Source organism: Peromyscus leucopus, chromosome X (genome assembly GCF_004664715.2).
Source record: "Peromyscus leucopus breed LL Stock chromosome X, UCI_PerLeu_2.1, whole genome shotgun sequence".
Taxonomy (NCBI): domain Eukaryota; kingdom Metazoa; phylum Chordata; class Mammalia; order Rodentia; family Cricetidae; genus Peromyscus; species Peromyscus leucopus.
Window position 1 is genome coordinate 116,031,873 of NC_051083.1, and position 144,179 is coordinate 116,176,051.

General features: G+C 37.7%; 1 protein-coding gene across 8 annotated transcripts; it reads right to left on the reverse strand.

The window, feature by feature from the left end:
- Nucleotides 1-6,982: 6,982 nt before the first annotated feature.
- On the reverse strand, nucleotides 6,983-107,030 carry Mbnl3 (muscleblind like splicing regulator 3). Of its 8 annotated transcripts, none has more exons than XM_037198951.1 (9): nucleotides 106,891-107,030; nucleotides 32,193-32,357; nucleotides 19,507-19,698; nucleotides 18,039-18,275; nucleotides 14,032-14,191; nucleotides 12,894-12,929; nucleotides 10,457-10,551; nucleotides 9,461-9,534; nucleotides 6,983-7,536 (listed from the first exon to the last, which is right to left on the reverse strand). In XM_037198951.1, exons 2-8 carry the CDS (start codon nucleotides 32,244-32,246, stop codon nucleotides 9,478-9,480), a joined length of 831 nt encoding a protein of 276 aa, XP_037054846.1. In that variant the 5' UTR covers nucleotides 32,247-32,357; nucleotides 106,891-107,030; the 3' UTR covers nucleotides 6,983-7,536; nucleotides 9,461-9,477. The 8 variants fall into 8 exon arrangements, with proteins under 8 accessions (XP_037054846.1, XP_037054845.1, XP_037054844.1 ...); XM_037198950.1 differs by having other exon boundaries at nucleotides 106,840-107,030; XM_037198949.1 differs by lacking the exon at nucleotides 106,891-107,030 and adding an exon at nucleotides 105,984-106,117.
- Nucleotides 107,031-144,179: the final 37,149 nt, after the last annotated feature.

Here is a 144,179-nt window from a genome sequence, read left to right on the forward strand (position 1 = left end):
AACACAAACAGGGAATACAATACTGTAACTTGAAAAAGTCCAAACATTTGCAGTTGAGGGAATGAATTACTGCATTTGGGGACAAAATAGTATGTGAACAGTTTTTATTTGTAAAATATTTTGGTCATTACTTAAGTTTTTAATTGTTGCACGAGGCTAAGAATTTTCTTATTGTAACATTTTTTTTTTCAAGACACGGTCTCTCTGTGTAGCCTGGCTGTCCTGGAACTTGCTCTGTCGACCAGGCTGGCCTCAAACTCACAGAGATCCACCTGCCTCTTCTTCTACTTTCTATAATCCAGATCATTGTTAGATGGAGGTATAAACTATCCCTTTAAAATTATATAAGGGAGTAACCTAGGCCATCATGTTAAACAAAATAAGCCATCTAGAAGGCTGACATGGGAGAATCAAATCATTTAAGGCCATGGAATTTGGACTCATTTACAGAGTATAGTGAGTGAGACCTCACCTTCTAAAAAATGCACTTCATTTAAATTATTATAATTTGGGAGCAAATGGCTCATTTTATAACTAAAGCAATAGCTACAAAAATAAAAAGAAACTTATTTTGAAAAAGTTATTCCCAGAATCTAATGAAATGATGGTCATATCATTCACTCAACTGCTAGACACAAAAGACATAGCAACAAAACAATTTGGTTTCTGTCATTAACAGATAGCATCTGTACACAGAAATAAAGCTTTGGAACCATGTAGTTTTATGACAGTCTTAAGGTTGTGTGTTTGGGATAAAAAGCTCGCTGAATTCTTCTAGGTCTTGCTACAGAGGTATTTTTAAAAGTAACATGATGTAAAAGAATACTAGGGAGGATTCTTGCAGTATGTATAAAGAGTGGCAACTTATCTCAGACAAAAGCACTTTTCATTTTTAGGTACACTATAATTGAGGAAGGGTTCTATATAAACATAAAATTTCTCTGGGATAATCCAGATTTTTAGTGTCAGTGAATAATTCACTTATAAGCAGGGGCAGGTAAAGGGACTATAAATTATGAATTAGTCATAACTTAATACCAATTAATGTCATCTTTTGGCTTTAGCCATGTGCATTTATTATACTTAATCCTCTACTTTGTCTTACTGCTTTAAACACAGTCACTATGTTTAAGCTTCTGCATGTGACCAAGTGGCTGTGAGCATGCACGTATTATAAATTCATTGGCTATCTTTTGTGATGCTCCAAGGCTCATCCCTACTAATTTATGGTTGGTGGTTCTGGACTTAAACTCTTATACCTGGATAGACACACTGTTGGAGCACTTGCACAGCACACAAGGCCAGCACCACACAAAATTTCCTCTCTATTATCCTTAGGAAAATATATTTTTATGACTTAAAGATTCACAAGGGAATGTCCACATAAGGACATAATGAAATAATGGGGGTAATAAGGCCGAAGTGGGAATTCCTAACTACAAAATAAATGTATGTTTACATTTTCTATTGGCCAAAATGGCTGCTCAGATTGTTAGGATGGTTGGTATGGCTGACTCTTAAGTGACCAGGAGCTGAGGGAAAAAGAAGAGTAATTTCTAGCCAGCTGGCCCTGAGCTATGGAATACATGTAAGGCTTGGGTTGCTTTCTGGCTTTGGTTTGTTTTCCATCTTTCTCTCATTTTTTCCCTTTTTAACTTTTGCAGTGCTGGGGATGAAATCCAGGGCCTCACTCACCGAGGCAAGTGTTCTACCACTGAGCTACAGTTGCAACTCCTTTTATATCTCCAAGAGTTAGCAGTATGGGTAGCAGCATTTCACAAGAACTACCCTCAGGGGGGAACAGTGTCCTTCTCCAGTGTGAATGACACCGGCCTCAAGATGGGAAAGACTCTAAGTGCCAGTGGTGATCCATCCCTTAACCTTTCAGACTTCCACCTGTTGCTAAGCTTCAGTGCCTGCGTGCGGGGTGGGGGAGGGGGGCGCAACAATCAAGTTCCTTGGCTATCTGTAAGTGTGGAGTGAAAACTGACAGAGTGGGTTAGACTGGCACTATCTTCCAATTTCCGTGTTATGTAAGCTTTGGTTGGTTCTCTTCTGCTGAGTTAAAACATTAACAATTTGTCACTTAAATCCATATTAATTGATGTATGTATTAACTATGAAGGATGAAGTCTTGTTTTATTTGATTTGAGATTAACTATCTTGTATTTTTTTTCCTGCTTTCTGTAATTGAAAAAAGAAAGCCTCTGCTGGGAACCTTACCCATTATGTGTTGCATATATGGCTGTGTGTGGTGGTGGTGGTGGTGGTGGTGGTGGTGGTGGTGGTGGTGGTGTGTGTGTGTGTGTGTGTGTGTGTGTGTTTACAGTGGGAATTAATCCACAAAGCACACAATCTTTGCTAGTAGCCTTACTAAAAGAAGTGCTTTGTACTTTTGCTCCTTGCGGTTAAGGGGGATCTGGCAGATGTTAGCAGGCTGAGCTTCTGGTGAACTGCAGCAAACTTGCCAGCGTCCACAACAGCACCGCAACACTATGCTTCGTTACTTCTCCGAGCAAAGGACAACTGCCTTCTGCAAGCCTCAGAAACCATTCTCACCAACTCTCTGCTACTACCACAGACTTCTCATTTGAAAAAGCTCCAAGGACTGCTTTCATGGACTATGTACATAAGTGCAAAAAAGGTGTGTCTCACACATTCGCACCCTAACTGAGACAGTCAGGTAACTGCAGCATATGCTTCTTAACACTATTCAGGGGCCAGTCTATAGTATCTTTATGTGTGGGTTCACAAAATTGAGTCAATTTCAAAATGTTGAGTTATGCTTTAATCCTCACACATTTTTGTATATAATTCTAGAAAATAGGATTCTTTTTTATAGCTACAGATACTACATGAATAGGTAATTTTGAATGAAGTTATGAAAAAGGTCAGGTAATTAATTATATATCATGCTTGTTCTGGTGTCAAAATACTGTATGAACCCTAGCAACATAGCCAATTCTATAAACTATAAAGCCTGACTCTAGAATCCATGTGTTAAAAACTTTTTTAGACAAAAGGCTACAGGAGGACACAAATCCAGCTTTCACATGGGACTCAGGGCTTCAAAAACATCACGAGTTTTCAGCTGTATCTTCTATATGTTCACACTGTCATGACCCACATATAGCTTACCAATAAAAGTTTTACATGCACAAATGTCTAAAGGTAGCCATGTTGTAGTTTTGTTGTCAAAGCAACAACTAAATATATTTAGCTGATAACTACTATTTGTGTACAAAGCTAAATTTGTTCTTAAACTGTAAATTGTAGAGTGTAGTTATGGACTGCAATCTATACCGTGTTATGCTACAGTGCCAGTTTAGAACCTAATAAATGGTCTGATTATATGTAGTAAAAACTTAAACTTTCTCTAACTCTTCTTCAAAATTAAATTCATTAGTTACTTAGATATAAAAATGTGGTACAATTAAAAACCTTAAAAACTAACAATAATTGGGAAAGAGGGCTGGGGGTGGGGGTGGGAGGGAGGAGGGGTCTGTGGATAGCATGTGGAATGAGTAGAAAATTTATTAATAAAGAAAAATGAAAAAAAAAAACCTAACAATAAAAAATGAAAACATGGCACCAATTAGTGACTTGGTACTCAGAACCTATATTTGTAATTATATTTACAGTTTGATTAGACTATCTGCTAAATTTGCAAAAAAAAAATGTTTAATTCTTTAACCTATTTTATTCTACTACCTGTCAGGCACTGGTAAAATTAGGCCACTATCTTACTAATTTTACAAATCAAAATTGGGAATTGGAGCCCCCACCAAATTCTACTTATTTCCATTTCAGTGTAAGTGAAATGAAGAAGAGCTTTTTTTTTTAAAGGGGGAAAAAGAAGTACAGTTACTAATGATTCTGCATAGCACAGCTCATCCCACAGACTGCCAGATCTCGGCCACCTTGGGCTGTGTTTCACCTAAGGGCATCCTCAGCAACACTCTTCAAAGACGAGGAAAAGAACCAACTGGCATTCCAAGTAGCACATGAGCTGCCTCAGCTACCTCCATCATTTCCTACAATGTAGTGTAGATGCTGTTCCTTCTTCACACATCACTGTCTTACTGGTCATGCCGTTCAAAGCCAATTCAAGTCAAAAACATTCATTTTGTTTGTTTCCTGCTGATAGCTGAGAGCAGGTACTGGCTTTTTCCTGGAGACCAGGGGAGTTCAGGGCTCCCATTAGTGGACAATACTTATGGCAAGATAAAAGTGCTTTAGCATGCTCAGAAATGGATGAGCAAGATGGATGGAACAGAAAGATTGCTTTCACGGTTAGATGCAAATTAAAAATTAATCTAGAAAAGTGAGATCAAAAGCAACAGCTGGGTGTGGATTCATGCTCCAATTTCAAAAGTAAATACTGTATTTAAATAGTAATTTTATGAATCCATTTAATTTAATTTTAAGTCCCTATTTAAAATATTATAGTCTCATAGTGCTTTTTGTAAAAACTGAAACTACTAAGTCCTTAAATGACACATTTAGATTGTTTATATTTGACATGTTTTATCCAAGTTTCAGCAGTCTTGCAAATTTTGGCAAAAGGCTGAGAAGATGGACAAAACCGATTATTTTAGAGAAATAAAAATAGAGGCCATTGTAAAATACAAAGACTACAAAATGCTAACTAAGAATCACAACTGATTAGAATTTAGTTTATTTACAAATGATTCGGTAAATTTTGGTTTAGAGTCACTGATTCGTTGTGACTTGTCTTGTTAATTCAATTTATAGTCAAATGACTTGTGATTTTCTTCAATAAGATCATTAGTCATTGCACAACTAAAGAGTGCCAACTTAAAGTTTCATTTCCCCCAAAACTCGGTTAAATTTCATCAAAATGTTCGAGCTTTGAGCTTGCTTTCTTAAACTTTTAAAATGTCATAGAAACATGTTGCACCAAAAGACAACTCCCCTGAACGTTCCTCACTGAATCTCTTCCTAAAAATAAGTCAATGCTAGCTAGTATCTTCCAGTGCTTAGAGCAACACGAGAACAGCTCTCCTCTAAGTTCACCATCTATGTCTTTGTCAAAAGTTTAAGAAGTTAAACGAGATAGCATGTTGCATCAAAATGTCAAACTACAAAAAGTTCATTTTGCACAAAACATTCCCATATCCATTAAGAACTACATCTAGACTAGCTCAGGTATATTCTTTCTGGAATTATGATTTTAGAAGACAGAAATCAAGTGGTTCAAAGAGCCCAAAGGTAAAAAGACACACAACTCTCAATGTCTAACCAGGCAATAGTTAACAAAGGGCAAAGGCCCAACACACGAACAAGACTATTTAGAAATCACTGGTGACCAGGATTCACCTGGATAATTAAGATCAACGGGATACCAATCAACAGACGTAATTTTGCTTTTTTTGTATTCTGAGCCAATCTGATCTGCTTTGAGTTGGAGTCTCAAATGTTCCAGAGAAAGATGTAAAAAGGAGGAACAATTGTTTCCCATAATGGCTAGGCAGCCTTAGGCAAGTCACATGGCTTGACTCTGTTTTATCAACCATGGCAAAGGCAGTAAAGTCTTTGCCAACTCCACTGTTCTGAAAATCAATCCAAGTACCTGTCTTAAGGTATCCCAAATGTTTCCTCTTTGATTGTAATTTTCATGAAGAAAAACAACCTTTATACATACAAAAAATTGATTTTATACTTTCCAATGGGAGAATACATATTGAGTAGAAAATGTTAAATCTACTTCAGCTGTTGGAAAATGTTTCCTCCCTATTATAATAATAGTAATGTTAATAACTATATAAAGTAGAAAAGGTACACTATATGTCACAGAAATAGATGGATTACTATTTGATACTTGTGAGATTATTTCATAAGTATTAGTAAGAAGAATTCATACCACACCTCCATGGAATATTGCTATTCTACATTAGTCAAACGATGGTAAAACTGACTATAATTTTGAAACACACATAAAAGAAAATAAGTTCAAATGAGAAAAAAAAGAGGTTTTGTTCTGAGACAAAAACCAACCAAACAAAAACCCCCAAAACTCTGATTGACATTTGGGCAGGGAAACACTTGCCAAAGCTTGCGACTTCACTGCAGCTTGTAGAGAACTGGAAACTCAGCTAAACTGAAGTGAAAGACAATTGTGAAAACCTTTTCTAGTTCTTTTGCATAATCAGTCATTTTAAATGTCTCTCTGCTCCCATCCCTGCCATTTCTCCAAACCTGTACTCAGCCTCCTTCTGTGATCAACAGAAAAGATTGTCCATTTGGGGAGGTAAGGCCTCTTTTGGAAACAATTCTCTTTCACCTGGATTCACTTTTGCTAGACTGCATCTTACTTATTATTCAAAGAATAGTCTGAAGAGCACGAGGCATTTGCATTTGGAAAATGGCACTTGTGCAAAAGGTTCCAATACAAAGGTTTTACACACTTTCTGCCAGTACATAAAAACTCTCTCCATGCCCTCATCTCTCTACTTGATTTATAACCTATGATTAGCATACCTTTAAACTAGTAAGTACCAGTTTCTCAACTGAAGATGACAAATGGCTCAATTTTAGACACTCAAGCTGAGAGGCAGGATTCCTGTGACACAATAAATGTAACGGCTACTCTACATAACTTTATACATGCTCAGAAATTTATTGGAATGTGAATACTTGATTTTCAAGTTATTTAAGAGGAATGATTTGAAGTTAACATTTGAACTTGTTACCATATGTAGGTAATTATTTTTTCTTTTAAAAATTGAGTATATTATTGACTATGGAAGGTCAGATCTACATGTGAAATTCTATGAACAGATTTTGTGTACACTCAAAAGTGAGGCCTTTTAAATGTATGCCTCAAGAAACTTATAGAGATGTTTTGAAGAGTGCATATTAACATGAACCTGTCATGTTTTTCTATCACATATACCTCTGTTCCCCACTAATGACATTTAACTGAAATCAAACACCACATATAAACAACAAAACACTAGCATTGAAAAGCTAAACAGAACCCAATTTAATACAACATATCAATGGGGGAAATGGTATTAGGTATATTAGTTACATTCTACATCAATCCAATAGACTAGCCTGTAAACAAAACAGTAAGGTAACACTTCAAAAACAATTTATCCACCAAGAATGTACAGTAAGCCTACAGTACATCGTGGAAATTCATTTAACATAAATCATTGTTGGAAAAAAAAAATCACAAAATTTTACGGTTATGTTCAATATGGTAATCCATATCAGATGGAAAAGCTGTATGGTTGTATTCTATATGCTAATTCATATACAATTGATAATCCATATTAGGTAACACACGGTGGTCAATTTTCTATTTGCTTTAACATCTCCACAGATTTCTGAATGCTTTCTTTTACATTTGAATTTTTCAACTGGTGTATGTGCTTTACTATATTGACTGCACCATGCTTATTGTTGTGTTGGTAGAAGAGGACATACGAGAATACACATAGAAAGGCCATGTGGAGTTTCTTGTTGAGAGATTCTGATACTCCATAACTCTGCTGCTCAGAATTTCAACTGAAATAGAAAACAACACAAGAGAGTCAGTAAGAAAGAGTGAAGGGTTATTGAACAAGGCATCAGGAGACTAGTTCTTATTCCACTTCTACAAATGAACTAAGCCAAGATATGCCCCACTCTGAACTTTAGACCCTATGTCTGTGACAGTGGGGCTAATGCAAACAATCACTAAAGAGACAGACACACAGCTAGAATAGTCTATGAACGGGTCCCATAATGGGCCATATTTAAGGCATTAGCTCACAATGCCAAAACTTGTTGCTCCTCATCCAACCATCAATTCACCTCATTCAACAGATATGTACCCCCAAGAAGTATTTAATATCAAACACTTTGCAAAGGTCCAATAGTAAACAAAGCTTTGCACTTTCAGCTGACTATCTTATACCCTTGCAGAAATAACCCGAGTAAGTCCTATACTATTATACAAAACAACATTTTTGATCTTTGGAGAAAATCTTCACATGTGTTACTCGTGAAAGTTATTATATTCTGCCAAATGTCTTATTTTTTAAAGGAATCAAGTAGAAGAAAAGTCATTCTTCCAAACATATTTTATGTAAATCAGCTTTGTTTGGATTTTCTTTCCCCTGATGTGCCTGTGAGAACTGAGCAAACAGTGGGCAAACCTCCCCTCTCACGTCAAGGGCTTCCCCAAGTTGCTACTATGCTAAATAACACCTGTGAAAACTATTCTAACTGTCATCTCCTCCAGTCCTCCCATGGCCTTTTAAAAACATTCCTATGACTGACGGGACTTGCTTATCTAGTGTTCAATAACCATGGCACCTATTAATGGGAGATGGGGAACTACGCCAGCGGCAGGCATATCAGCTACCTCCTTCAACCAAATGACACACTAAAGGTGCAATTCAGAGCAGACTCACTTGTTAGGTCTCTAGAGTTCAGCTATCTAGGATTCTTAAGTATCTTCAACAGACATGTTTCATGTGAATGACGGCTTGAACTAAGTGTGTGCTACTAATGGCCCCTCAACTGGGCAACGTAGAGGTCCAAAGTTAAGGTGGGGAAACAATGAAAACAGTTATTGGATTACTCAATTATTTGATGTGTCATTCAAACTTCAAAACAGCTAGCACAATTCCACTTGACACACTGCAACATACAGAAGGAGCACAGCTTTTTCTTTTGTTTTTTTTTTTTTTGAGACAGGGTTTTTCCGTGTAGTTTTGGTGCCTGTCCTGTCCTGGATCTCTGTACACCAGGCTGGCCTCAAACTCAAAGAGATCCCTCCTGGCTCTGCCTCCCAAGTGCTGGGTTTAAAGGCGTGTGCCACCACTGCCCGGCAGGAGCACAGCTTTTTATACTGACTCACAAAGAAACGGAATCCTCACTGTCTTTAAGATGATCCTATCAGCCAAATTCTGACAAATTGACTTTGTTTTACTGCAACAAAAAAATGAAGCTTAAGAATCTTAAAGAATTAAGCCCAGCATGGCAGTGCGAGCCTTTGATCCCAGTATTTGGGAGACAGAGGCAGGCAGATTTCTGAGTTTGAGGTCATGGTCTACATAGTGAATTCCAGAGCAGTCAGGGTCACAGAGAAATTTTGTCTTGAAAACAAAACAAACAAACAAAAAAGCTTAAAGAATTCAAATTCAAATGTGATTTGTGCTTTTGGCTAAAACAAACAAACAAACAAAAAACCTCTTGCCCCTTTGAAAATAGAAAAAAACATTACTGAGTCTGAGCTCATTAGAAAAATACAGTAACAGCTGTCATCTCCACATCAAAAGAATCACCTCTCTCACATTTCAGTTTTGAAACTTTGGAATTCACAGTCAAATTCAAGTTATAAGCAATGTCTTTAAGTGAAAATGTTTACCCAAACTTTAGCAAATACAATTGTGTAAATAAAAGACACAACCTACAAATACCACCTACTAATACTTAAACTTACTGTTCTACTGGTAACTTCTACATGTGTGAAACAAACATGCTCCTATTCAGCTCATCTATTGATAATTGGGGCATCTATAGTAGTAAAAAAAAAAGATTTTAGATTAAAATGATTTCTTAGGAGAATCCTGTTTATTTTGTTCACTGCCTGAGTTTGTTACATTAAAATGATGCTCAATTTCACAGAAAACTTTAAGCATATTTACTATTTGCACCGTGTCAATTTTGGAGAGCATGGGGTGGAGTGTGGTTTATCCAGCAAATGAATGATATGCCTTGAGTCTTAGCTATCATGCTTTAAATTTAAGCAGCAGCCTTGGGGCAAGTGAGCATTTTGATAAGGCAGATCAGGGATCACAGTACTCAGTAACTACTAATTGCTTCGAAACTTCAAGATATCCTAAAAGTTGGCCATTTGCCTGTGACTCCGCCTGAAAAAACCTAAACCAAATGAAAAGTGGAAACAACACAAGCACATCTAATGTCTGCATGAGAAGGAATCTCTGATGTAATCATTGGGTGATAATAAAGATGTGCATTCCTTGGAAAGAAATGTGATAGCATGCTTTCTTTCCAGTGGAACTAAAGGTGATGTGTTTACTAAATCAAAGTTCAAACACAATAACCAAAAACAAGGGGAGCAGTAAAATAAATTATCCTCTTCACCAGGATGAGAAAGCTTTTAAGACATACTCAGTACAGCATATACATTTGAGGATTGGTGTGGTAGCAATAATTTGATATAGAAAAGCATGAATAACATCTGCTCACCAATTAACAATGAGTAAAATGCTGCCAATTTACTCTGAGATAAAAGAGAAAAATCACATACAATACCCTAATTATACATAAAAATAAAAGTTCCAAATCTAATGACTGGTTAAGAAATGCATAAGCATATGGATTAAGCACTTTCACCAATCCAAAAGGCATATACTGTGCCTTTTCAACACACTGTGGTTATCTAGGTCTGAACAGATGAAATAAATGGCCAAACCTGATTGCCTGTAGTTGTTGGAACGAAGGGAACGCTGGTGGCAGGTGTTGCTGCTGCAGACACAGTGGAGGGTGTAGCACCGTGCATCATGGGCACTTTCAGAAGGAAATCATGGAAGCAACACATGGAAGGGTGAAGCATTTACACAACCATGACAGATACGATGGAATGGGGCACAGTAGATATCCCAGCAACAAGCCACGTAACATCATCATGATGGATATACACCAGGGTACAACATGCAATCAAAGTCAGTGCAAAGCAGCACAGCATGGAATGGAAGAAAATTTAAAAAGAGAAAAGGGGAAAGCCAATTATAGTTATCATTAAGGAAAACAGAGCCATTCTTAACAATTTGAGCAAAATAACATTGTAGTGTATTCAAAATGCTGAATTTTCAGGAAGGGTTGTAATGAATGCATATGAAAAAAAATCTGCTGTTACCAGGGCTACCTATTAAAGCTAGTTAAGCAGACAAGTCACTGGGTTGCATAGTCAAAATTAATTACAGAATTGTCAACTGGTGTTTGGGTTCACTGACAAGTGCTATTACTAGATTTTTCTGGTACAAATGGCAGTTTGATGTGTACTTACCTGATCTGAATGTAAAAAGGATGGTGGTTCTGTTGATAAGTATGTGGTAGAAGAGCAGGTATGAAGAATACAGTGGACTATGTATTCAGTTTGGTAAGTTCCTTGGAAATTTTAGCTATTGTCAAATACACGAGTGCTCCATAGTAAATCTTGTCTTCACAGCAAATATTAGAGCTACAATGGCTAGCAGCTGCAAAATCTCTTTCAGGATATTTTTTCTTTGCTTTGCTACTTTCTATTTCATTCTCAAAGCCTTTGGATGCTTTTCTAATTTCCAGCTTATTTTGGAAAGCCAACTAGGGAATTGATGTGTGAATGGCAATGTGTGAATGTGAAGCATACACATATATTAATTTATCATGTCAAATTCAGATTTTCTGAAAGTCTACTGACAAAGTGAATGGCCAGGAGGAAAATGCAATCAATGCCAAAGTAAGCAAGACTTTCCCAAATAGTGATAAACAGAAACTCCAGAGCTGTCCCTTTTCTCCATCTCTGGTTACTTACTTCCTACGGCCATCTTTCATTGTCTCACGTGCTAATTCTAAAAACACTCATGTTCCTCTCATTGGAAGTACAGCAACTGTGCAGGAAGCAGCAGTGCCAAAGCATGCAATTGCATTCATAAGCAGAGCTCTGAAAGGGAAAGACCAAGGAAGCAGCCCCAAGAAACAAGTCACAAGGTGTGAAAAGAGAGACACACTTCTCAAAGTTGCAGATGTCTGTTCTTCCACTTACATTCACAGAATGTTCCTGTTAGTATCAACGCAATGTTAACTCCTATGGGGACATCTAAGGCTTCAACAACAGGCCTCATCCCTTTGCCAGGGTTCAGATAGTGCTGCATTTGTGTGGCTTCTATGTGTTCATCATTTTAACCTTTCCCTTTATATCTCAGTAACTCCGCAATCACTGCAGTCTACCAGTGGGATGGAGGGCAAGCTGCTGCAATTCTTTAAGATGAGCGGAAGTGGGTTGATAGGAGAAGCTGATGTGTTCCTTCTTCCTCACTTGAAACAAAACTAACTTCTCATGATCTGTTCCTGGTCCCCATGAAGACTATAGGAACTGTGACAACCCAGTGGCTTTCTTATCTTCTTTTCTATTAGTGAAATACAAAATGGCTTAGGGATGGCTATCAGATAGTGGTGGTAGCTAACGAAAGAAGTGTGTGTAACTGGCTATTCCACCTGATCTTAGCCAGAAGGCGGAGAGGATGTGACTGGTAGTTTAAAAATCACATCATCACCCCAAATCACTTTTGAAATGATTCTGTTGTGTAATTTCTGGGCAGATGATGCTCCATCTTTGAACACCAAAGCACCCATCACAGGGGCTGGAGAGATGGCTCAGCCATTAAACACCAAGCTCACAATCAAAACGTAAGAATCCATCACAGAACATGGCAGGATGTTCTAGCTTTGCTTAAGTCAAACTTTCTCAACAACTGTGTAATGAATGCATTACACTATAAGGATAACTTTGGGAGAGGATCGTTTCATTGTAGTTTATAAGTTATATATTTTAAATGTATTTTTTTTAAATAATACATACAAGGCCAAGAAAATCATCTAGTTTCACTACAAAAAGAAACATTTAAAAATATTTCAGTTGCTTTTTTTTTTCAGGATAGAAATGGAAATGGCAGGGTTAAAATTTGGCTACTGTGGCAACCTATTAGAGCTTGAGAAATATATTTATTTTGATTCCAAAAAATACCATATTAAACCCTAAATACTCAGAAAATGTCCACTCACATCATTTGGTCACTCAGGTTTTCATAGTTACAGTAGAAAAATGTCTTTAGGTTAGAGAAAGTTGAGAATTTTTGTACAAAACCTACCAAAAGTTGAAGCGGGTGCCATGCACAGTATTGGCCCTGTACACCATGCAGAAAAGCGTGGAAAGTAAAGAAAAGAGAGATTTCATTATTAAGGCCTTACAGATAGAAGTGAATTTTAACTAGAAAGATATTTTTTGCAATATCAATTAATCAGCACATGCAAACCAGTAATCACCCATGCTTATAATTACAGGTTAGATTTATGACCACAGACCCAGGGAATAAAAGTAACTCACAGGTTAAAAAAGAACTTTATCTTTTCTTTAAAGGAATCATATCACTTAAAATATATATTTATTCTAGGCAAATGCACTGTAAATAATTTATCCATGAAGTAGTTTTTTTTTGTTGTTTACTACACACATTCTTTTAAAGGTATGCTCCAGGATCTAAGCCTGTATTTAGAGAATTAATCTATTAGCTAGCTGATCAATTTATTATTTTCTATGTCTGAGTATACAGCACTATGTATTTGGACATGTTTATGTAATTTTTAAGTCTTATAAAAATGATTTTTAAAGCAAATGGTACCTTCACTTTACATTTTTCAAATAAAATTTCCACATTTTTTTGATAGGGGATTAAGTCCAGGGCTTTGCACATGTTAGACAAGTTCTCTATTAGACATACATCCCCAAATATTTACTTTCACTTAATAATAATTTCTAAGACTTAAGAGGCTAAAACTACCTGTTTTACATAGACTATAAATATACTATAAATTTATGAATTTAAAAAAAATTACTGATCTTGTTATAGTTACATGGACTACAGAATTTTACAGTATTGAAGTTGGAAAATTCTTTTGACAGATAATTGCTATCTGTGAAATAATAGCTACAAGTCAAGTAATTAGTTGAGATAAAACCAGTGAATCAACCTTTAGAAGCAAAAAAACAAACAAAACAAAACAAAAAACCGATCAAATATAAAAACTCCTTTCCTATTTTAATTTCAATCCATTCATTTCCGAAATCATACACATTATTCTTGATAACAGCAAATCAAATGTAATTGTTTTATTTTACTTGTAGTCAAAATGCACGAATGTGTCCTCCAACAAAAGTCCTTTAGAAGCTGCTTTGCAATGTACAGATTCAAACTGCTAAACTCAAGCCTCCCAGAGCTGTGTTCTCACCTGTTGGGATAAATGCCGCCGCCGCCGGCTGCGGAATCTGCATGTTAGCCAGAGCCTGTTGGCAGTGGAAAACATTGGGATTAAAGACTGGGGTGGCACCATTGGCCTTATCAAGGGCTGACCTCTTTGGTATCAGCTGAAGTGCACCAGGTGGCAGAGCCTATAGAGAAAGGATGAAACAGTTACTATCATCAGAGAAGAAGTAAAAATGTACTCAAACCAAGCAAGTGCCACTTATCTAAGATACAGCCGGGGGAGCCACTACAAGGGAATCCACAGAGCAAGACTTTCCATAAGTAGTGGATATTCAGCAGGGCAAACAATTACAAAGATTGGCTGTTGGATGGGGAAAAAGTTAGTATGGAACAGAAATATAAAGGGAGAGGACCTTTTAATGTCCCTAATCCTTAACACTTGGGGCAGGATGTGACAGAAAACTTCAACAGCAAATTGTCATACACAATTAACTTAGATGTGCTCATCTAGTAAACAACAGACACAAGAACAGAAATGACACGTAGAAGAGAAGATTTCTGCCCATTAAAGTCCCAACATGGATGTAGGGGGTAAATGGCATGTGGGTGATAAAACAGCCATTGGCATTAGAATACTGTAGTCCTACAAAACAAAACCTAATTTAGACAAAGACCTCAGGTTCAAATCTTACATCTAGAAAGTGTCTATCTAGAAGCTCACCTGTAAGGAAAAGGCAGGTGAATCATTCCTCCCCACCACCGATCTCACTCTTGTATTGTAGATTTAAGTGAAACGTAAAGTGTTTGCAGTTTTCTTTTATAGAGGCTCTCTGCACAGCTTAGTATATAACATTTGATTCGTTAAATATCTCTAAGTTTTGATTCTAAACCTACCAAAACTTTTAAGCCCTTCTATGTCTAAAGTTCTTTCAGAATATCATTGTGCTTTGACTATCCAAGGCAGCTCCTAGATCAGAGTCGTGGGAAAAGTTTAACATTCCTTTGCATTTTCCCTTCAGCAAATTATGTGCTATTTCAACAAGTGCCAGCAATAGTGAGGTGTGCTCCAAATTCCTAAGGAGACAGGAACACTTCCGCTGCGGAACTAGCTTGCCAAGCACCAAAAAGAGTCATGCCATGATCTCCTGACGTCAATGGATACTAAAATCCTAAATGATCTACATTTTCTTTTGAGAACCCTTCCTTTGATATATATATTATTTTGATTGTTCAAATAAGTTAGATAAAAATAAACCAAGTAGATTTAGTTTCTCTGAGAACAGATTGCAAAGTTCATGGCAGATCCTCATTTGTAAAATATTATTTATCATTCAAAAGTCCTTTTATTTTAAACCATTAAAGGTGAAATGGATTCATTTAAGATTTTACTGGAGTAGGACAGGAGACGCCTTATTTGGCTATCTAAAATATTTCCCTTTGGTGTAAGTTGAGGCTGTCCCTTTCTCTGGAAAATGGGAACAATCAGAATCAAAGCTGTGCTGCCCAGCAAACTCAAAACTGAGGCAGGGCCTAGAAGAACATTGATCCTGATAGGATAGCACTGTCTGTTTACTACTGGAATCTGTCTTCATACATTTGGGTCAAATTCTCATTCAGTGGTGCTTAAACTATTAATAAACATTTCTCTTATTGATACTGCAGGCTTTCACAGGCTTATCAAAAACTTACTAAGTTGCCAAAGAGGTGTGAAACTATGGAAGAAATAAATAAACCCTCTAAATCTTTTTCTTTCATTTTGTGGGGGAAGGTTTGAATGTTTCACTCTGTAACTCAGGCTGGCCTTAAAATCATGACAATCATTCTGCCTCAGCCTCCCAAGTTTTAGTATTATAGGCATGAGCCACCATGCCCAGCTTTTCAAAAATTAATACATGTAATTTTTCTTCAGTAAACTCAACTTGAGCTATACACATGAACAAGGAAAATACCATCCTTTGAGAAAACATTTATACTCTATAAAAAAGATTAAAAACACCAAAGGATCAAACCTCTTCCTGGAATCCTCCTTTATTTAGTCTTATATCACACTATTTCCTTTGGGTCAGTCTGACCCATAAGGTCACTGCTAAAGTGAGACCCTGTTGTAATCAGTTAGAAAAGGACTTTACGTTGACATTCACATGTTCTAATGAGAACATGCTCTATAAGATTTAACTGTCTAAATGGAAATAATTTGAGATTAATACATTATATACATACTCTGCCAACAAACCCAAATTATCAGTAGAAAGAAACATGAAATTCATCCCTGAGTTTAGGTACATGTACGTAATTGCACAAAAGCAAGACATTGCTCCTTTTTTCATATATCCTGCATGTGTATGTATGCATGTGTGTGAACTTTTACAACCAACTTAAGTAATCAGGAAGTTGAAGGCTTACCCGGGTGTGATACAGACCAGCTGTAGGACTAGAGGCTAAGTCAGAAAGATAGCTTGAGAGCAGCAGTTAGAGGCCAACATTGGCCCACATCTCTTCAAAATAAAATTAAGGCTTAGCTTCGGCACTGACTATCCTAGAGACCTTGCTATTTTCATGACTTAAAAGCATTCAAAAACATCTAAAACCAAAACTATTTGAGAATGTAATTAATATTCATTAACAGACTTGTTGCCGAGATCAAAGGATAAAGTGAGTGTGTTCTACTTTGGTACCCAGGAGTCAAAGGAGTCAGTTTTGAAAGAAAAGGTGTATTAAGAAAGTAGAGCCAGGTCAATAATGATGCTACATCCTTCAAATCACAAACTATGAGAAAAACCTACAGAAATATGGAACATTTCAGCTTAGGGAGGGACATGAGACATAATCCCTTTAGAACAGTGGCTCACTTTACATCATGAAATTTCAGTTACAGAAAAAATAAATTTCATCTACATATGAGGAAAACCTTCTAAAGAGGGATGGCTGAAAAGAAAAGTTGAAACCGATAAATGGTGAAATCCCGGCCAGCCTGAACTATACAGAATCTGAAGTCAGTCCGGATTACATAGTGCAACTCTGTCACAGGAAACAAAAGAAAGAAAGGGAAAAGGGAAAGGGCGAACAGAGAGAAAACAGAGACAGAAATGGGAAGTGGGGATGGGAGAAAGGAAAAAGCGAGGGGAGGGGATGATCTCTCTTATGAAAACACATGGTCTTTATCATGTCAATTTGAATAATGCATACACATGTAATTTGGTTCATATTGATTATTGGCTTTGGGGTTACACAGGTAACATGAAGTTTATTCAGTTTTGTCCCCCACTGGAAATATGAGTGGAGGTCTTTGGTAGCAAAAATCAAACAAGCAACGAGTGTGGCTAGTAACATATCAAAATAATTCATAGTTGTGAAACACTTGAGTATTTCTAACTTTGATTTCTCACACTACAGTGTCACACAATTATTTTTTTCTACTTGCTATTTGTTAGTGTTATCAATCAGAACTAACTCTTCCCCATAACTGACTGTTAGGGCAACTCAAAGGAGAGGCCTTTTCCCCCAGTCATGTCAAAATCTCCCTGAAGATATGGCTGGCTTCTGCCTTGATCTTCCCCTCTGTCTGCACCATACAACCAGACCAGAAAGGTAATTTTCACCTTTGGGAAATTAGAAGCTACTTACTACCTCAACTTTGAAGCACGGTGTTTTCAAAGAGCACTAAGGATGTGAGTAACCAAGTGCCCATGTAAATGACTGATAGAATATAGAAGCAACTCTACTATTTTTGAATATTTGGGCTAGTCAGACTGTAAAAGGCACTCAACATAATTTACTGTTTAAATCATATAATTTACCTTTTCCTAAAATTAAGAAAAAAAGAATAGTGGGTTAAATCATTAATAAAGCTTTTAAATAATTATCTTTAGAAAGTCTTAGCAAATAAAGTATAATAAAATGGTTCTCTCTTTTCTAGCATATAACTTTGGCTATTCATATTAAGATGTACCCATGAGTAACCAGTCTTTTATGTATGCTAAATATTAGACAAAGCGGCCTTACATGAAGCCCACAGTCCCAACCTGTTCTTACCATCGCAGCCGCCGCCGAATGGTTCATCTGGTGATGAGCTGCCTTGAGTTTGGCTTGCAAGTGTGGAGGAGGATGAAAATACTTGCATTTCTCCCGGGAGCATCGGCCTTTAATGTAATCCATGCAGATTGTCACAGTATTATCAGACACCTCAATCATAGAGACATCCGTAGGGTGAGCATATCGACAATCACTCTCCCCACGGGTACAATTTCCACGCTGAAATTCACGGCAAACCTTAAAAAGGAAAGAAACAAAAAAACACATACATTCCCAGTGATGATTGAAAGGTGACTGGCTTTTATTTACCTTCCAAGAAGATACGAGAGTCACATATGAATTTTGTCATTTGTGTAGGAAACAGCTATAAAAGATGAAGTGTAATACAAAGCAATATTCACCCTAAGATAAAAACACAATTTCATAAAAGGGGGAAAGATCACATTTTCCACAAAGATAAGAGTGTCTATTTGCCTTACACTGACATAATAGGACTTGAAAGTATTACTGAAAATGTGTTTTAATCCTGAAGTTAACATATACCCTCAAGCGTAACGATTTCTTTAAAGCCTAGGCTGGTTCTTTATCATACAGCAATACACTAGTGGTTTTACATGGACAATTTGTAAACCACATTGAGTCAAACCTATATTTAGGTTCCATTATAATACATGAGCAGGCATTCAATTGGTTGCCAGTGGAGCTGACATTCTAAGAAATCAACCAGTTATTTATTCTAGTGAACAAAGACTAGCAATTAAAGGAAAACTAAAGGGTGTCAATAAATCAAAAGATGTTTGAAATTTCCTTTAAATTCTTTAGGTTTCATGTAATATTTATTGTGAAGTCCATCATTCTTAACATGAAGAAAATCTTTAGGTGTGATGAAATTCATTTACAACCTATACTCATATAGCTTTACATTCTATAATTGTAGAATGTTAGGTTCGTTTTTCAGTTTATCATTTTGGAAAGTAGAGACTCATGAACAAATCTAGTTATTACATTTTATAAAGCTCCAGCATGGGTACAAAGAAAATTCTCACTTAGAATTCCTATACAGCAGTTCATGTTTGGGTATACTTGAAACATTGTTTGACCTACTACACAACAAAATTCATTCACTCTAGAACAAGGTCTAACTGAAGTTAAAAAAATGTTTAACATTATTATTTTTTTTTTCAAGACAGGGTTTCTCTGTGTAGTTTTGGTGCCTGTCCTGGAACTCGCTCTGGAGACCAGGCTGGCCTTGAACTCACAGAGATCCGCCTGGCTCTGCCTCCTGAGTGCTGGGATTAAAGGCGTGCACCACCACCGCCTGGCTTAACATTCTTTCTCAGGCTCCTTATGCTAAAAGGTACTAGGATATTCTGATTTTAAACATTCAACAAACTAGGCTTTGAAAAGGTACATTATGCATAAAGTTAATATCCATTCTACAAGCATTTCTATACGTAGTCACAAATACCTCCAGTCTATCTGTACGAATTGGTTTTGGGGCAGGAACTCCTGGCAATGCAAGATGTGGGTTTCCAGAAATCAGAACTGGAGTATTCGGAAAAAGTTCAGCAGGAACCAGGCCCATCCCAGGATGAGGCATGTAAGGATTGAAAGCCATAGTAGGATTAGCTGCAAGCGATGGATTCATAGGAAAAGATGCCTGTGTTCAAAAGAGAAAAAAAGAGGTATTAGAGCTAAACATATCCTTCTTACTATTTATTACACCAGGCATTCTCGAAGGAATTACAGCATTTCCTAAGCCACTATTTCTGTTTTTCTTTTGTTTTTGAGATTATAATCATATTATTTTACTATATTTATCAAATAATTATGTATTTTTATTTTATATCTTAAAATTTATAAATTATATATATTAATCTTTATATATTCATATTATATCATTATATCACTTCTCCCTTCCCTTTCTTCCTTCTAAATCCTCCCATATACCCTTTCCTTACTCTCTTTAAAATGTATGGCCTCTTTTCATTAAGTGTTGTTAAATGAAATAAATATATAATATGTATATATTCTAAATATAATCACCACTGTTTCTTGATTTTTTTGTCTTTTACTAATTTCCATATAGGAATTGCTTTTAAAATGACAACTATCTATAGGCATGGACTTGACTGGTAAGCTGATTTTTGACAAAGCCATAATTTCCCCAATGAATGACAGCACATGCACACACGCACACAATTTCTCTTGGTTCCTCACACAGCTATGCCTTTAAACGTAGACTCTGTGATCTCCTGAAAGCCCATTCCCTTCCACTTTCCCCTTCCTCTTCCCAGATGGAATGCTGCCTGTCCTACCACATGTCCAATCACCCAATAGCATCCTTCTTTGTTTTCTTGGCCCACTGATATTTATACAAGACTTGAAAAAGAAAAGGATAATTTAGAAAAAGTGAATGCTTTAACAATCTACCATCCACCTAAAATGAGGATAGCATTGGCATTTTATTTTACTATTTTACTACTAGTCCTATTTCATAAACGAATCTGACTTGCTGTGGAGGCTCACAAAGGTTTCCTAGTGAGATCTGAGCTTGCTTTACCCAGCAGGGCTGCATTAGAGGAGTGCTTGACCACATGCGTGGTTACTAAGTGATTGAAAGGGTTTGCACGTGGATGTGCTATGGGGAGGTCTTTGCTCCACCTTTTGACATTCCTATAAAAAGCCCTTTAGAAGAGACAGAAAGGACTGGTGGATAAGGATCTAGGCCCTTCCCAAGGCTATCCTGTGTTTCTGTCTGTCTCTCTCCCCTCTATATTTCTATCTAAATCTCTTAACACTTTCTCCTCAAGAGTACCCTGGGGAAAAAGTGGGAGCTGGTCTCCCACAACTTGTCCAGCCTTGTCTTTATTTAGGGGCCAGATGATACTCATAGTTCAAAAGGAGGCTCTAGAAATGCTACAAGGATCCCTATTAGGGAAGAAGAGATAACAGGATTGTATGGTCATGATTCAGAGTATAACTAGTAAGGAAAAGCTTTATAAATGCAAAGGGTTGTTACCTGTTTGTCTCTCTTTACAGTTCCTGGATTCAAAGAGATTGGTATATGCATTGCCTTTAGCATCAGGAATGGCACATTTTATCATTTTACTATGCTCTTTTCCAGTTCGTGCCACATGTGTGCATCTTTTATCAATGTGGATATTGTTTCATTGATAGTTCTCTTGTCCTCCCTAAAGTACTGAATACTGACTCAATGACTTGTAGATACCCTTGAAGGTACATTTTAAAAATAAAATTTAAGTATTATAAATGATAATATATATTACTTATATATTTCTAATAGCAATTTAATAAGGTAATAACTGGTGGTATCTCACTATATTTTACTAAGTGCATGTGATCTTTCTTGCATTCATTTTCTCTTTTTCACCAGAGAAATCAAGCTACACCCATGCCTGCTAAATTACAAAGGGCTTCCTCTAAAACAGGGACAATAGGAATCTGTGGAGTCTGGTGGGGCCATATATAATCTCTACCTCATCCTCCATGCTTACTTCAAATTTTCACTAGCACAGCTGCCTGAAGAAACCCCAAAGGCCAAGTTGGCTGAAATGGAAGTGCTCCCACTTTAGCATCCCACCTTATGTAAATGTATCAAATAACCTGACTGCTCTGTTAGGAAGAACAGAAAGAATCCAGCTTAAAGGAACTGGACTCATTAGGGGAAGGGAGGAAGCATTTTAAGATGAAAGGACCACACTAGACACCAAGAAAGATGATGGGGTAGTTTGCAGAGGGACTCTCAGGTTTAAGGACAGATAGCCTTAGGCTGACCAAGCCAGGCTAAGTCTTGTGATGAAACGTTCTCAGGAACCTGTCAAAGTTCTCACCATCTTTGGGAATTAGACCTGACAAGTCAGATCTTACTAATTCAATGATTTATACTCTTGTCAAATTCAGCAAGAATCTTTGAAAGTCAAAACCCACATATGAACCACACAGCAGTCTTGTTTGTTTCTATTTGTTTTCTCTCAGAATTTTTGTTTTGTTTTGTTTTTAAGACAGGGTTTCTTTGAGTAACAGCCCTAGCTGTCCTGATTTTGCTCTGTAGACCAGGCTGGCCTCGAACTCAGAGATCCGCCTGCCTCTACCTCCCGAGTGCTGGGATTAAAGGCATGTGCCACCACCACCTGGCTTCTCTCAGACTTTAATAGAAATTTCTCACTGAAGTTACTCTTCCAATTCTAGATTGTTTTTAGTTTTACTTTTTTCAAAACTGAAAAAAATTACAACTATGATGTATTGAACAGAAACAAAGGCTAAGGGGTGGGTGAATTGCCAGACTAAAAACAATAAGGAAACTAACAAATTAGTAATAACTTATCTAATTAATGTTCAATTAAAAGCCAAGCCTAATGTTTACCTAAGCAAGGCTTTCTTTTTATAGCTTTAAAACTCTATTTTTTTTTTTTACGCCAGGGAAAAATTTCTGCTTAACTTCTTTCTTTTTAAAATCATTTTAATTTACTTAGGGTCTGTTATTTCTTCTAACAGTATGAAAAAAAAATCTGTAAATAAAACAGGAGATGTTTAGTTCTTTTTAAAGGTTTAACCACAAACTATCCCAAGTTGTTATTAGATTTTAAAATTAGTGTTGTAGCTTTTATGACCATTTCCTCTTTGAGAATAAATTTCATTCTATTACACTTTATTGAGAACAAGTTCTTCCAATTGCAGCCCTGGAGCAGAGGCAGGAACTCCTGAGCTGCTCATTTCTTTTCAAATAAGCATTTCTATTTTCTCACTACCACCTCTGCCCCAGGCTAACTACTCCATTTTATGAATCTGAACATTCAATAGCTTAGCTTTGACTAACAGCCACAGGTTAAGTCAAGCGGCCTATAAGCTTGTGCATTCGGTTGCAATAAGCTAAGCAACTTAATCCTGCTTCTATGTATATCATAGCACTTCATGTCAATTAAACTAACATGAACCCATCTGTGAGTTATTACTTATTTCAAAGAAAAAGGATAGGGGTTTGTGTGTATGTATGCTGGGGCTAGAACCCATGGCCTTATACATACATGCTAAGCACACTTTACCACTCAACCACATTCCCCAGCACTAAGGAAAAGGTTCTTATTATATAGAATCTGATTTCTCTGTATAGCCTGTAGTAGTCTACACATTTCAATTGCTTCTGATACTTAAAGCTTGACTAAAATCATTTACTAAATATTTGAAAGTATGAGAACTTTTCTCTCACAACCAGATGTAGATTTTCATGCTTCTGAATAAGACAAAGCATAAAGAATTGTGCAGGTAGCAGACTTTAGGAAACAAGATCACTGGAAAATTATTGATCTCAGTGTCTAGCAGTTTTTTCTCCTATCATACAATTTTCTAAGACTTCTGGGGCACTTGCACAGAGCCTAGAAACTACCATGTGCTCAAGAAATGCATCCAAATAGGGAAAAGTCTTCAGAAAAAAGGGCTCCTAACCTTTTTCATCTGGGACTTTCTGAGAGTCAGCTAAAAGTTGTATACAGGTGTACACACACACACACACACACACACACACACACACACACACACACACACACACAATGCTCCTTCGGATCTTAGGAAGTTCAAGGGCCCAGGGATATTCATCCCTGGTGCAGTTTTCTGGCTCCTCAAAGGCTTGCCCAACTCATGGTCTACAGACCACATGAAGCTGGAGAGAGCCCCAACACAAAATCAAAAAGCTATGTTAGACATTATAAGACTGTTTTGTAATTATTGATTGGATTGCACAGCTCTCAAACATGAGCTTTGTGAGCGACAATGTCTTGTCACAATGGCAAAAGGTTAGAAAAGCCCAGGTGAATAAGGATCCACAAATCAAGATCCCTTAGGCAAATCTGACCTGTCCCTAGTTTTGTATGAACAGGAACCTGCCTCTTATATTTTTAATGTTTAAAAATATTAACAGAATAATATTTAGTGACAGGGAAATTACTATATTTTTATTTTAATATCTATTCACTGATCTCACTGTGCTGCTTTGTAGACCTGCATTACAAAAATTTATGGACATTCAATTCATTTCAAACACAAAAATTCCTACACACACACACACACACACACACACACACACATTTATATTTACATATAAATGTTTCTACATGCTACTCAGTGATTAACTATGGGGAGACAATACTTGGAATCCTGCCAAGGTAAAAATCTGAAGTACCCAGCAAATATTCTTCTTAAAGGACTCGAAGCACCTTTGAATAGTAAAGCAATTCAATAAAAATTCTGGCTCCTTAATCAGTTACCTGTTGATGATCTTGGTTGATTTCACATCTTAGCTACTGTGAACAGTGGGGCAAGAAACCTGAAAGTATAAGTGTCTACTTCACATAATTATTTGAGTAACTAAAGTCTAACACAAATTTCTGATAGTCCTAAGGTTCCCAACACATGGAACAGATAAGTGAGGAGATGAAAATGCTAACTGCACTGATTAGCATTTCACATTCTATGCACATATTATTGTAGTGTACCTCATAAATATGTGGGTGGTAAATATGCTTCCATTTAAAAATTAAGAAAAAATGTCTCAAGTACACCTGTCTAGTTTGTAAATATGTTTTGGGACACTAACCTATTACTTAAAATGAATTATTAATCAAGTTAATGAAAATTAAATGTTGTGGCAAATCCATTCCTTTGTCTCTCTAACAAAAGAGACCTACTTGTTCTCGGTAATATCCAACATCAGTTACAATTATTGACGAATACAAAGATTTTAAGTGATTTAAATGATATCACAGCCTGAAGGCCACAGAATAGCAGTGGCCTTCCTTCTCTGAACTTCTATTTAGAGGTAGAAGACTAGGGTAAACATTTGTTAGCAATTTGTTGACTCAATTTTAATACCAGAAAAATAGTGCCCTTAAATTTTCCTAGCACTCACAATACCTTCCCTTTACTGTTCCGTTGAAGACATTCATGCTGTATAAAAGAAGTAAGCCATTTTCATCATCACCGGCTTATTTCTGTCAGAAAATTCTTAAGAACAATGAATGCATGGTTGTAGTTTCTATCTCCTCCATAGAAGCACTCATTTGCTCTTTTCCTATGCTGATCTGTAATTCCTAGCCCTCTACTGCAGCTTCTCATTCCACTGGGTAGATTTGAACTGGGGTGTATGCCCTCTTTTGTGCATCTCTGTATCTCTTATACTCACAATAATCTACCAATCATTTGTCTACCTGACTACTTTAATGTTCCTTTTTACCCAAGTCATCTATATGGACCAATAAATATTAACTAAGGTTACTGAAAAAAGATTCCTAAACCACTAGTTGGTTTTAATTTACCAAATTTAAAAATCTCAATTCAAAAATCACAGTGCAAAACAAACAAAAGTAGTTTTTCAATTAAGGAAGATTTTAGGCAAATGGGTACTCCTATTTTTGAGAAAGTTGGGACATGTTAGACCAATCAGTTTGAAAAGCACAAGGCATTTTATACCCACATGCATACACGTATGTTCCACATGTATGTACATATTTTTATTTGTTACTAGTTAGTAATACCAATACTAGTTAACTAGATAGTACCAGAGGCTAAGCGTTTCAAAAAACGGTTTTGTGATGTAACAAATCAAGCTATGTAACTTCCTGTTTTTAAATTACACATAATTAGATATATTTATTGGGTACAATGAGCTAAATGAACACACACACATCCCCTCTTTGTATGATAGATGTTCATCTATCTTAAATGTAGTATTTCAGTAGAATGAAAACTATTTTAAAGATACAGTTTGTGGCATGAATTACTCAATTGTGCTATATTATGCACTGCTTGTATATAATACAATTATCATTCCTTCCATCTAACTGTAAAATTTTAACCACGGACTTACCTCTCTCTTCTCTCCTCTCCACTACCCTTCTTAGTAACAACTATTCTATTCTCTACTTCTATGAGAACAGCTTTTGATGACTCCATATATGACTGAGGTAAAATATACAACTTATTACAAACTGTTTATAGGAGATTAGTGCATTACTAGTGTAACTCGTATCCACTGGATAGTTAAAAGAAAAGAGTACATGACGAATTTAAATTAATATTGAGCATCCCTTAAAGGCAAGCTAGGAACTTAGTGTTACAGACTTAAAATCATCAGGGAAACCATAGTTTTTCACACATGGTATCCTGGCAGCCCTCTCAGTGGCAAACTTCTAAACTATATTCACCTACACAAGAGAATGATTTTGATAAAGAAATAAACATTATTTATAGATGAGACTGTCAAGTTGCTTTGTTTAACTCCTATCAATGAAAAAGATTTCCCAGCACCCTCCAAAATCCTCCTTTCATTTTTGTATTCTCCTCTCATACAATACAGCCTAACTGTAGTTTCCATCCCTCCACTCCTTCCAGCTCCCCCGACCACACATACACTGCCTTTCACTTCACTTGTGAACAAGAGCAAACCGTTTTGTGATGGCAGGCTCACAGCTCAGACTAAGAACAGGAGTAGTGAGGCTAGGATGCCCACACGGTCTCATCAGTATCATGCTGAAAGAAACTTAGCTAAGCAGCCCCGGAGGAAGAGGAGGAGGAGGAGGAGGAGGAGGAGGAGGAGGAGGAGGAGGAGGAGGAGGAGGAGGAGGAGAAGGTGGAGGTGGCAGAACAGGCCACGGCCAGGTTACATTTAATTTGTCCCATGAGAATACTGAGGGAGGAAAAAGGAAGGATGTTGAGTTTGTCTACAAAACCTAGATAAATCTAGATGAAATTCTGGTCTCACATCATAGCAGCACTCCAGGAATGCTTGTGATGTAACTTGGTCAACTTCAATGTGGCACATCACATGATAAGGACAATCACAACTATCTTAAGAGCACATTAACCTTATAATTGTATAATATCTATTGTCTAGTGACTTGAATATTTAAAAAAAATCATTTCATACAACATTTTTGTTACTCTGTCGAGATGGAAAACTAGGTACCAAATTGCAGAATCTTCATTACAATACATTGTAACTCCTTCTATTTCTGTTTAATTGGTTTATTAGTTAAATTTTATTTAGTGCACAAAATAGTGGGTTTCATTATGACATGTTATATGGAATTATATATATTTTTGTACTTTGCTGTTATTTTTCCTATTACCTTCCTTCATCCCTCCTCCCAACACAATTGTGTGTGTGTGTGTGTATTCAAATCTGAATTCTGTTGGATGTATGTATTCAGTTTGAGGTGACATGATCAAAGCCATTTTGAATCAGGACCATCATGATCTCCTTAGAGTCATTACTAGACTTTTTATGTGTAGTTTCTCAGCAAAATGTAACTAGATAAAACCATTAGAAAGTTACATGGTGCTTTACAGGTTGAGCATGGCAGTGGGAATGTGCTAGAAACTTTGGTACTGGTTTATAATAAATTGGTTATATTCTTCCTAGAGTAAAATCATGTTTCACTCAACCACTATATATGCTGTTCTTTCTGACACAAATCTCAGGATTCTAGCTGGTCTGGCTGCCATTCATGACTACACATCTGTCATGAAGTCTCACAATAAACTACACTGTAGCCAATTCTGGATCTGAGTATCTATGTCTTCAGTATTATAGCAGTTTGAAACAGGCATTCATTGACACCACTTTAATACCAGCTTGTTCTGGAACAATGGACATAGTTTCCTTTTCCACTAAATCCAGAAAATATCTGGCATATCTTGTCATCAGGATTTTATAAAAGGATCATGACAATAACTATTCTTTATAGCATGAACTTATCAGTAGATGAAGTGAGTTTGTGTCAAGTACAAAGTCATTTGTAACTTTAATACAAAATTTCAAAATGGGCATATCTTGTGAGAGATTTTCTTATTTTCAAATTGTAAGTTCTTTACTGATTTTCAAAAATTGATAAGTAAATAAATATTTTCCAACTTTATTTGCACTTACTTAAAATCGTTCAAGTCCAAATATTAAGAGGATAAACAACAAAAACACTGGAGTGTACAATTACTAGCACACAGCTAATTAGTACATCCCCTTTCAACTTCCAGTTTTTTGTTTGTTTGTTTGTTTCTCTCTCTCTCTCTCTCTCTCTCTCTCTCTCTCTTCTCTTCTTCCTGAAGGGCTACAATAATTACTTCAGTCCCTATTATATTAACACATGATACTGCTTTAGAGAATTATATTTATTAAATATAACTATGATTTAACATGATAGGCATGGGTCCCAACAGACATTGTATGACTCAACCTGAGATACCCATGATGAAGGTAAGCTATGGAATGGTTTATATATAGCATTTGTGGTTTCGACGCCTTAACTTAGTCAAAATGAAAGCCATGGAAAGCATAAGGCAGAATTGGAGGGCTTGGCATACTGCAAGGGGACCTCAAATGTGCTGAGCCAACACCTTCTATGTAAATCATCAGGTGACTGTACTCCACTAGGTCAAGGTCACCTGTTCATCAGGATCTGTTTTCATGGCAATTACTAAATTCAAAGAAGTAAAGGAATTTCCTGATATTGACAGATCCAGGTATATAAAATGTCTAAAGAAAAATATGCGTAGTCTTACAGCATCATATTTACTTTATATGTACGTACATCATCTGTAGTAGTGAAAATTAATATCTATCACTAAAATTCATTTTTTTAAATGAAGAATTTTTTAAATTTTTGCTTTATTTGAGAGTTTTCTAGTGTGTCTACTTCAACTACTCTTTTACAGTGTTCTTTTGCTTCCTCACAATGCAAACAGTCTGAGCATAAAAAACAATGGCTTTTAAAATGCATTGGAAAATGCTAGGGAGCCACACTGTTTGCTCTACCTGCTAAACTTTCTTAATAAAGTCAACAAAAAGCTTTCAAAGGTAGATCTTTACAGTAGCAAATGTCAGTGCAGACTTGTTAAACACAGAACAAACCTGCCTGCTATCGCAAGCATTCCACCTAAATTGACTAGGTGTGGTTTTTATTCATTGTTCAGTTGCACTGAACAGAATCTATTCTCTTGCTCTCATTCTTTGTAGGTTGACATTCCCTTTATCTAGGGGCTTATAATAAGCAAGCTATATTCAATTTTCCAAAGGCAGATGCACTCTCCTGGTATCCTAGAAACAAATCAAAGTATGCTTTGTGGAAAGACCTGAGGTTCAAGCCAGTGATACAAATGGTTATTAATGTGTTATCACACAAACACAGGTCTGGAAAATTTTAAACAAAATTTTTTCTAACAACAAGTATCAAATTATCAGTAAGGGGATGATTAAAAGAGATAAAGAGAGCAGTTCATAAGAAAAGTAGATACCACAGAAATTAAACAAAATTATACATTACCTTGTACTATTGAGATTGGGATTCATATTAAAGAGATTTATTCCAAATGAGACTGGTAAATTTCACTTAAAATTGCACACACTAGCTCAATTACAACAGATCTACAAAAGCTAGTTCCTAGACCATAGAGGAGGAGCATATCAACCATCTCAGGATTAGATTTTTATGCACATAAAAGCTGCAGAAATTAATCTATATTAACTTATTATATCACAACAGCTATCACTAAATAATATGAGGTAGAAAAATTTCTAATTGTTCCCTGGGGGTCTTCCATGTAATATTTATATAATGTAACATGCCATAAAGTAAATTGTACTTTGTTCAGTCCTATCAATTATCGTCTGAAGCCTGAGATCTGAAATTACCCCACTGAAGAGTAAAGAAAATACAGCCTATTATTACACTTATGGAGAACCAAATTAGAAAGCACAACCGAAGAACTTTCAAAATTCCATGATTGTCTTCCTCATTTCCTTTACAATGCCACTCCCTATTTGCCCAGTAGGAGCCATTTTAACCATTAATACATGGGAGTTGGAACAGAAAGGGTTGCACAGGCTGAATAGAAAGAATATAGTTGTCTTTCTTTCTTTCTTTTTTTTTTCTTTTCCTTTGGTTTTTTTGAGACAGGGTTTCTCTGTACAGCAGCCCTGGCTGTCCTGGAACTCACTCTGTAGACCAGGCTGGCTTTGAATTCATTGAGATCCACCTGCCTCTGCCTCCTGAGTGCTGGAACCAAAGGCGTGTGCCACTACCATCTGGCTGTCTTTCTTTCTTGCCCCTACTTTGCCCTATGCCTGGCTCTCTGATTCCATGCAACAGGGCATTACTTTTCTGTGTGAACATTATTCCCAGTATCTTCCCATACACCTTCATCACATAAGAGCCCAGAAGAGTTCAAGTACTTGGACCATGTAAAGTATTACTGAAGGTCAAGTGATCTCTAAAGAGCTCATTGGTTACATGAGGATTAATTGATCAACACGATCGTCATCACTGAGTTAGAAGGCAAACATATTTGGCAAATGGATGATGCAGACCATGAAATATATCTTACCTTAATCTGTCTAGATATTCTGGAGACAGAGTATCATAAAGAACAACAAGTACTCAATAGCCTCCTGTGGTTGGACTTAGTAAACAGATGTGCTAGTTAGAAGACCATATCAACATGCTGCTCCTTGAAATCTGAGAATCAATTTTGTAATGAGATAAGCTTTCCTGACAGTAGATTGTCCCACTCCCATATTTTCACTGCATCTAAATGCTGCAGACATCTTTCAACTTTCAGCCACAGTCCCTGATGAACAGGTAACAAAGGAAGCAGTCTTTTCAAATTGGTCTTGTTCGTGGGTAAAAGGAAGCATGCTAGCTAGAATTTGAATGAGAAACCACTGAGTTAAATCAGAGACGTGAAGAACTATAGCAGAGAGGGGACAGTTTTCAATTTCCACGGAGAGGTGCCAGACTAAAACACAAATTTGTATTTTAAGGTGTTAGGATAAGATTAATTCTCAAAAGCATAATATGAATAGATAGAGTTTAATTACATTTTTGAATGTCAAGCTCATAGGAAATAGGAAACAACTGAGAAATGGTCACAGACCACAGGACAGAAGGAGAACAATTCAAATAAATGCACCATGCTGCTACTAGATTGGACACTGAAATAGAAAGATCACGTTAATGGAAAACCTGGTGAAGTCTGAATAAAACTTAGAGTGTATATAATAATACTTGGATACCAGCTTCTTGGTTCTGATACATCTATAATGGTAACATAAGATATTAACATTGTGTGAGGGAACTACAGCCTAGTAGTATTGTGCTTGTATAGCATGTATGAGGCCTTAGATTTCATTACCCTCATTGTTGAAAATCTAAGTGTAAGGATAAATGTACAGCTCAGTGGTAGAGCTACTGCCTGCCTACCCTGTTCAAATCCCTGAATTCAATCTCTAGCACCTCACAAAAAATAAGAAAGAAAGAAGTCTGGGTAAGAAACAAAACAGGAGATTCCCTGCCATGTTTTTGGAATTTTTCTTTTTCTTTTCTTTTTTTTTTTTTTTTTTTTTTTTGGTTTTTCGAGACAGGGTTTCTCTGTGTAGCTTTGCGCCTTTCCTGGAACTTGCTTTGAAGACCAGGCTGGCCTTGAACTCACAGAGATCCTCCTGCCTCTGCCTCCCAAGTGCTGGGATTAAAGGCGTGCGCCACCACCGCCTGGCCTGTTTTTGGAATTTTTCTAATCTGAAATTATTATAAAAGAGAATTTATTTAAAAGTAATCACAAGACTAGGTGTTGTGGTACATATGTATGAATCCCAGTGTTTGTTTAAGAGGCTGAGACAGGAGGATGTTGTGTTTGAGGCCACAGTAAAATTCACTGCAAAACTAACAACAAAGCAACAAATAACAAACTTTCCTAATAAGAGAAATTTGTTTGAATTAATGTCCTACAAGTCAAAAGTTTCAGTGTAATAATCACTCTCCTCATTTTACAATGCTCCATTTCTTTTAATATACTTTTAGAAACTCAAACCCTCTATAAATGTGACCAAGTTTTTAATCCAACACACCTGATTGCTTCCTTCATACGAACAGCTCTGAACTGCTAAGTAGCACACAAGAATTGCCCTCAATTTTGTAGTACTTAACTTCCCAAAGACCCTGCAGAGAGGTATTCCAATGTAAGCATATATGTTTTGACAACAGCCGTGGAGCTGGTGAGCAACAGCACCCAGCATTAGGAAAACAGTCATACAGCTACTCGAATACTCCACATGCACTGGCAGTTTTCAAAGACTCTGCCATAACTTACAAGAGATGACATCTGAGCGTTTTGGAGCATAAGCTGCATCTGCTGGGCGAACATGGCTGCGGCAGTCTTCTGTTGAATCAGATTGTTCCTCCCATTAATTTCCAGCTGCGACTTTAAGTGGGGTGGAGGGTGGAGGTACTTGCAGTTCTCTCGAGTGCACCGACCCTTATAGCAAAAATTGAGACAAACTTTTGTTTAGTGTATCTAAAATTGTGATATGACTAAAGAAATACTAGAACCTTTCGGAACTCTTAGGAACCCACAGTCGCAAGCACTATACATGAAGTCACTCCTTTGCTTTGTACCAGCCCTGTAAAAACTGAGAGATACTCTTAAATCTTCCTCTCCCAGCCGAAGAAAATGAGACTAGGAGAAATGAAGTGACTTGCCTATGGACACATAGCCACGGAAAAATGAACTGGAATGGAAATCTAGTTGGTCTAATTCCAGAATTCTCTTACTGGCTCTGTTTTGTTTTACTTTGATATGCATCATATTGTATTTAGAACATAAAATACTAGGAAAGGTATGCCATAAAATGTAAGTAGAAATTTAAAAGTTAAATAAAAATCTTTCAATAAGAAATGTAAAATCACTTGTTTAAGAACTGGGATCTGGATCGATATGTACAACTAATTAAGAAAATTCAGGGAGGATATTTAAGAATCACATGCAAGTATATAAATTCTGTACTCTATTACCTGGGACCCCAAGCTTTTTATTTCCTCAAAGCCTTAAGATGTGAAAAATATCCTGGAATCCAATGAGGTTTTGATAATCTGAGAATAAACCTGTATGCCTGGCAGTCACATTGCTCCTCAGGTTCTAGCAGCAATGTCCTCAGGTCCGTTAGATACTTGGAACGAAAGTATTGGCTTCTCATCCATTTTTATTCATAGTTTAAGCACTTTCAAGAGAGGCTCCTATTTGAATTCCATTGAACCATGCATAGTGGCTCATGTCTGTAATTCCAGCATTGTGGAGACTGAGGCAGCAGGCCTGCCATGAATTTGAGGCTAATTTAGGCTACAGAGTGGGGTCCAATTAAAAAAAAAAAAAAACAAATACAAAAATCCCACATGCCTTTGATGTCACCTAAATGCTGACTCGGCTGCTAATTATGTGGTAGGACAAGTTGTTTATTACAATGTCTTAATATGCCCTACCACTCTACTGAACTATGACCCTTACATGAAGCAACTAACAACTATCTTGTTTGGATTACTAAATCCACCATAAGCTTTTTAAGACAAGCACAACTGCAAGTAAAACATTTTCCCACAGATGTTCATTCTTTACAGTGCATGAAGTTATTTGAGGAGGAAGATGAAGGGAGAAAAAAAATGCAAACTTTTCAGTTTGGACTCAAGAATACAAGTTGCTAGGCTACCTGAATTCCCAGGAGAGAAATGAGTTGGTTCACCAAGAGTTTTCATTCAACACATCCTATGCATTTTACTGCTCTAAATGTATATATGTATTCACTCATTCATATTTCAGTATCTTTCTATATAGACATTTCTACAATTTCACTGAGGAACATGGTGTGTACTCAAAATGCTTACTGAGCTAGATATAATGTAAATTTGAATGCATTGTAGAAGAGTCCTCATTAATTCTGATATATATATACACACACACATACACATACTTTCATGGTAATTGCACATATTCATGAAGTAGAGTATAACTTAAAACCTAGTATGAAAAATTGAAAATAAATTTATTGCTTTCTGTCATTTGCCCTTTTGTTTCTTCCACTGGTAAATTTATTTTTTAACTAAATTAAAATAATTTATAAAATATAATAATATTCTGACTTCAAATATATCTTTACATTTTATTGTTAAATCCTGGAAAATGAAGACATTATACATACTAAGGGTTAGGAATGTTATTATAATGTTATTAATAATTCATACAAGGAGCTTAGGAAAAGTTATACAACTTCAACACAATAAGGACTGTAACGAAATTTTCACCCACACTAAAATCACAATCTCAGGGGTCTTTTCCCAAGAAAACTGTAAACATTGTTCTACATCTACTTTACCTCCCTTAAAGCTATGGCAGTCACGGGGATTACAGTGCCTAGACCATTCACCCTCCAGCACCATAACTAAGGTTGTCTGGCTCAAAAATCCAAAGCCTAGAAGATGCATAGCACTTGGTGACTTCCTTCATAGCATGGCAGTTTATGCTTCTACTTCAGCCATCCTGCTACTCCTTCCGGACCCCAACAGCAAAGATTTCCCCAAGGCTCAGGCCTAAATCCTGTTCTCTTCTCTCATCTCATTTCCCCAGAGAAAGGGAAGTGTTCCAGAGTTGCAGGCAGCCCTGGAATTGTCCAGATCTTAAATCGCAATCTCTCTCTGACCTCTCTTCTGAATTTCAGGCCTTTCCTCCAGCAGCTGCAGCTGCACGGGGGCTCCTGCCCTCTGACCAGGTGGAAATACCTTTGCCTATCTTTCATCTTGCTGCTGACTCACAGTCAGGGACATTGCATCAATTCCTATGGTTTGGGGCGGTTACACAGCAGCAGTGAGGAAAAGAAATCGGGCAGCTGCTGAGCAGGATTGCCTTGGGTTGCAAAGCCTAGATAATTTAAGACAATTAGTAGATGTAACTATGGAATATGATTTGAAACCACCCTGCAAGAGAAAAACCATATAAATACATCTTTTATATTCAGAAGTCCAAACAACAGAATATCTGTTCAAGGGAAAGAAAGGGGACTAATGGGATTTTAGCATTTGCTAAAAATTACAGAATTTTAGCAAAATTTACATTTACTGTAATAAAAGAAAGAGAAAGAACAAAGGAAGAAAGGAAGTACAGTGTATCTGGCACATTTTCTGCCAACCTAGAGAGAAAAAAACTTAACACGCCTTTATGATTTTACATTACTGTCCATTACAAATAGTAACTTTCCTTAAGCTTCTTTTTTTCAGAAACTAATGAGATTTTTACAAAGCAAAAACAGTACACAGAAATAGCAAAAGAAAAAATAAAAATGCAAGTGGAAAAATTACATCAAGTTGGGCTATAAAACCAAATCATGGGATATGAGGAAGCATAAAATTAAAAAAAAAACAACTCATTCATCTTAGTTATGAGATTTTACTTGATTTATAAAGCATTCTTTTTTGAATGGCAGAATCCATAATTTAATTCTATAACAATGCAAATGCACAGGAACACTACCTTACCAGAGACTGCTGCTTGTATTTTAAAAAATCTTATAAAATACAAAATCTACATTTTTCTTTCAAAACAACAGATGAGGAGACCATGTAATTTAATATCTATGTTATCTGTGGAATACACTGGTACAAAGGAAAACTAAGTCCTTTATATATTTTTTAAAACTCACTTCAGGATTCAGGGTAATATATTTATATGTAGAACATTTGGTGATAATAAACCTGTAGATAAAGTTCATTCTTCAAGAATCCCAACTTTAGTTACAAGCTTAAATATTTTAATTGGCATTATGGGGGATCTAAATCTAGTTTTGACATTTGGTAACCCTTGTTTTTCATTCTTAGCAGTAAAACGACTTTGGTAAAGCATTTATCTATAGGATAGGATGTGGATGTGGACTGTCCCAAAAGATTGCTGTTGTCCTTTGGAAAATAATGACTACGGATTAGAAAGGTTCCCATGATGCCCCTGGAACCACTAGGCCGTCTGAATGGGCGACAGGACACACTTTCACAACCCAGTACCAATCTTGGCTTTGAAAAATAACCCCTCATATTCCCCAGCAAAGTCAATGGTGTCTCAAGCCCTCTGTATTCTTATTTAGACCCAGAGGGTCAGAGGTGTCATGTATTAGGTAAGTATTAGACCATGTCATTAAGGACTTCATAAATGTTAGGAGATAACATCCTTTGGCCAAAGAGACTTTATCCTAACAACAGGAGCTAAGGCTGGCCAGGACTTTTAAGTCAATCTTCCTCACCCCTTAACCATATAGTGACTTGTGTTTTAAATAAAGGACTTAGAGTGAGCTAATTTATGCTTGCCTCAATTTCCCTCTTTTCCTACTTTCTTTTGAAAACCATGTCATTATCACCTGGTCGTTATTATGTTATTAAGTTAAACAACTAGCACAATGATTAAGAAGGAAAGTAGTTCTCTGCTGAAATAAGTGCTTCCACACTGATGAATCTTCCAGTTCCCTCTTTCCCAACCTACAGTCTTGGAAAATGCAACAAAAAAGCAACAGAGCAAGGGAATGGCTGATGACATCTGTGAACGACATCGGCATCAAAAGGTTGATAACAGACAAAGGAAAAACTTGGAGAGCATTTATAAAACCTCCAAAATTCAATCTATTGCCTTTCCTGTACCTTCAGGCTTTTCACACGTGAATAGAAAGCCTTTAACCAAGAAAGAAAAAGTAGCATTGTAATAATTCAAATCCTATCTAAGTCTTGGGAGTTATGAGAGAGTCTGTCAGTTAACAGAATACTATGTAGTTGGTAGAAAAAAACCCTATGAAAAGTACTTTTTATGTTCATGAGAAAGCCCTGCCATCTATCAAAATAAGAAAAGGACCCCAGGAAGCTGAAAACTACCCTCTGTCAGTAACTGTATCTTTAACAACAACAACAAAAAGGTGTTTGCAGAATAACTTGCTTCTTCATATACATTTGGATTTATGGAGGTGGGGGAGACGAAAATAACCTCTTTCAAATACAATTATACCTGAATTACCTTTTCAAAGACATAATCTTATTGGCCTGCCAAACACAGCAGCTAAAAATTAAACGTTAAATGTTAAACACACCACCTATATGATTTGTTCAAGACGAAAAATAGTTGTTCTGTTTTAATGATCATGTGGTAAATGAAGGAAAAAATCCTGATCTGTGATGTCCCACCATAACATCTGCATGCTTACAGACGTGGCTTCTCAGAGGATGTAGGAGTGAATATAGAATCTGCACTTCCCAGGCACTAGGATGTCTGCTTTCTGCAAGCATCCCAGATCTATTGAAATCTAGGAAATATCTGAAAGGGCAAAAGGAGAATCAACATCAACCACACTGAGTGTTAGCCACCTATCAGCAGTTACTAGCAAATCCCCACTTTCTTTTTCTTGGAGTTCTGTCTTTCCGATAATAGGGATAATCTGCGCAATTTTCTCTTCCAAATAGTTTATCACCAGCCAGTATTGAGGTATCGTACCAAGAGTACCCTTAACTTGTTGCATAGCACCTTTATATAAATTTGAGTTGCTGGTAAGAAACCTGGAAAAAGAAGTTTTAACAAACAATTTAAAAAAAATATGTTGAAGGCAAAATTAATGAGGCTGAACACAAACTACCAAGGAATGGGCTAGCTAAGTGCTCCTCTAAATTAGTCAACACCCTCTTTCATACTATTAGAACCCTCTTTCTTGAAACAACTCAAAGGCACATTTCTCCAGGCAATCATGGCTTCCATGCAAACAGCTATCAAGTCTGAATAGGCAAGACTGGGAAGACAGTACAATTTTCTTGCCTATCTTCTTCAAGAGAGTTTTGTAGCTGTGACCTCCAAAGAACGAAGGGAGGATTAGGCTCAACAATTGTCTGTTGTTCTAGGAGAGCCCACTATGATAATTTGATTCCGAGAACTGAAACATTTTAGGGCTGAACCAGGAACATCTTGTGTACCCCTATCTGGCAGAGAAAGAAAATGAAGGCCGAACGGGTGAAGGAATTTGTCCTAATTCACAAGCAGCTTAGTAAGCAGAAAAGCCAAATTTCCACATTCTCACTACCCAAGATGGAGTCTGTTCCAATGACTATGTGTCTGTAAAGATTGTTCCTGAAGCTTTCTCCCCACCCCCATACCCCTTATCTCTCCCACTTTTGTACCTCCAACTGTACACTCAGCATTGCCTAAGCACTTATCACTAAATACATCAATAAATTGTTTGCATGCCTATCTCCTCTGCTAGACTTCTAGTCTATTTCTGGGAAGAACTCTATCTTTCTCATCGTTGAATTCCCCCAGGAATGTATCTGGTGTCTGGTGAATAGTGGTCACAGAAGTTTGCTAGACTTTGGACAAACAATTTTGTAGAGCACCACATTTAAAACTTCTTGCTCTCCTTTCTATTGCCTTTCAAAGATCCTTCTTTTTCCAAGAGAGAGAATAGTCAACATATGACTGAGATGACTCCTAGTTGAATTTTCTAAACAAACTAATATTTCATTTAGGTTTAGAAAACAGCTAGTTTATAAGTTTTCTGCTATGATTATGAACCTGGAGGGATATATAATCATCATGGTTGAAACATCCTAGTAATTTAGTATAGCTGAACCAGAAGTGACATAAATCCATGAGGCACACAGATACGGCCCCTAGTTCTAATCCCAGGAGTCTCAATATCCCCCCAGAATATAGGCCCTCCATCAGATGAACAACCACAAAAAAATCCAGCCATTGATCCATATCTAATCAGTACCTGGGCCTGTCCAAGGGGAGCTCTGTATTTCTGGGTCAGTTTAGAACAAAGTGCTTCTTTGCCTGCCCCACCCCTCCCCAGAATTTCTCAGAACATGCTGTAGGTCCAGTTCCCCTAAGCTACTTAGACAAAGGTGGAATCCATGGCTTTAGGAAAATCAGCACGTACAGCCTCCTTGTGGCTTTCTCCTGTATATATCAACTTTAAAGAAATATATTTCGCCCAAGATCACCTTAGTTCACATAAAAGATTTACTTCTGAATAATAAGGAGCTTGAATTTTTCTTTGAAAAATTTGAAAGAATAAACAACAGTAAAAGACCTACTTGCTGACCACAGGCAAAGCAAGCTGACCTCACCAATATCCCACATCTACTTCTGCTGCTCTTCCCCGCTCCCCGCACTCCACATACAGTTTTTACCCCTGCTCTAATCAAATACCTTCAGTCATTTTAGATAAAATTTTAACTGGATTCACAAGACCCTTGTGAATGAATCATCTCTACTTAAAAAATAGGCAGAATCAAACTAAACTCTTAAGATAAACTCATTGGTGGCAAGTTATCATGAGATTCAGAAGGCATTTCTGGTGGTAAGCATTCATAGAAGCTGGCTTTCAGCATCTGGTAGCAGCTAACATAAAATGCCATTAAATACAGAAAACTTAGTGTATTACCCGAAAGGAACAAAATACACTTAAAGGCATGCACTCAAACTGCTACTTACTACATAGACTTTGTTATATGTCAATATAAAACGGTGTCTCTGCCCAGCAGTTCAATCTACTGCACTACAGAGCCTTTACCTTCTTTGTCTGGACACCCCCTTCAGCATCTACCACCGCAAATTAGGAAGCTGGGACAAAGAGAACACCAGCCGCTCGTGCCCTTTCTCCCCCGCTAAGGCTTTTGCTTGGAATCCTACCTAGGGATGTTAAATTTATCAAATAAAAATACAAGACTCCTAATTTAGTTTGAATTTTTGATAAGCGATCCAAGTATAAGTACGCGCCATTCAATATTTTATCTGGTAACTTTCTCCACATTCCCTCTATGCTGTGAACTGAGCTAAATAAAGTCAAACTCTCCCAAACCCCTTTTACTCCCTTTATCAAAAGGCCCAGAAGCTAGCTCCCTCGTATGGGCCCGATCAGCCCACGATCAGTACACAGTCACCCAGAAGGAATGCTAAGCTCCAGCTTACCTGACCAGCTGCAAGGAACTGAAGGAAGTTGACTGTTGGAGAAGGCAATATGTTCACTGCCTGGCTCCTCCCACCGCCAGCTTCACACCAATCATTTACTCTGTCAGCCACTCCACCTTCCAGGCCACAGAGGCAAAACTGTATACTGTGTATGTGACTGAGGCGCCTGGTGGAGCTCCCTCTTTGGGTTAAGAAGAGAAGGCGCATGGTACGTGACTGACTATTTATTTTGTAGAGTTAGTGGTAGAATCTAGACCTTCCGCAGAATGCTGTACCTTTGAGCTACACTCCCAACCTGACTCCAAATTTATACCACATATTTTTTTGAGCACAGAAAATGCTGCATGAAAACGAGGCTTTTATATTTTTAAGACTTTCTTTTTAATTTGTGGGCTGGGGAGAGGTTAATCAGGGAGGCTGGCTTTTTCTTTCCTACTCCTGTCTGTTGAATACTCCAATTCAAGCAGAAGTCATACATTAGTATCCAGGAAAATGAGTGATTAGTGTCATGTAACTATATATACTCACATAAAATTTATGCAACTACATACTTAAAACACAAAATTGGAATAGTTTTTTTCAGTCAATGCTTGATCACTCCTATTAAAACAAAGGAAAAGTCAAGGCCATGGCTAATTCTAATGAACAAAATAATATGTTCCAGAAAATGGCTATAAGAGGCTCACATTACTGAATATAAATATAAATCACAGAAGTGGCGATCAATTTAGGAATCAATCGATAATCACAGTCCTGAATTTATTTTTATTATTAGTAATGTAGACTCTTTGAATGGAATTATCAAAGAATCAGAATTAGTAAATTCTAAATGAATGAAATTACACTATGCTGGGGTACTTTCTACATGAATAGACATATAACAGAAACACTAAGTGACAAAAGTGGAAAGAGCCCTGGAAATCTTTTAGTCTAGCATTTGCCAGGATGTGCACTACAGACCACTAGGTCAGGGAGTCCTGATCAAACAATTGGAAGAAATGGCATAATGTGTTCCTCTCTCAGAGAGTGAAAATATACCAGAGTCCTATATGGCCTACAGTAAAGAAATCTGCTCACTCTTGTTCACTAAGCATTTTACAACCATTTTTAATTATTAAAATTTACCACACTGCATCAAATGTCCATTACCATCCCTCTATAGAGTGACTCATGAAAAATCCCAATCAAATCCATCTTCCTAATGCTACAGATAAAGAAACTGATGCTGAAACTAGAACTCACGACACTTCATAGGTCAAAGTTGTTTTTGTTGTTGTTGTTGTTTTGTTTTTGGTTTTGTTTTCATTTTCATTTCTGTCCTAAATTGAAAAAGAGCTTTTCCATTGCAATTTTTTTTGGTTGTTTGTTCTTTTGCCTAGACTCAATCTCCTCAAAGCTAACAAGATGGGCATGTTTTCTATGATTGCTACGAAACAACATCCCACTATCGTCTTCCCAAGGCCTCTTAGAAGCTGTTAGCTTCCTCGGGAATTTTGCCTTGCCTGCTGTGGCTTTCCTTTGTTTGAAGGCTTCCTCAGACAACTTTTCAAGTAAGAACTTTAAGTCACCTCTGTCAAACTGGCTTTCCCACATTGGGACTTCTTTCCCCTGGAACCAAGCCAGTTACTCCAGGCTTTCCATGACTTAAGGGTCTCAAATGAGTTTTAACTGTACTAAAACTCAGGAAGTAGGAAGGTATTTGGCAATTCTCTCCATTCCTATGGGGTTTAGTTATGTGCTACGCTTAAACTTTCGGGTTTCCATTTAGTAAAATTAAATTTCCTCCCTCTATGTAAAATAGGTTTCAAACAAGGATTTAATTTAGATAAATATCTTCCAAATATGTAAGTAGAACATAAGATGAGAAAAATGCTAATGGTTGTTCAGACTTAAACGAGTTAGCTTTGTAAGACTCAGTGTGTTGCTAATAAATGTGGTAACTGTCTCAAAATCCAGCCACCTATCCATCCACACAAAGGTTGTACAATGGGTACATACAATTACAGACTTAATACTGCATTTTAAAATCAGGGTCATCAAGATAAAAATCAGTTGTTCTTGTGCGAAAGATGAATATTCCTTCAGACAATGAATTTTAAGAGCATAGTATCAAAATGTTTACAGGTTGTTGCTAAGTTTGTAAGTTTGAGATCATGTTACAAGGCTCAAAAAGAGACAAATACATTCACATTAAAATTATTATTCTTCTCACACGCCTATCGTACTCCCAACCAATAAAAAAAGCAACCCCCCCCCCCCGAGCTCAGGACCAAACCAGGCCTTGTGCTTGCTAGCAAGCACTCTACCACTGAGCTAAATCCCCAACCCCGGTTTTTTTTTTAGATTTATGTATTTTTTATGTATACAGTGCTCTGTCTGCAAGTGTCCCTGTGGCCAGAAGAGGGCACCAGATCTCATTTCAGGTTGTTGTGAGCCACCATGTGGTTGCTGGATTTGAACTCAGGACCTCTGGAAGAGCAGTCGGTGCTCTTAACCACTGAGCCATCTCTCAAGCCCCCAAAAATGCAATTTCTAGGCATCAGGTTTTATTTGGTGACACAGGCCACCTCTATAAAATACTTGGCAGCATGCACTAAAGCACATTTTGTTAGTTACTTCATATATATTTATGTATATCTATTCTAAGTCCATTATTTAATATTTATTTAAAGCTGTAATATCTAGAGTCAAGGCAGTTTAGAGTGTCATACAAATTCCAAAATAAAACTCCAAACCCCAAGTGTACTATATTTAAATAAAGTGGAATTTTCAGCAAAATGTATCTGAAATTCATCTAAAAGTTCAGTTTCCTTTTTTTGTTCTGTAGACATGAAAACAAGTAAATGATTCTGTCTTGCCTTAACATCCACCAACTTTCCTCAATTTCAACCAATTTCAGAGATGTGTCTCAGAGATATAAACTGAATTGACAAAAAGTTCTAAATGATACCGCTATTGTAACTTTTTTTAAAAATGTGTTTTAAAACAATCCTTGCCAAACCTGGTTCAGTAAGTACAGAAATCTTATTAAAATCACCTGCTGCTTTTGGTGAGCTGTTAATATTTGACAATGATGAAACTGTTCCTACTAGTCAAAGACCTAAACAAGGCCATCTACAAACAATGTGACTAGAACATGGATTACTTTAAGTGAAAGAGATTAAGGGAGGTTTTCTCTTTTAAAAGAAATCAATCCTTCGACTACAAATGTCTCACGACTTTACAGAGAAGTTGAAATATGATCATTGCCAAAAGATGCATATCTCTAAATCCCAAACAAGGAGAAAAATTAAGCAAAGCAAAGAACAGAGAGAACTAATTAGCTGTGTTTAAAATCTATCAATTTTACTCCTGAAGTAAGCTTAAAGAGCTGGAAGAAGACTTATAGGAAGCCTTGTAAGGAGGTGGTACTTTTTACAATATGAAAACTTTATATTCAGCACAGAAAGGTGTCACCATGCCACTGTGCAGTCTAATCGGTGTGCTTTATTAAGTGGAGTCCTCCATTTGGTAAGGAACAATAAAATAAAACAAATCTACTTCAGCTACATTGTGTCTCCCTTGTCAATCAGGATAAAATTTGGAAAATGGGTCTTTGAAAAAAATTAAATGAGTTTGTTTATGCTTTCTATATAAGGCAAGTCAAATTCCATTCTAGAAAATATGTCATAAAGCCAATTTCATAAAAGCCAATATTTCATAAAGCCACAAAGTAAAAATAAGCTAGGTAGTGCAAAACATTGGCATACAGGTCTTTCACATGGATTTTTCTACTAAAGGTAATTGGAGCATATTTTTTGTTTTACAGCATTTCATGTTTTACAGTGAATTTATTATACACTACATTCTATACAGATAAATGAGCACTGATATATTAAGCAATTCAAAGTATTTATAAGTATGATGGAGGAAAGTTGTACATATAGTTTTAGCTTAGGCTGCTTGACACGAGACTACTATTAACACACATTTATGTTTTCCACTAATCCCATCACATCAAAAAGTCATTTTAAGGATTTACAGGATGATGTGAACTGGTTTAATTTTGGGGAGTTGAGTCAGTGTCTTACCATGCAGCCCAGTCTGGCCTCATTCATACATACATACGTACATACATATGTGTGTATGTATGTACGTATGTATGTATGTATATGCCTCAAACTCTCAACCCTCCTGCCTCAGTTTTGGGGTATTGGGATTACATATGTGTGCACCCCCACCTATTTGGTTTGTATTTTTTCACAGTGTGTCCATCTAATATAGGTGGATGCCTTCATTGTATATTTACCATGCACTGGTCAAAGTGTTATAAACGCATTACCTCATTGACTCTTCATAGTGGAGAGAAGTGAAATACAAAATGAAGAAGGTGCCTAAGCTCATGGAGATAAAAAAGGAACAGAGTTTGGACTTTAACCTAGGTGCTTTATTCTAGCCACAGATCACATTCTGAAGACCAAGATCCCTTATTGCCTAGTAATACTTTGGTAGAACTAAATTGAGGATAGTTTGAAAGATAATTTCTAATAGTTCTACCAGCTGAATGTCTACATTCCCTCTAGAAAGGATTGATATTAACTGATATTAGGTATAGTGAGAAACTATTTAATATACAAATGTATGTAGAGTGAGACACTTTATTAAGTACACAGGTATTTTGAGTGAAGAGAAAATAAACTGACAAGGTAATTGAATGCTAAATATAGTCTTCCCTGGGTGACTCAGTGGTTAAGGGTGCTTGCTATCAGGTCTGATGATCTTAGTTTGATTTCTGGGATCCACAATGTAGGAGAGAACTGACTCATGCAAGTTGTCTTATGACCCTCAGGTGCCCACTATAGCACACATGTGCATAAGAACATACACATAAGTAAATAAATGTAATTAAAAACTATTTTTCATATAGTGCACTAAATATGGATGTGCAAGTATTCCTATAGTTAGCTGACTTAGGAGTCTTTGTATATGCCCATAAGTGGTACAGTTGGGTCATATGGTAGCTATATCTTTAGTATGCTGTGGAATCTTTTTACTGAATTCAATAATGGCTGCCTAGTTCATATTGCCACTAATGGTGTATGTAGGTTCCTCTTTCTTGTCATCATCACCAGAACCTGCTTTCTTGACAAAAGCATTGTAACTGAGATGAAATGGAATCTCAAAAAAATTTTAATTCATGTACCAGACGGCAAAGGTTGTTGAACAACTTTTCAAATACTTATTGGATGTCTACATTGATTTCATTGAGAAGGAGACCACGATAGGGGAAGAAGATATCTAAAAGGAGAGGGTAGGGGAAAACAAGAGTGTAAAGGAATCTGAGTGACATAAAAGCAGATGGGAGGACTATCTGTAGGAACAGAGGAGACCAGCCAAGAGATGGGGAATAGGAGAGGGCAGAGAGAGGAGGCAAATAAGAAAAAGCATAATGATGTATATTTGTGAAAATGTCACAAGGAAACCCATTTTTCTATAACCTCAGTGCTAGGCAGGTAGATCTCCAGAGCTTGCTGACCAGCCAGTCTTTCAAAGCATGCACCCAGGTTCATCAAAAAATGTTCTGCCTCAAAATAAACGTAGAGAATGGTAGAGAAAGACACAGGACATCAACTTCTGGCCTCCACATGCACAAGAATTTGTACATCCAACACACATACAAGTTTAAAAGGGAAGGGACACAAAAACATGCAGCAACTAGTAAGTCACTGAAACAAAAAAGAAAGTCTTCCCTCTGTCCTAAAGTGGAATGATTAGTCCTCTTTCAACACAAAGTTTCAGCCCTTCACCAGTTTGTTGGGGAGAAACAATGTTAATTTTTCAGGAGTTGGGTCATGGGAGCTTAAGCACAAGCCACTAAGACTCAGCAAAAGGAAACAGTTAAGCAAAACTCTACTGAGAGAGAGAACCAGCAGGGAAAGAGTGGCACTTTGTGACCATTATTACCACCCTAATGGAAGAACGTTAAAAACACAGTGTTTTTATTCTAGAGCAGGCTTACTCTGATCACAAGTGTTTGAGTGCTGTAAGGTTCAACATTATCACAAAGTGGGGCAAAACTCCAAAGGGTTTACAAAAGTTCAACCTCATTTTGAAAAGAGCAGTACAGATTGTTCTTCTGAAGTATTCCATTCCTCTAAGAACAGAGGCAAGTGACAACTCAAGGAAAGTACACAACACTATCTGCAAAAGTCTTCCCCCACCAAAAGCTTAGTTCTGTGAACTCTGTGATTTTCAGATATAAGTGAGTATGTGGCTACATCATGTAAATACATCAGTAATGTACACATATCAATTCTTCAATTTATCATTTAGTTTTTTTCCACGACTTTTAAAGCATAAAGTGCTATAGACATCTGCTGATGACAAGAATCTGGCTCATATGGCAAGTGACTGAACGACTGAACACACAGAATGAAAAACATACTTTGGGAGACAGTATTACAGAAAAAACAATAACAATTGATATATCCATTGTAATGAGAAATAAGCATTTATAAATGATTATTTTGGTTTGGATCTGCAATATCCATAAAAGGGTCATGTGTGAAATCTTGCCACCCAGATGGTAACTCTACTGGCAGGTGACATACACTTTAGGATATTAGGCTCAATTATGATCACTTAGAATGTTTACTAGAAGTCAATTTTGAGACCTCAATCAATCAATCAATCTCTCTCCCTTTCTCTTTTGAGCTTTCTGTCTATCTCCTCCATATCTATCTTTTTTCCTTTTGGTGGCCATGAGGTGAGCAGGCTTCCTTTGCCACAGCTTTCCTATCACAGGACTTACAGATCAAAGGACAGACAGCAGATGAAAACCTCGGAAACTGTGAGACAAAATATATCTTTTCTTCTTTTAAGGGATTTTTGTAATAGCAATAGAAAACTAGCTAACACAGACTATTCACACTCTAAATGTATTTTTCCTAAACTAAAAAGGAAGAAATTTCAATATGAATGCAGATTCTACTGGAAAGAATGCTGAAGTGGAATCCAAGTGCACTCTATTGTAATTATTTCAAATTCCATTAATTTACAAATAATTCCTAATTCCATATATTTTATAGGTTCTCTGAATGACTATAGGGACTGGGAAAATTTAGTATGTTTTGGAAATAAAATAGTTACATGTACAAAAATGTACTTTCTTAGTTTTTTCAATCAAACTAAAATACTTGCTCATAATTAACTATAAATAGTCTAACAAATTGCAGATATTTGTATCATTTTAGCTTTCTATTGGAAGTAATGCATTATTCTCTATATAGTTATTGATTATATAAGAAATATAAATTATCAAATACCTAGACAAATAATTTATACTTAATGCTGAAAACTGAGAAGATCTCTCTTGTGAGAACTGGGTATTACTGTTAAGCAATTGCTACTACCATATCCTAGTGTTATAGTAGGTGGAGGAGCAGAAGATAAACAAGCAGAGCCGCATATTACTCTAATTCTCCTAAATCACTTCAAATATCCTTTGCTCTCTCCTCTTGGACTGTCAAGAAACTATCACTCAAGAGACTAATTGTTCTCTTCCTATTACAAGTGGCCTACACTATGATTTATCAGTAACAAAGGCTAGAGGAAACCTCAGTAGTAGAGCATGGCCATCATGCCAAAGGCCCCAGGATCTAGTCCCAGCACTCAGAAAACATAAACAAAATTTCTGAAAATTAGCACAGTAGAAATTCTTGTTAGAATCCTAATGAAATATATAAAAATCATCTTTATTATACACAAAGCATAGAACAGCACAGTCTCTGATACAGTTTTTCTAAGATAGTAGGGTATTATATGTAGCAAATGGATTTCAAATATTATACAAAGTAGTTAAATAATAAAAGTTGAATCCCAATTTAAATCTGGTTATATGAGTCAGCTTATTTTCCATTTTTCCTATCAACAAGCCAACCTTTTGGAAGCTAAGATTGACTCATATAAATGTAAAGAATGCAAAAAAGGCTTACCTACTACATACCTATAGACATAAGTGATATGTGCATACATATGCATATATAGCATATGCAAATACACACATACAAATATGCACATGAATTTTGTCCTCACATTTGCTGCTTATAAAATTTTGTAGGTCCATAATACTGACAATAGAGCTTCAGAGGTACAGAAATTCACTAACCTTTCTAAAGCATTATAACAGACAGATACATAGCTAAGACAATTTTATTTAATTTCATTTTCTCACATTTATCCAACAATATGCATCTTGGCTAATCACCTATACAATATTTCATGAGAAGTTTCTATATAGTCCACCAAAATAAAGTTCTATGGTCAAAGAATTTTAAGAAATGTTAGGATATGAAGCAGTAAACTACTGTCTTAAATGAAGAACCCCTCGGAGCCTTCCCTCACATGATGAACATTGTGATGCTTTTGTATGGAGAAATATAGCAGGCTTCCCAAGGGTCTATGAATCCTGTGAATCAGACACCACTTTCTCCCACATTTGAACAAGTGGGGAGGAACAACGAAGCACTGGGGAGAACAACACACACTTGTAACGATTCTCAAGCATTGGAACATCATCTTGAATTGTTATAGTTTTCTCTAGACTAAAGCCTATCAAATATTTGTGATCATCAGAACTACCAGGAGGGTTTCTGGAAAATCAGTAAAATACTGATTGTCTTCTTCAGCAGCTATTGGATGCATCAAGAGAACATACATTTACAGCAAGTGTCCAGGTGAAGCTAGTCTGCCACCATACTTCTGTGAACCTAGGCTATCAGCCAATGCTGTTCTATTTATCAAACAACAGATTTAGCTATTTACCAAGCATTTTCCTGTTACTGATAATTCTATTTATAAAAGGCCACAGTGTAGAGTTGCACATTTTTGCTCTGTGACTCTAACATCAGTAATGGTGCTAGCAGTGATGTACAGGAAGCCAATGTAGATCACTAAATGAAAGACTGGTCTTCTCAAAGTTCCTAGGAAATAAATTCATTTTCTGATTACAAAAATAGGGCTATTAGTTATAATGGGAAGTAAGTACATGAGAGCTCTGGTTCCATAGTGAGCTTATTTGCTCTACAAGCATTGCCAGGACTTTTCCTGAATGTTTCTTCAGGACCCAAATGGAAGTGAAAAAACTCTCTCAGCTTTCCTTAAATTCGTACCTTCACCGGCTTCAGAAAGCCCCAGTCATTTGAAAACATTACCCCTTCTCTTCACACCCAAGAAACATTTCTGGAAAGTATGAGGTAAAGGCAAGAAAATGCTTTTACCTCAAAACAAACAGCCTAATGCTGACTAGTGTCTCAATATGGATAATCTAAAACTGAGGATCAGCAGATTCCTAACCCTCAAAGCAAGCACTGGATACAAAGTTAATCTGTAACCCTGGAGATAGCAGGGTCCTGAGAACTCCCTGCCTGGCCAGCTGAAATCGCCAGCTTCTGGTTCAAGAAGACAATTGTCTCCAGGCCATATAGCAGAGAGCTAGACAAAGGCATCCCAAAGTCCTGCTCTGGTCTCTGCACGTATATATATGAGCATGCGTGTGCACACGTGTGAGCCCCCTTCCCCACATAGCGCTGGGTAAAGAACCAGGTGCCTTAAACATGCTCCCACTGAGCTACATCCTCACTCATCCTTTCTCACATAGTGAAGAAAGTATCAACAAGTTCCACATATATTTTTTTCTTTTTCCACTTTATGTTAAGATTAGTTACAGCTGCACTTAGTTTATTTCTTCTTCACTTTGACTTTAGACTGATAAATAATTATACTGAATGTATATATAGGGCACAGTATGATGTGATTTACCACTGGAAATCGATTTTAAACTTAGATCTCCAGTTCCCAATACTGGAGTGCTCAGAATACAATAACACATCTAAATAAAAACTATCTAGGCACTTAATGAAGTGCAAAACAAAAAAAACAAAACAAAACAAAACAAAAACAAAACTCAGACACAGAACCAGATCCGTCCCATGTTGACCTGCTCTATTTATAATTTATACAGCTACATTCCTCAAAAAAATCTTAGAAATTAATTACAAGAAAGGTATTTTTCCAATAAGATCATTACATTAGGCCTACAGAGCAAGTCCGACACAGTAGGGATGACAGGATATTCTTTTAAAAGTTGATAATTATATCAAAGTATTACAAATTTACAGTACAGTTCATTACTGGGCCCCAAAGGTAATGAGAGCTTTCAGACAACCATAAGAAAACATGAAGATGTATTTAATTGCATTGCCTTCTCCGCGATCAAAGAATTAAAATGATACTAAGCACCTCTCATGTGGAAACAACTGTGCTAAGATATCGATGAAGAAACGAAGGGGACCCAGTTTAGCTCCAAAGACCTCATGGAACTCACCCATGAAGGCCAGCTTCATCTGTTCTGAAGGTGCAGAGCCTAAGGAAAGGCTGAGTGGGTTCTGGGACTTGAAGCCTGTTGAGGGGGTGGGAAACCAGGAGAGGAAGCCAAGGTGACCAGGATGACTAATGGTAGCTGAGAAGGAGGAAGAGCAAGTTTGATGGGGAGACTAGGAATTTCCCTGAGGCTTCACTCTTTAGAGTTCTGCCTTTGCTTTTTTGTGGAAAGCAGAGCAGTTTCAAATGGAAAGTATGGCAAAATGACATAAGGATTTCTCTCTCTGGGGGAAGGGCCTTTCTCTATTACCCTTCCCACACACATTGTAGTATGTAATTTACTCATTACATTTTCATTATAGTTTGGTTTCAACACAGTGATATTAAGCTAAATTATTTCAAAATGAAAAGCTTGCCTATCCATCCTTTTGTGCCCCCTCCTTGTTTTTTCCTTCCTTGCTTCCCTTCCTCCTCTACCTTTTATAATCTGTGACTTAGAGCAACTTCATTTCTTCCTTACCTGTTTCTCTACTGTGATAATAGGAAAACTCAGGGAGAAATAAGAGTGTTAAAAATAAGAAATAAGAGTGTTAAAAAATGTTTTGTCATTTCCAACATGGAATAGATGTTACATGCCACCAAAGCAAGGCATCAAAATTTGAAGAAAAGAGTGTTGATTCTCTTGACAGGTCAGTTGTTCATTAATACATTCAAATCACTGTTATGGAAGTCATTGTCAAAGCTGACTTCAACTGAATGCTACTAAATACTGAAAATACTTATTTCTTCCTCATTGAAACATTTAAAAAAATTCCAGGAATTGCCTCTATCTATCTGTCTTTCTGTCATTATTATTTGTTTGTTTTGTGACAGGGTCTCACGTAGCTCAGGCTGGGCAGGAACTCATTATATAGCTAAAAATAACCCTGAGCTTTTGATGCTTCTGTCTCCAACTCTCAAATTCAGGGATTACAGGCACTGGCCAACATGCCCAGCTTCTTTCCTGTTTTTGAAAGAAAACAGAGTCAGCTGCCTAAACTGGCTCATATCTTGGTTACTGAGGATTTTGCATGGCCTCAGAATATTCTATTTTGAACACCAGACATTGCTATCTAGGAATGGTCATAAAGATGGAAAAAGTGGAAGAGACTGTACTCGCTTAAAAAACTCAAAGATATTTAACTCATAAGCCTGCCTAGACACCCTTCCTTAAAATTATATCTTCAGACTACTATCTTAGTATCTTCCCATTTCTTTCAAAGTAGGTTCTTGCTACTAAATTGCCGTTACAGAACACTTTGTGAAGTGTCAGTGCACAGATTATCTTTATTTGAAATTTTCTTTGCCTTTCTATGCTCAGACTCTAAGAATTCCAAATATCACAGAGTATTTAGAGCAAGTTATCAATTGAACTGTGTGTGTGTGTGTGTGTGTGTGTGTGTTTATTGGATTAGGCAGTCATGTTTTTCAAAAAATTCTTTGAAAAATGACCTCATTATAATTAATAATGATTCTAATAATACCTTGATTTGTAAGCTATCTGTGTGCTGTCAAATTCAATTCCAAACATTTTTATCCAGATTTATGCTTAAATTTTACTGGATTACCACACCAATTGTTTAGAAATAATATTTAATGGTATCCATATAGAAAAACACTGAAGGTCCCAATGTAAGATAAAAGTACACAAAATGCAACATTTATAGAATATCCAACAACATTTGAACAAAGAAAAGTTCTATGATTCTGAGGGATAGAATTCCATTTGCACAAATCTGCAGTTTATTGGTCATCAAATTTAGGCTAAAATGTGACTGAATGAAGAAAGTTGGCATATAATTGTATAAAAGTTTTGTCCATAAGGTGTTTATGTTTTACTGAAAAAGTACTTTTAAAGGCCTTATTATGTGCTAGTTACAAAAAAAATATGCTAATAAGACAGAACCTAATGCACAACAAATAATATAACACAGAGAAAGGGAGATCTTTACTAAAACTTCATTTTAAAAACTGTTTTTTGAGACAGGGTATCTATCAGTAGGTGGCTTAAGCTGGCCTCAAACTCATGATCCTCTATCTCAAGCTCTCAAGTGCTGGGACTGCAGGTGTGTGACACCACAGGCAGGCTAAAATATGTGGGGTGTGTGTGTAGTATATGTGTGTGGTGCATGTGTGCATTGGTTTAGAGGCGTGCACTGATGTGTGTGCAGGTATGTAGATGGCAGACGCTGATATCAAATATCCTCCTGTATCATGTTTCACATTAAAAAACAAAAGACAGAATCTCTCAATGAATTTGGAATCTGCCAATTATGCTAGGTTAGCTGGGCAGCATGTCCCAGGGATCATTCTTTCTCCACTTCCCAGCACTGGGATTACAAGCATTTGCTAAAATACCTGGCTTTTTATGTGGGTGCTGGGGATCCTGACTTAGGTCTTCATCATTGCACAGTAAGCACATTGACAATTCAGCCACACTCTCAGCCCAACTCTAATTTTCTTTAATTAAAAATTATGTCCTTTTTTGTCTATGGGAGTTTTATCTGCATGTATGTCCGTACACCACGGTGGTGCCTGGTGCCTACAAGGGTGTTAGATTCCATGGAACTGGAATTTCAGATGGCTGTGGATGCTGGAAATCAAACACAGGTCCTTAGCAAGAGTAGCCAGTGATTTTACCCACAGAGGAAGTCTAAAAACTTTCCTAAATGGTTACCATTGAATATTATTTTAAAATATTTATTTGTGTGATAATCCAATGATATTCAAAATTATTTTGTCTTAAAATTATTTGAAATTGAGTCTTCACTTTTAAAATACTCAGTAACAGCAAATCAGTTCAAGCAATCCAATGTCAAGTTGAACACATGATTTATGGGCTACAATAGATTGATAAATAAGCACCCAAATGGCTTTGTCTGGATTTCCCACACCCTTGATGGCATTCTCTTACCACTGCCATGACTTGATTCAAATACATACATACATATATACACACATATACACTCATTGAAAAAATAGCTATAAAATAAGCCTAGAGTCCTAACTCTGTACTAATTGTTTCTGTGTGTGCTGAAGACAGAACTCAGAACTTTGTATGCATGCACTAAGCATGCACTCTACCTAGAGTCACATCCTCCACCCTACTCACTGAATTGTAAGCCCACTCCTCTTCAATTTAAGCTCTATGTTCCTGCCTGTCCAAACTTAACACTCAACTCTGCAGACACACCAATTTTCCCTTTCTGACTTAGCTTAGCTTACTCCTTCTGACTTGAATGTCTGCCTATCCCTTCTTCAAAGAATACTTCAAACACCACTCCTTCCATGACTATGTCTTTAATCTCTACAGCTGGACATAATCCTGTCCTATCCTTCCTCTGGCCTCTTTAAACTGCGACATAATATATGGCTTATGGCACATGATAGAGCAGCTTTATAATAAGAGATCAAGCAAGAGTCAGATCTTCCATAATTTTGTGCTGAGCCCAATCACTGTCTAATAAGTAAAATGTTTCAATAACTGTTTGTTAAACAAATCATGTCTTTGGGAACTGAATCCATATAGATTCAATTGGATATAAGAGAACTTTCAGCATTAAATAACCCTTGACATTTAGGTAACAAACCACAAATAGTCCTCCAAAGTATGTGCCACCAAAGGCTGTTGTTTGAAGAGAAACATAGATGGTAGGAGTCTCATGATTTACTCGAGGCCACACAATGAGCCCTTCTCAGAGCTGTTAGTCTAAAGTAACATTTTCTCTGTGTATTGCCACTTACTGATACCATGTCACATTCCAAATATTTTAATGGTTACATTTGTAATTCACCCAAGAAAGAAGCATTTATCAAGATGATTCTCAAGCTTCCTTGAAAAATAAGACAATATCCTAAAATGAAATATTTTCTTCTATGTTATGTACTGGCAGAACGAAAATGTCCATAGTTTTAATGTTTGTTAGTTACATTTAAGACTGAATTTGTTTCCAGAACTTATTTTTCTCTGTGCTGGTGATGGAACTTAGGGTCTTGCAATTATGAATGAAACATGTTCCTTATCACTTAGCTGCAGACCCAGCTCTTTGAATTTATTTCCATATAAGGTACTTTCTTGGCTATTAAAAATGAAGGAACCAAACTATGCTATTAGAGAAGCTAGAAGAAAATTTAAGTTCATGTAAGTTTTAAGCATAAACATTAACAAAAGAAAAACAACGTCAGGGATTAGGTATTTTTGAAATCTTTAAAACAAAAACGCAGTGTTCTTGAAAGATGTCAAAAATCCTCAAATTGTTGTGTTAGTGTTCCTATCTTTCACAAATAGGCCCATGAACAAAGGTCTAAGACAATGTGACAATGTAGTCTTAAAACAATCTCATCTCTGGGTCAAAGATTAGTGATAGTGCAATGCTGTCCATACAATGTATTTCAGGGCATAAAACAAACTAGATAAAGAGTATGACGTCAAGGAGGGAAAAAGTTTTCTGACACCCAAAACACACCCGTATCCCCAGCACTTGGAAAGGCTAAGGAGGGAGGACTAGGAGTTGGAGGCCTGTCTGGGCTACACAGTCAAACTCTGTCACAAAACAAAACAGCAGAAAACAAGGCCTTCAAAAATAGCTCACTGGAAGAACTGGTAGCTAGCAGGCAAGAGGCCTTGGATTCCACCCCCAGCAATGAAAATAGGCAACAGCACAATCTGTTCACTTTTGCATGGAGAAAATTTAGAATATTGGTACTATGTAGATTGTCAGCAAATTGTGACCAACACTCAAAATATGTCTCAGTTTAGGGAATTTGCTCTATTTTACATAGTTATGTTACTGTGGGCCCTACACTTTCAAATTTAGGGACAATTTCTACAGTTTGAAAACTACCTTCACTGTCCATTCTTTACCCAGAAAAATATGGGTAGGACCAAAGGTTAATTTTTATACCAACTTTTAGTGTGTCAAAAATGAATTTCAACAGAAAAAAAGATGTCCATTTATGATAGAAAACATTCAGCTGAAAGCATACATTTAATAAATGCTTCTGAAAAAGTCATAGCTGAAAAACTATTTCTAATGAATGGATCCTATAGCCTTATGTTCTTTAACCAAATAACAGATCAGGAACAACAGTAAATAATATTGCACAAATATATCAAAAACAAGATATAAAAATGATTTAGTCTATCTCCAGTGACCAGGTGGTTAAGTCCAGATAAGGGAGAATCTTTTAGAAAATAAAACATGGACAAAAATGGAATCATTTACTGACCTTTTAAAGAGAATAACATCAAGACAAAAAAGTATGAAAGTATAATTTAAATGTGTAATTACTTTGGCAATAAACTTGACCTTGGGTAAAGTAACCTGCAGTATAGGAATAAAAACCCTGAAACATGCCGGGCATGCTGGCCCACTCATTTAACCCAAGTACTCAGGAGGTAGAGGCAGTGGTTTCCTGTGAGTTCCAGGCCAGCCTAGTGTACACTGTGAGTTCTAGGACATCTGGGGATACATAAAACCTCTCTAAAAAATTTGAAAAATAAATTAAAAACTAATTGTAAAAGAAAAAGAAAAACCAAACAATGCTGAAACTTCAAACAGGATTACATGCCCAAGTTATACAACAATAATCGCAAAAATAGATTAAAAAACCCAAACACCGATTACATAGTTAAATCCACACAGGAAAATGAAAGAAAATGATAGGAGGTGGCTATGATTTCTCTGAAACACATAAAGCCTGTAAGTTGAAGATCAAATGTCACAGGATTTAGAGAAAAAGAGTCACTTCAAAGATTGTACAGGCAGAAAGTTCATCTCTTGCAGAGAAAATGAGCAGTAAATAAATGATGTTCTGGGAACAAAGTCATGTTTTTAAAAAACTATCCCCAAGTTCCAAATGTACATAAGTACCTGGTATCCACAGTTCACAAAAATATGGTTTAGAAAATGGCAGTACTTGTAATCACTTCATATAGTTATGTTAACAGAAATAAAATTATTTCTATATTTCCCTAGCATGGAAGAATTTCTTCATAACCAAGGAGCTGACATATAATATACTTTTTTTTTTAAAATTTTCAGATTTTCAAGTTTCTCCTATCACATGGTAATGGTATAATCAAATTGCGAATTGGCAAGTACATTCCTGATCCAATCCTGAGTTGTATGTCACCAGATGCCCAACTGCTACTTGGCTGCAAGGTAGGAGAGAAATGACCTTGAGCTACGGTCCTATAAAACATTTTAGGTAAATTAAATTAGTTGAAGTTATTTTTAAAAAATAATCCATTTTGAGGCTGAACAACTAGTACAATATTTCCGGGTGATTGGTAACAGATATCACCAGCTAGCCAGAGCAATTTACTACTAAGTACATAACAACATCAGACATCAGGGAGCATTACAAAAAATCAGCCACCAGTCTGGCTAGCTAACCCAACAATGTGGTGTTGGGGAAAAAGAATGAAAAGGGAACAGAGACAACCCAGTGTTCTGTTGCTTGGGAATTGAGCAAAGCTATCCTCCTAATGTTAAATAACATCCTAAGCCAATAGTATCTCCTTTCTGGTCCCCACTTTGGAACAAACAGTCTAAATGATTAACAATAAACTAAGAGTATGAGTCAGGCATTATGGCTCCTATCAGTAATCTCAGCAATTGGGACATGAGAATTGTTTAGAACTAGAGAATAGTCTGGGCTACTCTAAGACCCCATCGCCAACAATAACCACGGAAAAAGCTAAACATGAACCATAAATTTTAATTTAAATGCTTTTTTTATATTTTCTCCATTTTTTTCTTCTCATGTAATAAAGACTCAAATGATTGGAATCATCAGGGGCTTCTGATAATTTTGTAGTGATCTTGAGAAATTAACTCTCTCTCTCAATAATTCTTCAGTTTCCTCATGCATAAATGGTAAAAGTTTTTAATTGAATAGTCTTTCAGCAGTCAAAATTCTTGATTTCCTAGTTTTGTTTGAAATGCTATAGACATGAGAACTTCTTTAAATTAATTATCTGAACCACTGAGCCTTTGGGAGCCAGTTGGGGAAATTTAAATAAAGCCACTACTTTAGGAGCTTTGCTTAGTGCTAATTTTCTGGTTTTGATAATTGTATTATGAGTGGAATGCAAGTTGTTGACACTAGAGGAATCTGGGTGGAATGTACAGGGAGCGCTTCTGTTAGTTTTGCAATTTTTCTGTAAGTCTAAATTCATTTCAAAACAAAAAGTTGAAATAAACTAAGGCTGTTTGGGTACTAATCATGCATCTATTTTTCATTCAAGAGATTTTTGAAAATTTCCCCAAAAGACTATTATAAATGAAGGAGTATTCCTTTCTAAGGGCAGTATCAAAGAAGATATTTTAAAGTAAAACATTATTTTCCATGACTCTCTTTATAGTAGAGACAAACCTCTCTGCTAGAGTTCACAATTGGTTTGGTTCTATGTTTTGTGTAACCCTTGAGATTTTATGTTGCTAATGGTCTGATTTCTGGCAAGCTGTGCCTAAGCAAACATAGATGAGCAAATATTAAGTTAAAAATGTCTTTTCCTGTGTGGTGCTGGAGATTGAACCCAGGGCCTTGACTGTGCTGGTCAAACAACCACTGTGCTAGGCCTTAGCTCCCAAATATTTAAGTTTTAAGCTAGTGAAAACTGCTGTGATTGGTGGCTATAAATATAGAACATATGGATCGTAGGGCCAATTATTACCTACAATGGGTAGAGTTATATTGCTATGTCTATATAACAAGTTTCACTTGTCATATTATCACTGTACTTGTAATCATACATGAAGTTTGAAGACATGGTTTAGAGGTCTTTGGTGTGTATCACTCTCCCAGTTCTCATCATTCAAGAATATGTATGGATCGACATAATTATCCTCTAGGATTATGACTGCTCTTATGGCTTAACTAGCAAGTAGTTTTTACAAAACTACCCAAAGTAGTGATTATGCCAGGTAGATATAACTGCTGTTGATCTGTTATAATGAAATACTAGTTGCACTTACTTATTTCCTGCATAGCAGGTGAGTGATATCATATACTGCTTCAAGAAAAGAGTGGAAGAAGGTTCAAGACATGCCTGATATTTTTTTGATGTAGAGTAAGCTGGCTATGAAAACAAGCACAAGTAGATGATCTTTTGTTAAATCTAAGGAGAATTCATTTAAAATGCCAATCTAAATCAATGACAGCAAGTAATTCCAAGAAACCAGTATAAAATGGGTTAAACAATACTAAAGGTAAGTTTTGAAATAAATGTACCAAGAAGATAAGGCAATTGAGTAAAAAACAGTGGCATAGTAACATGACATGAAACTCTTCTATGTAGCTGAGAATTAGTCTACAGGCTTCACAAGCTAGATTCCTATCTGAAAATGGCACAACCTTCATCATTAAACATGCAGCATTTATACAGTTATGAGCACAACTCTTAAAGCACAATGCACGATCATCCATTCAGCTCAACCTCCTATTTTCATGACCTCCTCTCATTATGAGGTGAAAATAGGACACAGTACCTATTGTACCTATTATGTAGGCAAAGAACCATCATCTGGTTGAGTAGCTAGTGCTAATGGAATGAACACACATACATACACACACACTCATGCGCACACTCACGACCCAAAAAAAAAAAAAACAAAACCCACAGCCCACAAACCATCAAATGACTGTTTCATTTCTTTAACCACTGATAAAAAAGTACACAGATAAATTTTAATGGAGTTTCAATTATACAAATTCAAGAGGAGCAACAAATGTGGTAGGAGTACAATCAGCATAGGTCAATTACCCTCATCTAAGTATAGCGTTCATGCATAACTTGGGTAAGGTGCAACATAAAAAAGAACTACAAAGCTTTTTTACAGACATGGAACTAGGATGAATGTGCTATCTAAATGGCAAATTAAATATACAAAACCTTTTAATATTTTTTATATTAAATATATAATTCTTTATATATTTGAAATATTGAGGTTTTCATGAAAAATTAAAACTGTAAGGATTATGTAAAGCATCTTTATCTTGTGTGACTGATCATCAAGATATTAACATAATGCCTGAATTATTTTAAGAGCAATGGATCTAGGAGAGTATATAGCATATGAAAATAATTAAGTGATATATTTATTCTCATTAGTCATTATTTAGTACCTAAATTAAACATGTCCCAAGCTATAATGCCCAGTATGTGTTTTGTAAACAACTATTTTTCATATTATTTTCCTCAATGTGTTTACTTTATAGTAAGTACTCTTTTGCCTTTAATAGAAACAGTGACCTAAAGTATATCAAATATTAGGGAAATCATACATATCTCTCATTCTCTGATGCCTAGAAAGACAGAATGTACAGTCTGTGATGAATTCCCTACCACAGAATAAAGCACAGAACAGTGATGTGTAAATTCTAGAAATAAAATAGCAATGGATTTGGGCACATGAGCTTGCAGCATTTAGTAATAAACTCTACCTAAATGGAACCCTTTTTAAAAGCTCCTAAAACAAACACTTCACTAATTGCAAGAAAATAACCTTATACTTGATTCACTTTGTAGTTATAATTTTTGTTTCTCATTTGTGTTGTCTCTTTGGAATCTCCAAACATTATGAAAGTTAGGTAGTGAAGGCATTATGTGTTTATTAAAGAAAACATCACTCAAGGTTTGAGAGAACAAGGACTTTAAGGATCAGATTAGTGGGGCTCACGCGGACTCTATTTTAGATCTCTAGAACCAAGATGGCAAAGAGCCTAGTGCTCTGGACTTGCAATAGCTCTGGGTGAAAGATGTCACTATTTAGCTCAGTGCTCTGTTTTCCCTCAAGACACAACCTAGTCCTGTAGCAACAGACTGAAAGCAATACACAGAAGATGACTGTAGATAGAGCATGAATGAGTAAAAATGAAGAAAGAAATAAGCTCTTCTTTTGAAAGAGGGTCTCATTATGTTGCCCTAGCTGTCCTGAAACTTGATATGTAGACCAGTCTGGTCTTGAACTCTGCCTCCTGAATTCTGGGAAAAAAGTTGTATGGCACCAATGAAAAAAATAACATTTTTAGTTTTTAGATCTGCTTGAAATAAAAGCTGTTCAGAGTTTTTCAATTTAATAATATCTTTTTATCCATAATAAGATTCTACTATTGAACTGGAATGGTTCACAATAAAAACTAGCAACCAAGAACTAAGTAAAACTATGTAGGTTTGTTGAGCATCCATAATCTGAAAAGTCAAAAAGTTTCAAAATCCAATGTTTCTAAGCACCAATGTAATAACACAATTCAAAAATTCTATATATGACTTCATATTACATTCAATCAACAGATGAACTAAAATACTGTATTAAAATGACCTATGGCTTATATGTATATATGGAGATATGTAGATATATATGATATAAATGAATTTCCTATTTAAAGTTGGATCACATTCCAAAGATATCTCATTATGTACATGAAAATATGCCCATATCTGAAAAACTCTGAAGTCTAAAGCACTTCTGGCCCCAATCATGAGAATTATTTGCTGTGAATATCGCTCTGTATGCTGTGAATGTGTTGTTCTGACTGGTTAATAAATAAAGTGCTGATTGGTCAGTAGCCAGGCAGGAAGTATAGGTGGGACAAAGAGAGAGGAGAATTCTGGGAACAGGAAGGCTGACTCAGGAGTTGCCAGCCAGACATAGAGGAAGCAAAATGTAAAGATACCGGTAAGCCACGAATCATGTGGCAAGGTATAGATTTATAGAAATGGGTTAATTTAAGATACAAGAACTAGATAGCAAGAAGCCTGCCACAGCCATACAGTTTATAAGTAATATAAGTCTCTGTGTGTTTACTTGGGTCTGAGCAGCTGCAGGAGCTGGCTGGACACAGGAAAACTTCAACTAAAATCATTCATAGTAAAGCATTTGAAAACATATTCTGAGTAAGCTAGCAAACAAAGAAATGGATCTCTAATAGCCAATGCAGCCAGTAACAAAAATGTTAGTGAGGTGAAGTTGATCATGATGACAGTCACATAGTAACAAGAATTTTTTTTTTAATTCAAGGCCCTCTGAATGTGGGTGACAGTTGTGATGCTTGATCAGTTTATAGGACTCCTGGCAGGGGGACTAGGACTTATCCCAGGTGTACAAACTGGCTTTTTAGCACCCATTCCCTACAGTGGGATACCTGGATCAGCTTTGATCAAGGGGAGAGAGGCTTAATTGGGTATGCCAGACTTTGCTGACTATCCAAGGTAGGCCTTATCCATTCTGAGCAGTGGGTGGGGGTAGGATGGGGGGAAGTGGAGGGGGTAGTAAGAAAAGAGGAGAGAGGGGGAACTGGGGAGAGCATGTAAAATGAAATTTTTTTAAAATAAATAAAAAGTAAGAAAAAATTCTTGTTAAGCCTATTTCATCTGGCTGTAATCTCAAAAATCATTTCAAATGCATGATGTCAAATCTATTAATTAAACCAAGAATCCATCCACACTTTTTGCATCTCTGTTTTAATTTGGATATTCTTATCCTTACTTTAAGGTAACTATGAAAACAAATACATTCTCATGTTACACAATCATTTATGTCTTACTATATATAACACCCACATGCCTTCATAATTTTGCTTTACTCAAGCTTTACAACTTTGGCAGTTAAGATTTCCTTGATACTTACAAATCAGAAGTTGTTCAATCGTGTGTTCAAGAAGAAAATTTAGTGAAGTTATTTTTATAACAATATGCCTAATCTTCCTGAACAATGGGGTTTTAAGTTATATGCTTTGTCTTACTTTATTTATCCTCTGAGAGCTGACTGGTCTCAGGCATTATCTTACTAATATGCATAATAAGCTATATGTATACTGTAATTCATCAAAAAGTTTCTTTGTTGCATGATAATTCTTACTGTGTTAAAAAATCCTAATTTCATGAGCTGGGAAGATGGCTCAGTGATTAAAAGCACTTGTTGTTCTTGCTGAGGACCCAGGTTTGATTCTAAGAACCTACATGTTGGTTCACAACCATTAGTAACTCCAGTTCTGGAGGATACGATGCCCTTTCTGGCCTCCATGGGTACCCACTATGCACATTCTGCACATACTTATAGGCAAGCAAAATATTCACAGATATAATAAAATGAATAAGCATAATAAATTTTTTAAAGTCTAAATTCTATATAGAAATTAAAATCCCATGAGATGGTAAATTATTCAGGTGTGGTGGTGCATGTCTGCAATCCCAGCACTCAGGAAGCAGAGGCAGGAGGGTTACTATAAATTCAAGGCTAGCTTATTCTATGTAGTAAGTTACAAACCAGAGATACATATGGAGAAGTAGCTTAAACTTCATCTAGCATATAATACCTCAGACCTACAAAAATTCATGAGTTTTTATTTTATAAGTATATCTATTTTGATAAGTAGACTTTGGCAGAATGAGCCTCTTACTGGCTTAGTTCAGCACACAGAAAGGCTGTATCTACTCTTAAAGCAAGTAACACATAATTTAATGCTCTTATTAATTTTACTCTTTTCTAGTACATCTTCCTTCTAAATGTCTAGAAATGAATACATTGAAGTAATTATGTGCATACACGTGGCACTCACCTTTAGAGAATCAAAACAGGCCACCACACGGCCATTTTCCACATGGCAAACTCTTGGCGGATGGGCAAACCTGCACTCTGCATCAGCTCGAGAGCAAGTTCCTCTCTGAAATTCTCTACAAACTTCTAAAGTCAGCCACTTGGTATCTCGAATTAGAGCGACATTGACAGCTGTCATATTGAAAGCAAAATGGCAATCAAGTGCACCCTCTTTCGGACAATAGTATGACAGTGGATGGTTCAAGGCGTTAAGCGAATCTGAAACAAATGTGAAGTGAGAGCAGGTTGGTTTGGTGGAATGTGTTTGTTAGCACGTAGGTTCTCACTGAAGTCAAATCTGATCTGGTCAGACACAAAAAGCCACTTACTAAGTCAACTTTGTATCAGAATACCCAAGAATCAAATTAGAGACCAAGTCCTAAGAAGGCAACTAGAAAGGTTAAGATATTGAATGCTATATGTTGTTCCTTTGCTGAATTTGCTTCAAATAACTGGCAGACTTTCAAAGAATTCTATGCTGTCTAGTTGAGGTTTTCAATTATTCTTACAAAAAGCATATGTTGCTGGCTGCCCTTCAATGTGTGGAATGGTCTCAGATCAGGGGGAGAAAAGTCTGTTTCCCCAATTCTTTGCTCTGAAGAATAAGGTTGGGAGGATGTTATAACCTAAAAAATTGTTTTGCAAAATCAAGGGGATGGAAAATGACTAAGAAAACTGAGAATGAGAGAAAAAAATAAATGGGCAAGTTACTGACAGTGAACTACAAGCACAGCAAGTTTTGTAGGGGCAGGAGTGGGGGAGGGTGATTGGGAGAGGGCTTGGATAGAGAGCTCTAGAGTAGAATCCAAGCAGCAGAGTTTTCAGAAAAGGCACTTTTCAGAACCTGCAAGAAAAAAATAAATGAAATTAGCTAAAACACTACAATGCTTCCTTTCAAACTCTAGACTTGGAAAGAAAGGTAACTGTAACTTCTGTAAAACAGGAAGCATCTACACACTGACACTGCAAGAGTCAGCTATGACCAATAAAAGAGCACTTTCCAGTATACAGCTAGCTTTTCAGAGTAAAAGCAAGCAATTGCTTAGATACTGTTGTAGTGCAAAACTGGGTAACATCCCAATCTCTTAAAAATGATACTTTACTTTTTGATATGTTCAGGGTAGAAAGTCATTGTGGAGTCCACTATGCAGAAAGTGCCATGACAGCCCCTTACACAATCAATTTACTTGTATGTGTCTGGTTTTTAGAGGCTCTAGGAATCTGTGTTTAAACTAAACTTATCATCGTCTGATTGCAGCCTCGATTATTTGTTCTCAAAATTCAGAGCACAGGAATTTCTGAGAAAATGTAAGTTGCTCTGAAAGGTGACATGTATGCATAGGAAACATACATGAAACAATCATGACACAACTAGCTGGAGACTCACTTCATACCAAATAAAATGGGGGATGGAAAGAGAAAATGTGCTTTCAATTTTAGAAAATTCTTTGGGAATAAAGGACTGTTTTTCCTGGGTGTATTTTTTCGGGCTACTTCTTAATCTTCATGAAAGAAAGATTCCAACATACACAAGTAGGTGAGATAGAAAGCACTATTGAGCAACATGTTAGATATTATGCAGCTTGAAGATTTGCAGTTAGCCCAGTGTCAACCAGCAACAGTGGCAAGCAACTCAGCTGAAAAGAAACATGCAAGGTTAGTTTGCTGGTGCTATACCATGCACACAACCTGAAGTAAGAGTAAAGCAAAAGTCAGCTCTAAGCAGCAAATAAAGCAACTGTTTGTTAATGTCATCCAAAGTGGACTTAAAACCCTTGAAAATAGTTCACTTAATTTTTAAACATGTTCAACAACTTTTTGTTTGTCTTTTCCATAGTCCAGAAGAAATTCAACATTACTGGACTTGCAGTTACCATTGGGAAATTAAAATTACTTCTTGTGTTGTGTTTCCTGTAATGCACATACTACAAATAAATGCTTCTTTTAAAAGCTTAACAACAAAAAGAAAGAACGAAAGAAAGAAGGAACAAAAGAAAGAAAGAAAGGAAGGAAGGAAGGAAGGAAGAAAGAAAGAAACTCTGTTGAGTAATGGGAACAGCTATTCCAAGCTTTCTTGTAGTCATCGTAGACATTAAATCTTAGCAATGTTAGTTAACTAAGTTAATGTACAAGAGTAAAGCCAGTTCATATATTTTAAGTGGCTCAGTATATTATGGAAAGTACACTGAGAGAGTGTGCTCCAGTGGTGTTTAAGTTTACATTCACACTTAATCCTACAGCTAAATAACATAGGCCGCCTGAACATATATGACAGAAAAACAAGCATGAAAAAATGTTTATAAGGGTCGAGGATTTGCTCTGAACATAAACAGTGAAGATCTGGAGAAAGACTTTTCTACAGAGGTCCATCATATAGAGATAGGTATAAATTATAAATTTTAATTTGAACTCACACAAATGAAAAATGCAAAAAGGAACTGGCCTCTGGCCATGCATTCTATGTAACATCAAGAGTGGGAGTGGGAGGACTGCGTTTGGTTTGGGTTTTTTTTTTTTTTTTTTTTTTTTTTTTTTTTTTTTTGGCCTACGACCTTGGATAGGACCCTGGCCAATTCCTCGATACAGTTCCAGCCAGCACATGTCTTCCTTCAGGGTGAAAATATTTGGGGAGCTGGCTCAGAAGAAATGAGGTACAACAACAAAAAGAGCTGGTAAGAATGTGGAGGTCTTTCATGCAGCTGTACTGGAAAGACTATGCATAAAAGCCTATATTCTTAAGATCCTCTTATTTGGGAGACAGTAAAACTTTAGCCTTGCTGCTTTGTATCTGAGCAACAGCAATACAGTTTGGACTTTTCTGATTTATAGTTCTCCAATGCAAAGCATGAAATTAGTGCATTTGTTCTTGTCTGTATTACAGTTTTCACATGCTTGGATTGCACTTATCTGTGAATCCCTCAAAAAGACTGCAGTTTTGGGTTGTTTTGGGACTTTTTCTGAAATGCTGAGAATGGAACCCTAAGACTTTCTCATGCTATCTCAAAATACACTAAACCATGAGTGATAAGTGAAATATTCTGATGAAAGAAATGAAACTCATAAAGTTAAACCACTTGTTTGACATTACTAAGCTCTGAGTGGTTGAGCCATGACCCCAGGCAATATCTTCTGACTCCAAGTCTTGTGCACATATCTCGACAGAGACATTTATCTCCCTTGGGAATCTTAAAAGAGGAAAGCTAGTCATTTTGTGGTATACTTAAGTTTCCTTCACAACATTCCTTTCTTGCCTGGTGTGCATCATCATTTTCATAATATCCCCAAGTTGTGCTGAACCAACATGTATTCAGTATCTGCTATGTGCCAGGCACTTATTGAGGATACTGATAAGATGTCTGGTTTTGTGGAATTTCCTATGTTTGTTTAGATAAAGAACTAATCTAAGATGCAGAGAACTGGAAAGATTATATTAGAGTTGGTGAAGGGTTGGAAGTAGACAACAGATATTGTGAACTCAACACAAGCTTCTAACTCACTAAGCACTATGACTTAATACTCTTAAATCCACTTTCAAACACTTGCACAGAAGTGAGTCATGAAGAGAAATACTGAAGAATTACTCACACTAAGATTAATTGATGCCTAGATTCTTCCTGGAGAGGATTCTACTGCTCTCATCTTACAGATGGGAAAATGGAGGTAGGGAAGGTTAAGTAATTAACTTGCACAACTTCTCATAGCTAAGTAGGTGACAGAGCCATGCAGGCAGTTGGACTCCATAATCAACCTTTTAAACAATATCAACATACTGGGTCTTTCTTATGGCACAGATCACTTTTTTCATTATTCTACCTGACCTCACAACATAACTTTGCTCTGTTATTAGAGTATAAATCCCTGATAGTAAAGAACATGGCTTCTCAGGTTTTTTGGGTTTTTTGTTTTTGTTTTTGTTTTTTTGCCCTTTATCTTGTCATCTGAATTTCAAATACTGTTTTGCTTTTAAGGATTCCTAGTTTGAAGGATATTAGGGTGGCATGGTAATTTAATATTACTAGCCTTTCAGCTGTACCTTGCTAGAAAGGCATTTCATCACTGAGCACTTTTTAAGTGTCAGAGTTTTGTCCACCTCTCTAGATTTTGAATCCACTGGAACAGTAAAATTGAGTATTTTCCCACAATTCTAAATTTCAAAATAATGCTCATCTATAAGACCACTTGATAAAATGCAAGGAAACTATAAGCACTTAAAATGGCACACTCAATACACTCACCAGTAAGATTATCTTTTGAAAATGTACACTATGTTTTTTAAGGATTCCTTTTATTTTTTCATAAAACATTGTCACACACACAAAACAAACAAACAAAAAGTAGGAAGAACTACTTTCTGTTGCTCTGACAGAAACAGGAACTTATTCCAGGAGTGCAAACTCACTACCATCAGCTACTTTTGTCCCATTTCCCTACATTCTTCTTATCTACGTCTTTTCCCACTGTCTCTACAAGCCAGTATATAACAGAAACATGACCAATGCCTGGTTAGTTCCAAAGATCACAAAGCTACAATGACTGAGGAGGCACTCCTTAAATTATTTTTATAGGACTCCAGAATGAACAATGAATACAATGTTTTATTTCTTTCCATTTTAAGCTTTCCTTAACATCTGTATTGCCTCTGAATTTCTTGTGGTCATTTATTTTGGCTTTACATATATCCAACACACCTGCCATACACTGCTTGAATTGGCAGGCTGACAAGATTTAAAAGCCTTCATGTTTTCAAATTTGCTTCAGGTCCTAGTTCCCTCCTCCTCTGTTTTGTTTAGTGGCCCAATACTGCACCCTTTAGGGCATATGGGAAGTGCATAGCACTGCAGGTAGAGACCACAATTTCACAAATATCATACAGCATATCAAGTCTTCTGTCCAGAGAAAGAATGAAGACTATAAAAGGACATTTCACCCATGTGCAGAACATTTTCAACGATTTAGTTCAACTTCTGTTGCAGTTTTCCACAATAGCCCCAGGCTAACAAAAATCAGATACCTTTTAAAAAAACAACATTTAAGTCAAGTTATTCTGTTTCACAGACCCACAAAATGACCTACTTCAGTTCACCTCTATGGTCATAGAAGAAAAAAATAGATGCAATGACTTCTTCTGATCATTGCTGTACAACAGATGATGCTCATTTTTGTCAAATGGGAGCATCTTTTTGTGAAGCTGTGTCTATTTTGTTTATTTATTTCTTAGTGCATGTGCACGTTTGTAACTATGCCATAGCCCACATGTGGACGTCAGGACACGTTCTGGTAGCCGATCGGTGTCAGAGCATTTGGCTCACACGGCAAGTAGTTGAACCCCCTGAGCCGGCTCACCAGTCCTCAATTTTTAAAATCGCATTGTCTATAACGAGAAACTCTTGACAATGCAGCCAAAATTTCCACTGGTGTTTTTTTCCCAACTCCCTCATTCAAAATAATAATAAAAAGCTATCAAATGATGTTTATTTATCTTTCCAATATTTATAATTAGCCCAAGTACTTTACTAACTCTCTTGTTTTGCAGTACCGGGGATTAAACTCAGGCACTCAAACATGCTGTTTGGTGTGCTACCATGAGTCACACCTTCTCTGGTCAAAACTGTGAGTCTCGTAAGAAGGAATATGTGTCAGCAAGGTAAAATGTGTCAGCAAGGTAGTATATAGTGATCTTTGCAGCATAAAGAGATCCATCTCTATACTTAGGAAGCATCCAGTGAGGACTTCCCTACCTGAATTTATCATAGCATTACAGCAAATGAGTGTAGACTCTCAGTCTCAACAGTTGGCATCTATTCATTATTAGAGCAGTAATAAAAACAGTCAAACAATAGGAAAAATACTATGGCTGAAAATATTGGGAGAGTCCCATATGTACCCTCATTTCAAAGACCAATGTTGAAGTTTGTAGTAGGCCTGAAAGTAGGATTGCTACGGAAATGAATCCTGTGAAAGTGACCCTTGGTGTCTGAAGTTACTATTTCTAGAGAGGCTTTCTAGCACACATATGATGAGAAGATGTGCCTATAAATCAGTTGTTTAGAATTCATGGCGATAGGGAAATGGCTGCTGTAGGAAAGAATGAAGACTGGAATACTGGAAGCACAAATAGGACAGAGTTGTAAGTTCTCTACTTCTCTGTCTTCACACAGACTTAAGGGTGTCCACCAATCAAGGTTCCTAAAACAGGAATTTGATATTTTCTTCCTATTCCAGAGTGATGTAGACTAGATTGTCAAAACCAATTCTTCATAGAAAATTTCTTAATGTAAAAATTTAGAACTTTAAGTTTAATTAAACGTTAGATAAGTAGTCAATGTACTTGTTAATGCTAAAGAAATCTGTGTGGTTACAAAACAATAATAATAAAATCACTCAGCCTAGATGGGACAAGTTGTCTTCTGTCTCACAAGGTCAATCTCAACAAGTCTCAAAGGAAAGACCCCCACAGCAGAGGAAAGCTATAAATAAAACAGGCTTTGGGATTTTATTTTTAGTATGGGGGTGGGGGTGGGGGTGTACATGTGAGTGCAGTGCCCTGAGAAACCAGAAGAGGGAGTGAGAGGCCAGAAGAGGCAAGTTGGCTCCCGTGGAGCTAGAGTTTACTGGCTTCATGTAGGAACTGAACTCACCCTCCTCTAAGAGAGCAGTATGTGTTCTTAACAGTTGAACCATCTCCCCTGTCCCTAAAATAGGTTTAACACTGAGATTGGAAAGCAATATCTGAACTATGTAATTTAAGTCAACTTTCAACAACAACAACAACAAAAACAGTTTTCTAAGTCTGGGAATATGGCTGAGTGATAGAGTACTTTGCCTGGCATGTCTGAAGACCTGAGCTCATCTCCAGCACTAGAAGAAGAGGAGGAAGGAGAAATAAAAGAAAAAAAAGAGGTAAACAACAACAAAACAATTCTATGAACTTTATCAGTTTCAGCTCCCATTTGACTCAATAAGTTGGGAAATAAATTTTGTGCCTACATTTGTAAGGCATGTTAATTAAATCCAGACTTCAGTTTAAACAAGGGATGTGGTAAATTAAGTACATGTCAAATATTTAAAAACTCCAAAGAACTTTAAATGGGTGCCCAGTAGTTATCAAAGCCATTGGGGATAAAGTAACCTTTTGGTTACCTTAATCTTGAACAGAGACTAAGGAAGGTTCATTTCCTGGGCCAAAATACCTGAGGCTTTTAAGGTACAAATGAAGAGCTAACAATCTAATTTCATTACATATGCTACCTTGGCAGTCTGTGTTCCGAATGGGTGGTGGAACCAATTGGCCTGGTTTATTTGGTTTCTTTCAATAACAAGTCAGATCTGTGTTGCAGCTTAATTCCTGGCTGTGGAGGAATTTTTACATACTCCTGACAACCAAAAGCATATCCTCAGCATCTCTGAATCCACGCAGAAAAGGCAACCCCATCCTTTTAAGGTTATAAGCACTTACTGAAACTATCGGTCTGTGTCTTCCACTAATGTAAATGCAATTTCACTGACACCCCTCTTCCAGTTCATATAATACTAGTCCCAAATTTTAAGATCTGGCATATTTCTACTGTACTCTTACTTGTAAGAGTTCACTTTTTTCTATTACATTCTGGTCAAAAAAACAAAAACAAAAACAAAACAACCCCAACCAGGTTTCATATAAATTTTCTCTGTATTAATTTCTAATCAACAAGGATACTGGGAATTGTATTGATTAAAAACTCCAAGAGTGATTTTAGGGATGACAAAATAGTCAATAAAACATGAGAGTGTGTTGTCCAATACATTCTGCCATGCCATACAAAAGCTGGTATTTTAGTTAAACAGTATTTATTTGTAGTTCTTCCTAACAGTTAACATTGAGGCTAGGGAGATGTCTGATCCCTACCCACATAACCCTGAAGAGGGAGCACAGGTGTGGAATGCCAGGACTGAGGAGAAAGGGTCAGAGACAGGGAGGTCTCTAGAACTATTTGGCCAGCCAGCACAGCCAACAGGTGAGCTCCTGATTCAGTGAGAGGCTTTGTCACAAAAATATGGTAGGAAGTGATGAAGAAATCTCAACCTCTACCTCTTGCATGAACACATATACATGTACATATGCACATACCCACACAAACACATACACACTAAAATAAGAATAAAAATAGCTCACATTTATGGAAGTCTCATCTTTTGCCATCCAAGATGCTATTAATTTATAGTCACTACCTTGATCAATTATCTCCAACACTTCCTAAAGTGTGTACTGTTGAGAAGCAATGCTAAAGTTTAATTTAAAAGCACAATCTCTCAGAATTTAAATCCTAGATTTGACACTAAATAGTTGCAATGAGTTTTCCAACTTTTAAATTCCTCAGAAATAAGGACAGAGTCATAGACACCAAAACTTCCCTCCAAGTTTTCAATTTTCTTCCCAGTTCATGCAACCACAATATGAAAGCACATTATTCAGCAGAACCCAGAGGACTCTGAATTGCTTATAGTTTGGAAGGTCCTATCTTCTCATACTTACCTAGCAAATATGTTTAAAAATGTGTCACACACTGGGCTTAAAAATCACAATCAAGAGAACATGTGGTCTAGAAATCTGGCATCCAGCTGGAGAGGGGAAGTATAGCAGCCTTTGGGCCTAGTAAATCTCTTTCTCAGAAACAGAATTTACTGACCCCAAAATAGCTATCCAAACCAAAGTGAACACTTTGAACCAAGCTTTAGAAAGTATGAAAAAAACTAGAAAGTTATAATATTACAACAGGGTTGTCAGTACCTTCAAAATCTCAACTCTTTCTGTTGCTAACCCTCGAGCTTTCCATATCGACACCTGGACTACGTACATCATTCAGAGAAGGGAAAAATAAAAAAGATTCTGACACTTAAGGAGAAAACCTAAGTAAAAACCTTCAAAGAAAGCAGGGATTTGAAAATAAAACTCAGGGTGCTTGCTGGAAAGATGGATCAGTGGTTAAGAGGACTGGCTGATTTCCAGAGGACCCAGCATCCACATGGCAGCTCACACTCATCTGTAAGTCCATTCCCAAGGGAATTCAATGCCCTCTCTGGACTCCACAGGCACTGCACACAGGTGGTGCACAGACATGCATGTAGACAAAACACTCATACACATTAAATAAAGAAAAAATTGTAAATACATACAAAGAAAATAAAGCTCAAAGGAAATGTTGAAATTGAACCAGTTAGGGTCTGCACACCAAGTGTCAACAAGTAAGAACAGGCATATAAGATTACAAAATATCTTTAGTGCGTGCGTGTGTGTGTGTGTGTGTGTGTGTGTGTGTGTGTGTGTGTGACATGAATGTGGGGAAAGGCATTTATATGGAGAATAGTTTGACAGGGATTGAAAGAGAATAATTAAAAAGTATTTTATACATGTATGAAAATGTCAGAGAAAAATTAATTTAAAACCTCAAAAACCCTGTCTATAAAATCACCATAAGTGGCCAGAACAAAAGGTGGAAGAGCTTAAATACTAAATTAAAGAGAGTATTTACATTGAGATGGCGGTGAGGGGAATACTTAGCAAAGCATATAAAACTCCATACTAAAGCTACCATGTTGAATTCATGATTTTATAATAGTGTATACAGCATTATAGGGGAGATGAGGAAATTAAGGCTAACATTACATAGCATCTATGTTGTAAGTACTGAATGAGCTAAGTGATTTAATCTGACAGCCATACAGATGAATAAATACACAAAAAGGCCTAGATTCTGTTTAATAGAACAGTATAATCTCACAAAAGATCATAAAGGGCTGGGCTGATAGTATATGACTTTATTCTAGCACTTGGGGATCAGAGGTAGGTGGATTCTGTGAGTTCAGGATGATCCTGGTCTACATAAGAGACTTCCAGGACAGCTAAGTCTATATAGTGAGACCTTGTCTGAATTTTTTTAAAAAAATTACATCACAAAGGTTCTTGCTAAATACAAACTTCAGCTTATACTGACAAAACCTGAGATTAACCCTGCCTAAAGTCCTACCAAATGTTTGTACCACTAAAAATACTCAAGCTGAAAGTAACAGAGAAGCTTTCATATTAGTAATGGCTACAACAGGACTCTCCATTATCAGTTTTTTTTTAAACATCAGCAAGACATTTGTTTGGATAAATTCGAAGATTTGTAGTGTTAGATGGCCTAGTGAAAATCAACTTACATTCAAATGTATAATCTCTTCTTTAATACACATAAATCTGATCATATGCAACCTAACATGAAGAGTTTTAATAATCACATAACTATTCTTTAAAACCCATTCTCAATAAAACACAAACTCCATATGAAAATCATTCATCTTTACTTGATTTTCTCCCGTGTGTGTGTGTGTGTGTGTGTGTGCATGTGTGTGTTTGTGTGTGTGTGTGTGTGTGTGTGTGATCATGTTTGTTAAAAGTCAAATAAGACTCATTTGGTAAGGGATGAAGATTGGAATAATTCTAGAGTTGAAGCAATACTCAAAGACCAGTCCTAGGTTGTAGACTGCAAAGAGGAAAATGAAAGTCATTAAGTCATTTGGACTAGATGGTTAGAATCCAATCACTGAATTCACCTTAAGAGTAGTTATTCATAATTAATTTTTCATAATTTTATTCTCTAAACATTTAGCCAGACGCTGAGTGTACAAACATGGAAAAGCCACAGACCCTCATTTATTCCACTTTTTCAACATTTCAAACACATTTTCAGCAAAAAACTCTGAATGAGTAAAAGCCATAATTTTAAGAACTCAGATACATAAACTTCCCTTTTAAAAAAGACTATGTTTAAACCTAAAAGCTTACTGATGATTAGGACCAACTATACTATTATTAGGAACCACATCATTCTTTGACCCACACGTCTCATTATCTCCTAAGCTGAAATTCTGTCTCTGCAATAAACATCCATGGGAATTCCTTGTACATCAGTATTGCCCCTCTCAAGAAATACTTCCAAAGCCTTCACTGCTGAAATGTTTTCCACCTGCTACACCTCCTTCCTCAAATATTCCTGCATATCTTATGGTGTAGCTTCCAGTACCACCATTTCATTCAAGCTGCCCAGATTCAGTAACTGCGGCCAAGAGTAACACTAATTTGATTCCAATTTTGCTAAGGTTAGAAATGTATCTAGAATTTACAATTACTATAACACACTCCCCCCAGCATAGTACCTAGCACAAATAGATTCTTGGGTAGTACTAAGTCAAATGTTTCCTAAATAATAAAATGCAATATGTATTATCTGGTGATTGCATATTAAAATATGGCTTCAAAATGCCAATTGTGTTTAGTAAAAGACTACATATAAAAACTGAAGTCCCTGTATTAATTTTGCAATGTTAAGTATATATACAAATTTATACTTTAAGGTTAGGTAGAATTACAAAATACACTTCCTAAGAGAGAGAGAAATTGTGGTCATTCCTCTAGAGTCAGGTTTCACAACTCTACCAAGCAAAAGGAAACAAAAGATGTTCAAAACACTGTTCAAATAGAGCTCTCCACTGACATATAATTGTAACTCTATTTCAATGAGCCCCCTCATAGGATCTAGTCTCTTGCCAGACACTTAGTAGATTCTCAATCCACCTTTTCACCTCTTTCTAAGAGAAGAAACAAAAGTCCAAAAAGAGAAGAAAGTCCACTATTGTGTATGACAAACAATAAGTTTTAGAATAATATGGCCATGTTTGATAAGAAACTTAGCAGAGAGAAAACATGAACTAGATGTGCAAATCCCTGGTATAAGGTAGGTGCTCAATAAACCCAACATTCAAACTGGCATATAGGTGGGTTGTTAAGAAGTTAGAGGAAATGAAAATATGATCAAATCATAGTATTCATTTGGTGTTTTAGATTTGACTTTTGCCAAACTGAACATTAAATTAAATCCTCAGTCTGAGAATGCAAAGGACTTGGGGAAAAAAAAGTAAACAGTTACTCTTGGGACATAGCACAGAGCTGATGTAACAGTATCATTTGAGACACAAGAAAAAAAAAACTTACCCAAATATTAGCAATGCCAGTTAATTAAATCGGCTGGAGTTTTTATTTTATTTTATTTTACAATATAATTTAATTCTACATATCAGCCACGGATTCCCTTGTTCTCTCCCCTCCCGCCCCCCTCCCCTTCCCCCCAGTCCACCCCCCCATTCCCATCTCCTCTAGGGCAAAGACTCCCCAGAGGATTGAGATCAACCTGGTAGAGTCAGTCCAGGAGTCCAACTGGCGAGAAAGAGGAGGGTTTATATGTACGAGAATTGTTGAGACCAAGATTGGATAAAGCACAGGGACAAATAGCCAAATGAATGGAAACATATGAACTGTGAACCAATGGCTGGAGTTTTATATATTCAAAATAAATGTATAATGCTTCAAGGGACATAAAGTGAATAAAGAAAAGCAGAGCCTTCCCCAGGCTTTTAGAGTATCTTTTACACATTCTTAAAGGGGATGATTAATTTTAAAATAATAAAGTCTAAAAATGAAAACTTTAGGTAGCTAGGTACTTGTTAATGAGAACAAAAGAGAAATTTTAAATGTATGTACCTGGTTTTTTGAAACACATAAAAGAGTTCTCAGCATGGCATAATAGTTATAAACAAGCTTTAGGAAACAGAAAGGCTTGTTCATAACACTAACCCTTTCTACTAATTCAAAGACCTTAAGCAAGTTACAAAAACAATCTATGCTTCAGTTTCCTCATCCATAATGTAGTATCTATAGTAGTATCTATCTCACAAGGTTGTTTCACAGCTTGATGTGTGCTAAGGTTAGAATGAATTTACAACGATGTCTCATGAAACATAAAAATGAAGTACTTTTTATGAGGTTGATAAATTTTATTTTAAACATCTTACAAATAAAAGATATCACACACTAAAATTCAGTCTGTGCATCTCAACAAACTTCCTTCCACATAGTTTAAATAACCATTCTGAAGTTGTGGGGCTTCTACACTTTCACTCGCTATTGAATTTATTTTTTTTTGCATTTATTCACCACCAAAACTGAAAAATGAATGACTGAATCAGAACTAGACAAACAATTAGCTTTATATCCTGTTTTATAACTGGTATCCATTACCTACTGTCAGTCCTTCCTCACCCCTTAAGAGTTAGTCTTTTCTGTTCTCTCTTCTGTGTTATATGTACCCACATTTACTGATGTTTACATATAGACATATTGTTGGCTATGTTCCACATATGATGGAGAACATGGAGGCTTTTTCTGTGATTATGTAACCTCACTTAATATTATACCTTTTTTTTTTTTTTTTTTTTTGGTTTTTCGAGACAGGGTTTCTCTGTGTAGCTTTGCGCCTTTCCTGGATCTCGCTCTGTAGACCAGGCTGGCCTCGAACTCACAAAGATCCGCCTGGCTCTGCCTCCCGAGTGCTGGGATTAAAGGCGTGCGCCACCACCGCCTGGCTTATTATACCTTTTAAGTCCATCCATTTCCCTGAAAATTTTGTGATTACATTTTTCTTTAGAGCTGAATAGCATTCATTTATATATATGAATATTTATATATATTCATATACATATGAATATATATTCAAAACTTTCATTATCCCTTCATCTGTTGATGGACAAGTATGTTGAATCCAATTCTTTGCTTTAATGAATAAAGCGGCAATAAACATGGAGTACAAATTTCGCTATGGTAGGGTATGCAGTCTTCATGGTATATGCCCAGAAAGGAAATAGCTGGGTCTTACGATACTTCTTTTTTTTTTTTTTTTTAAAAAAAAGAAATATCCAAGCTGATTCCCATAATGGCTGTATTAATTTTCACCTCTATCAACAGTAAATAAAAGTCCCCTTGTCTCCAATTCTCTCCATTATTTACTGTCATATGTTGGTGATTGCCCTTCTGACTGTAATGAAGTGGTACTTCAAAGTAGTTTTAATTAGCATCTCCCTGGTGGTTACCGATAGTGAACACCTTTAAAATAGTCTTTGGTCATTTTTGTTTCTTTTTAATGAAACCTCTATTTCATTTGCCCATTGATTGGCAGTTTTATTTCCTTGATATTTATTTTCTACAAATCTCTGTAAATTCTGGGTGTTAAACTCCTTCTTTGAAGTGTAGCTGGTAAATATTTCCTCCCAGTCTGTGGACTGTTGAACTATTATTTTGCTAGGTTGTGGACTCCCCAAATTCCTACATTGGGATTCTGCCACTTTAGATGGGAAGCTGGACCAGAAACATCAAAATCATCATGCAAAAGCAAGATGCCAGGGACCAGTGATATTTATTTTGTTCATTTATTTAGGGAATGCTTAAGGATGGAACATGAGGCTTTACATATGGTATCCAAGTCCTCTACTACTAAAGCACATCTCCAGACCTGCAATAATCTGTATTAGATTATCAGACAGGAAATGCATTGTTAACCCACATACTATGTTCACAGTTTTGTTTTTGTTTGTTTGTTTGATTCGTGCTTCAGAGTAACAAAAAAGCACAAAACAACCACACAAAATAGCCTCCTTCCTTAACGAATCTACTCAGGAGATTATAAACACTTAGAAATTTGTAGAGATGGCAGATAATTAAGCTCTGGATTTCACTTCCTTTATAAACCACAAACTTCTAGAAATATAAAATGACAAGCCTATTTGAATACTCTTTTCTCTAAAGGTAATATTTCTTGTAAATTTCAATGACTATCTGTGCTAACAAAAGAAATAATCCCTGCAGGGTTCTTGTTTACTTTAACATGAATGCGAAAGTTGTATGTATGAGGATTTCCCAAATGCAAAGCACTGCATTGAGAGCAGCAGATCCAGAAAGCACATGAATGAAAAATAGAACAGACCTACACATTTCCATTGTACGTAAGAACTGGTGCTTTTTCTTTGAAGGTGATTCAGTCATGAACACAAAACCTGAAGAGAAGATGCATTTCCCTACATTTTTTTTTTTTGCTTTAATATGAAAGCCTGAGTCACAGGACTCACAGAGACAATAGTATTACAGAGGGTACATGACTGTGATAGTAATAAAAATGAATGAGTGGCAGTTAGCTCAAGAGCTCCACTCAGACAATCAAAGTTATATGCTTTTTTAAACCTTGGAGAAAAATTTACAACTCAACCTCACCCTCTTTCCTAGTACATTTTCCTCACCCATCTTCAGTCTTCCCACAAACTCATTTTTTTATGGCATGACAATACGTATGTCAAAGAACAAGCCATTTTACTTAAAAATAATTTCATTTATTTGAACAGGATGTTGATACAAATGCTTTTAATTTATCAGATTAAGAATAATGGCCTCCTTTTCCAAAATAAAACACAACTACAGGGAACCTGCTAGGGAAATTCTTCATTACTTGATGTAAATTAGTTTTGATGCCAACGCAAGCATCCAAGTCCAAAAGAAAGCCAGAGTTAGAACAGGTGATGGAATTTAGCAGCTTGTTAGAAAAGAAACCACAGAAACAGCAAGATTTCCAAAGAACAAGGGAAGATATAACAGACATCGTGTGAGTATATTATAGGACTAAATCCCAGCACAGGTGAGCAAACTTAAGGCTTGAGTAATGAGTATGAGTGACTCTGTGAGTGCGTGTGTGCGTGTGTGTGTGTGTGTGTGTGTGTGTGCGCGCGCGCGCGCGTGTGCATGTATATAGAGGTGTTGGTGGTAGAGGAGAAGGAATGGCTGAAATCGTAATATCTGTTGGCAGAAAAGGAAGCAAGCCTACTGAGACATACTATATACATGACACAGTTGTTTCCTATATAAAATGTGTCATAGAATATAACACTGCGTCTAAAATTGAGCACCGATCATTTGGAACAATTAGAAACAGTTGGAAAATAATTATCTAGGGCAGGGAAAGTGATGACTACAAGCAAAAATTGTACAAGAAATTGTACATAGGCATATTGTACATAGGCATATTGTTCCGGAATTTTGTTATATTTTGGTCTGGCTTTGTTAGCCTGGACCTTGGGCATGCAAGGCAAGTGCTATACCATTGGGCCACAGCCCCAGCTCAAGCTCCAAGGCTTCTTAATACACAAAGCATTTTAGGTAAAAGAAAAAGTTCGCAGGGCGGTGGTGGCGCACGCCTTTAATCCCAGCACTCGGGAGGCAGAGCCAGGTGGATCTCTGTGAGTTCGAGGCCAGCCTGGGCTACCAAGTGAGTTCCAGGAAAAGGCGCAAAGCTACACAGAGAAACCCTGTCTCAAAAACAAAACAAAACAAAAAAAATCCTAGCACTCGGGAGGCAGAGCCAGGTAGATCTCTGTGAGTTCGAGCCCAGCCTGGGCTACCAAGTGAGTTCCAGGAAAAGGCGCAAAGCTACACAGAGAATCCCTGTCTCGAAAAACAAAAAAACAAAAAGAAAGAAAGAAAAGAAAAGGTTCTATCTAAAGGAGAAAAAAGCAAAGAAAGGGCATAAGGTTAAAAAAATGTACTTACATTATGCATCTCATTCATTTAAATGATTATATACAAATACATCATTATAAAATGATAAACGATTTTTCATAATACATCATTCTATTTCTTACCTAGTTGAATATGTATGCTGGCCACTTTAATAGCCAATTAATGTTCATGGAAAGAGTAAATCTGAATACTTGTATACTGTAAATCTAGTTGCACTGTTTTCACCACAGGGCAATTGGTTACAACTTACAACTGGCACTGCCTAATGGCAGAAAATAAAATTGTAAGCATAGTAGCTAGTCAAAATAAGCAGCCCACTTAAGGCTCTTTGCAAACACAATGTAATAACAAGTGTGTGAGCAAGGGATGTGCAGTAGTTCAGAGCTTACCTAGCACATATAGGGTTTCTTTAAAAACAAATTAAAAATAGACCTACCATATCACCCAGCCTCATAACTCCTGGATATTTATTCAAATGACTTCAAGTCATTTGAGAACCTTGCATATCAGTGTTTATTGCAGCCTTATTCACAATAGCTATATTATGGACCCCACTTAAGTGTCCTCAACAGGCGAATGGGTAAAGAAAACAGAGTTTATATACACAATATAATTCCTTCAACAATAAAGAAGAATGAAGTTATGCCATTTTCATAAACATGGATACAAACTAGAAACAATATTAAGTGACTAAAGCTGGTCCTCAGGAAGAAAATGTCCCTTGTTTGCTCTCATTTGTGGGTCCTATAATTTATAGATTAATAAAATCATAAATGTACAGATATGGCAGTAGAAGCAAAGTCATCTAGAGAAACAAAGGGAACCAATGGGAGGGGGAGGGGCTAGAAAGTTAAGACTAGCAGGGTGTGGGGGGGAGTATGCTCCAAGTACAATATATAATTGCATGTATATGGCTTTATAAAACCCATGTATAGTAAAATTTTAAAATCTAAAACAAAAAGCCAAGCAACTAAAATAATTCCTTTAAATTACTAATAATTCCTTTAAATTACTTCTGTTTCTCATTTTGCGGTACTTCAAATATATACAGATCACTGCAACTTGTGTCATTTGCATAGTAATTTCTACCAATTTTTTCCTAATAATCAAGCATGTTCTGCATGAGCATCAAAACTAACACAGGCTAAGCTATTACTTTGCATTTACAATACTGGCTGAAAAATTTGTAAGTATAAGAGAATAATGTGGCATGGAAATGTGAACCACAAAATAGCCAGGAGTAGTGGTATGAACCTGTAATCCCCCACTGGAAGCCTGACGCAGGAGAGTCATGAGTTCAAGGTCAGTCTGGGCTTCATTGCAAATTTGCTATCACCCCTGGCTGTATAGTAAGTGTGATCCTATCTTAAAAAAAAAAAAGGAATAGGGATAGGGATAGAACTCAGTGATGGAGCTCATGCCTAGTAAATCCAAAGTCCTGGGTTCCATTTTCAACACTAGAGAAGAAATGGATACATATAAGAAAAGCTTTTCATGATTTTTTTTTGTGTGTGTGAAAGGCAACATAATAATAATAATAATAATAATAATAATAATAATAATGCCTGAAAACAGTAGACATGTGAAATTGATTCAATTAACAAAAACATTGGATGGATTTTTAAATTATGGTTACTAGAAACCACTTTTGATAGAAATCTTTTCAAAGCCGGGTGGGCACGCTTTATAGCATCGGAGCAGAGCAAGGATCTTGTGATTCGAGCCAGCTGTCTCAATGATTAGAAAGGCAAACTACACAGAAATGTCTCAAAAAAAAAAAAAAAAAAAAAAAAAAAAAAGAAATCTTTTCAAAATATCGGTTGTCGTTTTGCCTTGGTAATCACCATACAGAAAATCGAATTAAATTTTCACTGACTTCTACATAATAAGACTAATGCTTTGCATTCTTTCACCCCACAAACTCTACAAGCTGCTGGGTGTTTTCACTGAAATCCAATATAGGTTGAGCATCTAAAAACTCAAAATCTGAAATAGTTTGAGTACTATCAAGAAGCCACAAGTGGAAAATTTCATGTCATCAAACTTTTTTCATGTACATATTTACCTAAAATAATGTTTAAAATTTACCTTCAGCCTATACATATGTTATAAATGAAATATAAATATAAATGAATTGCATACTTGGGTTCTACTCATCAAGATATTACATTGTGTCTAAATAATCTCAAATACAAACTATTTCTTTTCCTCCAAGCATTTTAAAGAAGTAGCCTCCAACCAATACCACTCTTGGCTGCAAAATAATTTTCCCAATACTCAAATATTTATGACAAATAATTTTATTATTTCCAGTCCTTCAGAAACAACAAAACTCCTTAAGTTCATAAAATGTCTTATGACAGTAACTTCTGAATTATTGAAAAATTATCAGACACTGTGGGGATGAGTAAACTTTTAAAAAGACAATCCTTCATACATTAATTCCCTTCACCAGTATGGACAGAAATGTTTCTGAAACACTTGGTAAAACTTTCATAGTGCTATCTATCACAGGATAGTGAGAAAAAGTTAAGCTTTTCCTGGTAACCTAAGTCATCGCTGGAAAGAAACAGTTTTGAGCACGAGGTGAGATCACCTCCAAAGGCTCAGTATTTGGAGTCTTCCACCTACTTTTTACAATTAAGTTTTCTTTACTCTCACTCTTTAAAAAAATACTACATTTTAGTGTGTGTGCATTGCGTGCCTGCACCATGGCAGGAATGGGAAGCTCAGAGAACATTCAGAAGCCAGTTCTTTCATTTCACCATGTGATTCCTGGGGCTGGTCCTCTCGTCAGGCATGGCAGCAAATTACTTTACTCACTGAACTATCTCTCAGGCCACACACTCACCTTTTTATTGGCTGTAAGTTCAGTGTGCGTGTGTCTCCATCATGTTCCCCAAAACATACTGGTTAAATTTTCTATAGTTGCAAAACCAGAGTCAATCAAATAAAATGCAGCAAGCAATTGCTCTGGTTAAGGTATTCAATAAAGTATATTAGATTTGCACTATAAAACACTAATTATATGGGTTCCTGAATGCTCTTGCGGGTGTCCCTGGGAGCTGTCCTCTGAGTAAAGTTTTAAAGTTTTAGGATCTAGAATTCATGAATTCTATGTACCTGATAAGTTGAAGTCTGGAAATAACACCCTATCTTTTTATGGAATACAGTTATTCTCAGAGAATCTTAGCTGAATTTTGGGAACCAAACAGGAAAAGAAATCAGTTTGAAAAAAAAATCTATGGTGGTTCCAGAAATCAAATGGTATGGATGTTGGGACAGGCACCTGACTTCATTACAGGCTGTGAACTAGGGATGTTATTCAAATTATTTAACATTTATAGCACAGGTATTAGCCAATCAGAATTGACGTCCTTTTATGAGATCATTTTGTTGCTGCTGAATTGTGGAAAAGCCTGGAAGGTGGACAAGAGAAAGGGTACTCTGGTTTCCACTTAATTCATCAGGAAGTAGTCCAATAGCATCACCATATTATATAGCCATATAAAGCACACTCCTGGAAAATAGAACTACTACTTTGTGCTAGGTACTTGCTAATGAACACCACACATGCAGTCCCTTGACATATATGCAATATGTACAATGTGAGGGATATACAAGAGTTTAGTTGGATTCAAGTCAGTGAGCAAAAGTGAAGACGAGATTTTTTTTTTTTCCCCAGAGAGCTAACCAGGAAAAGTATGAGGTGATAAAGATGAAAGAAGAGGATGGGGTGGGGGTGGGACTGACACACAGAGAAACTGAGCTGCTCATGCCAGGAAACACTCTACTACTGAGCGGCACTCCAGTGACTAAGAGAATTTCTAATTAAACATTACTATTAATGTTTAATTAACACACATATGAAGTATAATAAATTCAGTTATGTAATGGTACTGAAGACATCTGCTTAGTGTGTACAACATGAAAATACCTGTGCTTAATGATAAACATAACACTGTGATTTAAAGATGATGAAGATATTGTTAACAGCTTGGTTCATAGTGCTTAAAACCTCAAAGTAGATCTACTAGGGACCCTTGACTGAGCTCCATTTAATGAAGCAACATGTCCCAAGAGGTTTCCACCGTCAGTGCCAAAGTAGCTCCTTCATTCCTTCTTGCTATTTCCACTGTTGTCCCTTGTGCTTCATTCTAAATGACTACATCATTATTGTTCCAGAAGTGACAATTCTGAAACAATATACAAGCATGAAAGGTTAAAAATAACCTACACTATGACAAAACCAGTAACTCAACATTAGTTCATCAATATTCTAAATAACTTTGTGTTTGTCGGTGTTTGGCCTGGTAAAACTCCTAAATACTGAAAAAAAAAAGCCACATGGTCTCATCAGTACAAATCTGAAGTTCACTGTAGAAATTTAGCTCTTAGACAGCACATGAACAATGACACCATTGGTTGGGGTGGTGGGGAGAAAGTCCATGTTAAATCACCAGCCTTGCAAAAAGGGTGGCATAAATCCAGTTAATAAGCATAAATAACAGAGTTGTGTACTTTATTTCTCATAGATTTTTAAACTATGCATTGATCCTTTGGCACAGGATAATATATATGAGTTACTTTAACAATCTCACTGACAATAGATAAGCACTCGACTTCTTACGATATGCAGCCACGGGAAAGGAATAAATAGGAAGGAATGTCAAAGTTGTGCTCCCATTTTCAAGTACAGACACTTAAAGACCTAGGGGGTTTAGTTAGAGAAACTACTCATCAATCTCCCATCAGTTGCATGTCATTTAAAGGTGAGTATGTAATAATTTTGAAGAATAGACTGACAAAGAATGAAATTTCAATTAAACAGCAACAAAAATGGCTGCAATTACGCACACTATTTTTATTTTGTGCTGGGCACTGTTTTAAGCACACTCACATACTAATTTATTCATTGCTCAAAGCAATCCTGTTAAGACAGGTTCCCTTACTATCATCGTTTTACAAATGAGGAAACTCACACAGAGAGACAGTAAGTAAATTGGCTCAAGGTTCTACAGAAGAAAAGTTGCAATCAAATTCGGACGTGTTTTAAAATGTTTACTGTCAGTGACTAATCTGTACAGTCTTTCCTTGGTGCAAAATGCACAGTACCAGTGACTAAGACACACAAATAACAATACTTTTTATAAATATATAGATTATTTAAAGTGTCATCCTGATACAAAATGTCTAGAGGTGGCAAACCATGTTAAAACTAGTTCTACTTAAGTTTTATTTACTAATAAAACATATAACTGCATAGATTGATGCTGAAATGCACGGACATTTGATAAACTAGAAAATACAGTTTAACTTCACTATCTTAGTAAAATATGAGTGTCTTTTTATTGCATGTATATAAGATGTGCACACCAGCCACCTGAAGGGACCTGAATCACACAGAACCGCCCTCAAGGTTCCAGCTTCTCCAGCAAACAGGTCAATCTATGCCATCTCAGCACTTATCACCCCAGTAGAAATGATGCTCAACTGTGTGCCTGACCATGAAATCCTTAAGGGTACATCTTATTTATCTCAGTGTCTATCTCAATAAACGTACATTAGCAAGTTCTCAAGAAACTTGGTAAAATAAGAAAAGCAATGAACACATGCAATATGGAAAGCACTGTGCCCCATGGTGGCAAAGTTGAGGTATGGTGTATGTATAAGGATACCCAGCAAAATGCCCAGCACATGAAAGTACCCTGAAAAATGAAGATGGTCAAATGAGGACTTCAGTTAAGAATTTAACTTTCTCACAAAAGTCACAGAATAAATAGGATTCCAAGGCTGTTCCAACTGATCACTTTTCTTTAAAAACAGATCAATTCTACTGGTTTAACCTATATAATCTCAAAATGAAAATAGTATAATGTTCAACATATATTGTAGTAAAGCATGTAATAGTGGTTGCACTGAGATGTAATACATGTAAAAAATACAAATATATTTACAAATATTTGCAATTGTGAATGTTGTTAGGTTTACAGTTTTTATTATCCTTCCAAAGAAGTGCCATACAACTTAGCTATGAGCCCATCCCTTCATCTATACACAATTACAGTTGGGCTTCCTCTGTCTATGAATATGCCTATTCTGAACATTTCATATCAAAAGTATACATTATGTGGCTTTTTGAGACAGGGTAATGCTTTTATGGCTCACTCATGTTACAGTATGTATCAGTATGCTGTTCAAGGTTTTGGTTTCTTTTGTAATAGTTATTGGTTTTAAGATTATTTTACTTTATGTGTATTTGCCTGCAGTGCCTGCAGAAGCCAGAGAGAGCATTAAATCCCCGGGGACTGGAGTTCCAGATGGCTGTGAGCTGCCATTTGGGTGCTGAGAACTGAACCCCAGTTCTCTGCAAATCACCAAGTGCTTTTAATCACTGAGCCATCTCTCCAACCCCTGCGGTTTGTTTTTATTCTTGAATTATGTGTGAACACACTATACTTTGTGTACCTACTTATCAGTTAATTGACATTTGGACTATATCCACTTTTTTTGCTACTCAGATCAGTACATTTTTCTTTTTTGATATTAAAATATAACTACATCATTACCCCCTTCTCTTTCATTCCTTCAAACCCTCCTATATACTCCTCCTTGCTCTTTTTCAAATCCATGGCTCTTTTTTTATTAATTGTGTGTTGCTATATGCACATATGTATATGTATATATAATTCCAAATGCATAAACACAATCTTCATACAACTTGTATGAATAAAACTTTTTAAATAGTAAGATTAAGCAAAAGAAGAACATCTAAGGTGATAAATATAACAATACTTTGTGATGTCTAGCTTTTAGAAATAATCTAGGCTCCTTATACTAACACTGAAATTCATTTCAACACTTATTCAGTTGTTAGATCATCTTCAGAACGTAAACATATAGCTAATTTATAGTGTGCCTAGTACAATATGTTGGATAAACAACAAATACAAGAACTACAACAAAAATCCTGCAAGTAGACTGAAAGGAAAGTTAAAATGAAAAATTTTACACTGGAGTAAAATATCAGGGGAAAAACTTGTGATTTAGTTTTATTATTGTTGTTATTTTTATTTTGAGACAGAATCCTCTGTGTATCCCAGGCTGATTTTGAACTTCCTATGTAGCCTATGCTGGGTTTGAACTCACACCTCAGCTTCCTAAATGCTGTGGTTATAAATAAAACGCCACACCAGGCTAATCCATGATTTAAAATGAGCTGTGGATAAGCTTTATGCATTTACCACTTCACATTAAAGTATTCTCACATTAAAGTATTCTCAATAAAACACATTTATTAAAATATTGGGAAAGGCCAGGGATGGCCTTTTATCCTGGCACACAGGAGAATGTCCAGAATAGGCAAATTCATAGACAGTCATTATGCATAGATGAGGATATAGTGAAGTTGTATGGAGCTTCTTTGGAAGGTAATAAAACTGCAAAGCTGGCAGTACTCGGGAGGCAGAAACAAGCCCATTTCTGCAAGTTCAATGCCACCATGATCTACTTAACTAGTTTTAGGCCAGCCAAAGCTACAAGTGCAACCCTGTATCAAAACAAAAATACCAGCTGGGTGTGGTGGCACACGCCTTTAATCCCAGCACTCAGGAGGCGGAGGCAGGCGGATCTCTGTGAGTTCCAGGCCAGCCTGATATACAAAGTAAGTTCCAGGACAGCCAGGCTGTTATTCAAAGAAACTTTGTTTTGAAAACAACAACAACAAAACCAAACAAACAACAAACTCCCCCCAAAAAACAGAAACAAAAAAAATAATAATACCAGGAGCTGTGGCACCAGAGATGCTCAGTGGTGAAGATCACTGGCTACTCTTCCAGAGGACCCAGGTTCAATTCCCAACATATGGGGGCCTACAGAGATTCCATAATGTGGCCTTATTTCATCTTGACTCAAGGTCAGAGTCCAAGCTTGTTATGCCCTGCAAGGTTGCATAATAGGATATTTTGGCCAAAGGCATGGTTACCAGGTGTCTTATACTTCAAGCCCTAATTACAGGATGCTTTGCCATAAGGCATGGCTACTAGATGTTTTGAAAATTAAGGAAGTGTTTACACTTGTCTGCACTTTGTCCTTGAGAGGGGGAGGTCTTTTGCCTCTCCCCTTGTTGGTGTATCAAAAGTCCATGAGGAATAAACTCGAGGTGACTGTGGTATTGACCCAGAGCCCTCCTGATGCTATCCTGTGTCTCTGTCTTTTCCTTTATCCTCACTCCTCCCTTCAAAGACTGTTCCATAGTCAAGAGGTCCCGGACACCAACACCCATGGATCAGCTCAAAGTCACCTTATCTCCATCTCGAGTACCTTATGCCTTCTTTGGCCTCCATGAGCACCAAGCACACGTGTTACACATACATACATGTAAGAAAAACATGCATGAGCTGCCTTTTTGGAGCCCATTACCTAGGGTGGGACAACTTGCACAGCCTTGATGCAGGAGGAGGGGCTTGAACCTGCCTCAACTTAATGAACCAGGCTTTGCTGCCTCCCATGGGAGGCCTTATCTTTATGGAGGAGGGAATGAGTGGTGGGTTGGGGGAAAAGGCTGGGGAGAAGCGGGAGGAGGGGAGAGAGGGGGATCTGTGGTTAGTATGTAAAAATGAATAAAAAATTTCTTTAAAAAACACCAATACATATGAAATAAAATTTTAAGAATCTAAAAAATCAGGTACTACCATAGTAAAAGTCCTCACATTGTGAAAGTCTGAAACACTTAGGGATGCTTTTACTGACAATATTGTGTGTTAAGCGGACTTATCCTCCATAAATTGTACAGTTATTTCATGATGCTTCTCTCCCCCATCCCTTGTAACCATATAATTCTATAACTTGGAAGCAAACTGTAGTATCTACATCATGTGCTGCTCCAGATGTTTCCCCTTTTTATCTAGTTCTCAGTCCTGGTTGGCTAATATGCTACCCAGGTAGCATACCCAAGTTCCCAAACCAGTTCTGTACAAAGTTCTGTGATGCAAATATGGGAACTATAAGCATAGATAGCCTTTAGAGTTAGAGCATTAAATTTAGGTAGTAAAATACTTCGATTCATTAGCAGAATGTCTCCAGGCATGTTACTTAATCTCCCAGAGCTCAGGATTTCCCATCTGTAAGAAGAAGATTAATAAGAACACCAAGCTCACAGAGTTGTTCTGAAGATTAGAGGAGATAGTGTCTGTAAATAGTTGACCAAGGAGTCTCACACAGAATGCGTAGCTGTTACTACAGGTTAAACATCCTTAATCTTGATATGTGAAATCCTAAAAGCTTGGAGTGTAGTACTGGAAAACAAGACTCTGGACATTGGCACAGTGCCTTAAGTAGAAAATCCCATATCATAAGACTTTGCTTCATGCACAATTTATTTTTTAATATATAAAATTACATACAAAGTATAAATGAAGCAAATATGAAGTTTAAAGCCTTAGGTCTAATTCCAAAGATATTTCACTGTACATAGTCAAATAATCCAAAATTGAAAAAAATCTTAAATCTGAAACACTTCTGATCTCAAGCATTTCAGACACAGGATATTCAACTTGTAACATTACATCACTTCTTCCTGCCACTTCCTAACCTGGCCTCAATAGTCCTTTTACTTTACTTCCTATTGGATGGTTCCAGAGTCAGATCCACTCTGAAACTCAAAACTGGTTATCATCTAACATTATACTTAAGTAAATGTATATGATTAAGAGTTTTATTTTAGGCCAGTTATTGCATAGAGAGAATCAATTCAAACAGATTCATAGCTACCATGCACATACATGCACACAAATAAACATAACAGAGTGAAATAGTCTAGAACTCTTTGTGAAGTTTAAGTTAAGACTCTTCCAGTGAGTATTTGCATCCATCCCTGTTGCAGGACAGGGGTAAGTATTTTGCACTTAGGATGTCCTATTACAAACTTGTAATAGATATGTCATCTATAAATGTTTTTAAACAAGACAGCACAGTGACTGATATACTTACTGCTGGGGCAATTTCCAAAGGTTATAGATATAGTGAGTTAAAGATTGGGTAGGATTCCAGGGTTGATGTTTGCAATCCACACCTCTGTTGTGTGAACTACTCACATTACATAAATAAAGAGTAGAATTCTCAGTTTAAATGTTGCAAGAATCAAATCTTTGGTTAGCTAAAGAGGATATGCAGGAATATTGTCAAAACAAATTCTTAGGAACACTGGTGTACTCAGAGTAGAGATTAAGGAAACAAACATAAGGTGAAGTTTGCATTTGGAGGCAAGATGGAGTTCTGAGAGTGAACTAACACAAGAAAAATTGAACAGAATGGGCTTGCAAGTGAATACTCCTCAAAGCTCCACAAAACCAGACTTCCCGACTTTTGAAAAAAAGACAAGGCACTTGGCATCCTCAAGTAAATGCTCCTATGAATGCAGCACAGATGGCCAGAGGTGGAGGCAAAGGCTTTTACTGAAAGGCCATTTGAAGAAGGGTATGTTTGGAAATACTCTCTCATCACTCATTTTTTTTCTTCCTTGCTGGAATTGTTCCACCTTAAGCTTAACAAACAAGTCGTCATTTCTTTGGTATTTATTACAAGATTAATCATACATATACGTGCATGCACATACATGACTCTCAAAATAAAATGCAGTGAGACTTAGGGGAAAATGCCTTTTTCTGTTGGTTTTCACTTCTAATTATTTTAATGTCAATTATAAACCCTTATAAATATATAATTTTACTGAGCAATACTATTCTGAGAATGCACATCATGAATATTCTCAAAACTCAGAAGCATCTACCTACCAATTCAATTTCTTTGTGGAATCTAGTAAGCAATCATAATAATAAGAAATTGAGAGCAAACCCTAGCAAGAGGACAGATATTCCTATGAGGGTGAGTTCTTTGGTAATATGGAACAAAGCTTTTGAAGAGACAACAGAAAAAAAATTAAAGATGTCTAGAGTTCAAAATTTGGCTACCAAACTTATTTTCTCAAAATAATAATCTTAATTTAAATAAGTGATACGAACTTGCCTTTCTTTGACACCCTACCAGTTAACAAGCCAACAGCTGCAAATCCTTGGTCCCCGGCTTTGAAAGCCCATCCACACTTTCCATAATAGTTATTATCTTGGCTCATGGTTTCACTTGAACACAGAAAACGGATATCCACAGAATCCAATTGTGAAACCATTTAAGTCGTTTCTCTATTTGATATTGCATAAAAATTTTTTTCTCCAGTGTAAAATAGTAAAGAAGAAATTTAAACCAGATAGAGCAGTTGCCTAATAGAGTAAGGCCCTGAGTTTGATCTTAGTAGATCTTTTCTCAGTAGAGAAAAGAAAAAGGGAAGGAGAAAAGAGCTGTAAGGTGAATGAATGAGGGAAGGATGGGAAGAACAAATTTAAACCAGAAAATATAACCAAGAAATTAAAATGTAAAACTTTTTATAGCCATTTTAGAAATGTATTTTCCACCTATTTTTTCCCATGTTGAGGGGAATTGTCTAAGTTTCTGTTGATTTTGTTTTGTGTGCACTCTGAAAAATGTCATTAAACTATTTTGATAGAGTATTCTTAAATTCTTATCAACAAGTATTGTTTACAGAGTAGCAATCTACTATGGAACAGGCACAGAAAGCCAAACACTTAAATTTAGAAGGACACACACACACACACACACACACACACACACACACACACACGAAATATAACTTTAATGCAATGTAATTTTTGTGGTATTTATTTCAGCCATGAATTCTCAGGCATTCCATCTAGGGAAGCATCTTTCAAAATGAAGTCACAAAATTTGCAGGTAAATGAATGGAAGTATAAAAGATTATTTTGAGTGAGGTACCCCACACCCAGAAAGACAAACATTGAATGTCCTCTCTCATCTGTGGCTCCTAACTCTAAATATTCAGATGTGAGTTTATAACCTGAGCAACCACAGAAACCAGGAAAGTCAAAAGAAACTATGGAAGAGGTAGCACCAGAGAAGGGAATATCAGGATACAGATGATTTGAAGGGAGAAATGGGGGAAATTAGGGGAAGTTCTTTAGTTAGGGAAGGGGAGGGAGGTCAACACTGAAAAAGAGGGAAGGAGGAGAGTAAAATAACAGTAAGGATGCCTTAAAAAATCATGAATACCTATTTATCTAAAATTACATACAATACAAATAAGTCTATGTGTATACACATACATTCATAGTTTAAATGAAAATTTCCCATCAGTACTAACAGTGGTCTTTTCAATGGCCATAAACTACCTAATAAAAACACCAACACAAGGCATGAAAAGCCTCCTTTTGAGTTGTTGTTCAGGGTATTTCAAGAGACTCCCCAAACAATACAGGCTTTGCTACTGCTCGTGATTGCTTCTCAGAATTTGCAGGTAAATCCTTATTACTGAAGACACCACACACTTCAGATGCAGGAAACAGAGGATCTGAGTTGGATCTGACCTAAAAGCCTGCTCCCTAAGGGCTAGCCTTCATGGCACGAGAAGATGTCATGCAAGCTTCCAAGGGAGGCAATCAACCAATAGTCCTATCCATCTATGATGCCTATGAACCACAACAGTCAGCCTGGCATTATAACCCTATGGGTGCAATAATGCATACTTTGGTAGTAACCAACAGCTCTCTATTTGGACTCAAGGACTGCTCAATAAGAGGGAAATCAAGCCTGTTATTGGAAACCTGGCTAATTACCTAAGGCTAGTGAAGTCATGGATCTTAAAGGAGAACTTTCAGCCACCGCTTTACTAAACCAGCATAATTCCTCACTACATTCTAAATATTTATCCTTATACCCACAACCAAGCACAGCTCTCATACCTCATTAAAGGAAGTTCACTTTGTATCAAACAGGGATCATTGTAGTTTTAAAACCATAGCTGATCAAGATGTAGAGAACAAGTGATTGTGTGTTACCCAGCTCCAATTAACAAAACTACAACACAACTCCTGCACCCAAGGCTCAGGAAACATCAGAGAAGAGGTGTAAAAAGATTGTAAGAGCCAGAGGAATGGGAAGTCTGCATTAAGACTTCATCTTGGGAAATGACAGTGAGGCCACACCCAGGAAATCTCAACAACAGGACTGCCTAAACATGAGATGATCACAAAGACAAAACTACTGACATGCTAACATGGAAGGGGGAAATCTTATGGGGGCTCCAATTCTAGATAAAGAACGACAGGCAAGTAAGGAATGCTAAGAGCAGAAAATAGCCTTCCTCAGCAATGTCCCCACAATCCAATTGGCTATTCAATACCAAGTGGTCATCCCTGATATCACACACATACAGGTAACATTATATAGACTGTGCCAGTGCATTTATATATTTAGGAAGGGTGTTATATGCTAAGGGTTGGAGGAAGAAATGGGAAAGGGAAAAAATGAAGTAATTATATTTTCATTTTAAAAAAATTAAAGGAAAGTTCTTTTCCTGGGGCATGTGTTAAAACAAACTGATTGAGAAATGCTGGCTTTGATCACTGGTACTTCTACAATAACCTCAAAGGTGTGAGTTTTTTGATGGTTGTGGTGATTCACACCTATAACCACAGCACCTGAGAGGTAAAGGAAGAAAGATAAGGAGCTAGTCCCCAAATCTTTAGGAGAATATGAGATGAATAAGAATGTATTGTTATCATGGGAGATATATGTAAAAGGTACGGAAAGACTTGAGGGTATAGTTTTTAGCCTGGTATGTACTAGACACCAAACAGAATACCTGATTGGTAGAACAAATTGTATTTCATCCTAAAAGAAATTTTGTCATAACAAAATTAAAGTACCTAGCCGACCATCTGGCACACAGTAATTGTTCAATAAATGTCAGTTGACTCTGAATAAACACCTATTATAGGACATTTTTATTGGGTGTGAAAATGGGGGTTCAAATTTTATTCCTATATATAAACTCCTGCCTACAGATATTAAGATTGATTTAAAAGTCTAATACATTCCTGGAGGTGAAGGTGGCTGTAAACACTGGCTCTCCTGCCACCCAAGTGTTCCAATAGCACCATGCCTGCACCTGGCAGCACGGGGAGTGGTCAGGGAAGACTCAGCCTCTAACATCTAGATTCAAGTGGTTACATTCTATACCAGGGTCCAGCAAGCAAGGCAGGAAAGGATCTGCAGCAGCACAGAAGCAGTGACTTGTGATTTTATTTGCTGACTTCCTACCCCAAACGTGTCCTACTCTAGACAAGGAAAGAAATCTCTTAACTTTAGAAACATGCTTGACAAGCATTTCTTAATAGGGTTCTGCGGAAACCCAACTGTAACAGAAAACCTGCCATTTTGAAAGAGGTTTGCTTTGGTTTTTCTTGTTTTGTTTATCTAAGATGAAGAATGACAAGGGCATCCTGCTCGCTGAGATATCGGGTTTTTTGTTTTCCTCATGCCCAATCACTGCTGGCTGCCAATTCTTGGAACCAAAGGATGACCCTCTCACGACAGCTCACAAAATGTCCACTGACAGCAATACCAACATCACAACATTCTTTTGGGTAGAAGAGTTCAACAAAAATGAGGAATGCAGTCTAAAGTACGACAGAAGCAAAATTAGCAAATCTTGTACCCCTTCTCCCTTCCTTCTTCCTCCAATTTAGAAGGCAATTAGTCTCACTGACTCCTGAGGTTAGTCACCACTCACAATAAATAAGTAAACTCACCTGTCAAAGGCTTGGAGTTCTGAATACACTTTAAAATTTCAAATGTAATTTGTAAGGAATGTTTCACAACAGATACAGTACAATTTTTAAACATACTGAGAAAAAACTAGAATGGTACTTTACATGAGTCATGTAACAGCTTTTGGTACACCCTGTCAAAATTTTTGCCTTTCACCATTAATTTGCCAGATAGTCCGTAACAACCCCCACAGAAGCCAAAGAAAAAAATGTAACTGACACTCAAAACAATGACTGATCTTGTCTCCCTAAAATGCATAACCAACTACACGCTTGCTAGACTGACATTCTCAATAACTCGCACTTAAGTCCCACTTACTCATCCTACTCTGTAAATGTTGCTGGTAGTAACAGAGATAGTATAGGCGAAGGTGGCCTCTGGTCCCGAACACATGGAATTTTGCTTTCTAAAAATAGCTTTATCAAATATAATAAGAAAAAATGTCACTCTTTTTTTTTTTTTTTTTGGTTTTTCGAGACAGGGTTTCTCTGTGTAGCTTTGCGCCTTTCCTGGGACTCACTTGGTAGCCCAGGCTGGCCTCGAACTCACAGAGATCCGCCTGGCTCTGCCTCCCGAGTGCTGGGATTAAAGGCGTGCGCCACCAACGCCCGGCAAAATGTCACTCTTAAGGTCTTGAAATGCAAGTATACTCACTTATCAACATATTTTAGTCTTTTATCATTGTGAATAAAATATGATACACAATGCTTCGTGAGGATAGTTTGACTATTATGGTGGTTAGTATTTTTCCATATAATTTCATAATTTGGTTGCAACTTACACAATGATTGGATATATGTTTTTTTCTATTCTTAAGCTTTAAATGTAGCATTTCTAAGGAGGGAGTTAAAAATTACTTTATAATCACAGAATTTAGGTGCTAACTCATCAGAGCTAAGATTTTATTTTCAGGGCAGGAACTTGAGTTTAACAATTCAATGTGTGTGAAGAAAGGCCCCGTTGCATTTCAAGTCCTCAGAGCTGAGAAATCAGTACTACTTTAAGGCTCCAAAGGATACCCACAGGAAGAGGCCTTTGGGGATGAATTCAATACATCCAGGACAGATAAGGGATTTGATAGCACTGGAAGGGACTATGGCCACAGATAGGGAGAGTGAAGACAGGATACATATGATACTATCAGAGAAACAACAGTACTCTAGAAGACATTTTCCTCCCACCAATGATTTGATTCAATGGAATACACTCAGAATGTGCAAATGTCTGAGGATGATTCAAATCTCCTGATGAATTGCACTCAGTGCTTCAAAGTCATATCTGGTCAAGGGAATAAATCTTTTTTATTTTCTATTCCTGGGCTTAATTACTGGAAAGGCAGTATGTTTACTGTCTTCCTTTTTTGAATAACTCATTCCCATGAATACCTTAGATATTTGGAAACAGAAACATAGGTACCAAGGCACTTAACCAACATCACTCAGTATGTTGGCACCAAAGCCCTCAGCATCTCTTGATCACCATCCTCTCAATAATTCAAAAAGAAAAAATATATTCTGACCTAGTTTGAATTAACATGTCCTAAAACACTGACTTGTAAACTTTTTGCTGAGAGCAACAGATAGTAATAAATATACTTTATAGTCTACCTTAATGCACATGTGCATGACTTTGAAGTCTCACTCAAAATGCCTAACTTCATTAGATGTTTTAATATTTTTCTTTTTTCTTTTCTTTTCTTTCTTTCTTTCTTTCTTTTTTTTTTTTTTTTTTTTTTGGTTTTTCGAGACAGGGTTTCTCTGTGTAGCTTTGTGCCTTTCCTGGAACTCACTTGGTAGCCCAGGCTGGCCTCGAACTCACAAAGATCCGCCTGGCTCTGCCTTCCGAGTGCTGGGATTAAAGGCGTGTGCCACCACCGCCCGGCTTGATATTTTTCTTACCATCCATTCTATGCAATTTTGTTCTGAAGAGATGTTAACTGCAACTGACTACATGCATTTCATTGTATGCTGATCAGTCATTTCTTGACACTTGAAAACTACAAGGATAGGACAAATAGGCAAACAGAATAAGGAAATAGTATTATACCCAAAAATAGCAGGGCTAATCTTCACATTTTGCCACCAGGAATTTAGACTGAAACAACTTCAACCTTAAAATATTATGTTTTTAGATTTCCTGTGCAGCAAGAGTTTGCTAAGCAAAATAATAATGTCAAGAAAATGAAAGACATATTTCAATTTGTGGAGCAAACTACTCCTAAGGTTTTGGGATCATTGTTTAAATGCAGCCGTGTTGTAATTATTCATGAATGTAATATTCAGGCCAGTGGGACATCTACTTAGGAAAATTTTGTTGACTCTTAACCCAAAACAGTTTATAAGTAAGAATATTGTCATTAATCTAAGCTAGCAAAACTTGTGATTCATAACATTTAAGTTCAAGTTTTTAAACAATAAAAGCATGTTTTGACACATACCTTTTTATTTCATCATTCACCTTTTTGCTTAACAATCTGCTGAAGGAATAATCTACTAATAACAACTATAATGGGTATAGTTTATTTGTAGAGCATTCACAACTTCAAAACCCTTTTCATTTTTGTGAACTGTAATGACCAACAATCCTTGGATTACTGAATATTTTAAAAGTATATGATGACATTTGCCAGACTCAAAACAGAAACTCAATATTTGGTTTGTTCCGCATGTGACAGATTACTCAATCCCGTGAAGAAATCCAGGTGTCTGGCCTTCAGTGATTGCCTGTATTTGAGAGCCCCAGCTCACTCCTTCTACCCCCCACCAAGTTTGGAATATAAAGAACTTGAATTTCGAGTGAAAACACAAGCCAAGTTCTGGGGTGGGGGAGTGTCACACAACTGTTCTCATGTGGATGTACCCACTGAAAGAACTCAGAACAGATGTGTATCTTTTATAAACATTCAACTAGTCCGCAAATTGGAGGCTTAACAAGCTAAGGGGAGTGAAGGACAGGCCAGGAAGTCAGGGATTCCTAGATGTGGACTCAGCCTTGGTCTTAATTCTGTTTTTGCTCTAAATCAATGCCAAGTTCTTCACACTTCAGCTGGTTTACAGCAGGCAAGAATTACAGAAGAACAAAACTGTTTCCTGGAGATGTGATGGGTTAAATGGTTACTATTACAGCCCCTCTCCCCCAAGGTACTTCCACAAAAGCTAAGGCAAGCTTTCTGAATATAATTTCCCTTTATTATATTAGGAATTAACATACAATGTGTATACCTGCTGGTACCTTTCAAGGGTGACCTTGAAAAAGGCCATTCTTTCCATCCCTTTCTAAGTTCTTCTCTGCTTTAGTCATAATCAGTTATTCAACCAATTAGGAAACTCAGTCATGCGACATTACAGGTTTTTAAAGTAGCTGTAACACCTTCTAGTTGAGCATTTTCAGGCAGCTAATGGGCAGTTAGGGGCCCACAACTTTACTGGACCTCTATGCACCGACAACATAAAGGAAATACCCTCCTGGTCCAAGACCCTGTTTGACAACCTAAGGGAAAGACTTAGCAAGCTCCTGTTAGGAAAAGAGGCCCCATTCTCCATGCCATGACACCCCACCTCCAGAGTGATCTCTGCCCTCCCTACTCTGGGCAATTCAAAAGGTAGAATGCAGTTTCACTTTCTCCCTACAACTTCATAGAAAAGGAGGACTGGCCCCTTCTTGGCATTTAATGAATGGTCTTCTCCCCCTGGATTTAGATTGTTGGTCCTTCCAGCCAGTCATTAACTAGCAGGAAATGCCCTCCTCAGCAATCACTATTGTGTAAATAAAGTCATAAACTTTTGGAGGCCAGTGCAATCCCAGACCCCAAAGCTGCACATGTCAGGGTTAAAAAAAAAATCTTGATTGTAAAAGCATTGCCTTCCAAATTAAACTCAAACCACATGATTCAGTCCATAAAATATACAAAATATGCAGTCCAGTGACAGATTTATTGTGGCCTTACAGAATAAAGAAAAAAATCTCTATATGGAAAACACAGCTACTTTTGACCCAAGCAGCCCTCAAACAGGAAGTTTAAAGTCAATCAGCCAGCTGGGGCCTCACTTAGTTATGAAGGAGACCAGGGCAACCAGCATTTCCTGTCATTGCTTGTCAGCATTTTAAGCACTTTTATTTGAATTGTTTTCTTAGATAGCTAAAAATATTTCTGAGATTTCTTTGGAGATAGAGACAAGACAATAAGAAGAGCTAATGTATGAACCATGACTGAAATGAAAAAAACGAAACTTACAAAATATCATGTACTTAGCAGAGGTCAAACAATCTGTCCTTTGGACTTTTTGCTGTATTTTAATGGATGCTAGACTAGTAGGCAAAATTAGTAAAAGTATTTAAGAGTCAAATAATAGAATTACTGATATTACCTGTTTCCTGTTAATTCAGGATCAACATTATGAAGTGCAGTTTTCATACACCTAATAAGTAGGTATTAGAAGTTGCAGACTATAGCATTACAGGAAGTAACTTCTTACTGTTTCTCTTATTCTCTTGTGAATCATCATCATCATCATTCTACAAAATGACTTGTGCACATTCAGTGTTATGTTCATATTTGAGAGTTACCTAACTGAATTGTATTGTAGATCTTTATTAATATTAGGAAAACCATACTGTTCACAAAATACAGAGACTTTTTTTCCTAGTATGGTGAAATACAATGCACTATGGTACGTTTTCCAAGCCAGTCAAGTTCTCAATCACAAGTATTGGTCGGGGCAGGGGGGCAAGTTTAAGTAATAAAGGAAAAAAATAATTTGCCTTGTTATTATTACTATATAGAATTTCTCAGTATATCCAAGTGAGTTTCTCCACAGAACAAAGTTTATCTCTTTGAGAAAGAGGATTTATACATAATAAAGGGGGAGCCAGTTGATCTAAAGTCCTGCTAAGCAGGACAGTGGTGGCACACACCTTTAATCCCAGCACTCAGGAAGCAGAGGCAAGTGGATCTCTGTGAGTTCGAGGCCAGCCTGGGCTACAGAGTGAGTTCCAGAACATCAGGGGCTATACAATGAAACTTTGTCTCAAAAAAAAAAGTCCTGCTAAAACCTACAGTTTTCTGCAAAAACACCTTCCCTTGAGGGCCATGTCCATCTGAATCCAGCCTCAAGCTTACCTTAAAACTATACTGACATAGGATTTGTCTGTAGATGAGGCTAATAATCTAGACATTAATAGAACAGAACAAATTACACAGGCTCAGCACCCCAATAGCCCCCCCATTTTTTTTTATGTTTTTGAAGCTTGTAGACATAAAACACAACTATATAAGGTGTACTGTGTTTCAGTTTGTACTGCTGGAAGAACTAATAAGGTTTATTTTATGCTGTCCAAGTACTTGGCTGGAAGGCTGGCTGACATAAATGAGTTGGGAATTTAAGTTCTCAAAACCGCTGCTAAGAAGAAATAGTTCCCCCATCTTCTTTGGGATTCTTATCAATTACAGACAGCAAGAATTTTCTGAAACATCAATCTGCTCTTTAACAACAGTATCTGCAATCACACAACTGACTGAGCAAGCACATACAAAGACAAACTCCTGACTCCAGTACCAAGGGAAAGAAAGTTGAGCCCTACCTCATGCCTTGGGTCTTGTTGAATATATCTCTATATAATTTAAATAGAACTCACAAGAACTACTTTGTAACACATACATCTAATCCTTTTTTGGCTTTCTTTAAAAAAAATATTTCACCAGAACATACTAATTATGCAAAATGATAGATTTCATTTTTACATTTTAATACACATATAAAAGGTACTTAGTGTGTATTCACCCCTATTATCCTCTTATTCATACTCCCTTTGCTCAATTCCTTACCTCTTTTGCAATCAGTCTCCCAAGTACTTTTATAATTTTTCCTAGATTACAAACCTAATATTTTTTCCTTTTTGAAACCTAATTTTTTTAAACTTATTTTTATTATTTTTAATTATGTGTATGCATAAGTGGGTGGATGAGTGCACTAGAGTACAGATGCCTGAGGAGGCCAGAGGTATTTGTTAGCCATCTGCAGTGGGTACAGGTAACCAAACACATGTCCTCTACAGGAACAGTATGTGCTCTTATGCACTAAGCCATCTCTCCAGCCCCACACAAACTAATCTTAATAAAGCAACAGATTCCTTATCTCCATTGGTAAAGTAAAATAACTGATGAATCCTACTATTTCTCACACACACACACACACACACACACACACACACACACATTAGTACCACATGTGACACTTTTGTTCTCCTTTTTGTTGTTGCTTTGTTCATGAAGGTAGAAAATTTAAAAAACCAAAAGGTGAAATTGTTTTCTGGCAAGATATCTCCTCCACCATGTTCTCCAGTATGCCGTTGTGTATTTTTTTCATATTGCCACATAAGTAAAAATTGCAAGAGCTCTACCTAAAACATAATAGTCCTCTAGCACAAAGGATGATTGTAGAGGATCAGAGACAGCAGCTCCAGTCCCTTCTGTAAGGGCTTTGCTTTCTGGATACAGTAAAGAGGGAGAGAGAGAGAGAGAGAGAGAGAGAGAGAGAGAGAGAGAGAGAGAGAGAGAGAGAGAGAGAGAATTCACACCTATATTTTGAAAATTAGAAACTCATGCAAATACAGCCTGTAAATGGACAGTACTTGAAAAATGTACTGTCCAATATCCTTTTCATATTTCACCTGTGTCTTTATCACTTTGTAAAATACACACAACAGGAGGCACTGGAGTAACAGTAATTCTTTTATCTCTTCTTTTTAATCTGTGGAGTCAGTTAAAAAGAACTGTATCTACATAGCTTCATGCAGAAGATGATTTGCCTGAGATGCAGAGGATGTTCATTAAATGTAATTTCAGGTGACAGAAAGGTAGTGGTTAGCTTTCAGGTCACTCTTTAGGATTCATCTTAAAAGCTGCCTTTGAATGTTTATCCCTGGGCTCATTTTGAGTCACCAGTATGGCCCTCAGCAGGACAGTCAGCCAAATATAAATTGTTGCTCATTTTCTTAAAAAAAAAAAAAAAAAAAAAAACCAACAAAACAGAAACATTACTTAAAATCACAGAGCAAATACGTGTAAAAGGCAAGAGAAAATTAAAAATATCAATCTATTCTTTAATTTACTAAAACTTTTACCTAGAAGATAAAGCACTGAGGATATAAGGTAAAGAGATCCATTGGCTTACCTACCAATGAGATGCTGGTACATTCGAGGACACCTGAATAAACCTAAGGAAATCTATCCCAAATTTCCACACAAATGTAGGCAGCCAAGAAGCTCAAAATTCTCAGAATCAGATGGGGACACATTAAAATCAAATTGAAGAACCCAAATTGGAAAACCCAATCCAGCCAACCATCAGTCTCTACAATGCTCACATGACTTGAGATTAACTAGGCTGGGAGAATTCTCCAGTGTCAACTGCCTGCATTTCTATCTAGACTGCCCTTTCTCAGTTGCAGGCATTCTCTTCCTGGCCACACAAATGCACTCATTGTATAGGTAGAAAACAAACTCCTACCCCAAATCATATATAAATCACTTTTTCTTATGCGCCAACTTAACGCTGATGCAAGAAGAACTTGAGAGCGGAACATAATATTTTAACAAGCATGACTAATTGAGTCTTAAGTTTCTAACATGGCTCCTCTTCCCCTGAACTTTTCCTTTTCATGGTTGTTATAAAGAGTTTTGAGAAGCTGGGCATGGTGATGCATGACTGTAGTCCCAGCTACTTAGGAGATTGAAGTAGGATCATTTAAGCTTAGGAGTTTGAAATTCGTTTTGGGAAACAGTGAGGCCCTGTGTCAACTACATTTCATAAAATACGTTCTGGGATCACAATGATTCTAACGCTATTTACATAGAGAAAGAAAAATCTATACATACACTCAAATCAAGTCTCTTTTTATTATTGCTTCCTCTTTAGTTCTAAGAAATGCACCCTTCTTCTGAAAGTGCACTGCCTAGAGCTAAACATTTCTAAGCAACAGACACATTGTTTATATCAAATATTGGTTATAGTTTATTGTTAACCTGTTTTTCTTTCATTTCCCCTTGGAAAAATACTATAAAAATCGGTATTTTTCTGTATTTCGGGAGAAATCAATGTGTGACTGCAAATATTGTTCTTAATTGATCACCAATTTGTACATTTGTGCTCAAATTTATGCTTGCATATATATTCCCAGACACTTGCGGAATACTTTTATTTCTGAAACAAAAAGTCTCATCCTGAACTGTATTCTTTTCCCCATCAATCTTTTAAGGGCTAGATCATTCAATTTAATAGCAACCAGAGAATAATAATGGGTTTATACTGTGCCTTTTTAAAAAAAGGACTATATAGGGGTTGGGGATTTAGCTCAGTGGTAGAGCGCTTGCCCAGCAAGTGCAAGGCCCTGGGATCGGTCCTCAGCTCCAGGGGGAAAAAACGGCTATATAAATGTTTTCTTCTCCCTTTTATGACATTAATACCTGATAATGTAATTGATACCACATTTGTTCTAATTCTCAATGTTGTCTTTCCAGCATGGTCCCCTGGTTGTCAGGAGACCAGATGTAAGTATCCATATATCTGTACAACCATCAAGTTCCCTACAGATCTGAAAGTCTATATTAATACAGATCCAATTGCTTCTACTTGCTCATAATTTATGTTTGTTTGTTGGGTTATTTGACAGTGGAACTACTTGCACCAAGACACAGTCTGTTATCTTAGAATGAAAAGATTCACCCCATTTTATGTGAAGAAACTCAGCTTTCTATTTTTGAAGTATCATATCATACCTAGGAAGAAGCAGAAAAATCTCACAGAGGAAAATGGTTTCTGATTTCAAGTTTCTTAATATCACATGCAATTATAATGGTCTAAACCTATCTATTTAATCACTGTTATAATCCAACAGCCTGGCACATACCTGTAATCCCAGCCTCAGAAAGCTGAGCATTAAAAGTAGGAGTTCAAGGCAAGCCTGAGCTACTTTGTGAGACCCTGTCTCAAAATAGCAAGAACAACAAAAATCAACAATATAGAAGCATCTTTACAAAGTAAAGGTGATTGCAACCTGTATCTCTTTCAGACTCTTGAGCATTTTAACATGGCAGTGGCCATTATTTTACTTTAACAACAGGACAGGATCAAGTTACTTGTCTAACATGCACTGTAACTTATTCTCTGCATTTCCTGAATCCCCATTTGTAATCCTAGCAGACAGAATCTTTTATTTCAAAAGAAGAATTCTGCCACCTTCTTGACTTTATTTCACTAGAAGCAGCGTACATGTAAAATTTATGAATGAATATCTCATCACTTTAAGGTTTTCACTCCCTTTCTTCCCTCCCCTCTTTCCTAGATGCAAAGACAGCTGAATGGAGAACAGAAGTGTACTTCAAGCTATATTGTCAACATCTGCATAACAGCCAAGAGCTTGTCACTGTTCCAGCAATGTGTAGTACTGTGCAGCCACTCAAAAGACAAAACCTTTTTTTATTTTCAAGTTGCTTTTTACTTCTTCATTGTGTAAAGTTGGACAGATAATAATACACCTACTGGCTAAAAGGATAACTTTCACAAGTTCCTGGAAGTACAATGAAAGGCAAAAGAACCCATTTGAGGCAAGTAGAATGCAATTAAGAGAATGCACATTGTAATCGACTTTACATTTTAGGTTCTTGCAAGTGTACAAAAAGGCTTTCTGTTTAAATTAAAAGCTGTGCACAAAATCTGTTCTTTTGTGAATTTATAGACTGCCATTTTTCTATATAGTTCAACATTTATTAAACAGCTATGTGTGCAAAACATTATTTAGCTATAGGATGGATACAAATACAATCACAAGGCTGCTTTGGCTACCAAAGAATAGTCATAAGTTTTATTCTCCTTAAAAAGAAGCTGTTATGAAATGCCTGGAGAAGACAGTTGGGGAAAAGCTATTTTATAACAGTCCTGGGACCCATTATGAATTCTTAAAGCAGCAAGGGAAATCAGAGAAATGAAGTGGTTCTTATAAGCAGAGTGAAACATGCTGTTACCACCTCTCGCCCAGCCCTAGACCAATTCTCTCTCACAATCAGTTTTCCAACAAATCTTCACTTACATTTTCATATAGAGTCTCCAGTCTCATCCCTATATAAGGCAACAGAACTGTAACTGGGGAACGTTCTCACACCTCTAATGCTCTGGCCCCAAGGTTTAATACCTTCACTTTTTAAAATGATGTCATTGAGCCAAAGTCATTCATCCCTACAGCAGCACCCACAGAGATGATGCTTACAGAAGTGAGGCCTAAGTTTGGAACCATTAAAAATGAGAGAAGTTGGTTTTTGTCACCCTTCCATTGCAAAAACAAACAAACAAAAAATCCAAGTATCTATTGCTCTACCTGTAGCACTTCCTTTTTTCAAATGTGAAGCAGTTGCTTCGCATGGCTCTCTGAACAATAGCCTGAAATCAGTGTGGAATTATTATACAGTAAAATTCCATTGTAAGCAGCTTGGCTCTTTGTTTCTATGTAGACTGCAGCACCTGGGCAGAAAAACTGCGCTAGACTTTGTTAGGTGCAAAACAATACTTTCCTTCCTTTCCAGTTTCTACTGGTTGGGAGGAGAAAGCACAGAGGAGTAGAATAGTTATCAGCTGGATTACAGACAAAAATCTATTCAGGCTATATTTAGAGAAGTTTTTATAAATATGCAAGTATTTCCCCAAAGCATTACAAAATTAAAAAAAAAAACTTAAATTGACTTAGTATTTAATGTTTATTAAGGACTAAATTTGCATAGGCAAAAGAGAAAATGTGACTATAATCAGGTAAAAGCCAAAGTCTCTGGTAAAGCTCATTGTCAATATGCCTTTCAACAGAAAGTGAAATATCTGGATGAATTATGTTAAGCCTTGGTGTCCAGTCATTAGTTCAGCTATATCACCAGTCTGTTTTCCAACCACGCTATCAGTCATCACCGAAGGACTTACTAATTAAACCAAGACTCCAGCACTGCGATAAATCACCAATCATTTCAAAATTAAATCTTGCAGCAGTTCTATTTTAATTGATGCTTTCCCATGAACTTTACATACACATATGGAGAGGCTGTGGAATCAGAGGCCAGTTTATAAATAGCGATTAAGAACATCTAGAAGAAAAGAACTCACTAAAAACACATTAGAACAAAAATTTTCACATTTGTAAATATATCTGTGTGTGCGTGCGTGTGCACACCAATAAACAGTGTTCTGAAAAACATAAAGTAGGTCTACCATAACCATTAGAGAACGGCACCACCTGTTAACCTTCAAAAGTACCCTTGTTTTAATTGTATTTTCTTATCATACAAGCATACCGTCTGAGTGGTAAAAATTAAAGCTACCCTTTATAACACTCCCCTACAATGTACTACCCTCACGTCCTTCAGCCCCAGGTGATAAAAGCAAGCTGCCCAAAAGTATTGACCCAGGGCGAGAAGGGAGGCGGTTCTGCTGCGATCCTACTTAGGCATCCCATGAAAATGAGAAAGTTAGCTGTTATGGAAAGCCTTTGCTAATGACATGCCATGCAAGAAGTTCCTTTAAATTAAAAAAGAAAGAGTGGAAGGGGGAAGGAAGGAAAGAGAAGAAAAAGAGGAAAAGCAAAACTTAAAAAAAAAAAAAAGCAACAAGTTGCAGTGTTAATTTTCCTTCTACTTGCCATTTCGCGGGAGTGGAAAAAGTTTAAAAAGCAGCGCCGCCTTTCACTGGCGTCCTAGCAAGGCAGCCAGTCTGAGGAACCCAAACTTGGGTCCAGCCTTACCTTCTGTCTCTAGCGCAAACCCAGAGGCTAAGGGGCCCCGCTCTCAGCGGCAGCGGTAGGGGCAGGGGCAGCAAACAGCGGCACATGCCATCTGTTAGCGGGAGAAGCAAAAAGCAGCCCTGCGTGAGGTGGCCCCGGGGCCGGGCGAGCCTTTAGCAGGGGTGTCTAGTGGGTGCCGCCATTTTAAAGCGAGGTTCCTGAAATCATTAGATATAAGCAAATTAACGCCCGCCCCACCTCCGTAACTTGGGGCCGGGGCCGTGCTCCTGGCCTCCGAGTCCTGCAGCGGCCGCAGCGGGGTATCCAATGTCAAGTCCAGCCACAGGCACTCGGGACTCTGCGGACCGACCGAGCCTGCAAGCCCTGCCTGCGATGCCATCTCCCCCGCCCCCCACCCCCGCGCCGGCCCCCACGCTTTGGCCTCGGGCTGGGAGAAGAGGCTAGTTCGTGGCTGGCCCTCGGTGTCGCCCCCCCCGCCCCCACCGGGGCCGGCCGGCTGGAGGAGGGGCCCGGGAGCCCAGCCTCCCCCCCCCCCCCCCCCCCCCGCTCGCAGTCGCTTGGTTCAGTCCACTAGGAGCACACCTCAGAGCGAGCGCCCCGAGTTCCCTCGCGGCCCGCGCGGTGCGCCTTCCTCACGGGGCAGTGGGGCGGGCAGAGGTGGGGGGGATGGCGGGGGGCTCCCGCCGAGGTTCGTAGTTGCCGCGGCAACCGGTCCTCACCCCCCCTCTTTCAACCACCCCCACTAGCCGGACCCTCAGGCAAAGGCGTGTCCTGGGTTCTGTCCCCCACCCACACACACACCACGTACCCCTTCTCCGTGTACCCCCACACTCACAAAAGTCCACCCTACCGGGGTAACCCCAGACTCGGGGCTCCTCGGGGCTTCCCCGCTACACACTTGGGCGGACACGGCGCGGGGAGCCTCGCTGAGAACTCTGGCCGGTTCCTCCAGGAGAATTTCTTCTTTAGGCGCCAAAAAGGCAACTGGCGCCCAAGTCGGTAAGGCGGCCGGCCGGGGGTACCCCGCCGCCGCCGCCTCGGCAGCCGCCGGCCCCCGGCGCCCCGCCCCGCCCGGCCAGGTAGCGCCACTCACCGGGCCCGTCGCCGTCGCCTCCGCCGCCACCGCGCCACCCGCCAAGCTCACCTGGCCCGGGAGCCACTGGAGCCGCGTCTCGCTGGGACGGCGGCGACACGCGCAGGAACTCCGGCGCCTGGTGGCCCGATTCCCGCGCCGGCCCGGGACCGTCTTCCGCCTCCTCGCGGCTCGCTCGCAAAGAGCGCCAAAAAGTCGCGCTCCTGCTCACGCTCCGAGTGGGGGCACCTTCTTCCTGGAGGGCGCACTTTCGTCGTGAAATCGACTCTTTTGTGTGGCTCGTACCTTCGCGCCGGCCCAGCGTGGGCTTTCTCCGGAGGGGGTGTGGCGCCGCGCCCCTCCGAAACGCAGCCTGCCCCAGCCCTCGCCCGCCCGCCCCGGAGTGGCTTTTGTCATGGCATTAGTAACTGGGGCGTGGGGGGCGGGGGAGTGCAAATCATAACGCTCGGGATGTACAAAAGCAAAGCGACAGGGAAGCGTGTACCTACCCCTGGTGGGGAGCGCGAGCCGCCTGGAAAGTTTCTAGAGCTTCGGCGGGCAGCTACGGAAGTGCCAATGAGAAAGGCGACGGAGCGCGAAGCTCTGGGTTTCTAGACACTTCCGAGACAGGTGAGGGGAGGTAGGGAATTCCAAACCGACCTCGAGCAACACGTACATCAACTCGCCTAGGGTTATATACTCACCGTTTGCTTTCCTGGGTCTCCTCCCTTCCATACAAACCCAGATTTTTTTGTTTCCCTCGAAGAACTTGAGAGAGGGAAAATGTTAATCAGAGGAAATGCTTCCCCTACTTCCAGGGAGTTTTACAGGGTAGGAGGAGCCCCGAGGTAAGATTCCAGATACTTCTGAATGGAAAATGGACAAAGCAAATGCGATTTTATACTTTGATTTAAAAGTGTGCATCTGGACATCTAAATTACAAGTTTCAATTTAATGCAAGCGTAATAAGAGCACCAGCTGTCTCTTAATTGGAGCCCCACAATAATAAACGCGTGCTTTTATTTAATTTTATGAGGACAATTGTAGATGATAACACACACATATGCAGGATCGTCAACGAGGAGCTCATAGCAATTCATGGCTGCTTTCCTGCATGCAATCAACTGCTTCAGCCTAGAACTCAGCTCTGTAAGCTCTGCAGAAAGTGCAAAAGCATTGCAGGACATATTTAAGTGGCAGTTAGGTTGAGGAGTGGAGTGAATTCTCAGGCTAATTATACTTTTTAATTCTACTGAACTGATCCAAATAGAATTCAGCTCATTTTAGGCAAGAAATCAATCTCTGTGTGTTAAATGCAAAATAATAAGAGTAGGCCAGCAATGGTTAGGAGAAGACTGGGCACAAACTGCCCTGCACATAATTGAAAAAATCCACAATGGCATTTGGCAAGAATTGTGAAAGTCACCAGGATAATGTGCAGGGACATTGTCTGACATTTCAGAGTTATGGCTAGGATCCTAGCATAAGTCAAAATAAGAAGGACTTCCTAGTTACCTCATGAATTCCTAACAACTTCTCCCACGCCTTCTTTCATACTTGCCAAATTCCTTGAACTACTGTAAAAAGTCAAACTTGTCTGGCATATAGGAAGTGGCTTTGCCAGTGCAGGAATCACCACAGAACTCTAAAGAGGTGTTGCTTACCATGGGAGACTAAAAGAAGGGCAACGCTGAATTAGATAACTTTATGCCTAGTGACCCAACCAATGAAGAACTGATGTCAGAGACGCAACAAAGGAGTCTTTATATTAAACTTGGGCAACATCAGTTCCCTCACCTCTGGCCACCATTGCAATCCACATCTCCTGTGGGACACGCATGGGTTTCCTGGCCCAGTTTTATTGCTCTTGAGTTGCTAGAATAGCTGTTTTACCATGAATGTATGGTATACCCTAAGGAATTGACATTTGGGTGAAACAGGATAGTTTCAACATTATCTCTTGCTTGAAAATGGTAACCAGTGAAAACTGCAGATGAGATTTTATTATTTTCTTCCCCACACTGGAGGGGAGAGTAACATTACCTTAGCCAGTAAGCAGTCTTCCCCTTTTTTTGGGGGGGGGGGCTAGCACAACCTCCCCAAATAAAACGAGGCAAATTTCCATGCCACTGGATTCACTCGAGAATATTTTCAAAGGCCACAAAAATTGCTGTTCCTTCTCCTCAGTGTTATAGAAAGGCCCGTTTGCAAGGGTAGAAACACATGGGATTATTTTCTGCTTTAGTAGAGTGATTAAAACTATCCACCATTTTCTCTCCTTTTACCCCTAGACACAACTAGGGCCATGTCCACACTGATACTCCAGATGGTTTCTTACCATAAATGTCTGTACATTTAAGTCTCAACTATATTCGAGGATCTTCTTGGGATCGTTATTACCCTGACAGATATTCAAAGGTTAGTGTTTGAATCTAACTTTTCATTCCTGGGCCTTTGCCCCATCAGCCAGTGAAATGGAGGCATGTGAGTAAACATTGAAATATTCCTTGAGAACATTCGTTCTAAGCTCTTACTGCAACTTAAAGCTTGAAATGGACACTTACTCATAAAATGTAAGGTGAAAATGGAGCGGCCTCAAGTAGCATTTTCTTCCAATAAAATATAGTCGACTTTGATTGGTGTAGTAGGGAAAGTTATAAACTTACATAATGACTTAGAAACAGAAGGATTACTATAATTGACAAATATGAACATATTTTTAAATATGCTGGATAAGTGAACAGTTATAATCTCTAATGTGTTAATGTATCATGGTTTTAAGGATTTTTTTAAGTTCTTATTATATTGTATTGGGTATTCTAGTTTTTCCTCTGTTATGCAGCATAATTCATTTATTATTCTCTTTAAAAAGACAATTAACCTGTGCAATTGGACACAGAAGCAAGGCCATACTATGAAGAAGAAAAAAAAAGCATCTCCCTCCTGTTTTGAATCCATGACACTATTCTCACCAGCCTCGTATCATCATTAACAGCACTATTTGCTAAGCATTGCTGTGCTCTAGAAATGTTCTGAAGGCTGCAGCTTCACAGCAGCAACACTTGTCATTTCAGAAAGCAGCCTCCAACTGGTGCTTCAAGAGCTATTGGCATTATTCATTATTCATTCATCCATTCCTGAAAAGCCTTTTTCATTCAGAGTTGGGAATTTGGAGTTTGTGGTTCACACAAAGCTTCTAAATAAAGAAAGAGAAAAAATGCAGAATCTAGCTGTTAAAAAAGTTTAGACAGTCAATGGATGTTGGCTCCCAAGGTAATGCTTTTTTAAAATAGTGCACACTATATTTCTTAGACAAAGAATGATAAAGTGATACAGTAAGTAGCAAAATGCTAAAATAATTGTAAGCACAGATAATAATTTGATGAGCAATTCTCAGGTCACAAAGAAATTTTTTAAAACGGGCCTTTTTTCAGTTACATAAAATTGTCAGAATCATCTGGACACTTGCTAATAAATATACAAGCCAAGACAAATATGGAAGAATTTCTTTGTCCAAAACACACTGGGACCTGATGGATTTGCAAGGTGATTTTTCCTTCAGGCCTTTGAAGAATATATGATATGAATTATCCTTGGTTATGGAAAAAATAGTATATTTTAAAAAGTATCTTCAGAGGAAAATATGCTAAGAATAACACAGATAAAATTGTACAACAGCACAAAACAAAAAGGTAAGAATGTTACCTAAAAAGAAAAACAAGACCTGTTCTACCTCATAAATAATTAAGTATAACGGTATCCATTAATGTGGAACTACTTCATACCAGATTTGTGTTAGCTCATTAAATTCTCACAACAATCCCTATAAGGTGATGATGATGATGATGATGATGATGATGATGATGATGATGATTTCTTCAAGTAAAAAACAGGCCCAGCAAAGGTTTTCCACAGTAAAAACACAGTAAGCAATAGAACAAGGATTCCAAATCAGTTTTGTCTTATGGCAGGGCCCATGCTTTAACTACTACACAATACTGAACAAAGCTAGTATAAGGTATGACTCGATTTGAATTCAGATACTTGTTCTACCTAGTATGCCATTGCATCTCCCATTGATATGAGAGTTATGACCAAAATGTAACAGATAAAATGCAGATACTTACTGAAAATGTCTGACTGTTTAATTAAATCGCCCCAGAAGGCATTTAATAAATACCTAGTTCCACATATGGTTAACATCATCTGAGAGTAGTGACCATGTTCCTTTCTGCATGGCTGTGTTTTGGGACAAGGTCTCCTTTTGTAACTCCTGCTGGACTAGAATGCTAGATCCTTCTGCCTCAGTCTTTTAAGTACTGGGGTTACAGGTATATGCTACCACCCCAGCTTTGAACCATGTTTCTAACACGACAGAATCTGTATACTGAAGAACTTAATTGTTTATCTTGGAAAACATCATTTCCTGTAAAAAGTGGATCAAAACAAGAATGCTTTTACTCGTTTGTAAGTCTAGTAGTGATTCTGGGAAATTTTTGTTTTGACCACAAGGTGTGAAAATTAACCAGTAGCAAATGTTAGACAGGAAAAAGAATAAAAATGAAGAAGTTTTTACTTAAGGTTTTAATTTATAGCAGTTTAGGTAGGACCAAATTAAAGTTGAGAGGAAGACACTGAGATTTTGTATCTATCCCGGCCCTCACACATGTGTCACCCGCCTGACTTACTGACATCTTCAACTAGAGTGATACATTACTACAATGACACCTTTCGCTGATGCATCATAATCATTCAGTCTATTGGTCACTATATAGAAAGTGGATATAGGTTACTATAGAGTAATTGGTCATGAATATGCAGAGAAATTAACATAAACTTCGTTGTTTGCTACATGTAATATTACTACATGAATTAAAATTTTAAATATTTAAAGAACGCTCAAAGCCCTGGATGATGGCCTGCAAGTTCAATCCATAGAACGTGTAAAGGTGGAAGGAGAAAATCAGCTCCACAAAGTTGTTCTCTGGCCTTGACTAGTGCCTTATGGTGTGCACTTGCATATGCACACACAAACACACAGGTATAATAATAATAATAATAATAATAATAATAATAATAATAAAATTTTAACTTTTTAAGAAAAATCTGGAAGTAACTGATTTTAACTTAACTATATGGTCTTGAGATTTTTTTGACTAAAAATATTACTAAGGAAAGATGAGGCAGAAAATATAACATAACAGTGCAAAAATTGTATTGAAACAAATATCAAAATATGAAAATGTTAGCATCATTACATATAAGTTCATAACATGTAAACCATATAAGAAATATTATGAATCTCTAAGATGTTTTTACTCAACAAGGGAGGAAACACTCAAAATATTTATTATATGTAAATATAGTAAAATTATTTTAATATTGTAATTAAAATGATAAGGAAATAGGATCAATGAAATAAGGTTGATAAAAGGTTAAAATGAAATTATGTCATTCTCTTCATGTATTAATGAGAATAACGATCAGGAGAGGTTGTTCTTTTATTTTTTAAAGCTAATTTGGAGATATGCTATTTATTTTTAGTTTCCTAATTTGTGTAACAAGACACTCTTAAATTAGAGAAATGAATGGTTTGGTGTGAGATTTAGAAGCTATTTCTTTACATTCTTGCCATTTCTCCTTCACTTTCTTCGCATTACCAAGATCAGTTCTCTTCTGTTAATATTTTTCTGGCAACGCTGTGTCTCTTTTCACTTCCCCCATTCCAAACGTCTATATTCTTCTCTAGCATCTCTTTTACCCTGCTGTTTTCCTTTTATCCCTTTAGCTCTTTTTGTTTCTCTTTTCTTTGACGGCTTAAATATGGGCCAGGAATGTATTTTATTTATTTTTTCTCTTGAATAAAACATTACTTTTGTTCATTTTTAAAGTGAATGAGCTGAATTCATTATTTTTAAATTCTTTTCTAAAGGACACCCCAATTGAACTGTGTTTTAATTATTTATGGCTGGGTACAGCTAAATCCAAACCTTCTTGAAAGACCTAAACTATGTCAAGTAGACAACACTCCATATCATAATTCCACTAGTTTTATTACCACAGGAGGAACAATGAACACACGTGTGAAAGGTTTGTATCTGTACTTTTCCAATTTTTGACTTGTCAAATAACTACTTTTTTAATCATGCTGAAGCATGCTCTAACCCTCATGTAACATGCTGATGCATTAATGATGTCATTGTATTTTGCATTCATGCTATTGTGCATGTAATATCAGTATGCATGAGTGCTGTTACTGCGAAGCTGTGATGAAACTGAATGATAATATCCAAATGCAAAGAATGGGCTAGAAGCTAGTGAACATTCACTGGTATTTAAGTGACTTTTGGCAAATTCCTTCTCTTTCTCTGTTTCATCAGAAATAAAAGGAAGACAATACTCATATTTTGTTCAAAGTGTATACTGTGAGGTTAAATATGACAGATGGTGGAGGTTTTGGAGAGGGGATTGTTATTGATAATGGTGGTTTTTACTTAATGTAGTATTTGACGCACAGTAAGTACTTTACTGGTGAGAGAAGGAAGATGAATTGCGGATTCAGAGGCACGGTATGCAAACTGCCTTGAAAAGAAACCTTATTTGACTACATCACATTGGAGGGTTAATTTGGTAAAACTTTCCTTTATTTTTTGAAGAAGATTTATTTATCTTATTTTATCTGTATGAGAGTTTTGCCTGCATGAATGTATGTGCACTATGTGTGTGCCTGGTGCTCACAGAAACCAAGTGCATCTAATCCCATAATTCAAGAGTTAGAGACAGTTGTGAGCCACCGTGTGGGTTCTGGGAACTGAACCCAGGTCTTCTATGGGAGTAACAAGTGTTCTCAACTGCTGAGCCATCACTCTAGTCCCTCATTTTACTTTTGATTGTATTAGTCACACTTTGGCTATTCTTTGGCAAACTTTAAAGCTGTGACCAGATGTAGGCATTCCCTCCAACCCTTTTGATTTGAGACAGTGCCTCAATTTACATAATAAATGTAGTTCTGGATGGCCTGAAATTCACTGTATAGAGCTAGCTGGCCTCAATCACAAAGAGATCTGCCTGCCTCTGCCTCCTGATTGCTGGGATTAAAGGCGTGCACCATGGCACTCATGATTCTCCTTTCCCCTGTGTGAGAAAAAGAGAATGCTAGAGGAGGTCTTAGGAAACCATGTTGTAATACATAAGGGAAGAAGGTGGCACCTGTTCAAAACTATTCTTAGGAGCAGAGTAGGCTCTTCTGAGCAGAGTCTGAGTACCAGGCTAGTGAGCTATCTCCGTGCTGCCTATGGCAGAACAGCACTATGCTCTGGGTATAGGATTAAAAGAGGTGCCTTATGGGGGAGGGAGGGTTTCCATGAGCCAAGGGCTTTCTGCTCTATCTACTGATGCTACGCAGCTAAAGGAAAATTATCTCCAAAATGCTATTGTATGTGATTAAAAGTCTTGCTTAATAGCAGTATAACCTTGTACAAGTTACTTCTCTCTACATCTTGGTCTTTGTTTGAAAGGTGTGCTAATTATAGTGTCTGCTTCCTGAGGTTGCTGGTGAGAATGAAATGAGATGGCATAGAAAAGGTGTTTGGAATGCTGCCTACCAGGTACTGAGCACTGTCAGATGTTACCCAGGTGCAGACACCATCTGTGATCAAGAGAATTTTCTTCCTGGGTCCAAAGAAGACCCATTCCAAATACAAGACAAGAGTATTGTGCATTTTTTTTTTTTACATTTAAACAAACTTGACTGTGGCATACTGAAAGTCACAAGGCAGTGAGGCAACTTGGGCCCTGGGAGAACTTCCCAAAAGGCCATCATCAAAAACAGGCAGATGCTAATTCTGAAAGCCCAGGTCATGTCAGGGTAGTCTCTTCCACTCCAGGTCACAATGAGACCTGATATTTCCTGCCGTCATGCCTTAATGTCTTCCAAAAACCCCTTTTGAAATGAACACATTGCCCAGGAAAAGTAACACATAAATCTGTTAGCTGGATAGATATTTTAGCTGAAATTACCCTCATCACATTACTTAGTTTCTGGCAGTTGGACCCTACAGCTAGCAGATGAATAATGGCTAAATGATGCTGTGAGGTAAAGAAAGTGGAAAGGGCATCTGGAGGCAGCCTTTGGCTTGTGGGGATGAAAGTTAGGCAAAGTACAGCTCTGAAGAGTCTCCAGGATAGCATGCAGAGTTCCCATACCACCACTGTCTTAGTCATTGTTCTATTGCTATGAAGAGACACCATGACCACAGAAACTCTTATAGGAGAAAGCATTTAATTCAGGAATTGCTTACAGTTTCAGGGGCTAATCCATTATAACCATGCCAGGGAGCTTGCAGCACTCATGGCAGGCATGGTGCTGGAGAAGCCGTTGAGAGCTACATCCTGATCAGCAGGCAGAGAGAGCCTGGGCCTGGCACAGGCTTTTGAAACTTCAAATCCTACCCCTCAGTGACACATTTCCTCCAAAGTCACACCTATTCCAGGAAGGACAAACCTCCTAATGGGCCTATTCCTTCTCAAATAGTTCCACTCTCTTATGATTAAGCACTCAAATATATGAGCCGATGGGGACCATTCTTATTCAAACCACACCTCCTTTTCTACTCCTTTATCGTTTTTTCTTTTGCATGTGTGCACGTCCAGGCATGTGTGCTTATGTATGTGTGTACCACATGTCACTTAGCACACGGCTAAACACACAATCAAAGAATACTTATGAGCTATCTGAAGAATGAATTATGCCTATAGTAGATCAAATCTTGCAGGGATGTTTTCTTTTGAATATGAGTAGGACTGGCTTAGTAACTCCTAATATAAGTTGGAGCTGGGATCTAGAGGCTGATCTGCTCCATAGGGTGAAGGAAGTGCTGGGAGCCTGAATATCACCTGTGCTAGGATAGTAATGACAAAAGAGCTAGGGTGTAGTGAGAGAAAGTGACAGGCAGGAACAAATGGAGAAGATCCCAGAGGCGAGGCAGCATATATTTAAGAACGTACCCAGACAGTATTGAGTCCAAAGACCAGGAGAAACTGGACTTTCCAGGAGGGAATAATTTATCATTATTTTTATTTTATTTTATTTATTTTTTATTTTGTTTTTCGAGACAGGGTTTCTCTGTGTAGTTTTGCACCTTTCCTGGAACTCACTTGGTAGCCCAGGCTGGCCTCGAACTCACAGAGATCCACCTGCCTTTGCCTTCCGAGTGCTGAGATTAAAGGTGTGCGCCACCACCGCCTGGCTATCATTATTTTTTAAGAATGCTTTATATTGAGTGCTTCTTTGTTGCCAGGTAGTTTTACTGATCCCTTAAAGTATTTATTTTTCACAACAGGATCAAAAAGATTTGTTCTACAAATGAGAAGTTGATCATCAGCTATGTGCATAGGCAAGGATTTGAACAGCACCTGAAACTGATTTTCAATCCTGCCACTTATTAATTGTATGGCTTTGGACATGACATTATTTCACCTCTCTGGTCCTCAGTTTCCTCTTTGGTACAATCGAGAATGATAGCTAGTGGTACTAGTCATTAGTTCGACACTTGGCTGGCGTGTTCAAATCCTTGAGTTCAATTCGGAGCACCACAGAAAGTAAAATCATTTCTTTTTCAAAAAATGAAGCTTATACTAGTACCTGTTTTATCGAATTATTATAAGGTTTACCTGAGTTAATACTCACAAAGCACTTAGAAAAGTGCATGACACGTAGGGAGTGTTGTGTGCTAGTTGTCTACATAAATGAATTAACAAACAGATGAATAAAAACAAACTCTCCCAAGACTAAGCAGTTAGTATAAGAAAGAAGCAGGATTTGAACCCAGGTCCAAATCCTTCAGTCCCAGCACACTTCTTATTTCTTTTATGGAGCCCAAATTGTAGTCTTTTCAAGAACTTCTCCGTGACCGGGATCCCTCCAGAAAGTTGCCCTGACCACTCTCTCTCTTAGCTCTCCTCAGGCACAGACTGCTTGCCTGACTTCTTCAATGCTCTCCTAGTTTGTCACTTCCTCTTGAGTTCATTTTCTTCTTTTCATCTTCCAAGTACCTACTTTTCCCTCTGTGCTTTGGAATGTAAAGGCTTCCCAGAGCTCATCACTGGAGCAAGTGGTCTTACAAAGTTTCCAGTGGCAGAAGCATATGGCAGAACACAGTGGCCCAGAGTCCCTTAGTATTTTCTAGTCCTTGTTTTTATGCACAGGTCCCCCCATTCTCAGTTTTAAACTAAGTAAGGGCCAGAGGACACAGCACTCTAGCTTGCAACTTGTTCTATATAAGGTTTGGGCTTGTTTTGTTTTTCTTAGATTTTTATAAGCAATTATTTCAACTCTCATCATTTAAAGCTTTTGCTGAAGCATAAAGAAAGAGAATGAGAGACAGAGGTATGATATGATACCATCGAAATTCCCATAAAACATAATTTTTCAACAGGAGGTGTTGGTGGCATACGCCTTTGATCCCAGTACTCGGGAGGTAGAGCCAGGCAGATCTCTGTGAGTTCAAGGCCAGCGACAGGCACCAAAACTACACAGAGAAACCCTGTCTCGGCGGAGGCGGGGGACATCATTTTTCACTATCCCTTCCCAGGCTTATGGCACCGAGTCATAAGAAGTAATAGTAATGGGAAATGGCCAAAATCACACTGGTGTACTTGAGCTTAGTACAAAAGGAAACACGGAGTTATTCTAAAGATACGGTCTATTTCTAAAGTGCCTTCTGAGCCTTGAATATACTGTACAATCACATCTCCAAAGAAAAAGCATTGTACATGAGTTCTAAAAACACTTGCTGAGACAGTAAATAAGTGTGTTCAATTTCCCCGATCAGAGCCCTTCATTCCAATTTGATGCAAGCTGTAAATGAAATGGCTTGGCTGATTCTAAGTCCGTCCCCCATGGACATTTGTTTACATCTCAAAACCACTATGCATAATTGCTGCCTGTGCTTAGGGGAGGCCCAGCTGGGATTACAAGATGTGTTGCAAGGTTCTAGTGAGGTGTGCTCACCAGTTACAGCATGAGCCTGGCACTGCATGGCTACACTCTGTCTACCTTGGCAACTGGATCCATCAGTCTTCCTTCTTCATGCAACTGAGATTTGCCAAAAAGACAGCGGAAGTCTTGGAAAGAACACAAAGCTGTAAAGAACGCTCAGATATGGGATGCCATGATCTAAGAACCTCAAATCCACTCCTGAGATGCCAAGCATGGTTACACAGTAGTTGCTGTGTTCTTCTGAAAAGTCAATGGCAGTACATTTTCACTGGGGGAGGAAAGGGTGAGTAGGGGATGAGTCAGGATCCAGGGCCAGTCATTGATTTCTTTGAAAAATAAAAAAAGGCAATTTGCCTTAATCACTTCCATTACAAAGGAAAAAATGGACCGATTCAGAATGAATAATGATAGAGATAATACATCTTCTACCTTCTTCCCATTTTTAAACATTTTAAATTTAAGGTAAATCTGTTGAATCTTTTACAATTGAGGATACTAATAGTACCTATTCTGTTGGCTATAAAGGGAGATGTCCCCCATAGGTTCATTTATTTGAACATAGTCCATAGTTGGAGGTACTGTTTAGAAAGGTTAGAGAATGTTTAGGAAGTGGAGCCTTACTAGAGGAAGTACATCACTGGGGGCAGGCATTGAGGGTTCAGAGCTGCATCCCACTTTTCTCTGCTTCCTGTTTGTAGTTGCAAATGTGATCTCTCAGTTTCCTGCTCCATCTACCTCTGCCATGCCTTTGCCATCATTATGGATTCTCCCTCTGGAACCATAAGCTCTTTCTTCCGCAAATCACAGCAACAGAAAAGTAACTAATAAATCATCTCAAAGGGTGTCTATGAAGATTATAAATTTTAGAACAGTGTGAACAGCTCTATTAAATTGTTTGATAAATAAAAATAAATAAATCCATTTCGTGCTGCTAATGTTAGTGAAACAAAAGTAAGTAAAACTGGTTTTGTGGTTTGATACACTTTTGCATATTTTACATACACATTTTCTCTATAACTGTGCTATTGAAATAACAGTGTGCAAAAGTAATTTTTAAGACTCAATATATTGTGGAATATTTGACACACATATATTTACTTTATAATTGCAATGTGACCCAAAAGAAGTTGAATATTAGTTGGAGAGTCAACATCATTTCCTACAATTCCACTGATTTATTGTATGTTCTTAGATAAATCATCTCATAACTTTCTGGTCTTATCTATAAAGTGATATAAGCCTATCTCACAAGTATGATCAAAATAATTAAGAAAAGAGGTCACATAAGTCCTTACCCCCATCTTTACTGCTGACAAATACTAATAAAGCAGGTGACTAGATTGAGTCAGATATTGCTGCTATTTTTCTTTATGATCAACCTTTGTCCAATAAAACCCTCTGAGAAGTATGAACAAGGCCTTGAAGTTGGTCTTGTAAGGAATTGTTCCAGGAATAAGACTCAGACCACTGGGGTAAAGGGGTCTACATTTAAACAATAGACCTGCTTCCTAGGTGGCTGGGCCAGCTGAGAGTGAACTTCCCTCACTCCTGTGTGAGGATAATACCTATATTAACGGATCTACACTCTCAGTAATGGGAGTTTCATGATACGGCATTTTACCAACCCCTAGACTACACTGTCAGAACTAAGCCATCACCTTTGGTGATAAACACATTCAAAGAACCTTATGAAAACCTGAAGCACTGGCTGTTTTGTGTGGTTCTCACTTTGGCAGAATAAGCTCAGGAAGGGAGCATTGGAGGGGGCATTGAATCTTTCCCTCTAATCTGATTAATACCCATACCACAGGAGAATGTAGTTTTGTTTGCATGGAATATTTTTTGTGTGGTGCTGGGGATTGAACCAGTGCCTCATGCATGCCAGGCTGTGCTTTACTCCTAGCTTATTTCTATAGGATTCCTTGAGTGAATGGCTCAAGTTTCTTCAGGTATGCATGGGGGGGGGCATCCTTTCATTCCTTCACTGAGGTGTGTACCAAAAGGCCTTTCGTGACAATTTGACAAAATGGTGTTCAACTCAGTTTTCAAATTCTCCTTTATGCCCCCAGTTTGTGATGTAATTCAATCCCTTCTCCTTTCATTTTGTCATATCAGGTCTTGAGAACTAGAATTATATCTGAACTATATTTCTACCACTATTACTGTCAAGGAAGTTAAGACTTAAAAATGTTCCATGAATAAACAAGTGGGGGAAAACACAAATAAGTACCTAGATGGAAAGTCCTCTTGCTCAGGGATAAACATATCACTCAAGAGCTCTCAAAGATGCTGAGTTAATAATTTTCTGCCTCAATATTAACTAAATCTGGGGATGTGGGAGTAGCATTCCATGGCAGAAAATGTACTGAATATACATGAGCCCTGGGTTCTGTCTCCAGCACTGAAAAACAATGAAAAACAAGAAGAAAACAGTCTACATAGATTCTAGAAGGCAAATTATGGGCAAGTGCCTTAAATCTCTTATATGTTTATGCTGTTTAAGATTTTAACCATTATCGCTTTCTTCATTCCATGTCCCAGAATCCCTTTTGCTGGTTTTATTTTTGTCTTAAAATTTTATGTGTGTGTGTGTGTGTGTGTGTGTGTGTGTGTGTGTGTGTGTGTTGTGTTGTGTCTCTTGGGGACCAAGGCTCCCACAATGTGTGTCTAGAGGCCAAAGGACAATTTTATGATGCATGAGGCACTGGTTCAATCCCCAGCACCACACAAAAAATATTCCATGCAAATAAAACTCCATTCACCTGTGGTATGGGTATTAAGGAGATTAGAGGGAAAGATTCAATGGCCCTTGCCTTCCACCTCTTTGTGGGTTCCATGGCTTGAGTTTAGGTCCTCAGGCTTGCTCAGCAAGTGCCTGTAGCCACTGAGCTATTTTACCAGGCTCATCTTCCTGTTTTTTAAGTCAAAGAGAAAAATTTGACATTTGTGTCTCTCTGTTTATTCTGAAAACTGCCTTCCAGCTTATTAAATGCAGCTCACGTATGACACAATATTTCCTTGGTGAATGCAACCAATTTTAGACTAAACTAAACCATATCCTTAGATACACAAAAGTGTGTTCCAGAGCCAGCCTACCCAAGCCACAGAATTCTTTCTCTTCCCCAGTCACTGATGCCCACAAGTGTCATATGTAAATCAGTTATTAGTCACTCAGCTTCTGTCTTTTTTGTCCAAAGCAGATGGCTTTGGAAACCAGACCCTCTAGGCATTGTGAAAACTTTAATAACTTTCTGTTGCTGTGACAAAATACCTGAGGTAAGCAAATTAAAGAAGGAATGATTTATGTTGGCTCAGAGTTTAAGAAGTTTCCATCTGTGGGGACCAAGCTCCATTGCTGTGGTCCAACAATGAGGCCAACACATAGCAGGAATGTGTGATAGAGCAAAACTGCTCATCTCATGCAGTCAGGGGACAGAGGAAGCAATAGCAAAGGGCCAGGAACAGGACTACCTCACTAAAATATGTCATCAGGGACTTACTTGTTCCAACTAGACTCCATTCAGCTATGAATTCGTTAAGGAAAATAAAATTATATCCAAATGATGTGAGAATAAGCTAGGGTCTTATCCTATAAGAATCATTGTGTGCTTATAATGCACAAAACAACCATACTTCAACACAAGCCAAATCACCTGAACCAACCAAGTAAACTTAATTTTTCAAAAGTAGCCTCTATACTGCCAGGTAAACATTTTTATACTCCTCTTGTGGAAATGTATTAGAGACAATATCTGAGTCACACAAGAGAAGCATTTTCATTCCTTGAGTTCAACACCTACTTTACAAAAATACAATAGCATTTGTCCAACCTGTTTCCTACCCCACCCCCAATGCTTGTCAGACTCAGACTACCTAACCTTCTCACAAATTCAACTCACACTCAGAAGACCAAATATTTGCACACTGACTCATAAGAATGGGTTCTGAAGGTAATTTGTAATGAGAAAGGTCTTCCCTGAAATAAATGCATTGCCCCAAAAGGGATGGCATCTAGTTTTACTTAAAGTATGTAAGTTATTTAAATAATGTGGGTTAGAGTGCAGAGAGTTAGTTTAAAGTAGATATTTGAAAATCTAGCCACTTTTATTTCTAAACGTAACAACAAAGATAAAACATCTTAAGCCTATTACAAATAAGCATTTGGAGGTGTAGCTCAGCAGTAGTGACGTGCACAAGACCCTAAATTCTGTCCCCAGAACCACACAAAAAGTCAATTGTAATAAGTAAATAGCCCATGTGGTTACTTTTTATGTATCTCCAAATGAATGTTCCACAATAAAGGCACAGAGCTCAGTGCAGTCGCACAAGCCTGAAATCTCAGCCATCAGAAGGAAGAGGTAGAAATGTGAGTTTAAAGCCAGTCAAGGATGCATTGAAAGGTCCTGTCTCAAAGGGAAAAAGAGGTAAGATGTATATGTATGTAAATAAATATAGATATTTATGTATATCTACAAATTGAAACTGGTGCTTTTTATTCCTTTTAATGTATTATATAATGGAAATGGAGAAGAAGAAATGTAGAGGATAGCAATAAAAGAAGTGAGTAGTTCTGATTAGAGTGAAAGACTGTATCGTGAGCATGGATTTAAAAACGAAGTGGATGCCTTCACTTTACCACAGATTTCACCATCTTAATGTTAAATGTTATTATGAACACATTAAAACCCACAATAATACATTTAAACTCAATGAAAAAGGAATTCACTATCTGATAATGATTCTAGCATACTTAAGATTTCTTTTCTTCTTTCTGTTCTTTGGTATTTGAACATCAAAAACATTCAGTCAGTGGAAGCTAAATTAATGAACTGAAAACTTTAATTTTAGTTCACTAGAACATTTTCCTGGTTGAATTGCCTTTTTAGTAATATAATACCTGATACCATTAAAAATTCTTAAAGTGTCATATACAGAATTCTGCACAGACCCTTAATTAAGTGATTAACCGAAACATTTTTCTGTTCATTTCATAATTACATTCTCAGAGGATCATAATACCATTAGTTTAGTTCAAGACAAATCTCAATCATTGGTGGGAGAAAAACCTCCATCAGAACACAATACTGGAACTCTGAAGCTGCTGGCATTCTTTTGTTTAGAAAGAAGCAATAACAATAAAGCAAGTGAATGTCAGCCAACATAACTAACAAATACTATGAAATCTTCTGGAAGGGAGGGAGAACTTAACTTCTCCTTTCAGTATAGTTTCTGCAAATTCCTTAAGATGACTATATACATGGGAACAGAAAATGGAGAAATGGCCTAAGAAGTACCTCCCATATGCTCATCCCTTTAGGCTCTGGCCTAGGCTAACATTTCATACTTTTTGTTTCACATATTTTATATCCCAACTATTCTAGACAGTTTCTATGTTGTTTAATAATGTTGACAACCATATAAGAGTTTCAATATGCTTTAACTTTGCATACAACAAAATTGCAAGAAGCTTGACCTACAACATGAAATTAACTCGCTTATCCATGATTGCATAGCAATAGTATGATTTGTATTTCATAACAACACTCACATTCAAATGATAGCCCTTCAACATTACAAAATTTCTAGCCAATATATGCAAATGTTCAATTTTATTCATTAGTATGTAAGTCCTGACTGGCCCATGAAAGTTGATTTTGCTTTTGTTTAAGACATATGTAACACAAAGAGTAAATTTAAAATAGTATTTTATTTAAAGTTCAGTTAGCTGTGATTTCTTCTAATTCTAAAATTGCAAGTTAAAAGAAACACTTTCACTAATTAACAAAAGAATGTTATTTATATAGCATATGTTCTCAGGTCACAGTAAAATCATGTCAAAAATCAACCACTAACATCTTTCTAAAATGTCCTTGAATGAATCAAGAAAAGATATCAGCAAAAAAATTTATCAAAAAACTTCTGAAATTTCCTTCTATGAGTTTTTAAGCAAACAGTGTATTTTCAGTATAATATTTGTATTAATACTTTGAGGATTTTAAGCAATGTATTTCACCTCTACTTCTCTCCCTAATGTCTCCCACATCACCCCTACCAACTTCCAACTTCATGGCTTTTTTTTTTTTTTTTAAAGATAATACACCATTTCCCATTTGGGTTGATCATATACTCATGGGACATTCACCTAATGTTGATTGACCTACTATGGGCCACATTATTGAAGAAAACTGACTCTTTTTTCCTCCAGCAACCATCAATGCAGGAATGCTGACTGGCTTGGTCTTGTGCAAGAAACCATGGCTACAGTAAGTATCGGAGTGCAGAGGTCCATCCCATCATGTCTAGAACACATGTATTTGCAGTAGTCCTCCCTTATCTCCAGCTCTTACAACCGTTCTGCCCCTTCTTCCATGATGGTACCTAAGCCTTTGCTGGGGATAAGCAATATTTTTAAATAATTAGCTTTTGCAGAACTCTAGGTTGCTATAAGCATATTTTTCATAGCTCTGAAAAATGATATGCCATGTGGATAATAATATGAACAATTCTCAAATGGCTATAGTGATACAGAGAAAATAAACTTTCAGACATGAATTTTACTGAATGACATTTCATGATTTTAAATAAGTCAATTCTTCAAGAAAATATGGTGATTATATACAAATAGCCACCTAACTGAGTTCTAAAATGTGTAAATCTGACAGGATGGACAGGAGAAATACTTCAGCAACAGTAGTTTGAGTCTTCAACATGTACCTCACATGAAAAAATGTATAGAACAACTAGGTCAAGATGACAATAATGATCATATTCAAAGTAAAATACTTTGCCAACCATGACTGGTTGGCCCTAACAGTCTTCTATACAACATGTCACTCATCAAGAGTGCTCCAAGAGCACATCAAGTCTGAGCATAAACTATAAACTAGATTTTAAAATGAATCCTAGTAAAGCCTGAAGGGCTAAAAATATGCAAAGTGTGCCCACTCACACCAATCAGGTACTAGTAAGAATGTGTAGAAAACTACAAATGGATAAAATGAGTTTAAGGGAAAAATTATGCGACTGTTCTGAGATGAATGTACAAGAAAGAAAAACAATGGAATGTCACAAAACTGTGGATAGAGGGAAAATGTGTGTGTGTGTGTGTGTGTGTGTGTGTGTGTGTGTGTATTAGTTAAAAACTGAGAAATGAGGTCTGGAGAAATAGCTCAGTGGTTAAGCACACTGGCTGCTTTTTCAGAGAACTCATGTTCAGTTCTCAGCACCCACATAGCAGCTCACAACTTTCTGCAACTCCAGTTCAAAGTGAACTAATTTTGTCTTCTGTCCTCAGGCACCAAGCATGAATAGGTCCATATGCATTCATGTGGGCCAACACTCATATGCATACAATTAAAAAATTGATCTTGAAAGAAACCTAAAGAAATAAAAAGAGACCCAGAATAAGTAACCTGATTTTAACTTAAGAACAATAAACTAAACTTACCATATGCAGAAAGAATAGAATAATAATAGAAAAGACAGTAATGAACTAAAGAACAGAAAACCAATGGGTAAATACAATAAAACTAAATATTAGTTCCTTGCAACAACAACAAAAATGGAATATCTTCAGAGAGTCCAAGAAAAGGGAAGATTTATATTATTAAGATCAGCATTAAAAAAGGGATTTATGGACTGGAATTTAGTCCAGTTATAGAGTGACTACATAAGATGTGTGAAGCCACTGGATCTAATCTCCATCACTGTAAACAAACAATAAGAAATAAAGCAAAACTACAAGCATGATGTTACTATGAACCTTGTAAAAATAAAAAGGTGGCAAGAGCATGTTATGAACAACTGTAAAGTAGATAAAATGGATAGATTCTTATAGAACACAGCCACAGAAATGGACTCGAGAACTACAACATCTGAATGTATGAATATACATATAACAAATACAAAACAACAATTTCAAAACAAGAAAGTAAAACTTAGTTTCACTGAACTTATACATAGCTTCAGTATTGGAATTTTTCACAAAACATCAGCACTAATCTAACAAAATTTTCCCAAAGACTCAAAAGCATACCTCTCTGTTGGGTAATCCTGTAAGTTACTATTATCCTCATAACAGAGCTGGTCAGAAGCATAATAAGAAAAATAAAATGTAGACCAATATCTATCATCAATATAGTTGCAGCAGTTTCCACCAAAATACCATCAAAGAGAATCTAGCAGCACATGACAAATGTTATCCACAATAACTAAGTGGGGGTTATATCAGCAGCATAACGTTGAATCAACAAATATTCAATGTAATATATATGGTTGATAAAGAAGGAGAAATGACATATTCACATCAAAATATTCAGAAAGTATAATCGACATAGTCCAATGTCTTACACACAAACACTCAACAAGGTAAAAATGGAAAGGAAGCTTGTTGATAAAGAATATTTAAAAAAACACCATTAATAGCATGTTTAATGTTAAGATAATAAGCTTTCCTCATAAGATTAGAAATAAAACTTTATCTCCTCTTGCCAGTTCAATTCAACACTGTATTAAAGGTCTCAGCCAGAGCAATTAGATGAAAAGACCTACAAAATGCATCCAGACTGAGAAGGAATAAGGGAAACATTTTGACTTTAGATGACCATCATCTTGAACAAGGAAATACTAGGGGATTCACAAGAAAACTGACAACCCCTAAGTCAGCTCAGCCAATTTGTAGGACACATGGTTAAAAACCACATCGGTGCCCATATATGTACAATGAAGCAAAGTTTTTAGTATCTTGACACATATTTTTAATGTGTCTGAGTGTGTTGCCTGTATATATGTATGTACATCGTGTGTATGACTGGTGTCTATGGAGATCAGAAGAGGATGTTGGATCCCTTGGAACTGATACAGATAGCTGTGAGTTCTAGAACTGTAGTTACAGGTGGCTGTGAGCTGATATCTGGGTACTGGGAACTGAACCTAGGTCTTCTTCAAGGGCATCCAGAAATGCTCTTAACTGCTAAAGCACCTCCCCAGCCCCACTGAAAACTTTGGGAAACTGCTTGAAAGTAATTAAGACATCTTTTTTTAAATTTTTTATTTTATTTTTCTTTATTAAAAAAATTGTTTTTTGGTTTTTCGAGACAGGGTTTCTCTGTGTAGCTTTGTGCCTTTCCTGGAACTCACTTGGTAGCCCAGGCTGGCCTCGAACTCACAGAGATCCTCCTGACTCTGCCTCCCGAGTGCTGGGATTAAAGGCGTGTGCCACCACCGCCCAGCTCTTTATTAAAATTTTAAGACATCTTAAACAAAAGAAAAAATCTGTGCTCATCAATTGGAATATTTAATAACTTTAAATGGAAAACCTTTTCAAATTCTTCTATAGATCCAATGCAATATTTATCTGACACCCAGCTTCCTCTTGTACAGAAATGGTTAAATTTATCATAAACTCCCTATAGGACCAAAATAGTCACAGATAATATAAATCAATCTTTAGAAACAAGAACAAAGTCAAAGATCTCATGCCTCTATGGTTCCCCAGTTAGTCCCTAGGCACAGTGATGAAGTCTGTATGGATCCGACATAACAATAGATATGTAGATCAATAGAGTTGATTTGAGCAATAAGAAATAAACTTGTATATTTCTAGTAAAAAGATATTTGACAAGAAAGCCAATTCAATAAAGAAATGAATAATACTTTAAAGAAATCTTGTTAGAACAGTTAGATATCTATACATAATCGAACAAGGTCAAAACCTCTCACCATATACAAAAGTTAACTCAGAATACAAAATAGATTAAACACATGAATTTTAGAAAGAAAATAAGAAGTTTGTAGGAAAAAAACAAGATGTAAACCTTTGTGAAGTTGGGTTAAGCACAAGTACCCTCCACAAAACCCCACAAAACTTAGTTGATCATAATTGAAAGCATTCTGCATTGTAATTATGTATACCAAATTGGAGTGAAGGGAGGGAACAGTTAAAAAGTCCAGCTAGCTTTGAAAGAGAACAAGGAGTGGTGTATGGGAGGGTTTAGAGGGAGGAAAGAGAAAGGAGAAATTATAATCTCAAAAGTAAAAGAAAAATATCAAAAATTATAATTGTAATTATTTCAATGGTTATTTTTAAAGAAAATAATATTTGAAGGAAATATGAGAAAATAACAAACTGATAAGCTACATGGTAGATGATATTGTTTTCTATATTTTCTCTATCTTTAAAATATTTAAATTTTTTCATATTCCATAAACTCAATAAAACTGGAAATCCTTTTAATCACAATGTACATTCCTCAAATTTCAGGTAAGTTGATATTTTAACACAAAAACCAAGAGATTTAATCCTTTGATTATTAAGCTGCACAGTTAAAATGAAATATTATTGACGTCAACATGGATTAACCTTCTATTACCGTTGTAGCACATTACCACAGGTATAGTAGCTTAAAACTTATTATCACATAGTTCTAGATGTCAGAAACCTGAGATGAAATAAAAGTATCTGCAGGAAAAGGTTTCTTCTGCAAGCTCTAAGAGCAAAAGAATTCTTTCGGCCTTGTCCAGCTTTTTTAGTCCACCTGCATCTTCCTTCATCTTCAAAACCAGAAGGGGGATTTTGGCCCCACCTCTCTCTAGACACACACACACACACACACACACACACACACACACACACACACACACACACCTGAACTCCCAGTCCCATTGCTTTCTGTTCATCTTGTAAGTACTCTTGTGATGGCTACTCGTCTAATCCAGGATAATTTCTTCATCTCAATATCATGTCTTAACCATGTGCTATTTTTCACAATTTCTGAAGCTTGGGTTGTGGAGGTATTTGGAAGTGGTACTTGTTTAATCTACTATTGGGTCTGTTTTAAGCTTAAACAAAAGTCATTAATAATAACAATAAATAAAAAAATTGAAACTGTTTTGAAGGCCTGGGGAGATGGCTCAATGAGTAAGAGCCTTTGCTGCACAAGCATAAGAATGTGAGTTCAACTCCCCAGAACCCATATCAAAAAGCTGAGTGTGACTGAGCATACATCTGTAACTCCAGTGTCTTACTAGAGGGGTGGGGAACAGGAGGATCATTGAGGCTTTCTAGCTGCCAGCCTAGCTCCAGATTCAATGAGAGACTGTGTCTTAAAGAAGTAAGGTGGAGAGTGATAGATCATGTTTCACAAATCCTAAATGGTCTTATAATAAAAACCCAGAGTCGGATATTGGGATAAATGCTGAAAGATCAGAGGAAACAAGCCACAGCCACTTCTCACCTCACCAACTCCTCAGTCGATCCCGTCTCCACGGATCCTGTCTCCATGAGTCCTTAGACTGAATGCCTCTGAATCCTCAGTCGAAAGGGCCTCAGTTCCTGTCTCCTCTTGCCTCATATGTCTTTCTCCACCCAGCCTTATCATTTCCTGTGGTAACCTTCCTAGTGCTGGGATTAATGGTGAATGTGTTTCTGGTAGCAAAGGCATGAGATCTCAGGTAATGGGATTAAAGGTGTGTATCACCACTGCCTAGCTCTGTTTCCCTCTTAGACTGGATTAATCTTGTGTAATCTAGGGTGGCTTTGAACTCACAGATATCCAGACAGATCTCTGCCTCTGCTACCTGAGTTCTAGGACTAAAGATGTGTGCCATTACTGCCTGATCTCTATGGCTAACTCTGTGGCTAGCTCTGTCCTCTGGTCTTCAGGCAAACTTTATTTTTTACATTACAAATATATTATCACACAAGTATGTTGGGCATGCCTTTATTGGTGTATGTCTGTAGTCCTAGTATTTGTGAGGTAGAAGCAGGAGGATCAGGAGTTCAAAGGCAGCCTCGGCATGTAGTGAGTTTGAGGCCAGCCTGAGATCATAAGATCCCATCTCAAAAACAACAACTGTAGGCAAATATTCCTGTCCTACCAGCCTGCTCCCAAATAAATGCACAGAGACTTCTTATTCATTATGAAAACTAGGTCGATAGCTTAGGATTGTTTCTAACTAGTTCTTAAAACTTAACCCACTCTATTCATCTATATGTTGCCATGTGACTCATGGCTTTTACCTCTTTTCTTGCATGTCTGTTTCCTCTTGTCCACTGGCAATTCTTCCCTTCTTCTTCCCAGAGTTCTATGTCTGGCTCTCCAACCTATACCTCCTGCCTAGTTAATGGCCGGTTAGATTTTTATTAAACCAATTAGAAGGTGCCTTGTCAAAGACACATCTTCACAGTGTACAAAGGATTATTCCACAACAAATGACAACAAAAAGGAGTGCTGGGGAGATGCTTCCACCGCTAAATTGCTGTACTGGAGCAAGGACCTGAGTTCAATCCTCAGAACCCATTTAACAGCCCGGTCTGGTGGTGTGCTCTTGTATCCCAGGACTGGGGAGGCAGAGACAAGCAGATCTGTGGCAATTGCTGGCCGGCCAGCCTAGCCTAGTAAGAGGCTCCAGGCCGGAGAAAAACTGTGTCAGTTAAGGAAGGCTTGTTATCTTCTGGAATCCCTCCATCACCACCCCCACACACATAGTAAAAATAAATAAGAGAAACCAAAAAGAAGAAAATAAAGTCCTTGGCAAAACAGATTTCTGGGTTTCAGGTTACTTTTACTGTAACTTGTATTCCTAGAAAGGGGATGGAGTGACTAGAATAGCTTTATTTTCGGCAGCAAATCCATCCAGGTGAGCTACCTTTCCGCCTCTGTACATGCCCTGTGCGACTGCACCTGTGGGCCAGCATGGGCTTTGCAGAGTTTCCAAGCAGGATGGAGACTGCCAAGGATTCGGCGGCTACCATCTGAGAAACTGTGGTGGGTGCACTCCAGCACACTAGTATACTTGAATTCCTTCTCCTCCTTAGGTGGCTCTAACTTGGACAGCTCGAGACCAAATGGGAGAGGCCTGCTTACAGACCAAAGCTCTGGGACCAGGTGTCTGGAGAAACCAGAAAACTCCCTCACAAGGTACAGGAACTGAGGTTTTTCGGCTGAGGGCTCAGAGGCATTCAATCATAGGATTCGTGGGGTTGGTGAGGTGAGAAGTGGCTATGACTTGTTCCTTTGTCTCTCTGGTCTTTCAATATTTACCCCAATATCAGGCTCCAGGTTTTTATTAAGACCATTTAGGATTCGGGCAACAATCAACCTCCTCTGGGTACACACACACACACACACACACACACACACACACACACACACACCACATTTACCACCACACATAATTTAAAAAGAATTAGAGAAAATGATTTGGGCATTACATAATTATTCCCTTTTGATTTTTCAAAGACAATGTTGAGGAGCAAAGAATGGACAGGTAAAAACTGAGAGTAGACATTAAGTTTCAGGATGAGTCACACCTAAAAAGATGAGCATGTTATCTAAGTAAAGACCATGCTAGATTGATTATTACTATTTTGCTCTCTAGAAAAATATTTTTAAATATATTATTTATATATTATTTATTATAGCTATATTATATAATATATATAATTATATGTCAAGTATTATTTTATATTAATTATAGATATATACAGAGAGATCTGCTTATATATTTTAAAGAAGAGAAAGCTTTCCCTTTAGTCAAAGGGAAAAACTATTATCTGAAAAGTGATAGCTGAATGGCTACCTGCTATGGATTGAGTATGGTTTCACCTTTACAAAGCTCAAATTGATGTCACTTGACAATGTTGAGAGGTGGAGCCTAGTGGAATGTGTTCGGGCCACAAGGATGGAGTCTTTATGATTAAGAAGACTGGATTGGTTACCTAAAGAAGAAGAGTTTATGAAGCAGTCTCTTCTCATGTTCTAGCCTCCTTTACCACAGAACTCCTCACTCTCCTGTTCTCAAAAATGAGTGAACATCACACAGAATGTCACGAGATGCCAACACCATGTTCTTGGATTTCCTAGACTCCTGAACTGTGAGTCAAAATAAGTCCCTTTTCCTTATAAATTACTAAAGGCCATAACTACATCCTGAAATGGCAATAATAGATATTTTTAATAATTATAACAACAACAATAAGCTAGGCAGTGGTAGCGCAAGCCTTTAATCCCAGCACTCGGGAGGCAAAGGCAGGTGGATCTCTGTGAGTTCGAGGCCAGCCAGGGCTACAGTGTGAGTTCCAGGAAAGGCGCCCAAGCTACACAGAGAAACCCTGTCTCGAAAAAACAAAACAAAACAAAACAAAAAAAAACAATAATAAGTGTAGCAGTAATTAGCATTATTTGAGTTAGTATGAATATACTTCTAAAACACTTGGATTAGATATTTAATTTCTTTCTCAAAATAGCTCAAGAAAGAAATTACAAGGACTTTTCTTTGACAGAGGAGGAACATATATGTTCGATAAATCAAGTGACTTATCCAACAACACTACTAAATGGCAGGGATATGTCAAGATCCAAAGCTGTCAAGTCTAGAGCCTGCTCTGGGAATACAATTGTGAAATATCACTGATATTGCAATATTCTAATGGAAAGAACACTGGGGAAATTTCTAGAAGGGAAGTATGCAAGCCCTTGAGATGGTATCTTCAGGAAATATGACTAGTTGATTGGATCCAGATGTACTTCCCTAAGTTAGAATATTAAGGGTGATAAACAATGTAGTGTGTGTTGAGGGCATTGTTGGGTGAAATCACTGCAAAAAAGATAAATTATGCAAAAGCCCTCTGGTGGAAGTACACTAAAGGATGAAAACAGTGATTATAGGGCTGGAGAGATGGCCCAGTGCTGAAGAACACTTCCTACTCTCCCAAAGGACCTGAATTTTTTACAGCACCCACATCAGGTGACTACCAACTGCTTGTAGCTCCAGCTTCAGGGGATCTGATGCCTACTTTTGGCCTCCACAGGCACTGCGTGTATGCCCACATATAGACATAAAATATACATTATTAAAAATAAGATGAACCTTTAAAATATAAATAAAACAATGCTTAATGTATGTAGAAGGTAGTGGATATAGGAAAATATGTCATGCACTAAAATGAGAGGTCTGAGCAGAGTTCAGGTCCTAGAAGGTTGTACATGTAAGGGTTGATACTAAAGTAGTGGTCCTGAACTGATGACTGCCATGGGGTATCTTTCTGTATGCTGTAAATATGTGTTGCTATGACTGGTTAATAAAGAAGCTGCTCTGGCCTATGGTGAGTCAGGCTATAGCCAGGCAGGAAGTCCAAGAGAGAGACAGAAACAGGAAATGAGAGGCAGAGGAGACGTCAGCCTGCTGCCCGAGGAACAACATGTCAGCAGACCTGGGTAAGGCATGGAACACATGGCAAAACATAGATTAATATAAATGGGTTAATTTAAGATATAAGAGCTAGCTAGCAAGAGACCTGCCATAGACCATACAGTTTGTAAATAATATTAAGCCTCTGAATGATTATTTTATAAGCAGCTGTGTGACCGTGGGTGGGAGAGATTCATCCGGACCGTGGGGCCGGGCAGGAACAGACAAACTTCCAGCTACAGATGACAATTTTACTCCCCCATTCAGGAGACAAGACAATGTCTGTAAACATTTTTGTTATCTCAAATGAGAGTGGGCTGTTACTGGTTAGTGAGTGGAGGCCAGGGATACTGACCAACATCCTACAGTGCACAAGACAGGCTTTAAAGAATATTTGGCCCTCAGTATCAGTGGTGCTGAGATGAGAAGCCTTGTTCTAAAGTAATGGGAAAGTCTTAAATAGATGAGTGGCCAAATATCCCATCTATTTTAAGATGAATGTTTCACATTGTTTATGTCTGATGTCATTGTGGAGAATTGATGGTGGAGATCAATGGCTGAGGACAGGTAGACTTACCATGGAATTTTCATAGAAGTTATGACAATGGTAAAGAGACAAGATGAACTGCCAATCTCTCGTAATCAGATTGGTAACTACCCCAATTGTCACCATAGAATCTTCACCCAGTAACTGATGGAAACAGATGCAGAGATCCACAGCCAAGCATTGGGCCGAGCTCCGAGAATCCTCCTGAAGAAAGGGAGGAGGGATTGTATGAGCCAGGGAGGTCAAGGTCATGACAGGGAACCCACAGAAGCAACTGACCTGGGCTCATGGGAACTCACAGACTACGGACCAACAGTTAGAGCGGCTGCATGGGACAGGCCTAGACCCTCTGCATATGTGTGACAGTTGTGTGGCTTGGTCTACTTGTGGGACTCTTGGCAGTGGGAGCAGGGCCTATTCCTAACACTTTGGATGGCTTTTAGGAACCTGCTCCTAATGTTGGGTTGCCTTGCCCAGCTTCAATACAAGGAGAGGAACTTAGTCCTACCTCATCTTGATATGCCATGCTTTGTTGACACCCATGGGAGGCCTGCCCCTTTCTGAGCAGAAATAGAGGAGGAGTGGATTGGGGGGGTGGGTAGAGGGAAAGTGGGGGAGGCAATGGGAGGAGAGGAGGGAGGGAAAACTGTGTTGGAAAGTAAAATAAATGAAAAAATTTAATTAATAAAAAATAAAGCAAGGTTTTGAAAGGACCCATGTTCTATTTCAAAGGACTTCCTGAGGGATTATAGAGGCAGTGCTTAAGGAACAAAAAGAATCAAAGAGAATGTACACATTGTTTGGCTTTAGCTGATGGGTGGATGATGAATGGAGAGGTACAAATGGAGGAGAAAAGAATCTGTTTCCTTCTAGTAACCTCTAACATCATCAAGCAAATTCAGCATACACTGCTCTTTCCTGGATTCCTCACAAGTCCCAAAATCAATATCCCCATTTTCAGTCATGTACCCTCAGTTCATTCTTCAGACAGCTGCCAGCATTGATCACTCAAAAACATAAATTAGATATGACTATTGTGACTTTAAAGATCTCCCAGAAATTTCTCATGGCACTAATGGTAAAACCAAAGTCCTCACCATGACTGTATGTGATATGTATCTTGCCTATTTTTCTACCATCTCCTATACTCTTCCCATAGTCACCACTTTCCAGACACACTGTGGTCTCACTGTGCTTTGGCCTTGGGGTCTTGGCTCTTGGCTCTTGCTGTTGCCCTGGCTGGGCTGGTCCTTTTGCTCCACTATTCTCAATATTCTCCTAACCGTATCTTTCCTAACTTCAAAGCTTTAGTCTGAATGTCACTTCCTCAAAGAGGACCAACTTTTACTCTGTTTATTAACCATACAGAAGAGAATAAGGGTTAGTTCCCACCATGACAGTGGCGCTGGCTGGCCAGGCTGTACCAGCCACTGAGGCAGTTACGTCATCACCTGCCGTCAGATACCTTTTGTCAGCTTTGCGACACTCGAACCGTTTAAAAGTGCTGGTCCATTACAGTCCCTCTTCCTTTTGCCTCTCTTCTTCCTCTTGTCTCTCTTGTCTGTCTGACTCTCTCATGTCCCCACTCCGAGTCTGCCTTTCCCTCTTTCACTCTCCCCCTCCCCCAATAAACCTTTTGCACTAATTCTGTTGGATGTGGTGTGTTAGCTTATTGGCATACCTTAGCAGGGCTTGCCCAAAGGACCCACTTAACCTTTCTTAAAAAAAAAAAAAAAACAAAAACAAAAAACAAAAAAAAACCCTCTTAATTAGTTGTATACCTTCTCCACACTTCAGAATATTCATCAATACACTGAAGATCAAAGACCTCTTAGTAAGCAAATGGAAATTTCAATACATGATTCTGAGAACACTACATAGGCATTTGGAATAAAGAAAAAGTGGGATTCACTTTATACATCGTACATAATGATAAATTCTGTATGGATCATATAGGAATATAAATGTAAACCAAAAAAAGTCCTAGAGGGAGACACAAATGAACTCCTCTGTAGCTAGAGTTTTAGAGTTTTTCTCTCCAGGTCCCACCAAGCCCTGGCAGTCCCGTAGCCCACTTATAAAATAAACATACAGACGCTTATATTATTTAAACTGCTAGGCCATTAGCTCAGGCCTACCATTGTCTAGCTCTTACTATTATACTCAGCCCATTTCTATTAATCTATATGTTGACATGTGTTCTGTGGCTTTACCTGTACCTTACATCTTCCTTGTCATGGCGGTGGCTGGCAGTGTCTCCCTCTCTGCCTTCCTGTTCTCTCAATTCTCCTCTCTGTTAGTCCCACCTATACGTCCTGCCTGGCTACTGGCCAAACAGTGTTTTATTTATTAACCAATCAGAGTAACACATTTGACATACAGAACATCCCACAGCACTCCTCTTTGATGGATGTGTAGGGAAAGACCTAGTTATAGTACAGAATGATATAAAAGAACATTTGACTACATTGAAACACACATGCATACAAAGTTGCACCATAAATAAGAAAAATGGCAGAAAATACTTGCAACCTATACCATAAAGACTGATAACTTTACCATAAAGAATTGTAAAAGTTTAAGAAAAAATTTGAAACCCTTATTATAAATGTGTTAATAACACAAACACCCAATTCATCAAAAATTTAAGTAGCCCTTAAACATGTGAAAAGATAGAGAACTTCCCTTATAATAGGAATATGCTAAGTAAAATTGCACTGAATATCAGATTAGCAGAGGCTAAAAAGTCCAACAAAAGACTCTGATTGGCAAAGCTATGCATAAAAAGACATATACCTGTATTGATGGTCATCAAGAAAATTGGTACCACTCTTGAAGAGAATTTGTCAGTATCAAATTAACCTAAATATAGATTTGACCTAGTAACCCCACTATATCTTGAAGATTTGCTTTCATTAATACAAAAAGAAGTGCAAAGTTATTCATCACAGTGTTGTCTGAAACTGCAAAATATTGAAGTGGTTGTATAAACTATGGTACACCCATATACCACAGTACTATGAAGTTCTGTAAAATAATTTTGTGTTTCTTGTTTTTGATCGCTGTTTTGTTAGTTTTGAATTTTTTGACAGAGTCTTAACCTTGTAGCCCAGGCTGGCCTTGAACTTGCTATGTAGTCCAGGATGCTTTCAGCCTCACTATCCTCCTTGCCTCATCTTGGCCTCAGCTATCCCAGTGCTGGGATTATAGGCATATGCTACAATATCCAGACATATAGAAACTTGTAAAAAAAAAAAGTTATATATAACAACATTACATACTGTAAAAAAGTCAAAATCTACAAAGATTTGGGAGTAATCCTAACATGGAATATTTACAGAACTAAATCAAACAACTTTTATCTGAAAAGGACTAACATAATAATTCTGAAGGCAGAAAAATAGTTAAGATGTCTGTTTCATGTTTAAAGAGCAGTATACAAATACTAAAAATACTTTCTCTGAAGAGCTATGTGAATATAAATTCTTTTCTTAAGTTATTTTATGATTTTGTAGATAAACTTTGGATGCTAAATCATTTTCCATTGACTTTACAGTTGCAAATGTATGCGCTATTTTGCTACCAGGCAGACCTAAGTTCAAGGAAAGATTTTCTTTAAGAGGTAATTCTACTACAAAAGCAATATAGGCAGGCCATGGTAACTCACATTTGGCTCTAAAATAAACTCTTTTCTTCCCTTACAACCAATGTCTGATCTGACATAAGGCCTACTCCAAGAGATGGAACCTGTACTCAACACTTCTTGAATGACAAGGAACCTGAGACTAGATAGCCCAGGAACCTAGGATAAAATACTACTGGTAAAGAAGAAAAAGTAGTGATAAATGACTCCTAATGATATTCTGCTGTACATGCTATACTCAGAGATTAGTGTCTTGCTCAGCGATCATAAGAGAAGTTTCCTCCTGCAGCAGTTGGGACCAGATGCAGAGACCCACTGCCAGACATTATGCAGGGGAGGAAGGGAGGGAACGGAAGGAGGGAGGGAGGAAGGGAGAGAGAGAGAGAGAGAGAGAGAGAGAGAGAGAGAGAGAGAGAGAGAGAGAGAGAGAGAGAGAGAGAGAGAGAGAGAGAGCTTGTGGAACACATCCCTCTAAATGGGAGGTCTCAATCAAATCCCACCTGTAGGGAAAGAAGGCCAGCCAAAGAAACACCCTGACCAGAGCCAAAGAAACACTTTGGCCCTAGAACCAGAGCCAAAGAAACACATCTTGACCCTGAAACCAGAGCCAAAGAAACACACTTTGGCCCTAGAACCAGAGCCCGTGAAAGAAACACACCCTGGACCTGAAACTCAAAGGGCTAAAACAGGCCAGTGAAAGAAACATACTTTTGGCCCTGAAACCAGAGCCAAATCTGCCTCTGACCAACTGAGCATGAAACCAACGAATCCCTGAGCAAGAAAATCAGCCAGTCTCTGAGAAAAAAACAAAAAACAAAACAAAGAAACAAACAAACAAAAAACAACCAATCCCTGAGTATGAAATCTAGCCAATCTAAACTTGTCCAAACTCAAGGGGATTGAAATCTGATCAATTCCCACCCTAAAAATCTTCTCCCTGGAAAAACTCCGCCCCTGAGAACCTCTGTATAAGCCCTGATCCTGTTCAGTTTGCAGCTGCCTTTTTCTACCCTGGCAGAGGCAGCCACTCCCCTGGATTCTTCCCTCCCAAGAACTCTCTTAAATGAGGTTTGGGTGAGGCCTACTTTCTCAGGAGCAGAGATGGAGACTTGGGCAGATCAGAGGCTAGCTAGGCTGTAACACTTTCCCAGGGGAAACCTTCCCCTGGTGGAGCCGAGTTGTTACCCTCAGGGGACCTGAGCAGAACTGTAACAACTTCGCTGGGGAAACCCTCCCTTGCCAGGGCAGAGTTGTTATGTTGAGGAAACCTTTCCCTGGAGCAGGACTTGTAAGCTGCTAAGCTTATGGTGACTTTGTGGCACGACTTGGCTCCTGACTGCCAGGATCCCTTTCCATCTGAGCTGCAACGCTTACACCTCCCATCGGAGCTCATGGAACCCCGAGGAACAGGAAAGAGTGTAAGAACCAGAGGTGATGGAGGACACCAGGAGAACAAGACATTCTAAGACAACTGAACAAAAGTCATATGAACTCCGAGACCGAAGCAGCAAGCACAGGGTCTGTGGGCCTGCCTCCAGCCTCTGTTTATATATTACAGCTTTCAGTTTAGGATTGTTATGGGACACCTTCCTGAGTGTGAATGAGTGGGTCTCCGACCCTTGGGCCTTCTCTTGGGACTCCTTTCCTTCTGCTGGGTTGCCTTGTCCAGCCTCAATGTGATGGTTTCTGTTTTGTCTCACTATATTTTATTTTGTCATGTTTTGTTGTTATCTCTTAGAAGCCTGTTCTTTTCTAATGAGAGATTGAAGGGAGAGGATCCAGACGGGAGGGGAGGTTGGAAAAACAGGGAGGAGTAGAGGGAGGGGAAATTATAGCCAGTCTGAATTGTCTAAGAAAATAATCTATTTTCAATAAAAATGGAGGGAAAAGAAACATAAGAATAAAAACAATTTAAATGTTCAAGGCCTGTTAAACTATGATTGTGACTCCAAATGCCTTCGGTATGCTTTAAGTCAGGCATAAAAATTGCCTCTCCCAACTTATGAAATGTCTACTTAACATCCAAGACAACTGAAACCTCCCCAAACTCCAATTCTATGTATTATCTTGTCCTTTTGAAAAAAGAAAAAAAAAATCAAGCAGCAAATGACTTCACCGATTTGTTTATTTACATCTTTATGACAGGGGCATTCAATGTGGAATTTACAGGGTAACTTTGGTGAGTCATTTCCTTCTTTCTACTATATGGATCTTGGAGATTAAATTTGGGCTTTAGGATCAAGAATTTTTTACCTTCAGAGTCATCTCACCCACCTACTTTCAATTTTTAAATAAAAGCGTTCTCACCTAACAAATGAGATAAGAGAACATTTTTTTTCCTCTAAAAGCTTGTGTTTGGAAAACAATGAAGCATGTCCTATTAATGAGACTTGTCTTATTTCTCTTCTGCTTTCCAGAAAAGTCGAATTCTCCTTGGCTTTAGCTCTGTACTTTTGGCAGTTCGGTGGTTAGCTTCTCGGTTTGCCTCTTTAGCCTGTTGGTCCTTCATTCCTCTTTTCTCTCTGGTTTGTACTTTTCCCCTGAGGGTTTATTCTTTCCTACTGCTGTTTTGGCTTTCCACATTTCCTGGCAAAAGTTTGGGTGCAAAGGTTCAAGCCCACTTTTTGGGCTCTTCCATCACAGAGAGACTTTGCAAAGCTCGGCTGCTGGGCCACTGCTGGTCCTCCCCCACCATTAAATAACCTTTGGAGTACTATTTGGACAGTATGACCTTGGGGTACAGCTGAAAGAACTCTAAACTAATATTGAATTCTAGTTGGTAGACTTCTTTTTCTCAAAGGAGTGGGATAGTAATACTGAAATTACTTTCTGTGTATTCTGGGACTGAACAAATAAGTAAATACAATGTGGATCAAGAAAGTTAGATTTCTTATTGTCACAGGAGGCAGCTACAAATATGAGAAGTGGGAAAAGCAGAATCATCAGTTGGGAGGTAAAGACAGGAGGATCAGGAGTTAAGGTCATCCTTAGCTACATAGTCAACTTGCAGTACGTGAGACCAGTTCTCAATCAATCAATACACCTAGAGATAGATGTAGTTACACACACACACACACCACACACACACACACACACACACACACACACGATTTTCTAGTTCTTTTGATCAAGAGGACCTAGAAGAAATGAGCATTCCAAAGGCCCTGATCTTGATTTCTAAATACTGAAAGAAATCATGACTCTTTTTATTGATGTCTGATTTCAAGAGTAGGACAGGAAAAGGACAAGATGAATCTGGAATATACTGGTGTGCCAGAAAGTAAGACACTGGTCCAACCTGATAGAGACATGTCAAAAGAAAACAGGAGTCATCTTTCCAGTGTTTCCATTTGACCAAATCAGGTGCAGTTTGAGCTTCTAAGTAGATGTCAGTTAAAATTACAATTTGTTAAATAAAATAAGAATCAAAAAGTTCACACTAATATAATTAAAAACCAACCAAGGATGATCTATTTTGTTTGTTTGTTTTGTTTTTCGAAACAGGGTTTCTCTGTGTAACAGTCCTGGCTTGTAGGGGACCCGCCCCCACTTGTTTCCCCAGGGTACTTTTGAGCAGGAAGAAGTGGGAAATATTTAGGTAGAAATAAAGAGGAGAGAGACAGATAGAAACACAGGATAGCCTTAGGAAGGCCTGGTTCAAAACCCATCAGCCCATTCTGTCTCTGCTAAAGCGCTTTTAAAGGAATGCCAAGGGGTGGAGCAAAAGACCTCCCCCTTGCAAGATCAAAAGCATACCTCAAGGCACAGCCAAGTGCAGACCCTTCCAAACACCTGGTAACCACACATATGGTCAATCCATCCCCTTATGCAGCCCTGCTGTGTAAAACAAGCTCACATCTCACTAGGAAACCTCTGTGGACCCCAACACTGGCTATCCCAGAACTCACTATGTAGACCAGGCTGGCCTTGAACTCACAGAGATTCACTTGCCTCTGCCTTCACCTCCCACCAAGAATGATCTTCTTAATGTAGGTACCAGCAAAGAAATGTAGAGCAATAATAGAATTAGAAATGTCACTATGTGGCAGCTATTAAAGTAATAATTAATTGCCGGGTGGTGGTGGTACACACCTTTAATCCCAGCACTTGGGAAACAGAAGCAGGTGGATCTTTATGTGTTCAAGGTCAGCCTGGTCTACAGAGAGAGTTGCAGGACTGCTAGAGCTATTACATGGAGAAACCATGTCTTGAAAAACAAACAAACAAAAGTAATAATGACTCTAGACAAAGTTCAAATAAATCTATTTATGCCGGTTGGATGTTGTCAACCTGACACAAACCTGCATGTATCTGGGAAGAAGGAATTTTACTTGAGAAAATGCCTCTATAAGACTGGGCTGTAAGCAAGTCTGGGGGGGGATTTTCTTGATTAATGATTGATGTACGATGGTCCAGCCTGTGTGGTGAGTGGCACCCCTAGTCCTGGATGGTATAGAATAGCTGGCTGAACAAGCCGTGAGGACAAGGCAGTGAGCAGTCCTCCATGGCCTGTGTATCAGTTACTGCCTCCAGGTGCCTGCCACGACTTCCCGCTCTGACTTCCGTGGATGATAGATTTACAAGCTGTGTGAAGAAATAGACCCTTTCCTCTCCAAGTTGTTTTTGGTCATATTGTTTCATCACAGCAATAGACCTCTAACTAAGACAGTAATGTATAAAATTTTGTGGAGTAGCAGGATATTCAAGTTTTAAAACATTTTTTGCCATAAGAAGCATATTCATTGTAAAGAAGAAAGATTGTTATTTTGTAAGGAGAACAATCTGATGCCTGTCACCTTACCTAAAGGCTATGCAAGAGGATTATATTATTTTAACAAAAGTGATACACGAAGCCTAACTATCACTGGAAGACTGATATCATCACCATTTAAAATATTTTTCATTTACAAATGCTACACTTATTTATGTGCATGTGTGTGGATGTATTTATGTGCGTGTGTGTGGATGTATGTGTGTGCATGTGTGTGGATGCATGTGAATGTATGTGTGTGCATGTGTGTGGATGTGTGTGTGTGGAGGTCAGAGGACAACTTGCCAGTCAGCTCTTTCATTGCACCATGGGATTCAATCCACTTTGGGACTGAACTCAAGTCATCAGGCTTGGCAGCAAGCACCTTTATTCCCTGGACCATCTCCTTGCCAATTCCCTTTTTTGAGATAAGGCTTTGTTGTGCAGTCCTAGGTAGTTGGCCTGGAGCCTGATTTGTAGAGCAGGCTGGCCTTGAACTCACAGATTCACCTGTCTCTACATCGTGAGTGCTGGAAATAAAGGAGTGTGCCACCATTCCCAGGTACAATTATTTTTAATTTCCATAAATATTTTCATAGTTCTTATTGTGTAACAACCCCATCACCTCATTTAATCTCTTTAAACATTTTAAGTGTCACATTTTTATTAATTCTTTGGGAATTTCATGCATGCATACAGTATATTTTGATCACATTGCCCCTGACTCTTGCTCCTAGCTCCTCCCAGGTATAGGCTACATTCCTCCAAACCTCATGCCCTCTATTTTTAATAACTCATAGAGTGAAATCTGTGATGCCCATGTAGTCACGGGTGTGGGACCCTCCACTAGGATGTCAGAACCTGCCAGAAGCCATGCCCTTAAAACAAACTGACTCCATCCCCCAGAAGCCATCAACTGCTGATAGATAGTGCTCCTCAGCTAGGGATAGATGGCTTCTGAGTCCCTTCCACCGCACTGGAATGTTGCCTGCCTAGGCCTTGTGCAGAAACTCACCTAACTGTCACAGCTGCATTACTGGGATAAAGATTTATGCCAGTTCTTTTTCTTAGCACTGGGTCAAAATGTCTACCAGAAACAATCTACAGGATGAAGGAATCGTTTAGGGTCATGGTTTCAGGGGGTTCCGCCATATTTCATCATCTCCAGTGCATATAAGCAGAAGATCATGGCAGCAGGAGTGAGTATGTGACTGTGGCTGTCCTTCACTTCCTGGCTTACAAGAAGCAGAGAGAAGAGAAATACAGGAAGAGACTAGGGCATGGAATTGAACCTCTGATCTACTTCCTCCAAGCAGGCCCTGTCTTCCACCATTCTCCACCTCCCGATAATGACATCAAACCAGATTCCATCAGGGGATGAATCTGTTTGTTCATTTAGTCAGAGCGCTCATGATTAAATGGCATAGGAAATATGCCATCACAGATATACCCAGAAGTATGCTTTGTTAAACTTCTGGACTATCCTTCTCGTTTGTTTTGTTTTTCCGAAGGAAGCTCAAAGACAATTTTATTAGAGTTTAAAAGAAGGGCCCCAGGGCAGGAAAGCTGTAAATCTTGGCAGCTGCTCAGAAGAGGACAATGGAGAAGAGAAGAGAGGAAACCTTGCTGTTCATAAGAAGCCACATGGCAGAAAGGAGGAAGGGTGTAGCTTCAGTGGCAAAGAGGGAAAAAAGCCCAGCATCCCAGAAAGCATGCAAGGCTATGGCCAGTATCTGAAAGAAGAAAGAGAAGAAGAAAAAGGGAAAGTTACACGTTTCTGAGTCACAATGGCAGGAAAGTTTAGCACTGCCTCATGGCCCTGGTTCCCTAAGTGATTGTCTCCTGGGCAGTTCTCAGCCAATTGATTGGATAATCAGGATTAACCATTGTAATCGTAACACTCTGGAAGCTAAGTGACAAAGATCAAATTTGAGGCCAGATGGGGCTACCTGGTGAGACACCTCTCACCTATCCGAATGTTATTGCCGGACTGTTGTTCCCTGTTTCATAGGTAAAAACAACTGAAGTTATCCTAAGTCACCCAGCCAATAAGTACATGGTAGGTTTAACTAGGCTAATTGGCATTTCTTCTGCTACTTCTAACTGCTAATAAGAAGACTTATTAGGTCACTGTGCCCCTCTATACTACTTAATAACAATACCAATCTTGAACTTTTATCGTTTTCCTTAAAAAGTTTTTGCTTTTGTTTTGTTCACATTTTTCATTCAA

Coding starts and splice junctions, on each gene's coding strand:
- Mbnl3 (XM_028887098.2), bottom strand. CDS start 62,999: ATGACAGCTGTCAATGTCGCTCTAATTCGAGATACCAAGTGGCTGACT. Junction 32,358..62,822: donor CCTGTTTTGATTCTCTAAAG/GTGAGTGCCACG, acceptor TTTTGCTATAAG/GGTCGGTGCACTCGAGAGAA. Junction 19,699..32,192: donor ACGCTCAGATGTCATCTCTT/GTAAGTTATGGC, acceptor TTTTGAACACAG/GCATCTTTTCCTATGAATCC.